Here is a 144179-nt window from a genome sequence, read left to right on the forward strand (position 1 = left end):
TTGGCTCTCAACATGCAGGCTTTCAACACAGCAGCTTGCAGGGGTTCCTAACAGCAGAGTCAGAAACATCAGAGGGCACAGATTCACAGCTGGAGTTTTTTGTCCCAGTACTTTGTTCCTTCGCACACATTGTTTTACCTTCTAATAGCATTTTCTCTCTTACATAACACAGCACAGACAGCAAGAACATAGTATTTTGAAGTTATAAACTACAATTCTCTGAAACAGTCCACGTGCCTCAGTTTGGTCACCTTGGTTTTCAGGTATCAGATATAAATGGAAACTAAGAAATCTGGAGACTCCCATTTCTTACCTACGAGGCACATAGCAAGTATTCTACTTGAAAATTGTCAACATAAAAAGGACAGAAATTTAATCATACATTTAAGACAAGGTTTTAACGTAGAACTGTGAGAAAAGATGTGCAAGAGCAGGAAAATAAGAACTAATTAAAATGTTCATCCTCACACATATGAAAGTTTAAAAGTTTGTCAAGCAGTCAAATTGAAATTTCCTAATTCTTCAGAGCTTTAAAACTAAGACTGCAAAAATTTAAGTGCGTTCCATCAGACTACATACACACAAGGCAAACATACATAGGTCTGAAGAGATCTGGTATTCTGGACTGAGGTCACTAATCAAGCGTGTAACTATATGCACTTTTTGATGTCATTTAACAATTTTTACAAACTCTACAGTATGTTGTTAGAAGGTCAACAGAAGCATATTTAACTACATGCATCAAGTTTGGATAATTATTTGTGCTTACAGAAGTTCACTTATATCCAAGAGCTACAAACAAAAATTATAAATACGAGTATCACAAGGTCTAAAATTAAGAGAGGGCATTTTACTTCTTAGTCATTTTCTTAAATACTTTTACAGGTACAATCTCTGAAAAAGTAATTTTAGCTTGATTCAAGAAAGATTAGTATTAAACCAAGAAAGGTTATTTCCAGTTTAAAGCCTTTAAGGTATGTTCAATTGAAACAATCTTTTTTTTTTTCCCCTATGTAATTACATAAAAAAAGCTCTATTGCAAAGTTAAAAAAAAACAAAAACAAAACAGTCTTCTACGCAATATAAAGAACTTCTTTGCCAAATTTAGTATTCATCATAAGCTTTTTCTACAATTTCAATCTGAAAATAACCCTCCTCACGGGAGTCATGGCAGTCAATTTATGCTGACCAGTCCCTTGCGAGAGGCACCACTCAGCAGTCTCCTGATTACCATTGCAATTACATTAGATACTTTATATGCTTGTGTTTCAATTGCTTAAATTAATAGAGGCTCAGAGATGAAATGGTTATTCAAATACTGTAAATCAACTGCTTCTCCTTAAGCGTCCAGGATCTTTAGGTAACCTTTGCTCTTCCTCCATATTTTCCCTGCAGCGACTGTTGAAAGGAAGAGCTGCTAAGTGGTAAACTCTAACAGAACAGAAATCCTTCAGCAATAGAAACACGTAGGTCCTACTTCTGTAGTTAATCTTTGCACAAAAATCTTGAGGATACTTTTTTTTTTTTTCTCCAGACCTCTGATACTCCCCACACAGGTAAATGGGACCAAAATATAGCAGGCTTGGCTGCAAGTAGGTCAGGATCACTCAAGCATTTATTGCACACGTTTAGACTAGGTAGATCTCATGCAGGGATCTGGGGCAGAAACAGGTTTTCTTACTTTATAATAAATGTGTCAACCCATCTTCTAATACCCCCTTGGTGAACTTTACAAGTTCTTGATTATGATACCTTCAAAACTGCTCCTATTACAGAAAGATCAGCTTCTTACCCAATAATTTTTCTAATATTTCTTTTCAGTACAAGTTTCTTTTCACTAAAAGCTGAAAGCGTCGCTGTAGGAAAAGTCCCAAGATAAATAGGTAAAAGACAAATTTTAAGTCCAACAAGCAAAAGGTGGGGAAGAAGAAAAGCAAGGCTGCCACCCATGAGCAGTTACATAAGATTAAGACAAGAATAGGGAGCAGAATATTCAGCATATTCAGCACTGCAGCGGCACGCCACATGTTTATGGCTTGAAATATTATACAACTACGAAATGGAATTAACATATAGGGCAAAAAATTAGTGTATTTTCTGGAAGCAGCCATAGAAATATTAAATGGCAGCCAAGTTTGTTTTACTTAAAAAAAATATTGTAAAACAAAAACATGCTAGAAGCCAGTATTTACCTATGATTTTTTTTTTTTTTTTTTAAGGGAAAAAGTTGAAAACTTTAAAGTTACTCAAATTATACCATCAGTTTTAATCCAGCTTTCAAAACAAAGAATATAAATTGAACATTTGTCAAATTAATCTCAAATCCTCTGGTGAAAGTGTCCCTGCAATTCTGCCTGAGCAGGGGTTTGGACAAGCTGACCTTGAGAGATCCCTTCCAACCTTAACTATCCTGCGATTCTGACACCACTTGAGCATGTTAACATTGAACTGAATTCTTCGCCAGTAGCTACTTGGAATACAGGACTAGACCTTCCCTTGCTCGTCAGTATTATATATGGATGTTGTTAATACAAGTGATTTAATTGCAGTGAGTGCTAAAGGAAGTAACTGTTTAACATTTCTAATTTATCATCATTGCTTTAGGACTGTGGAATTGCTTGTAAAGTGATATTAAGACACTGTGACCTTAAAACGCAGCACCAAGATAGCTTACTGAAGTTTAATAGCCAAATGTAACTTGAAAAGGGAACAGTTCTTGGGTGATGAATGCTCTATTTCTAAAATTACTAAAATTAACCTTTTTACACTATGAAGGAGTAACTTTCTGTATTACAGCTTATTAATGAAAAATCTACCAGAATGAGTAAGCGCTACTAACTACTATTCAGTTTTTGCTGTTTACAGCCACCATGGTGTCTAGTTGAAACTCCACAGAAAAAGAAAGGCTGGAATATTGGGTACAGAGGAAACCTTGTACTACAAAATGGCACAGAATAATTTTGCAGAGTGAAGGGCATACTTTCCAGTCCTGCTATACAACATATGTAACGGCAGCTATATTTAGGGAAACACGTATACTTCTGTGTATGCTTAATCAGTCTTACTCATGCTTAATCAGTCTTACTCATTGGCCATCTTAAGATTCAAATGAACCACAAATTCTTAACAGTACAAGCGCCTGACTGGAGACGTACAGCAGCTGAGGTGCAAAAGCCACGTAACTCTCAGAGCGCTCAAACCAATACAGACTTCCAAGATATTTTTTTAAAAGTCCTTTTAAATTATCACCTCCTTTTGTTTAAGTCTACAGGATAAGGTTTGCTCTTAATCAACTTTATCCACTCTTCATGTTACTTTTTGCACTTCAAAATATAGTTGCTATTGTTAAAAGCCAGACTTCCAGACTAAATATATATTAGCAGTAGCACAAGAGGGTGTTTTTAAAAAAGCCAAATACATTTGCAAAACACAGCCACACGCAAAACAATGAAACAAATCTCTCATGACCTAACTAATTCCCGGCCTTCCCCTATCCTTCTGAATATACTGTTCCTCCAAATTATATAGCTATATACAAAGTTTTATTACGGAGCAAGATGAAACACATAGGTGGTGCATAGCAAGCATAGTTTCAAGAACCAGTAAGGCTGTGACATACAAAAAATATGTAAACTAAATTTTTTTCAATGACTGTTCAGAATCATTACTGAATATGTTAGGAGTTTGTTTGACAGAATTTCCATTTTGAATATACATAAAGATTATAAAATGAAACACATGACAAATATTCCTAAAAACCAAAGCCATTGCTGGTTATTTATATTTTAGAAGTATGATGTCATGTAAAAATAACAGCTATATCCTGGTATTCTTTTAAGTGGCAGATATCAGCAGGGAAGGACTTTCTTCTGCCCTCATGGTTTGCGTTACAGTACTTTATTTTAATCAAAGTATTTAGGCTAAACACAAGTTCATACTCAGAAATTACTTGTGTGTTTCTTGGTTCTATAAGCATCAGTCATGTTCTTGTCTGTGATAAGACAGAAATCAGAAGGAAATCAAGCCAACTTTTGTAGCACTATGCATCACTACTGCTACTGTCCACATAAAAGTTACATATAATTTCAATCTGCACAGCAAACTTTGACTAATTTCAAATGAAAGCACAGACTTTTAAGACAAAGGTAAAACAGTTTTATTTTGTTAAAAAAAAAAAAAAATTCTCAGCATGGAATTGTACACTCAGGAAGATAATCCCAGCAGCTGCAATGACCTACCTAATGTCATCCAAAGAGCAGCAAGACACACAGATCTTGGTGCTGTCTTAGAGGTTGGAGTACCAGAAACACAATTTAATTTTTGAATGCCCTAAACTGAATGTTTTGTAGGTGCATAGTTGTGTAAGCCCGTAATCAAACCTACAGTTTTATCCAATCTAACTTCACAAACACATCCTCCTCTCCATGAAGAAGGATCTGGAGGACCTTTTACTTATCTTTGAAGTAAGCTACTTAATAATGGCAATGGGATTTTACGTTGTAGTGCTGGACTACACACTATTATGCAGATCCATTGCTACTCAAGGAATAACCATTCTCCTAGAAATAGGACTCTGTGCCTCATAGCTAGCCCTGGTGGCTTCTAGATGAGTCCCTAAAAGGCAAATAAGGCTCAAAGCAGTAGGAAGATTATCTAAGGACTGGAGAATTTTTGTCAGTGGAGTAAAAGTATCAAGACAACTGAACACACAGCTTATTAGAAGGAATGAATAGTGCTGTGTGCGTACCTTCGTAAAGTGCTGTGTGTACACTTGACTCAACTGACTACAGGAACTTTAAACTTGCTTTATAGACCAATGTTATTTCCATATTTGACACTGTGTAATGCTCAAGTATGGTAATATTGTTCCTGAAGAACAAGGCACTTTTTTTTTTTTTTTAACTAAGCAGTTTTAGAAAAGTCCATCCGTCAACTAGCAAATTGAAGGATCAGGTAAGAAAGAGACTTGACAAAATGCCATCCTATTTTCCAGAGATTAACTGTCTTAGTTTTATTTTAAACAAAGGTGAGATACAATTCCAAGTCTGTGCACTTCCCAATTTTAAAAAATAAAAATCTGAACTTTTTTTTTGTTTGCTTACTTTAAAGTAAATCAGACAGGATCTTCTGGGTATTTAAGTAAACTAGTTAGTCTGAAGGAGTAATATTTTCAGAATATGGGCAGAAGCATCGACATTTTCATGTGATCATTTCTTTATCTTTTCTCTTCCTCCACCCAACACCTTCCGAAGACAACTGATACAATTATGTGATGATGATTTAAGTCCTAGACATAAGCTTATTGTTGAATCCAGAATTTCACTTTCAACTGGTAACTCATTTGTGGTACATCTTCTTATAGTATTATTGAAAAAATAAAACAGAATAAAGTAGACTATATTTTTAAACTGTAGCCAGTATAATTGTTTTTAAAAATATCATATTATCAGTCTGATTTGCTAACAAAATTAGTATCTACCTACTTAAACTCTTATTATTACACGGCAGTTACTGAATGCTGTTGAACACTAACTCCTTCTGGTGAAAATGTAGTTGTAATGAAACTTTTGAGTAACCAGATAAAAGCTGCAATAGATTAACATGAAATAAACATTATAGAAAGTTAATATTTAGAAGGCACACAAATGCTTCAAACACATACAGTTTCAAATCTTTATTGTTTTAAAATTCTACATGTCTTTTACAATTACAATAATTTGTTACTTAAATGACTCTTGTATGGGTTAATGTACAATGAGTTTTTTCCTGAAACTCAACCATGAAATACAATTTCATCAATATGATTTTTCTAAATAGATTAATACAAGATTTCTGGTTTGTTGGGAAGAACAAGTACTTAACTTTGAATAAACAGCACGTGAGTCTTCCCTTCAGAATCTGTGTGATCAATCCATTGAAAGTGCTTTTGAAGATTGCAGATCTAACTGTGACTGATTTCCAAAAATCAGTCCATCAAATTACTTTTATTTTTTTTAACATTAAAGAGCATTTTTCATGTAATGAAACAAGTTGCAGTAGTTATTTTTATTTATCTACTGAGGCAAACTCATGTTGAAGAAAAATTATATGATTATCTGCATGCAATGAACACTCTTCTTTAAATAGTTGATGAATTTTACACATATAAAGAATCTGTTAAAGAGTGCAAGTACTTTGATAATGATTTCACAAAAGGACATATGCTGGTAATAATGGTAACTAACATTTAACACCTAAATACAAGCTAATGTATATTTAACAGGCAATTAACATGGCTAACAAACCATGTTGCATGTGGTTGCCCTCTGAGAAAATGAACTCATTTGGTCCACACTCCTAAAGTTATCTGGGTAAAAAAATTGGAACAGGGCCAGAGATTCTGATGAAATTCTTGTTTCTAAAATGCGACCTGTTAAAAAGTAAAAGCAGTACATCAGTGAAGTATCTTGTCACATGACCTCAGTATAAAAACATGGCCTGGTATTCGGAGCGATGAACGAGCACTGAAGAACGAGTCAAAAAAGAATGGAGACAAAATGAACTGAAATTCTGTTGTGTTATACTTTCTTGTTCCACGGTACTGCTTTCACTCTGTAGAATTTTGTACCCAAAGGAACTTTAAATCTGTTTTGTGCCTACAAAAAAAAAAAAAGCATATTAGAAATGTAATCAGAGGATTATTCCTGTTTTTTGTTTTAAATAAAGACTGATTCCCATCCCTCTAAGTTTGCCAGATCTGGCGAGGTTCCTCTGTATCTCTTCATACTAAAGTATTGCCTTATCTGGGTCTCCAAAGATACCTCATCATTTTCCCTGTTTCCTGTAAAATTCTGATGGTTTGAAGGTACCAAAATCTTACTAGGAACTGAGCCAAAGTTTATTTAGGAATTGTAGCCTACAGGTCATTGAAACATTATTACACAGGGTTGATGGAAATAGTCACTAGGATCCAAACACAAACATCAGACAGTTTAATCACACAGGCAGGTTTTCCAGAGGCAAACCTACCCAAGTCACCTGCTCACTTACTCTTTTTCTAGTTCCCCTTCTCTTGCTATTCACCAACTCAAAAAATATAGCAAGAATGGCAGAACCCTGGACAATCTCTATACTGAAGTACTCTTACTCATTATGTGAAGAGTATACTTTTTATAATTGTTACAAACATTTCATCCATTTTTCTTCTCCATTCATGTAATCAGATTATGTTTCTATTCTACTCTTCTTACCTTTTTTGCCTGGCAATATTCCTTTTCCATAACTTTTCCTAGCACCCAAGGTCTCCTAGATGCACCTGAAGCTAAAGAGATGATATGTTTATTAGTTTGGATAGTCAACTTCAGCCAACAGGATATTATATTAACTATAGTTAAATATTATTTGATGACATTTTCCTTGAAAACATTAACTGTTCTAAAATATTTTTTTAAAGTAGTTAAAGCCACAAAAAATAAATTCACATGTCAGAATGTGGCTAATGGTATTTTCAAATAAAAACAATGTTTCAGATTAAACTTTATTTGAAAAAAGTAAAATTAGCAAAGAGAAAATCAAATCAAAACTGAAATGAAATTAACAACTCAAAATTATTCTAGCCAACCTTGTTTGACCTTTTAGTCAGATTTAAGATGAGAATTTCTTGAAGCATTTCAAAAGATTGAAAGTCTTCAATATAAAACTTTCAGCATTTATAAATTCTAGTAGAAGTAAGGACATGTACTTGTCCATTATTCCAAGAAATATCTATTTTATCAATGATCATGGCACAAATAAAGCATCAAAAACAGACTGAAGGAACATGCTCTGCATAAACAGTGCTTTTCTAAATGCAACTACGAAAAGCTAGATCTAGTGACTGGAATAGAAGTTAGAATAGAAGTCACTCAAGAACCAGCATTTCAAGTTTTAATCTTGCTCTTCAAAATTAATTTGGCTATTAATAATAAAGCAGATTCCATTCTGCTCAAAGCTCTTATATGTAAGTAGGAAGTATTCATATCTGGCCTGCATGCTGTACAACAATATATAGTGATTTAAATACAAGATTATTTTTTTTTTTTTGGATTTGCTTGGCTGGTGGACTTCATTAAATTCACAGAAATGAGGAAGATGCCCTTCATTCCTGAAATTTGCAAGTTAAAACTTCCGTATCAAGACGATGTGTGACAACACAGAAACCATGCAGTCTTCAAGCAATGTCAGTATCATCCTAACATTCTAAGTGTCCTTAATGGAGGCAGAGAGAACCTATGACAGCCTAAGTCCCTGACACTTAATATTGTGGAGATCTATACAGAAATACTAACAATTTATACATGTTGGTACAAAAGGTCAGATTTAAGTTGTTTTTGGCAATAATTTGGCAAAACAATAATTTGTAGTAGCTAGGTCCACATCAATTCTGATCTGTCACAAATAATACTAAAGCAACCTTTATTTCATTTTCCCTACTTTCCTAATGAAGAAAGAATCAAGACACTGTTTCTTGAAATACTGAGCTAGAAATAAAAGTGTTCCAAAGGTAAGTCTTCACGGTTGTTTTATGTACAGTTTTCTCAAACTTAACACTACCTCTGGTTAGCAAGTGGGAAGGACAGAACAAACAAAGTCCATTCAAAAACAGAGTTCTGTGAATTGCATACTCGGAATAATATACAAACTGAAATGGCAGTTACCTTATGTACGTAAACCAACAGTAAGAAAAATCAGTCACATTTCACAGTTATGTATGCAATACTAATGCCATTGTTAGACAGTATTTTATACTGTATCATATCTGTAAGATAGGAATTCTGCCCAGACACGTAAGAGAAAACATACAGCACAGATTCTTCAATAGTTTCTGAATTCAGTTAGAACTTTGTGGTCTTATTTTTCATTGTAACTGAAATCTATAACAAGCTCTGCTGCTTGAGTATAAATTAACAGCTTCTGACAAGCAACAGCAGAGACACATTTTCACTGATAAGTCAGAATTAATAGAGTTCCTTTTGATGCATGCTCTTAGATATTTCTGCAACAAAGATCTGGAGCACGGTGGGATGGGGAGGTTTGCAAAATACACATTAGGTGTGATAAAGACATTTACAAGAATCTATTTAATTTAGCATAGTTTATTGTAATGCACTAAACATTATTTTTCCTGATATCTGAAAGATTAATACTTCAATTGAGTTAAGTTTATGTAGCTGCCAAAACTTGCCAACGAGTAACCTGAAGAATAAACAGGGGAAAAAGCAAATGTACCACCAACCTGAACATAAACAAAAGCTACAGAAACTACTCTCTGAAGAATAATGAGTCCTGCTAAACACGATGTAGATACAGTGGAAAAAATTATCAGCAAAAAAATTGCTTACAAATCCCCCTATACTCAAGCTTACATTTTATTATAGACATGTATTTAGGGCCATAAATACATGAACCTAAATTCAAGTCAGTTCACAGAAGATGAGCTAGAGAGAGAACATGTTTTATCCAAAGACAATCTTTAAAGAGCATCAAAGTCACGTATTAAAAATAGGAACTGAGTATGCACAGTTTTGACAGAAATGTTACGAGTTTTGCATTTGCTATCCTCATCAAATAAAGACTGAAAACAAATTCTACATAATAATAGGCCTGAGACCTACACGATAATACACTATTATTGCTGATACTGAATGGCTAAGTGGCCTGATAGAATGTTTTCCCTAAATGATCAAAAGATTGGCGAAGCTGCCCTATGAGGAAAGGCTGTAGGCAGGTCTTTTGACCCTGGAGAACAGAAGGCTTGGGCAGACCTCATCACAGTATTCTGGTACTTAAAAGACAGCTGCAAAGAGGACAGAGGATCTCTTCACAAACAGCTACTTGGAGAACGCAAGGGGCAATGGGTACAATCTACACTGGGAGAAGTTTGTCTTGATATAAGAAAAATGTTTTATAGTGAGAAGAATCGATCGCTGGAGTCCCCAGAGACATGGTAGAATTCCTCATCACTACAGATTTTCAAGATGCAATTGTACAGGGTGCTAGACAATCTCATCCAGGCTCCCTTTTCCTACAAAAGGTTGGATGTGATGTTCTTTAGAGGTCTCCTCCAACCTAGGCTATTCTATGATTCTATGTTAATGTGAAATTTCTCTTTAATATACACTGGCTGTGTATAAAATTGGCATTTATTTATTACAGCTTGAAGATGCAGATATTTTTTTCTATTTTTCAGAGATATTACCTACATAAAATTTTGATTTAAAATGGTCTGTGTTGAAAGACAGTTATCAAAAAACAAAAGCTACAGAGAAAGTTAGTAGCTATTTACATTACACACTTCTTGTATTTAACACATACGTATTTATATCACTTAAGTGTTAGAAATTTAAGCGTTACTTATAGGAAGACAAATATTGAAAGTAATTTGACACTTACCACACTCACCTGGTTTCAGGTCCAATGCAGCAAGAGATTCTGAGTGCAAGAAATACAAGGTTGGACTAACAGTAAATAATACATAGTTGTCATGCCGTTCATCCAAGATTATTAGAACCAAATCGCCAACCTGAAAACTAGAGATATTAAGGAATTTAGTGAAAAAAGCACGACAGTTTAAGAGAACATAAATTGCAAGAAATATTTTTCCCCATACTGCACAGGATGAGATTAAGCTGCAAAGCAACACAATTGTCTACTTGTTATGCCAATTCATATACATTTTGTATTTTCTGGAGTCAACAAAAACTCTACTGTTTAAAAAGTATGTTTTTGAAGTGTTTTTCTATATCCATCAGCTCTTATTTTTTTCAAAGTAATTGACAGCTTTGCTTTAAAATATACACAAGAATACCTAACAAAATACAAGGTCTTTTTAAAAATTGATTTATATTCACCCATACTTATGATGATGATCACTGTACCACAGTATTTACAAACAGCCTTTTGATGTTTTAAATCGTAGCTAATTTGATCACATATAAATACACATTTGATCACATATAAAAAATATAGCAAAGCATTTATGTAGATATCTTAAAATTTTAGGCACACAGGACAAAGAAGGGATGAAATATTCATCTGGCTCTGACCAAAGGAATAAAAACAAAGAAATACTGTGGTGACTACATAAAAAGTTTCAAAAGTCTCGTTCTTCACAGCAGGTTAACACAAGCCACAAAGTTTTTCAGCCAAGTTTCAGTGACAGAAGTCAGAGAATTTCTGTCTCCAATTTGTTTCACGGTGCAAATGTGTTGGAAGTAATTTAATTACCCGTGAATGAAATGAAGTCTGAAATAGCTACAAATTAAGCATTAAATCATGAGAACACTAAGAATAAATATTACTATCATACTGAATGTGGGGGAGTAAGTGGCAAAGAAAGAGGGAAATGCTTCTTGGTAAAAGGGGGGTGGGGGGGCAGAAATATACTCAGGTACAGACAAGTAAATCTGGAGAGAAATCTAGCTCATATGCTTTAATGCACACTTTCAGATTAAGTAACACTTCCAGCTTTTCTCCCTGTACTGATTATGATGACAGAATATGACTCAAAGATATTTCTCTTGGACAGGTGATTTCTTTTTTCATAATATTTTTCTCCCCAGAGAATACTATGAGAACTGCCATAATATTCAGATACTCAAAGGAAAGGTTTATTCTGTACATAGTGCCCTTGTTACAGCAAAAATGCAATTTGGTGCAGTGCAGAAAACATTATAGGAATTTTTTTTCCCCCAAAAAAATCATTTTTTATATTCCTCAATCTCAAACAAATGTTACTTGAAATCAACTGTCTGTAGCTTTTGTATTTTTCAACAATTGACACACGCACACACAAGCAACAACTTTACATGTTAACAGTTCTGTAATACCTAACATTGAGTTAATTTCATTCTCTCAAGGTAAGTCAAAAGATTTTAGGAAAGTAGAATTTCTACTGAAATACAATAGAGTACTGTGCAGATTTGGGGTTAATAGTATTCCTTCTACCTTTTCTTAGCATGATTTCAGAAAGATAACAGCTAAACAAAAAGCAAGTCTAAAAGAAAATACTGGATGCATTCTAGAAATCCCACGAAATATTAGCCTTATGAACAGAGTAAAGAAAGGCAGGGAAATCAATGCCAAAATTCAATAATGAATTCAGAAAGGCTTTTTTTTTTTTTTAAAAAAAAAGGAAAGATGTTTATAAATTTTGATTTATGCTGAACTGGCATGGTTCAATAACTGACGTGCGAGCTATAAAGATGATCTATACACCTTTTCATTAAAAAGAATGGACAGAAGAACTGTGACATCGTTTAACAACATATTACTGAAGGCACATCCAACTATATGGAAAACAAATATGTACTTACTCTCTAATTGCTATTTTTTCAGAATGTCTTGAGGATACTGAAGACATGCTCTGGGACATCTATGAAAAAAACAAAGAAAGCTATAAAGAATTGGCAATCTATGATGGAATGTGAGCAGCAGGCAACAATATGGTTAAAATAAATCATTTGTTTTCAAACCTGCCTGCTCTTGTAGGTCACTGGCATTCTAAGAAGTCTGATGGTAAAATAGTAGAAGTTAAACTCTGAATGTTAAATTTGTCTAACTGCCATAAACTCAGTATGGGGATCTTCGGTTTACAGAGCATTGTCACACAATCCAAAGTTTATTGTATTAGAGCAAGATCCCCTGGAGTAAAATTGTAGTTAGATGTACTAAGACCAAACAAAGGCTTAATTATGAGAATGATGTGCAAAAACTCATCTCCTATAAATGAGGAGTTTGCCTTTAATTTGGTTTAAATTCCTCTAATACTGGCACACAAACCAACTGTAACAAAGTAAATTAGATGCAAAAATGACCATGTGTACACACACTATCAGCAGTAACCACGATATAAGAAATGAAAATAGGTATAGCTACTGCTCTGTATTTACAGATATACCAACCCATATACAAGCAACTAGAAAGAGAAGCTAATCTGATGTAAATTTATACAATTGTCTACACTTTGATAAATGTCCTGTAGGAACTCTGATTAAAGGTTGAGTAGTTTTTCCATTGGTTCCTACTTTCTGGACCATTTATGTATAAATGGCTAGACAAATCAAGGTTACTGAATACAGCACAACACAAAAAGCTCCTGACTTTTGATGACCCTCTCAGCAGTTTTCTTTATGTAGTCCGACTTCAGCTTCTTTTTCGTAGATTCACTTGACTTGCACAGTAATTCTCTTACTTGAAAAGAGTTACATCTAACAAGAAAAGTTGTCACCTGCTTATCATCTACTTAGGTTTTTCTCTAAAATATTTGAGAGTTTTCTTCAGATGTTAAGACTAAAGATTTTCATTTAATTGGACTGTTAAAATTAAATTAAAATGCAAGCTAGCACGTACCTTTTATTTAATTTCTAACTTAAAGAAAAAGCACAGAACAAACGAGAGCATTAAGTATATTTGGCAAAACTTAAGAATATTCTAGAGTTCAAATAGCTTAAATTGTGATTGTTTTACTCAGGTGGTCAGCTGAACTCCACCACAACCACTCTCTCCCCTTCCTGAAAGGGAAACAGGGAGAAAACACAATGACAAGGGCTCAAGGGTTGAGGTAAGGATGGGGAGATCACTCAACAATTATTATTCATGGCAAAACAGACTCAGCATGGCAAAACAGACTCAGGGGGAAATTAGGTCCCCCACGGGTGGCAGCTCCCCCCAGACCCTTGCTCCTGAGTGGGCTCCTCTCCACGGGCTGCAGCTCCAGCCCAGGGCCTGCTCCTGCAGGGGCTCTCCATGGGCCGCAGCCTCCTCCAGGCCACATCCACCTGCTCCTTTCTTAAATCTGCTCTCAGAGGCAGAAACATCACTTATTGGCTCAGCTCTGTCCAGCTGTGGGTTCCTTTGGGGCTGGCTGAAACTGGCCCTTATCTAAAATGGGGCAGCTTCTGGACTCTTCTCAGAGAGACCACCCCTGAAGCTGCCCCACTACCAAAACCTTGCCATGTAAACCAAACACACAAATAAAAGTTTTTTCAAGCTCATATAAAGTAATGAAAAAACTGTTAACAACATTCCTGCCATTAAAAGAAGCTCCTTTTAACCTTGTATTGCTAAAAGAGGTAACCCAAAAGAGGTAAAACTTTACTGCAAAATCCAGTGACCTGAGAAGATTCTTTTATTATACAGTACACCTTCTGGGTTCCTTATCTGAGGTAGCTGGATATAAATAAATATTGGTATGTTAATGTTGATGTATATTTTAGTTTTAGAAGAGTATTGGGAAGGGAGTGAGAAAAAGAAGGAGGAAGAGACGACAAAATATTTTATTTTTGAAACAGCTGACCTACGTGTAAGAAATTGAGAAGGTATGTTCTTATGCCCATTTAGAAGTTAATTTTGAATAGATTTAGACACCAATGATCTGATAATTTCTCCTATATAGCTTGTTATTAATTACACTAACAAAAAGATTTTTGTATTTATCTTGTACAACACCAGACTTCCTTCAACTTAATTTTACTCTTAGATGACAAAAGATCCAGAATTTAATTCAGGATACTACAGAGCAGTTTGGAAGACTGTCCAGTGCATTTGTTACACAGAAATGCACTGTGTGCACTTTATTAGCGCTCTGAATAAACAAGTATAAGGAAATATGCTTTAAAAGGTGTTGCAATCATTTATGATCTGCAACAGAAGTATTTTTAAGGACATGTTTTAATGTGGAATGGAAAGCTTTTGAAAATAACATTTAGTACCTGAATGTGTAACAGAACACAAGGAAATTCTAAACCAAATTTCAATCCTATCCCAGACAGAAAACTGACTGCTGTTATCTAACTAAGAAATTTAAACACTTTTGCTATGACATGTAACTTCATGCAACCACACAGATACCAGTTCTTACAAAATTCCTAGATATGTCGATTTAAATAAATGGAGATCTCCATGGCCAGTCCAACCACTCAACTGCCAGTAGAACTAACAATTTCCCGTATAAACTTTTTTTTTTTTAAATTAAGGTTAGGACCTACTAGCAATACTATGCTGTAGCTAAATAAATCGAGAAGGATTCATAGCTCATGAATTAAAGGAACTCTGTCAGCATATTCTCTATCCTTTAGGCATTGAATAATATTTCAACACATAAGATAAAAACGATGACTTAGTATTTTCAGTAGCTAAGCAAAATTAAAGTTTCATATTTGATAAAATTACAGATGCAGGTAGAAGGGTCTCTGAGTATTCTGAATGCTTTATTAGGATAGTTAGATTTTTGGCTTATAACTTAAAAGCACTTTGTAACAGAAGTGTGACAGAGTCAACAGCACTGATGGATTCTAATGTGCTGCACCCCTATTTTGAAAATTAAGAACAAAAAATCCTCTAAAATGTTAACATCAAAAAACTGTTTTCCAAAAACAATCTCTAGGTTACTGCTAAATATGCTTAACGTGCAGGCATATATATAAACTTGTAAACTAGCTTTCAATCTACTGTTCTTGAAGAACTGAGCCTTGGTGACACTGAAATTTACTCCCCCCAAACCAAGGCTAGAGAGTCTGTGCTCTTTGGGAAGAAGTCTCTCCAATCATATTCATCCATTCTATGGGAAAATGGCTAAACTGAGGTAACTCAAAGGTTATCAGATCACCAATTTGCCACTTGCATTACCTTTTAAAACGCTTTTGTAGTTAATAAACCACATTTTTAAGATTTAAATAAATTTTAACAAATTTAAAATTTGTATTTTTTTAAAGGTACTTAAAAGATATGCATTGCACAAACACTTACCAATCTTTGATTTAATCTCTTATTTTCCTCTTCTTTCAACTGCAAAGTCTGAAAGAAAATTGTATCTGATTAACTAATAAAATTTGTACACTATACACATCTTAAATAGTGTTGACATTACCAGTTCCAGAGAAGTTGCACAATAGAAATCTTTACTTGCTTCAGTTTTAAAACAGTAACAAAACATATTGAACAAAGACTTGTGCAAAGTTCAAAGGCCAGCAATTACTACTGTTAAACTATGCTTATCTCCACACTCATTCTCCTTAACTTGAAAACATGCCATTGATAAAACAGAAAAAAACAGATTACTATTCTGTGGCTGCCAGCTACTAAGCATGACAAATTCTTCACAAGCAGAATACAGAATAAAATGTGCAAATAGTCCTAATCAGAAACATCCAATCACTCGCATTATGTGGTTCAACATTCAAGTTCTCCTGATAATTACAGAATTTGGTATAAGTGATCCTAAAAAACTGAAGGCTAAAGACTGAAACTCAGGTTTCAATTTTGAAGAGGAAAAAAAAAGGCAACTAGCGAGCAGTTAAATATGACTAGACTGTTAAAAATAACCAGAACCTGAAAGATTTCAGTTTAATCACTGAGGATTAATTTAACTGTTTACCAATAAGTAAAAAGCTTATTTCAAACAGGTTCCACAATTTAATGTTTGCTGAAAGCTATACCCTAATATAAGTGTAACAGAAGTAAAAATTAAATTAACATATATTATTTGGGAGAGGCAAGGGAATGAGTCTTAGGTTTAAACTTACAATCTTAATCTGCACGTTAAATAAATACTTAATGTAGGAGCATTACTGTTAAGTCAGAAAATCGTAATATGAACATTCATAACAGGTGTTATCTCACTTTACAGAAGCAATATTGTCAAGATTATAGTGCATCCTAGGTAGAACTAAAATCATCTGAGTAGAGAGAAGAGTAGAAATAACCCGTTTGCAAAGGAAACAAAATCAATCTTGATTCCTGTCCAACTGTTTTGGATGCTTTGATTTGAAAATGCCAACTTTATTTTTTCCATGGTAAAAAAAATCCCTAAATTAATGAACCGTTACTCCAAAGAAGAAATACTACACCTGACTCATTTATCCCAAAATCTATATGAACAGAATGAAGTATAAATGAGCATTAAGCTAGGCCTGGTATAAATACAGTGTATTAATACTTACTTTGAATGACTTCAGTTATACCAATCTGAAATTCGTACAAACAGAAAAGCATTCCGCGTAATATTTATAAGCTTTGCTGATGCTACATTGCACCAGAGTATATAACAGACATTTATAATAATTAGCTGTAGTTCTTAATCTCACAAATAATCTACTCACTCTTTCTAACAACATGATCCTCTGTTTTTCTTCAGACATATGGACATTTTCACTAAAAGAAAAAAAAAGAAAACGGGTACATTAAAAGCAATATTTCTCCCCACACACTCGAAGTGCTTTTCGCCCCCTTCTCATTCACGCACAGATGAATGCCATCATTCTGCTATCATGATAAATAGCTTACTTCAGAGTTTACAGAATACTTTTGTACTAGCATTCCTAGTATATAGGCAGGGTATATATTTAAGAAAGAAAGAATCAGGAAAGAGAAGAATCGGGAAAGTAGCTGAGAAGCTGGGGGAGAAAAAAAATGAACTACAGCACAGAAAGGTAGTTTAAGAATCAGCACTGATATTTCTGGCAGAACCTTTGAAAAAAGGAAAAAGGTTTTTTTCCCCCTTCTATAATCCAGTGAATTTTCAGTTACTGATAAATAATAAGTTTGTGGTCACTTAAGAAGAATGGGGCCATTTCTGCATATTTCACAGGATTCAGCGCAAGATTTAGCCTATTTCTACCAACAACAGGTATCTCCCTTCCCACTCACACATGAACACCGTTATACAATCTACAGCAGTCACATGCTCAACCAACCATGAAGTATTTTGTGTTTGATATGAGTCAGCCACTGTTCATAAAATATGCCAAAAAATGCAAACACCACTAGCTTATCCTAGGTCTCTATTACAATTGCTCTTCTTCCACTTGATTTAAGTTTCATACCTAGATGTAGTTTTTCACCTTATAATTGAAAGGTCTTTAAGGCTGTCTACTTCAAAGCCATCAAAACCATGCATTTCTGATGGCTGTGATGCCACAATTGTATGTGTACGTTTAAAAGAAAATTCTTACTAAGAATATCAAAGGTGGAGGGAGTATTAAACATGCTCATTTGTACATTAGAACACCCAACAGCACACAAAGAATGACAGCATGCTTTGTGCAATTCTACTACAATGCCCCATACTTACTGCACAGCCATCATACTGGTTTCCATTGTGGAATCCATTCTTCCTTCAGCTGCAATGTCAGAAGCCAGTCTATCTGTGTCAGCAGGAGTATCAGCTGCGCATGCTCCACAAGCTTCTGAAGCTGCTGCTAAGTAGGTTGATGGAGAAAGATTACTACTTCTCAGCTTATTAACTTGTTCTTCAAGCTTTTTCTTTTCTTCAAGTAAACGAGCTCGATCTTCAGAAAGCGTTTCAATCAAATCTATGACAAATAAATCAAAATTCCTTTAATAGCAGAACTAAGGAGCAAAACCAACCTGAAGCAAATGAAATTGTCCTATTAGGAAAGAAATACTTTCACAGTATGCTTACCCTTATCTTTTTCTTGCTGTTGTGTTAGCATTTTTAATTTGTCACTAAGATCATTAATTATATTTTCTTTCTTCATTTTTTCTCTTGCCAAAACAGTGTTAAAATTGGTCTGAAAACAGAAAACAGTATTACTGAAATAGGAAATGTAAGAGACGAGTAGACCAAGAGGAGAGAAATGTAAAGCAAAGGCCCAAGCAAGAAATAAGCTGTTTGTTTTGATGCCATACTGAGGAAATTTCAGGCACTGGAATGGGTTGCCAAGGGAGGTGGTGGAGTCACTGTCCCTGGCGGTGTTCAAGGAAAGGTTGGATTTGGTGCTTATGGACATGGTTTGGTGGGTGATAATGGTGGTAGAGAGATAGCTGGACCAGATGGTTTTAGAGGTCTTTTCTAGCCTTAATGATTCTATGATATGAATCCCTCTACTAACCATTACACCCTCATACCTCCCACTTTTAGGGCTGTGGTGATGGGAGACAAAAAATTATCAACCAGATGATATTTTAAATCACAATTTCACTTTAGTGAATTTTAGGAGCCAGTCATGACCTTGACTAGCTTTAGATTCTCTATTTTCATTTTTTCTTTTTTTTCTTTTTTTTTTTATGCCTACTCATCTCTATCTTAAATCACAAGTTGACTGGTTATACAACTTATATAGTGCATTGCAGACTTTACTAAATGTCTGTCTAATAAAACTCACATAACACATCACAAGCATAAGCATAAGTAAAAACTTAAGTAACTTTGCTAAGGTGAAAATGACATCAAGTATGAGATTAAATACACAGAAAATTCAGCAATCATTGGAGGCAGTCTTGCAAGTTTTCAGCATTGGTGGATATGTTTACTTTAATTAGATTCTGTATTTCATAGGAATTTGAAATTAATGCTTCCCCTACCATCCTCTGCTGAATGAAAATTATTATCTAATGAGGAAAATGGCATACTAAGGCAGATTCCAGTACAAAAAGAAATCTTAAAATTATCAAAGTAATCTATAAAATATCCCTATTAGATTAACTATGTATGGCTCATTTCAGTATTAATGTCTGCAGTTCAGAAATTTCAAAAATACTCTTTTCCTTATAACTGTCTGATTTTCAGTTCTCTGTACCAAGCGATTCAAAGTTCATTCACCAAGCTGGTTGATTACTACACTGTCTCTCTGACCTTATTTGATCCTATTATAACTAAAGTAAGTAGAGGTGCTTAAAACAGAAAAACCTTTCTTAGTGGTTAACCGCTAAGCTGTAGATAATAGCTGTTACTTAGAGAGATTTAGTTTCAGAACTAAGCAGCTCTACAAAATCAGAGAATCACGATATTTTAAAAAGAAAAAATGCACCATTAATGATATTCTAATAATTAAATCAGTGTAGTATGAGTTTGTATCAAGGTGAGGAATACATAGAGTTGTTTAATATAGGTTTAGAGAGAAGTAAAAGATCACATTTGCTTTGAACCTCAAACGCCATCTGCCCAGGCTAATAAAGTATAAAAGCCATTAAGTAGCATTCCAAATCAATTAGTATTTCAAAGCTTTAATTATGTATTGCACAGAACAACACTGTTAACTTAAACTGTACTTAAGTGACATCTTTCTGGAGTTCAATATTAACAGATACAATTTACAGCACTAGCATAACAACACAAGCAACAGTGACGGAAAACACAAATTGAATCTGGATTGCACATTCCACAGATAGTTAAGCAATTAATAAATAAACCGTGGAGTACTGAATTTCATTAACACATCATATGACTCCACAAAACAGTACAAATTCTGAATGTGTGTTACGTAGCAAAAAACAAGTCCGTATCTTCAAAACGGCAAAAGAACACATTCTCACGGGAGGAAAAGTAATAAAGAATCAACTTTACCTGCTGCTCTGCAGTTAGAGATGTTCTGATGTTCTGCATTTCTTCATTCTTTTTTCTCTCTTGTTCTTCAAGTTGCTCCAAGAATTTCATTTTTTCTTCCTGAAGCTTTTCTTGAAGTTCAGCAACCAAGCTTGACTCAGCAGATGATTCAGTGGGAGGACTTAAAAGAAAATGTTTAGGCTTTAAATTTATGTCATATACAGAGTCCCAGAATATATGAAAGAAGCAAGCACACAGAAATCAGAAGTCAGTTTTGAGACAGTTTTCTCTGAAATGTTTAACAAATACTGTATTGCAATTAAGTCATTATTAATATTCAATTCTATTTTTAATCAGGTACATCTCAGCATATTCACACTCTCGGGCATTCTGTTTTCTAGTGCACTACAATGACTATATTTTGAAATTTTCTTGAGAGGGACTTTTGTTTTTACTTTTTGAACACAAGGTATGGAAAGTGGTGAAACAAGGAACGACAGATCAATTCCGTTGAGATTTTTAGTATGTCAAAATGTAAAGCCTACAGTACCCTTACAAAAATGAGCAATTCAGCAATAATTCAAAGGAATGCAGATGTAAAAGACAACTCTGGCTTGCAGAATCTGAAGAACAGCAGTAATGATCATAAAGAAAAGAAAGCATTAACTGTCACTCAGGCAGGAAGATTAATAACATTAAACGGCTCTTCAAACAGTTTGGCTATACCACCACTGTGTACAGTACTAGTACAGACAAATCCATTTTGTTCAGCAACTTTTGTGAAAACTTGTATTATTTTGAGTTTCAATTGTTCCTCTACTCCAGAGTTATATTTTCTATAAATTAAATTTCCCCAAACCTATCTACATACATGTGTCAATTTCTTTTTCCAGACTCAGCAGCCTAGAGGGGCAGTCTCCTGACATTAGATAGTCTGTGAAAAACACTGTGTGCTAATATACCAACTCCCACAAGCACAATTCCTAATCTAAAAATGCTTCAAGAATTCTTCAACACATCATCCAGCACAAACTCACCCTGTTTCTGCCATCAATTGTCCCTATCCAATTAAGAGAGCTACGTAAAAGTTTGGCTGGGAAGCGTAAGGAGGTATGCCTGCATCTTACAAGTAATGTTTTTTTTTTCTTTGCATTGTGTTATTCCAGGTTGCCTGAGTGCCAAGCTAATGCACCAGCCTAAACCCAAGACTGTTAGCTGCACCAAACCAAAGGAGGTGTCACTGGCCTTGCAGATGGACTGAATGAACTCTCAGCTCATTGGAAAACGACACTCAAGTACGTCGTTATCTAAGGATGCTCAATGCCTATGGTATTAGTTACAACGCCCACCTAACCTTTATTTTTCTTTCGGATACCAAAAGCACCTTTCTTCATGGACTGGGGTTCCTCTCGCAAGGACTCGACACTTTATAAACAAAATGCATTATTTTTCATGTCTTAATGCATGGGCCACAAACATTTCTTTCTAGCTTCTAAATATTTTTGTTAACTTTCATGAAAGTTCAAAAAATTAAATTTCTGATACCAATGCAACACTCAGATGAAATTCAACAATGCAAGTCCCTATCAGTGACTTCTGGAACGCTAGTGTAACATTGATCTTGAAGAAAAAGAGATCTTTTTCTTGAAGAAATAGAGAAGACAAGGAGAACATTTCACTTATCTAAAAACCATTTAAGCACGCGCCAAATAAAAGTTGTTTTCTACCGTTACAAATTAATGGCTAAACAACAACCAAGTGAGGATAACAAGTCAACTCAAGTTACTGGCATAACTTGGGTTTTAAGTACTTGAGAACCAAACAGCTAGACAGTGACTTTGAAATATTAAGACAGATTCACATAACACATGTGCCCTCTGGAGACGAAACATGCTGTGTCTTTGTTCCTAGAGAAAAAGCCTAACAGCAGATTAAAGCCATAAAGAGCGGCCTTATTTTAACATCACACTTTGAAAATTAAATCACTTGACAGAACTCGTAACAAACTACTAACATGTCTTCAGACTGAAGCATATAACATTTCTTTGAGATATATTGCTCTCCATTTCATCCAGTTTGTATAGTAATGCACACAGCTGTATTCAGTTGTTCAAATTTAAATGTTGGTCTATTTTTTAAATAAGTCTGATGACATAGCTACAGCTTTTTCCTGTTGAGTCATATTTTTAAAACTTCTACATGCATCAATACTAACAAAAGGAAAAGAACATAGCGCTTGATTTATTCGTTTTTCCTCCTCATTTCAGCATATTTCATTAAATTTAGAGAATATTTAAAAACAGAAGTTTTAATATAATTGTATCCCAATCACTGAATCTTAATTCAGGAAGCGCACCCTCATTTTGACCTTTTTTTTTAGTACATGGACACACAAAACAGACAGTGATACAACACTTAATGACAGATATTAGCATATCAAAATCTGGTAATGAGGATGAAGTGGATATTTCAAGTGAAGTGGATGTTTTTATTTCTTTACACCACAGAAGTGAACTGTGTACTGGATTCTCTGCATAAACTCCCCCCATTTTTATTTTTTAAAAACATTACCTTTGTATTTAAAATGTGAATGCCAACTTAAGTTTGTGTTTGCATTCTGTACTGTTCTTTTTATGTATATTCTGCTCATTTTATCACAGTTTTCACATACTCGATATGTCACGATACCTAGAACAAAATGCTTTAACTGGATATTGTACAGACAAGAATTATCTTCGGAGCTCCAAGGCTCTACAGGTAGATTAACGAACTCTAGCATTTCAAACTAGAATATTGTTTCTAAGATATAGTTGCATAGAAAAAGTCTAGTATTTCCATTACACAATATACAAATGTCTACTCTGTTGACAGCCATTATGAATTAGGAGGTCAATTAGAAATAGGAAGTCAGGAGAAGTAACTCTAGGTTTTTATGGCACGGATTTTTTCTTCCCAATTGGAAAAATACTGCAAAAATTAACAATGCAAAACAAGTATGTTAGGATGTCCTTTAAAATGACGTTGCCCAATACTGTTTCATTATAAAGCTCAAATGGAAAGACCCTAGAAAGACCCAAGGCAGCTAAAGTCCAGTTTTCAGTTGACCATGTATTCTCACGCATTTTTTCACGGCAGCATTAGCACTACTATGAGCGTACAATTAACCAGTATAAGAAAGTTACTAGCCTAAAAGGTATCCACCTCAAGCTCATACAGTACTAGTGCCAGAGCAAAGGACAGGACAGGACAGAGGTTGAGACCATCAAACCCTGAATTTCAAGCAACCGTGGAAGTGCTCCTCCCACAAAGCATTATGAGACTGAAATAAAAATCTTAATTGCTGTCTGAAAATCATACTGTATAAAGTATGTTACAATTTTTAGTCTAAATGCAGACACAGGAACATCACTCGCTACCTATAAAACAGAAATAACTTGAAACCTGAATAAAAAACAAGTCAGACAGACACTACTACAAACATATAGAAATTTCACCTACTGCATAATGCATTATGAAAATTCCAGATTAATTACTTTAGAATACTAAGACAACACAGCAACTTAATTCTTACAGTACCTCCGATTTACTTGCATCTCAAGTTGTTGTATTTTTTCCAAAAGCCCTTTTTCAGCAGCTTCTCTCTGTAATTCAAACTCTTTACAAGCAGTTTGCACTGCGTCCTCTTTTTCAGAATTGAGCTTCTGAATGAGCAACTGCCTGTCTTGCTCTTGGTTAGATACTAACAGTTCTTTTTCTTCCTTAAGCTTATGGATAATAGCTTCGTATTTTTCCTGCCGCTCACAGAGTGCCATTTTTTCTGTTTTTTCCTTTTCTAAGGCATTCACTTCCAACTCTAACTTACTTTGTAGTTCTGTTATTTGCTCTGAAAGTCTTTTTTCTGCTTCACAAGTTTTTTGATGAAGAACTGTTACTTTGTTTAGTTCAGTTCTAAGCAAATTTGATTCTTCTTCGTATCTGTCTACTAGTTCAGAAATGCACTGATCTTTCTCAATTGTCATTAGAGTTCTCAGTTCTGACAAGCCCACTTGATATTCATCACTGCTGATTTGTATCTTACTGTTTAATTTATCGATCTCTTTTTTTAAGCTTTCAGTTTCCTTATCAATCTGAGATTTTAAGGTCTCTTTTTGCTGGTTCCTGCTTTCTTCCAAGAGAAGCTTCATTTCATCAGTTTCTGCTTCTTTCAGGGCAAGTTCAACTTCCAATTTGCACCTCAAATCAGACAGATCTGAAACTTTCAGTTTTAACTCTTCTACCTGTTGTTGTTTCTCTTGTACAACTGCTGCATGAGATTCTTGCATTTGTTCAAGTCTATGCTGGTTCTCTTTTTTTAATTTATCTAAACAGTCCTTGTGCTCAGCTAGCACTTTCTCAAATTCCTGTAAATGTCTAGCTTGTAGGTTGTTCTCCAGTTCTTTTAAATGGCTTTGTTCTAAACTCTGCAGTTCTGCCCTCAGGAGCTGTAGTTTTTCATCATTTTCAACATGAAGTTTTTTCAAGTCTTCAAGAACTATCTCACGTGACTGTCTCAGTTCCTTAATTTCACAATTTTGTGTCTCCATTTGGCATTCTAATTCATGTAATTTCTGATCTTTTTCATTCTGAAGGCAAACTACAGCTTCTTTTTCATTTTTCACCATCGCAAATTCATTGTTTTTATTCTGAAGTACTTCCTCAAGGCCTAACAAGTCACCTTTTAACTTTGTAATCTTTTTTTGGCTTTCTTCACCATCCTCCAGTAATTTATTAATTTTAGTTTCATATTCACTTTTCAAAGACTGTAGTTCTTTTTGATGTTTATCTTTTAGTGTTTTTTCAAGTGAAAGTTTTACCTTCTCAATAGTATTTACTATTTCTAATGAAGTGCATTTTAAAGAATTAGAAAAGTCACACTGTTCTCTTTGTACAAGTGTTCTAAAGTGGCAAAGATCTTCTTTTATACCTCTTAAATGTACCTTTGAATCTTGAGCAATAACCCTACACTTCTCCATGCAAACAGTGAGAGATGCATTTTCTACTGGAACGTCCTTTACGCAAGAATGTGTGTCTTGCATGCGTCTACTGTCTATTGCATTGATAACTGAAGAATAAAGAGATTCCACCATCATTTCAGGACTTTGTGGATCACTTATTACATTAGGAGATACTGGATTTTCTTCTATTACAAATTCATTTACAGCTGACATAAAGTCAGATTCTGGACTTTCTGCTAATGAATCCAAGTCTAATGATCCTTGTTTAAGCGCTTGCTCCAGGTTCGGATGGGCAATAGTTTCAAAATCAAACGTATGAGCATCAATGCTGTCTGGTGACAATTCCTCTAATGGAGCTGGGGGACACACAGGAGGACACAGGGGACCCTGAAGACTGAGTGATGGAGGAGTTTTTGAAGAGGTAGCAATTGTGGTTCCTGTTGTACTTTCCATCCTTGGTGTAGTAGCAGATTGTGGCGATGCTTGACTATTGGAGGCCTAGAATTTAAAGAACACAAAAAAGTACTTAAAGAGATTGGCAGAAGCGTTGACAAATATTTTTGATTGATCAATAATTACCAGGAAATACTAAAATGAAGAAGTCAGCCTTATCTGTAACAATCCAAAATAACTAAGACTGCAATTTCACTAAAAATTGCAGAAATTGCAAGTGATACTGTTTTTTAAAAAAAATATTTGAAAAATGCTCAAATACTAAATGTCCACCTATATAAAAGTCCTACATGAATCACATACAATCATGTTTGAAAAGTCTGAAACAACTTTGGATGAAAAAACTGCTCAGAAATAGACACCCTTTGGTTTCCAACAATATGCTGAAATTGTTTTTCCTTAATAATTTAAAGGTATTTCTATTTTATTCTTGCTAATACTGCCATTAAAATTTACTTTAATTCGGATACTATTAATATTAAATTTAAAAGATTTACAAAAACTTTACCAAGGCAAAACGTTGTCTTCTAACGTAAGTATCAAAAACATGCAATGAGAATTGTTCTGCTTCTGAGATCACTAAGTGCAAGTGTAAAAGACTACTAATACAATAAAGTGCTCATTCTTATTAAATTCTTCTCAGAAGTCAGGACACTGCAGCTGGAGCGGTTTTATTTCCCCATGTTGCTTCCAACACCAATTTTTGTCATTTTGCCTAGAGACACCGGATAGCACTAAACCTGATTCTGTAACTCCAAACAACTCAGTCTTCAACTGAAAGGCTAAGGATTAGAATACCTCTCCACAATCACCCCTGAGTAACAGCAGTTTGTAACCCAGCAGAAACATTATGCAAGCTTCTTCACCTTTGTGGAATTATTTCCAGAAATCGCTGATCACATTGCTTTTGATATTTAAAAGGCTAAAAGTTACCTCACAACAATTTTCCAATTAATCATGATAACATGTTTAAATCTCATCACTATTACCTCTTGTTCAGAATTATAAAGCAAGAGTTCAAATTCTGCAAACGCTACTGTGAAGTATAAGTTCATGTACAGTGTTTGAAAACAAATCTTAAGCAATTTCAAAGACAGGTGTTACAGAAAATTTCAGAAGTGTAAATGCTTTTCTATACTGCCATGGAAGATATATTTTAAGTGAATTCAGTTGCAGGACATCTTTCAGAATGACGCTCAATTCCAAAAAGCCAACAACCTCCTCCAGCTAGTGATCCTGTGCATGTCTCTTTTCCAAAATATACCTGCTGTCTCCATGCATTTAGTGTGTCTAGTCATCTCCACTGTATTAATTTTTACTGAATAAACTTTTGTTATCTGTTTAACTCAACTACTTAAATGACATGAATTAGTAGAGCAGGGCAATAAACGGTCAGCAACGGAACCCCAAAAGCAGACAAAAATGGCAGACACCAGACTGCTGTTGCATAAATACCTTTTGTGTTTTTTTTTTGTTTGTTTGTTTTCTCAATCTTTTTACAATAGCTGCTACCCAAAAAGGGACCTTATCCTTCTCTGTATGAGGTACATGTTTTCTTCATGGAGATGTAGCATGACTAATATGAGTAAGAAAAGAATACTAAACTGAGATTTAGGAATAACTTATTTCCAGTTGTGACACTCACCTAAACAGCAGAGTTGCATATATACCTTACCTCCATTAGCCTTTTCATTTCTATTAAAGTAAATGATACAATGATTTTTAAATTTGATGATCAAAACCCACTGCAAAAAGCTTTATATTATTCATTCAAAATACTGTCTTTAGCCATCAAAAATGAATACAGGACACAAGAGACAGAAAACTTAAATGGAACCATTCCTTTTTTAAAAATACTATCAGTCCAGATTTCAACATGTTTACCTTGTGATTAATTTCAGCCTGATGTTTATCTAATAAAACTGAGAAAAAGAAATGATGAAAGATACTCCATATGTTGATAAATGCCTGGACTCAAACCACATGCTTTAACCGACAAGCATTTAATATTGATAAACCAGAGCTTTAACAGTAATAAAAGCTAGCACCACAGATGTTAAGCAAGCACATAAAAAATGACTTAGAAGACTGAATATTAGAAAGTCCTACAGAAAGCCACATGCAAAGGAAAGATGGTATCAACTTTTGGCACTCCTGGAGGATCATACTAGAAGGCATAGCATAAGAATACAGCATGAAAAAGAGGAAAATAAACCACAACTTTTCATTGCGTAGAGAAATACTCGGAAGTGAACTAGATTTTCTTTTAATACAGTTCTGAGGGAAACCGAAACAAGGCCATAACAAATTTGATGTCTTTGCAGTGGCTGCTGTGAACTAGGGTGGGACTCTAGTTGAATTACTAGATTATTTCCTAGTGAAGAGTAAAGCCTCACATTTTGAGGAACTGAAACTAAATGGAAGACTTTGTTTACTGCTGCTTATTTACCTGACAACGTGATGTCTGCTATGTAGTCCATTTACAAAGTATACGTGGTAATGCATGCGTATGTCATATGCTGTAATTTCTGTGGCAACAAAGAAAACAGTCCAGAGCAAACAAGGAAAACGAGAAATCGGAAGTAATTTTAATGCGCTGAGGCACATGCCTTGTTCTAGTTATATCGGCAGATAAAATCATAGGCAAGGAATTGTGCAACTCTTTGAAGGATTACAAACAGGAATGGATTTTGAACTCAACTAGAACAAACGATAGATATATAATCTCATTTGAAAAGCCTTCTCTTACATTAGGACCTTTTAACACCACAGGATTGCACATGTTAATTACCTGCTAACCATGGAGAAGACACCTTAATCCTCTTACTCACTCCTATGGGCACTTTAACTTTCTCCTAGGTATCTTTAACCCAATCACTGATTAGATTAAACTTTTTATTATAGAAATGAAAGGACACACCAATCTGTGTGAGACCATTAAATGAAACAGAAAAAGCAGTAAGCATTGCAAAGAAAAACACATTTCAAAATAGCAACAAATTAAACAAACAGCATTGTTCTTTAAATACTTTGATGTAATACTAAAAAAAAAGAAACCTCAGATAAAGATGCATACTATCCATGTCATCAAAGCTGGATTGATGAGAATTAACAGGACACTTAGAATATATATTACTAGCATCCTCAATTAGTTACTGGATTCCCTCAGACTTGCTCTTTGTTCACTTGGCTGCAGACACAGATTTCCTCTCCTGCCTAAAACAGGTATCAAAAGACGATCCTCCTGCGTCAGCCACAGAAGCCAAACTCCTGCCTGACCCAGAAAGTGCTGAACTGCTGCACTATCAATAAGCCTGGAAAACTATCACAGTCCAACTCTATCACAGTCCAACTTGAAGAACCAGGCTTCTGCTGCCACCCATGTGGAAACAGAGGCTGAGGTCAAGTGGGCCTCTCTGGGCAAATATACTACAAGGGCTACATAAGCAACATTCAGTCTGCACAATCATCAACAACCTGGAAAGATCTCTCACAGTTCACAAACCATGAAAAATAGTAATTTTCAGGATTATTATTAAATATATATTTATCCTGCAAGTTATATCATGTAAATGCACAGAATGACAGAATGGGCAGGATTGGAAGGGACCTCTGACGATCATCTAGTCCAACTTCCCTGCCAAGCAGGATCACCTACAGCACATTGTGCAGGATGGCATCCAGGTGGGTTTTGAATATCTCCAGAGAAGGAGACTCCACAACCTCTCTGGGCAACCTGTCCCAGTGCTCTGTCACCCTCACAGTAAAGAAGTGCCCTCTCATACTCAGCTGAAACTTCCTGTGCTTCAGTCTGTGCCCATTGCCTCTTGTCCTGTCAGTGGGCACAACTGAAAAGAGACCGGTTCCATCCTCTCAACACCCTCCCCTTGGATATTTATATACAGTAAGGAGGTCTCCCCTCAGTCTTCTCTTCCCCAGGCTAAACAGGCCCAGTTCTCTCGGCCTGTCCTCATACAACAGGTGCTCCAGTCCTCTAATCATCTTAGCAGCCCTCCTCTGAACTCATTCCAATAGTTCTATGTCCCTCTTGCACTGGGGAGCCCAGAACTGGACACAATGCTCCAGATGTGGCCTCACCAGGGCTGAGTATAGGGGCAGGATCACCTCCCATGACCTACTGCCAACACTCTTCAAAATGCACCCCAAGATACCACTGGCCTTCTTGGACACAAGGGCACACTGCTGGCTCATGGTTAGAAATTCCTAGCAATAGTGAGGATAAGAGGACACTTTCCTATTATCTCAATTTTAAACAAAAACAAAAGAGCATATGCAAAGAGGGATGCAGATCTGTTAGAGCAGGTCCAGAGGAGGGCCATGAGGATGATCAGAGGGCTGAAGCACCGCTGAAGAAAGGCTGAGAGAGCTGGGGATGTTCAGCCTACAGAAGAGAAGGCTCCGGGGTGACCTCACTGAGACCTCTCACTACTTAAAGGGGGGTTTCAGTACTTAAAGGCGATTTATAAAAAAAGATGGAGAACAACCTTTTGCTCAGGCAAATAATGATTGGACAAAGGGAAATGGTTTTAAACTAAAAGAGGGGAGATTTAGATTAGAGGTTAGGAAGAAATTCTTCATTCAGAGGGTGGTGAGGCACTTAAAACAGGTTGCCAAGAGAATCTGTGGATGCCCCATCTCTGGAGATGTTCAAGACTGGGTTGGATGGGGCCCAGGGCAACCTGATCTAGTGGGTAGTATCCCTGCCCACGGCAGGTGGGTTGGAACTACATTATCTTTAAGGTCCTTGCCAATGCAAGCCTTTCTTTGGTTGTATGTTCTATGATTTGAAACAAAACAAACAAAAAATACTTCTAGATCATTTGCAAAGCAAAGTGACACAGAGAAAGGGCCCAATCTTCTATCAGGTGGTAACAAGAACACTGACCAAGAAAAGTCTCTTCAACTGACCTATTTGCTTCAGTTAAAAAGATGTTCAAGTGAATCATTGAAATGACATAGAGATGGGCATTTTCAAGATGACATCATGAGTTGCCCAACTCTGACTGTGTAATTTAATTTACTTAAAGAGAATTATCCAAATCTGTCTAGGCATTTCATGTTTTTGAGTCAGCCAAGAATCCAAACTGATCAAAAAACAGCAAAAAAAATGTGGATAGAACAGATTCTCCTGATTTGGCAAGCATTTTTGTAAAGCCTGATACAGGTACAAATTTCTCAGATAAACAATTCTGAACCAATATTTAGGTGGACTTTCAGAGCAATAGAAACCATCCCTTCTATGACCAAGTAGCCAACCTGGTGAACGAGGGAAAGCCTGTTGACATAGTCTACCTGGACTTCAGCAAGGCCTTTAACATGGTCTCCCACAGTATTCTCCTGGAGAAGCTGGCAGCCCATGGCATGGACAGGTGCATGCATTGCTCGGTTAGGAACTGGCTGGATGGCCAGGCCCAGAGAGTGGTGATGAATGGAGTGAAATCCAGCTGGCAACCGCTCACCAGTGGTACTCCCCAGGGGTTGGTGTTTGGGCCCATCCTCTTTAATATCTTCATTGATGACTTGGATGAGGGAATTGAGGGCACCCTCAGTAAGTCTGCAGATGACACCAAGTTGGGGGGAAGTCTCGAGCTGCCAGAGGGGGTAGGAAGGCCCTGCAGAGGAACCTGGACAGGTTGGGTCGATGGGCAGAGGCCAATGGGATGAAGTTCAAAACAGCCAAGTGTCGGGTCCTGCACTTTGACCACAACAACCCCATGCAGCGCTACAGCTTGAGGCAGAGTGGCTTGAAAGCTCTGCAGAGGAAAAGGAACTGGGGGTACTGATTGATGCTCGCCTGAACACGAGCACCTTGTCCCCAGTGGACAAGAAGACCAATGGCATCCTGGCTTGTATCAGGAGTAGCATAGCCTGCAGGCCCAGGGAGGTGATCATCCCCTTGTACTCTGCTCTGGCGAGGCCACACCTCGAGTACTGTGTTCAGTTTTGGGCCCCTCAGTACAAGAAGGACATCAAGGCCCTGGAACATGTCCAAAGAAGGGCTATGATGCTGGTGAAGGGCCTGGAACACAAGTCCTATGAAGAGCAGCTGAGGGAATTGGGGTTGTTTAGTCTGGAGAAGAGGAGGCTCAGGGGAGACCTGATTGCTCTCTACAGATACCTGAAAGGAAGTTATGGGGAGCTGGGTGTCGGCCTCTTCTCACAGGTAACTAGTGATAGGACTAGAGAGAATGACCTCAAGTTGTACCAGGGAAGGTTCAGATTGGAAATTAGGAGACATTTCTTCTCAGAAGGAGCAGGAAGGCATTGGAACGGGTTGCCCAGTGAGGTGGTAGAGTCACCATACCCGGGGGTGTTTAAGGAAAGGTTGTACATGGTGCTTAGGGACATGGTTTAGCGGGCAATATTGGTGGTAGGGGGACAGTTGGATCAGATATCTTAGAGGTCTTTTCCAACCTTAACAATTCTATGATTTTATGATCAAGACTGAACAAGGCACCTTTCCTGTTTCTTGTTCTACTATTACGTACATTTTGGATTAAAAGTTATTATTTTGATTGATTTCACACTATCCTGACACTGCAAGCTTCAGTGATATTAAGAATTCCCTAGAACCCCTGTCACTGACATACTGAAATTTATCTCGTAAGAAACCTTGTGGGTGGACTTCTACATACCATAGCATGACATGGTAGAGAGTATACTCAGAAAAATCCCAGACTTCACAGAAGTTACACTACTCCTAGCCATTCCATTGTCTAATACAGCAATCAGGTCCTAACTCTCTTATTATCAGTGGCTGTTCATAAAGACAGCAACCTTCATAAAGAAAAAAGAGCTAAGTTGACAAATAGTACACCATTTTTGTATTTCAGAACAAAGAACAGCCCAGATCTCGTATTTCATACAAATCAAAGACTTCCAGTAAATATCTTGCTCAAGTTTCAAAAGAATAAAGAGATAGAAGACTTCATGCATATAGCTTAAAAGCAGGAATTTTCTAATTCAAAATTGAACATGCACATGAACTTGAGGATAAAATAGTAACAACCTATTTGAAGAGTATACCTCAAATTTCAGTGGGACTTGGACAGGCTCAGTACAAAAGACAGTTCCAAAAATTGCTTCTAGCCAGCATCGAAATGTATGTGAACACTTATACTGTAGATAGCATGGAGCCCTGCAAAAATTCTATACTACAACTACTAGAGAAGCCCAGTCTGAAGCAGTCAACTTCAAGCAAAAGTTCAAACATCGCTTAAAGTTGACAAGTTACAGTCACAAGCTAAGACTCCATTTGGCATACTATGAAAGAGGCAGAATGTGTAGAATCAAAACTGATTGACAGGAATAGAGTTTCTAGGGCAAAGTATCTGCTTAACAGTAGAGTGAAATGAGGAAGAAATTTTTCCCATCTATTTCTTCTATACTCAAAGAACTGCACATATTACTTCCCTTCCCTAAGAAACAGGGCTGCAACAAAAGGAGTAGATGACACACCAATATGCAGATTAATGGGGACAATCAAAGTCCTGAATTCTCCCTTACCTGTTTGTGCCAGGAAGACTTAAAAAAAAAAAAATCAATGCAAGTATCTAGAAGAGGAACAAACTAAAATACAAGCTAAAGCAACATAGGCAAAATATACACATTACACACACAGAAGCTCACAAAGGCAGAAAAATATTCAGAATAATTCTACTGGACTCTAATTTATTTTCCTAATTGTAAAATTCTGTAAAATATAAACATCTGATAAATGTTTAATATCTTTAGACTGCTTTCTAAATAGGCTCATCTTACTCATCAGAAAGGAAACAATTACTATGCAGTTGTGAGACAACGTAATCTTCATGTCTGGAACATGAAAGTTTCTTTCAGTTAAAACAATATTATGAAGATACACAACTCATTTTCAATATTCTATTTTCTTTGTTAAAAAAAGCACATACCTTTTGTTCATTCAGCAGGTCTGTAATGGTTTGTGACATTTCATCCAAACTCTGTGCTGCTTTTACCAGGTTATGTAGAGCACGTACATGCTGGTGAAGAGGTTCAAAGTCACAAAGTATAGGAACCCTTAAAAACAGTACAAGATTAACTTTTTTCCCCTTATTGTTACATCTAATATTCAAATATATTAAAGTGTTATATAGATATTCCAGTAAGACTAAGCTTCCCTCTGCATAACGTTTATATTTTCTTTGTTTCATCTATTTTACATGGAAAATCCACAAAGACACCTGGTATTTGTGCTTTAAAATAAGAACTCAAGAGCTCTTAAGGACTAAATAATAATAATAAACACAGTAATGGGGAAGTAATATATCAGAGTCTTTCCTTCTGAGGAAAAGATTTACCACTAGTACCTAGAATTACAACAACACTATTAGAAGAGAATTGATGGTGATTAGATTTGTTATTGAAGCACTTAGGACTCGGTTATTCTCTTGGATTCTCTCCAATCCAGCTCTTCCTTTGAAGCAACAATTAATTCTCAATTATTCTTTCTCAATGATAGGTAGCCTAAATTAAAAGGCTGAATAATGTGTTGTGATCATATTGCAAGTTTTGCACTGTAAGATTTCAACTGCAAATTTCCTAAACCTCCAGAAAAGTAATATTTATTCCATTTTTCTTGAGAGCCTGTACTTCCAGAATATTTGTCTGGAATTACTCCACTGAATTCATGAAGCTGAAGTTAATTTAGACTAGCATAATAAAAGCAGATTATATTTCACTGTATTTTGCATTCTCTAATCAAAATATTATATACTAGAAGCATCATTTTAATTATGCTGCTCAGGGTGATGATAGGTGAGGATTCCATGCTAGGTTTCAGCTTGCTAGTTTGCTGATTGTTTTCTTTTTAGATGTTAAATGAAAATACCAGACAAAGCACTGCTCTAAAGTTTGTTCTGAAGCTCAGAGTGTACCAAGGTGTGGGGCAACTCAGCTCACTCAAGTTACAAGTCCTCCACTGTCATCAACATTGCCACCAAACGTAAACACAAAACAGAATGAACATGACATAATTCCACCTCTATTGCCATCAAGTGGAAAGCTCTATCATTACATCAGTAACCCGCAACAGTTTAGTTACTGATGATTTCCCGACAACAGAAAAACAAAATTCTTACTGAACTCAGTCTGAATTTCCTACGAAGGTTGTAAAATTCACAGCAAATATCAGCAATACATATTTTGATAGTTTGCATTTTATCTCCACAGTGACTGAGAAGCAAACGTAACAGTGTAACAAGAGGAAATTAGAATGGTTTATCAGTTGCATTGCGATCTATGGCAAATTCACTCTCAAGCAGACTAAGCTCACTATACTTATTGTTAATGTCAGTAGCCATAGCACCAGGAGGATTTCCAGGACTTCTGAATTATAAAGAATGCCAGTACAACATAAAGGTGAAAAATACAGTCAATTCAGCTCCTGCTCTGTGGACCAGTAACAGGTTACAGGTTGGTACTGTTGATGAACCTGACAAATGACAGTGGAGCAACTCCTTTTTACATTATCAATCCTTTGTGGGGTTGTGGCCTTAGAGCTAGAAAATCTTTAAGTACAACGACGTTTGTTAGAACGAAGAATGACAAATACCTGTAGCATCTGACTACAGTGATACAGATAGACCTTTTCTTAGACAGGACCTTACAGAGGACTTGCTCCTGCCTATTTTGTGCTTGCCCAATTTTTACAGGTTTAAGACATATGAATTGAAAGCTCACTAAACACTGGAGTAATGTCCAACATCCTTTACATCTCCATACAGAATAATACATAGGGCATAAATATGTACAGGTCACCTGAGCTTGTGTATAAGCATATAAGTAACATATATGGAAATCAGCAAGTAACGTAAGTCAGTCAGTAAAAGACCATTGCTTAAGAATTATCAGTTTAACAAAAATATCCTTTTCTGTTCCTTATGCAAAATAAATTGGAGATGGAAGCAGGACAGAAAGGGAAGCAACCTCCATATTGCACGAAGTCTAAAAAGGCGATTTACCTGAGTAATGGCTGTACTTCTGAAGGACAAAATGACTGCAAAAACTGCAAGTCACTTAATGAGATATCTGGAAGCTCACTGTCAAATCTGCGAGGTTTTCGTGTCTGTATTAAGAAGAAATTAATTTATATTTTGTTATAAAGGTGATATCAAGATGACTAAGGAACCATTCAAAAAAGGAGCCTAATTCATAATGGAGAAGTTTAACAAACTGATTTCTCAAAAGAATTCATTATCTTTTTAAGGAAACTGTGTCCAGCTACACCCTCACCCATACAACCCTAAAAAGTTAATTTACATTTACAGTCATTATCCATAGTGCCTCTGGCATCAGTACTTCCTCCCTATTACCAAGCTTTGTAAACACTGATTTAAGTAGTTAAGGGGTAAGAAATGGCACTGAAACTTTACTTATTGTGCTGCTAAACAGATATTTAAGTACCAATCCAGTTCAGTATTTTAAATACTAGAAAAGTAACATTTTTATTTCTTCCCAGCATCTTTTCAAAAAAAATGCTGCCAAAGAGAAGTTGAAAAGGGTAAACAAGGCAAAATAAGATGGCAACATTAGAATCACAGAGATAGATCTTACTCGAATTAACCAGTCTGTGTGAAATTAAATTTAATAAACAATGCTCGATTATAGTTACACTTTTTCACTATCATTTTATTAACCAATGAAGAGATGAAAATTCTGCTCCACTCATCTAGTAATTACAGGAAAACACGAAAACCTTTACTTGCTTTTGCAGCATGATTAATTTTATGGCTGTATTATTCAAAATATTGGATTAGATAGGCAAATTATCCCTCCTGGCCTCTGCTTTCCGATCAACAGATTTTTTTTTATTCAATTCCAGAGGCTCCTTGTTAAGAAGGAGTATCAAACTGACATTTCCTCTCCCACCGCAACGCAAGTTAGGAACCAGTGTTAATACAGGTCACTTTAAATAGCAAAAAAATACTAGTTTCTAGCTGTTTCTTTTCTGTCAGCAATGTGACAGGCATACAGCATGAACTAAGCCTAGTTTAATTTACAGAAGTACTGTTTACAAACATGAAGGAAACAAAGATGCTGAGTACATACACAAAATGATGGAGGCCAGGAATCAAGTCCTCTGAACAAGCGATTCCTTAGAAAAGACTTCCCTGGGCAAATAAAAAAAGTGGTTATTTAAAAGGAATAAATACAACATACAAACAATGTCTCAGGAGAAACACTTGAACAACCAAATTTGAAGGTATTACCAACTATGCTATTTCTTAATAAAAAGTGGAACTTTTTGCATGGAATTTCATGGAAAACCCACCACGAAAAATACAACTTCGCACTCCATTTGCGATTGTTCCCTTAGTGCTTACCTCTTAAAATCCTCAAATCATTTTTCAAATTTTCTTCTTTGTAATCTTGGAAATCTCCTTTCCAAAATTTTGCTAACCTTTTACTCAATTTTCTTATTTTAGCAGTTCATTTAGAACATAGAATGCAGATTTCGTAGAAAAATCCAGTTTCTGTTTTTTTTTTATTTTTATTTTTTACTCAAACTTCATACTTTTTTTTTTTTTAAACCTCTGGTCAAGTGTTATACAATTGCAACTTTAGTTTTTGTCTTTCCTGAAGAACTACAGATGAAGCTGTACCAATACTCAAATATTCAGTAATGGTTTCACAAGTGTTATTTAATGGAATAGTAAAGCTTGTAGCAAGTTCAAAAGCATGTTCAAGAAGAAACTCCATTCAAGTGTAGTAATTAGGATTTTTGTCTTTCAGAAGCATTAAACTAACTAGAACTTTCACAGTATTTTGGATAAACTATATGGAATAGTTTGTTAAATCATAACATGACTTAATAGCAAAATTTGTTCATAATAGGACCTCCTGGCACAGCGTATGTTCCCTATTTAAGCAACAAAAAACAACATGCAGGTATTTAAATTGCAACATAATGAAAATATTTTATCTACTTTTAAAGACAAAAGTCATACTAAACCATAGCTCTGATTTCACAGAAGAGGAAGTACTTACTGAACAGTTTACCAAAAGATTCTCTTTTTGCTCTTTCAGCTTCATATAGGTGTTTCCCATCTTTTATTAAAGCACCCGCCCACTACAGAAAAGAAAATGCATAGTTAGTAGTTAATTTATACATTGACAAACTGTCAAGACCAAACCTTTGTATTTACTTACCTCCCTGTAGTGTTTTATGAACATTTTTCTCCTTACAACCTCAACGACAGCTAGACAGTACATTTGAGGAACAGTGCTGAGAGCCTCTACAACTTTGACTCTTTCTAGAAGCTCTGTTACAAGACGAAGCAAAGCTTGCAGTTTCTCTCCATCTTGGTCAGCATGAAGCATTACAAAACAACACCACCTACAAAAGCAGGTTACACTTTAGAAGACAGCAACTTAGTCATCTCTTCTGCATTTTAATTTATCCCAAATTAGCAACATCTCTGGATCAACTGAACAGTATTATTTTACACAGGTCAACAACAGGCTATCTGGAAGTACCAAGTAATTCAGAATTCAGTAGTTGTCCTTTCTATTAACTTCTCAGAGTAAAAAATCCACATAAACATTCAAATTAACACTCACCAACATTTAAGTTAAGGTATTGTTTTTGTTAATACTCTTAGCATACATTACCTTAAAATAATGTAATTTTCTCTAGAAGAATTTACAAACAAGTTGGCACATCCAGAGCAAAGATAACACTAGTCTTTGTTTATAAATCTTAAAAATATGGAAAAGAATTAGCCAGAAATATCAGGGGTGGGGATACTGTCAAAGAGAAGATCTAAAAGACTGCCTAGGAAGTTCACATCCTCTACTCATTCACTACAAATAATGGCCCTGCTACCATACAGATTTTCATTTTATGTAACCACACATCCAATTACCTTATTGAAAATATACACGTGTTCTTTGGTCAATATAGTAATTTAAAACACAGACACCAAAATAATTAAATCACAGCTTAACTATGGAAAAGGTGATGAACTGCTGTTTGAGTGGAAACATTACAGCAACTTTTCCAAACAAGTCATAACATGGGGCAGCTACACCCCCGCAGTAACAAAAAAACATTTTTGTTGACATAAGTGAAGTAAAAGTGACAAATACAATGAAGTCAACATTAAACTACTAGGAACATATACTAACAGAGAAGACAAACATACACTTTTAACTTTCTCACAGAGTAGCAACAAACAAACAGAGCATTCAAGCACAAAAAGTAAGGACTTTTTCCACAAGAGTTGCACTGCTGAACTTAAAGTAAAAGCCAGCAAGAGTTTGAGGATTCAAAAGAATTAACCAGCAGTTAAACCCAGAAAAACTACTACATGTAAATATTCTTAGAGGAAAACATGTATTTTCCTCATTCCTGTTACAGTCATTTGCTACTAGCTGCTGCTGAAGAATCTGACCATCTTTGGTTTGACACAGAAAAGTTGTTGTTTTTTTTTTTTTAAAAAAAAAAAAAGTCTATGCTTTATTCTTCTTAAGATCTATCCTCCTTGCATTCATTCTCTGTGCCTCACTTTCTCCTTCCAAAGGGATGCAATTCTTTCCCTCTAGTAACTTGTGAATTAGGTGCATAGCTATATCTGTACTTCAGCATATAGGAAATCAAAGTGATGTTTATGGTAAGCTAACTTCTACATACTAACCCTTGCTGCTTGTGAAAAATGGTGAAAAAACACAAAAAAACACCTTTTCAAAAGGGTAAGAGTAGGTGCACGGGCACTGAAGAGAGACAAATTCCTGTTCTGATTTCCCTAGCAATAATTCATCTTACAAACAGAATCTGTCATTACTGCACTGCTGATTCTGCTTTACTTTTTCCTTCATCCTTAAACTACATTTTTTCATACAAACTGTAACCTTGTCAAGTAGAAAAAAATCTCATTGACAGATAACCAATCCAGTATGCAAGTTTAACAGCATCAGTGTTCATAGAACCACAAAACATACCAGGTTAGAAGGGACCCACAAGGATCATCAGGTTCCAGCTGATTTTTAGACCATGTGTCTGAGAGCATTGTCCAAACGCTTCTCGGACAAGAACAGGCTCAGTGCTGTGACCACTGCCCCGGGGAGCCATGTCCCAGTGCCCGACCTCTGGGTGCAGAACCTTTCCTTAACACCCAGCCTGACCCTCCCCTGTCCCCTCGGGTCCTGTCGCTGTCCCCAGAGAGCAGAGCTCAGCGCCTGCCCCTCTGCTCCCCTCGTGAGGGAGCTGCAGGCCGCCATGAGGCCTCCCCTAAGCCTGCTCTGCTCTGGGCTGAACAAACCAAGGGACCTCAACCACTCCTCATACATCTTGCCCTCCACACCCTTCACAAATGTTGCCTAATTATTAGCAGCCAGTATAAACATAATCCTTTCTGAAGAAATTATATGTCTGTACATTTTCCCTATGTATCTGACATAACATTAAATAAAGCTTAAGGATTAGGTTTAATAGTAGAAGGAACGCTTTTTCCATTTAGCAATATAGATTATTTACTGCCTTTTATGGCATATGGCAATGATGCTTACATGAAAAAATGACTTTTCCACTGTCAGTAGATGTAATTATTTTTCATTAACTGCAAGTAAATAAACTAATGTCATGGTTTCTTGCTTTGATATGATCACAAGCTACTGGAGAGTGTTTTACTTATATTTACTACACTCTTTTGAAAACATCAATATAACTGCCAGATTTTAAATAAGATATTGATGGCTTTCAAGGTTGATGACAGGAAAGGGGATTGTAGGTTCAAGAATATTGTTTTATTGATATGAAGATCATTAAGAGATTTTTCTTAGAGTTTAAGTAATATTTTGTTTCATACTTACAGATTACTTGTTAAACAAACTTAACTGATCCAACTTTTATTTTCTCTTCCATTATGAAAAGCCTCTGTACATTACTGAAGATTTCCTTATGACACTTTTTCTTTTAAAAATATCAATGCAAGTGGAATTTACAATACCAAGTTGAGAAGTTGTAACTTACTTTAGTCTGACTTGAAGGTTATTTGCAAGCTCCTGTTTGGCAGTGGTGCATTTCTGTTTAATATCTAACAGTTTTCTGTGATTAGTTAACATAATCATCAGCTGATTTGCATGACTCAAACACAAGTCAGGCAGCACAGAAGGATCTTTCAAGTTCTCAGCTCTCTTCTGATTAGCCAAAAATCCCTAGAGGAAAAAAGACACATTTGTTACACAAGCTTTGTAACAATCAAGAAGCACTGAAGTAATCAGCTTCTCTGCAAGCATGCAAGACTTCTAATAAAAATCCTGTAGCTACTGAACTGTATAACAGAATCCTAGCAGAGAAATCAAGTGTCAAGCTCACACTATTTCCATTCTATAATCCATTACCAAATAAATCTCACCTGAGATTTTAATCTCCAAACATTACCAACACAACCTTTTAAGAACTTCACACAACTAACCAGCAACACACAACAAACCAGCACGAGTGAAAGATTTTAAATTTGACGCAGCAGAAAGAAGTAGATACTAACTCTTAGGCAATCAACCATCACTCTAATTCCTGCAAACAGCTTTTTAAATTCTGGCATATCCAAGACTTAACAATATAGCATATCCAGTATTATTACTGTAGGCAAAAGAATCTACCTCTTAAACAATTAAATTCATACATGAAAACAACTTTTTCCCCTTCTCCCTAGAATGAATGTATGTACAAATTTAAACATCATCTTCATTCATTGTCTGCCAAATAGGAAGTACATCATAATTGTCACTAAATTTTCAGCCAGGCAAATCCTACCTAAGACCAATTATTGAACTTCTTTATGCAGTATGGAATGTATAACCTTCAAAACACAGCAAAATAAATACATGCAGTGACAATTAAGGATGCCTGCTACTCCTTATTAGAAGCATCAATTTTCACTTAGTCTTAATCATTCCAAGATATAACTGTCTGTCTTTAGCTCTTCCATAGTCTATTTGTATAAGACCGTTCCTCGCAAATTTCCTCTGAGGAGTCAGATACTGAACCTTTAAAAAAAATAACCCAAGGAACATTACGTGCTTTTGCAAGATGTTAAATTTTTTATAATTGTTATTACTCAGAAGTATTAACTTTCCTATTATGGGACAGGAATTAGATATTTGCCCTGGGTCTCTACGGTGTAAGAAAATGTAATGAAAGAGAGGACAAAAGAGCATTGTGACCAGGATTTTCTATGGAATCTAGACCACAACACAGACTCTGAAACATTTGTCCATTTTACCAGTTGTAGAGCTGAGAATATTGCAAACACTATCAGTAACACACTTTTCTTCTTTTATTCCTGTAAAGGGTGCTGCCTTTGCATAACATCCAAGTTGAAAGTTTTGTTGGCAAATATCTTATCAACACCATACATGAGGGTGGAGGAAGTTTCATGAACTGAAATTCTCCCCACCAACTTCTCTTCAATAATCCAGAAAGATACAAAAATATTTTTAAATGCTGAAGTAGCAAAGTTAAGGGTTACAAAACATCTGTCATAAAGCAATAGGGTCTCTAGCTTATCCATATGCCTCATGGTGGGGAGGGCTGACAAGTCTCTCTAATCGTGAACACTTGCTGAAAACTCTTGTTACTGATGAGCCAGTGGAACAAGAGGAAGCAGGGAGAAAAAGCAGCTTCAGAAAGACGATGAGAATGGAAAAAGTGCAGCCAGACATTTATTTTCAAGTTGGATTTTGGGCAGGGCAATGAATTACTTGTTACATTGTGGATGGTAACATGCAACCCTGTAAAAGGATTGGGGGCAAAACAGGAAAGTTGGACCATCTTAGACATGTCTTAGATTGGTGATTACAGGAGGCAGCATATGTAGACATACGCAGAAGAGGCAGCAAAGGCACGGACAGGGAAGCATCCTGACAGAAGAACTACCGTGCTGGGCCATTGTCTCCTTCGTCACATTCAACAGGTGAGATAAAAAACTGCTGGAGGCAGTGTGGTTCTTTAGGTAAGATTTGGCTCCACTTCTATGTTTAGGTAAGATTTTGTCCACTTCTATGTTGCATCTGACACATTGCTTGAACACAGTGGACACTACATTTATACTTCCATAAACTTGTTTATTAACCCTTAGTTTTCTTAATGAAGAAATAAAAAACAGACATTAGTTCTGTTTCTTTCTGATGTTGAAGTCAATGAGAACAGTAAGTCATACAGAATTACATATACCAGGTGACAAATGAAATTACTGTCATTGCTGGTTTGATATCGAAAGCGAAGAGGTCTTGACATCAAATACTATAAAGCTTATTTGCAAAGCCTACAATAAGTATTTGTATCCTACTGAGAAAAGCACAGAAATTAGAAAGTAAAGTATCATAAAAGTAGGTTAAGTGTAACAAAAAGAAACTGAAAGATGCACACAGAAGATGGAAGAGAATACTGAAGAGCTATGCAGTTACTGAACTCTGTGCAACTTCCACATTGAATGAGGGAGGACCTTTTGGGTAACAAAAGCAGGTTAACAAAAGCCAGCATTTTAACTGCCCGTCTTATTCGGCCCAAGTGAATGGAAACTAGAAAAGGTGGGAAGAATTGTAAGAGATGATCAAGATGAGTCTCACCAATAGAACTTGGATTGTTTAGCTATGGAAGACAGACACTGAACATGCTGTCATAATCATTAGGGAATTGCCAAGTACCAAAATCAAAGACAGGAGTAGGAATGAGAAAATACAGATTTAAACTAGGTAAGAATACATGCAGATCTGAGATAAAAGGATGTTTATACATTTTAGGATGATCATATTGTATAGAACTGTAACATGTACAGAGAAGTCAAGAAAATAATGGCTTTTACATTGCATCTCAGTAAGCTTTTTTAATTGGCCACATTGTATGGACGTTGCAATTTCACAAAACTGGATGCATTGAGCTAGAAAATTCCTTCCAGCTTTACTGTCAGTTCCAAAAGGCTATCTATAAGTTTGAATATCTTTTGAGGTTTCTGTATCTGTGAATCTTAAAGATGGAATTTTAAAGATGATTTTTAATGTGAATTTTAAAATGTGAATTTTAAAGATGGATATCTTTAAAATAAATTTCAAACAAATTCTCAGATCAGAAAAAAGTTTTTTAGCATACTAGAAAATAAGCCAATGTCATGGTTTTGGCTGGGATAGAGTTAGTAGAGGCTTGCGTAATGCTGCGTTTTGGACTTAGGTGTGTTATCAGCTTTATTCTCATCCTATGTTTTATATGTGTTCACACAGAGCCAAGACCTCTCCAGCTCCTGGTGCTGCCCTGCCAGCAAGGAGGCTGGGGGTGCACCAGGAGCTGGGAGGGGACACAGCCAGGGCAGCTGGCCCAGACTGGCCAGAGGGATGCCCCTTACCACAGGGTGTCATTCTTGGCAATAAAAGCTGGGGTAAAGAAGGAGAAAGGGGGATGTTCAGAGTGATGGTGTTTGTCTTCCCAAGAAACTGTTGTGATGAGCCCTGATCTGGAAGGGGCTGAACACCTGCCTGCTGATGGGAAGCAACAAATGAACTCCTGGTTTGGCTCTGCCTGCGCACATGGCTTTTGCTTTACCCAATAAACTATCTTTATTTCAACTCATGATTTCTGACGCTTTTACCTTTCTGGCTCTCTCCCCGATCCCACCTGGGGAGAGCGAGCAAGCAGCTGTATGGCACTGAGCTGCCTGCTGGGGTTAAACTACAACATCTAGTTAAGAAAAACTACAGTAAAATAAAAAAAGCAAGGAAAACAATAAATGTTGGAGAAATCCAAGATGTAAAGTAATCAATTGTACCAACAAGTTCTTGCCTTTAGACTTAAATTCAAATAGTCAACAGGAAAAGGTGGCAGTCAATGGGGTAATTAACAGCTGAGAAGACCTAGAAGCATGATAAATCCCCCCCAAAAAAACAAACAAAATAAGGTTTCCCCTAATGTCAGTAAGTGGAAGGGATATAAAAGTACAGAACACAACACTGACAATATGGATAACTCTCCCCCTTTTAAGTCAAAGTTCTTTTCTCGTCAACTTCAAGAGAAGCAGAACAATCCCAGAAACAAGAAAGCCGTCTGAAAATCTGTGTGTGTTGGCTATGGTTAACAGAACTAACAGAAGACTAACAGTTCTATGAATCTTGTTTGTGGAAGTGAATTTTGATGCAACAGAACGTTTTAAAAAGCTACATTCATAATTGAGGAAAATTTGGACGAAAAACAAATACAAGAAAATGCTGTAAAGGACAAGCTACTGGACAGAATCATACTGAAAGATTAAAGAGGCTCCAAATTTTCTATGAGTACCCTTATTACATAATGCCACCTACTGACCATAGTTATATATGCTTATGCTACAAATCCTAGGTTCCAGAGAAAAATAGTTTTTGAATTTAACAAAGCAGCTTTCCATTGCTCCAGCAGCTGGAGATTCTGGGACTATTCAAGTACATAAATCAAGAAGTAATTTTTCATATAAAAGGCTGTTTAAGGGTGAGTTCAATGACATGTCTGACCAGAGAAAAACTAACTCTTAAGACAGTCCAAGGGAGAAACGAATTATCTAAGCTACGAGGCCTTCTAGCTGCAGATGACTGTTCTGTGAGCTAAGTTTGTTTTGAATTTCAGTAACAGAACCTAAGTTGGAATTGAAAGTCAAGTCCTAGATGGAACATAAGCTTTTTCCAGCATAAGAAAGACAAGTATATAGCTTCCAATGCATATACTGCCACTGGAATTACCATTTAGATGTTCCTTACTCTTGTTCCATAAAATACATCCACTTGCTATTTCTTTAAGAACATAAATAGTTCACTGCTGAAAAATGTGATGTAAAGGAAAAGTTAAGGAGTTTTTCTCTGGTTACACCAAATATCAACAGTTACCAAAAAAATTTAAGCACTCCCTTTAAAAATACCCAAGTCTTTGTCTATATTTTTGAATAAGATGAAGCCCTTGCACATAGCTATCCTTTTTAAGATTTCTATGCAGACTATCATTTGATTAACATGATAGTAGCTCTGATTAATCTCACATTAAGCATCTACAAGCATCTATTTTTTTCAAATGGTATCTAAACAACTACATTAAATGTAGTAGATGAAATCATACAAGCATATGAAATGAAGAATGATGTACGCTGTCTTCCTAGATCTGATTAGAAAATGCTTCCTGAGGCTTTTCCATCATATACACAGCATATACAGAAGTGCTTCCATATAAAACCAAGGAATAAAGCTATCTAGGAGTACACCTAGTACTTAATCACAAGCACTGAATTCACTGAGGAAAAAAAATAATGTTGTCTTATCTAGGGTATAAGACAAGGCATACTTTTCATGATGAGGGTGGTGAGGCACTGAAGTTGGTTACCCATAGAGGTTGTGGAGCTCTAGAAGCACTCAGGCTGGATGTGGCTTTGGACAACCTGATCTAAGGGAAGCTGTCCTTGTCCATGGTAGGGGGATCAGAATAAGATGATATTCAAGGTCCCTTCCAACCCAAACCATTCTATGATTTTATCTCACTATTCTTAAAACAAAACAAGAAAAAAACTTGTGTATTTTATGATACACATACAAAAGAAACAGCCAATTTACAAAAAAAGATAAGGTGAAGATGAAGATTTGAAAGTTTTAAGTCTGATAAATCTTCAGAATGCACATAATCAAAATGTACAGAGGTATTAAAAAAAGGTACCAAATATCTTTCCAATTGACTTTTAGGCATGTCACTCAAGTAGAATTGGTAAACTTGAGGTACATTCCTCATTCAAGTGGAGAGTGAGAACGCAGCTAAGACCACAACAGCACAGGGCAACCAAGTAGAGAGATGCAAGAATAGCTTCTCCATCATGCTAAATTTCCCTTGGATTTAGCACCTGCCCACAACATAAACATGTATGCAAGACATACAAAACAAAACAACATTTAACATTAAAAAAACATTTAACAAAAACTCATGCCTGGACTTACTCATTGAAATTATTGGAGAACAGTCTCCACTTTTAAGTAATGCTGCCAGAAGAACTGGTAGCACCCACCTTTACATACCAGCCAGAGGATGCAGCTGGAAACCTGGGTCCTTCATGAGTGCCAGTCCAATTCTTCCCTAGGCCTTGAAAGGGGTCCCTAACCACCCAGCTGACCAGCAAGATAGGGAAGAACACTGCTCACTTACTCCCACTAATGATACACCACCATGCAAGCAGAAATCAGAAACTCATCTGTTTCCTTATAGTCCCCATTCTGACACAATGGTGAAAATCTACACATCAGGTAATCATCACATACAGGTTTTAACATACTTCTAGTCTCAAAAAGACTATCGGGTATAAAATGAACTGAAGCTCTTCACAGAAGTTGTATTTAAATGAAGAAGCTTTACTACAGAACTATACTATTTAAAATGTACATCTCATGTGTTTGTGTATTTTAATATTTAGAAAAGCTTTAAATCAAATTTCTTACCACTTCAAATGATAAAGGCACACTACATTTTCTCTTTGCTACAAGCTTGGTGATCAGTCATTAAGCACATTACCTCTTCTCAGGTACTTTTATAGAGTGACAATTACCAAGGGCTAAGTATTTGCCTTCAAAAACAAAAATTAATCTGTCTTTCTTATTCTGTATCTCTCAATCAAGCTCTGATTTTCTTTTTTCTTTTTTTTCCCTAGTTCTAGACAATAAGGGTAACAATAAATCCCTCCATAACTGAAACCTGAAGGTGAACAGACTTTCTCTAACTCCTGAAATATACAACAGTGGTAACTCCTCTTTTCATATCAAAAAATAAAAGAACACTTTAAAGTATTCAAAAAAAAAAGGTAATCAGCTGTGCACTGAAAACGTAACATGTAAAAACAATATTTAACTGTCCAATTATGACAAAAATAGCACTTTACTGTAACACATTGAAAACTATCTTGCATTAAGACATGCAACTGTTTCATTATAACCTTTAACAGCATACACACATCAAAATCTACCATCTTCCAACGTCTCACGCACACAAATATACATTTGTATTACCTGAGCAAGTTCTTTTTGTTCATTTACCAGTCTGCTGCAACTTGCTATCATCTGATCCAATGCATAGAGCCTATCCTCAAGGCCTTTAATAGCCTTCATGTTCTGATTATCTAGTTTGGCAATAGTTTGTCGACATTCTGCCAAAAAGGGCTGGATGATCCTTGGATCAAGCTAGAAATAAAATAATGGAAAAAAATTAGCACTTGATGTATTCAAAGGTAACATGAAATAGCTACTTGAACTTTTATAACCTTAATATTTTTCCTTCACAATTCTGTCATTTCTAGTACTATTTTCACTAGGCATTTTCTTTGAATCAAAGGCATGCCTACATCTTTCATTTGTTTCAGAATCCTGAATTAATTAGATTGTGGATTTTGTGATCAACACATCAGCTTCTTTTAAGTTTTCCAACCAGATCATCATACAAATCAGATCCTTGCAACGGGAAGGGCCAATGAGGGGACAGTGAGGATTAAAGCTAATGGACAGAGAATACACTAGAACAGAGTCTATACAGCTATAATCAGAACAAACAACAAATATCACTTAGTGGGAAGTGCAATAGGGAGGGTGGCAGAAAAGAGCTGCAAGACTCACTAGCACTTTCCCACTAAATGAAAGTGTTTAATTGATGGCTTCATATATAAGGCAGATCAGTACTAGTAACTGGAATACAAGCTACAGAAAAATAGTACATTTCTAATACTTTTCACTATTATTTTTGATAACACATTGTTAATAAAATTGTTTCATCATACTCCTCTGTGACCCATCATTCAGGAAAAAAACTGTGAAACATTAAGAAGCTACAACACCCATAGACAGTAAGGGTAACTCTTCAAGTTTCACTGAAGAAGTAGCAAAACAAATTAAAAGCATTATGTGGGAAAAGTATACAAGTGTGAAGTCATACAAGCTGTTATAACACTAACTTCTTCCACTAATATGCAGGTTTTACATCAACCCACACCACAAATCATACCTACACCTTTCTAAAGATACAGTTACGTGTATCAATATTAACATGAGTAAAAAAACTATTTTCCCCTAATCTAGTATTTGACAGTATAAAAGCTTTCCTATGCAATACCTTCATTCTGTTAAAAAACTCATACTGACATGTTATACTTCAAGAAAATCTTACCTGAATTCAGAGTTTCAAATAAGAATTGCAATTATAAGCCATTTGTATGGTTCATATTTCCAAGAAGGAAAGGGCAGGGGAAGAATGGCGAAGAGCAGTAACAAAAAATGACTGGCTTTTGTATTCTCACATTGAAGTGTTCTCTTACTATTTACTTGAGATGACAACTGTGTTCAGAGATACTTATTTGGTTGATTTTCCTTTTCAGCTACACACTAATTCTGTTTTCTAATTCTAAATCAATGGCAAAAAAAGATCGAATCCTTTGTCTGTACTACATTAAAAAGAGTAAATTAATGTTGTTTTTTTTTTCTTCAGCATCACTACATTTATTTTGAAGCAACTCTTTAATTCCTGTCTCTTAAAATATTGATAGATATAGGGATATAATACAGGACAACTTTAACTAGTATGAACAAAGTGAATTTATTCTCTCTCAAATTGAACTACAGGGTTTTGTTACTTGCTTAAAACTATCAGAAAACACCTTGTAGCATTACCGAAGAAACAAAAAAGAGGATTGTCTCAGACTTCAGCAATTACGAAGTTTTTCAGAGACAGCACTGAATATACTTGGTTTTGGTAAAGGACAGTGTCACAACTTGGAAAGTCCAGTCATTCACTCAGCCTTTTCCATACTACTAAAACCGAGACGGCTCAAAACCTTGGGCAGGCCTTAATATTAAGCCCAATTCTCCACTTACTTTTAATGCAGAATTTTAAAAAAAAGTGTAAAACTGATCACACGGTAACACTCCTTATAACAGATTATGCTTTGACTTAATTGAGAGTCTTCCAGTCTTACCTTAATTAGAATAAAGTGTCCAAGACAATATAAATTATTATTTTCTTTGTTCCAGGTACATTGAGTTATATTAAAACAATACATATGCAAACAAGGTTACACAACATAAGAAATATAAGCTACAGAAAAAGGTACAAGCAAGCAAGCAAGAAGGAAATCTCAATGTAAAATGTTACGTTAACTGGCTAAAGCAGCGAGTAACAAAAAACATGAGCATGTACCAGTTAAAGAATGAAGAAATACCATGATTAACTACATAAATTTGATCTGTCTTTCAATAAATATTCAGTATTTTTAAGCACAGACTAACAGTGAATTTGGTCCAGGAAAATATTAATTTCATTATAAGCACAAAACCACAATCAACCAAGAGCAGAAGCTGCTCAGATAAAAGAAATTATTGGCTTTCCAAAAGGAGTAGCTATTTTTGAAAAAAAAAAAAAAAAAAAGTCCAGAAAAAAAGGCAGAATCCCAAAACAACAAAACCTCCAAGATAAACATTCATTGTGAAATTATAAATTTTCTCAGAGGTCAAATTCTTAAAACTCAAGAACTCATTCACAAAATATTTCCCCCACCCCCGCTCTGTTTTGGTCTCCCTTCAGAAAGTTATTTGAGAAACAACAAGCTATAGAAAGTTGAATCACTTCAAAAGAACCATCATCTGGAAAATAAAACTATCCCATAGCAAATTTCCAATATAATTTAAGTGAGAAAAAAAAATTGTTAACTTACCCTGCTCATAGAATCAAAACATTTTCTGACCAGCGATTCAACATCGTTAGGTCTATCTTGAACGTTTATCCAGTCTAATAAAGACACATTGAATGAAGGCTGATCATCATCTTTCAATTCTACTGATGTTTCATTGTCCTGGACAGTAGCATTTTGACCAGACTCCTTATCATCTTTTACATTTTCAGGATTTGTGCCTTCCAAAGCTGAACGTTCAACTGACTTGCAAAATGATGCTAACATTGATTTATTGTTCATTTTAGATACATCAGAATAAAGCACCAGTTCAGGAGATTTCCCATCCTCAGTTTCTTCACTTTCTGCCCCTCCATGCTCAGCTGAAGAATCCAGTCTTCCTAAACACTCCCTGTAACTATGTCTTGTTAGGCACTCCAGCAGTGGTATCTTGGCCATGATAGAAACAGCAGAACCCAAGCTTTTTTAAAAAGGGTGAAAACAAAAAGCCATCAGTATCCAGAAGCCAATTGCATAACAAGTTTGACACAAGCCACTCATAATTCAAGTGCCATTTGTATATTTTAGAACTGAAACAGACTTCAAAATGAATTTAGTTATTACCCTTTCAAAGCACTGTGTTCAGTAACACCACCACGAGAGCACAGGTAAAGTAATTTTTGCTCTCTTCTACTGCTGAACATGAACTCTTCTAAACTTCAGGGTAGGCTTGTATGTCATATAAGCTTATATGTCTTATTATATGCATTATTATATGTCATAATGCAATGACAAAGACATGAAAAAACGTGGCAGTTTGATAACTGAGACACGTCCTTATTTTAAGCACACAACTGGGACTTTTATGTTTGCATTCTGCTTAGGTACACACCAATGCTTATTAGCAAAGATTGAGTGCCCTCTGGCTGACTACTTTTGCAGAGCTTGAATGCTCTCTATGTATTTGGTAAAAGCTATGAAGTTCAACTTATTTTTTGTTTTATTAAAAAAAGGTAAGCCATATTTCTGCTTCATTTCTCTAAGTACCTGAAATTCTATTAGGCACTTCACTCACCATAATACTATAATGTCTCCAGAAAGACGTCAAAAATTATTTTCCTTCAAGCAACATCCAGAGTTTGCAATGCTGTAAGTATACATTTATATACACACACCCAAAGATGTATATATACACCAAGATTCTGTGTTATAAGTAGCTTCAAATTTGCAACATAGATCATCATTCTTAATATGCAAGCGTATTCAGAAGTGCAAATACATATTTAAAATACTATTTAATGTCTAAATTGATTATCTAGATGTTTCTAGTGTACATTTGGAAGGACTCCAGCTCTTGAACAGCTCACATTAGTGATCTGGAATGATATTCCAGATCATTCAATACAGGTTTCTGTGTGCTGATGAATGCAATTAGAAAAAGTCAATTAAAAATGACTAGCATAGAAGAGAAAGAATGTTTTCAGTGACATAAAAATCAAACAAATACATGCTTGATTAATTAAAGTTAACAAGAGATATACAACAAAAAATGTAAATAAACTCCGGAGATTGAGACTGAAGTTAAATGGCAAACCTACTGTGTGAGTTTCAACTTGATATCATCTATGGACTGCAAATAGCTTGAATATACATTTTCAAACTTGAAAAGTAGCTTTTGGTAAGAGTATGTACAATCTTCCAAGTTGGCCATTATGGCAGCCCAGCCTTGATGCTGTAGATGTTCATCATGTACAAGACCTTCACAGAATGAGCAAAGCTTCTTGGCAACTTCATACATTTCCTGGAAAAAAAAAAAAAATCCAACAAAAAAAAATGAAAACTCACTTATCCAGACTTGTGATGAATTATATAGCTACCATAGAAAAGTGAGACACTTGGAAAATATTAAGATAAAAAGTGTTAAACTGTGACAGCTAAAGCTGCACATCTCTTAAAACTTAAAACTCCAAAAATAACTTCCTTTACTCTTAAGAAAATCAGTTAGAGGATGAAAAAAATAGAGCATTTACTGAATTATTTTTCTTCCAAATAGGCAGATGAAAAATGAAACATTGCAGTTCAAAAGAAAAACTCATAGACTTAAATTCTGCTAATATAAAATATTCAGTGCACATGTGAATAATAATGCTTGTACTAATCTAGCAGAAGGAGCTGGCAAAGTCGATTAAAGAGAAAACTGCTGAAGAGCCAAGTAGAAACTCAGAATAAGACAAAGAATTGCAGTATCCATCGATAGAAACACAAGTACATCACATGCAGGGAGAGATGCACAGCGTAAATGGTAGAGCAGATACTTAACTGAAGTCTTCTAGCAATTAACAAACTGGAGAAGCAGTGCAGAGAGCATACAAAACTCTAGAACACCTTGAAACTTGGTGCACGCAAATCAACACAGCTTTTCTGTTAAATAACTGTATGACACAAACATTTAACCACCACAAGAAGGTGAGAATTTAATTACCACCCAACATGGCATAGTTAAAACAGAGACCTAGATATGGCAAGTACCATTTCCTATTAGAAGTGCACTAATAGCAATGCCTTGTTCCATTCAATTCTAAACTTTTAACTATTAGTAGAACATCTATTTAAAGTATACTAACAAACCGCATCCCCCCTACTACCCCCAAGGTGCCTACTTCCCAAACACCCAAATGAGAAAATAAAATAGGAGCCACACTTAATCCTTCAGCTCAATACTTTATAACATACTACATTGGAAATAGTCTCCTCAGAATACCCGGATGTTTGGTTTTAGTGCCTGCCTACCCACCAAGGAAAGAAATCCTACAACTTTTTGCATGTTGTTCATAGCATTGAACTGAACACAAAGCATATCTTTCCTTTGTTATAGTGCACGTGAGAAAAGCATACATGGAGAAACAAGTTTACATTATTTAAGTACAGTGAAAAAGCAGTAAAAGCCTCAACATATTATAAAATATGTCCACTTCTGACCACATGGTTTACTGCACATATGCATACACAAAATTTTCAAATAACACTTATCTTCGCAAAATAAATCACAAAACTGCAGAGCATTTTATCTAAACATCTCCGAATTAATCTTGACAAAGCCTAAGTTATGAACTCCCTTTAAAAACAAACAACAACAACAACAGAAGTCCAAGTATTGTCTCCAGCAGCTTCACAAAATTTCATCGTCTTTCAAATTACTGGTATCTAACTTACCAGCATGCGAACAATGAATATATAACTACTTATACGTGAAACCCAAGGAAATCAAAAGCTGTAACAAACTTCTACCATTCCACAGTACAGGCACTGGTTTGCCTTTAGTATGTCTTTGCAACTTTGCCTTGTTTTCTGAACTCTGTTCACCTTCTGTGCACACAACAGGAAGAATTTCTACTTTGAAAAGAACGGTTACTTTATTTGCAGCATGAGCTCTCGCTTCCCAAGTCAAAACTAGCAACGCAATTTGGACAGCATCCAGGTTGTGCTGACATATTCAAGTTATTATCTTAATACTAGATCCAGTCCCTCTGTACAACTTAAAATACACATGTAAGCTAACGCAATACTGACAACTTGAAGAATTTTTATTATTCATTCTTGAATATAAATTGCTCAGACAAATTCTGCAGCAGATGAAGAAAAGAACTGCTGCTTTCTCAATTATACTGAAAACCAGAACAGACTTTTTAACCCTAAAGTATACTAAAAGATATACCAAAAATATAAAGCTGAAAGGCAACTAAATGTCTCCATTGTGTTCTAATGTATGTCCTGTGAAAGTAAATGAGCATTCTACTTTCAACCCACAAACACTACTCCCTTCCCAAAGTCAACCTTCCCCCACCCTATTGGCAAGAATCCTATAAATGACAGCATATGGAAACCACACATTAGTTTGAAGACTAAAACAATTTAAGGCATCTACAAAATATAAACTGATCTCAAAGTCTTCTTATGCACCAGTATCTTCAAGTGAGTACCATCACAGTGTACTGAGGAAAATAAAGACTGAATTTGTCCCACCAGCTAACTAAAATGTTTCTTTGAAAGCCCTGGGCAGCATAGAGGCCCTTTAGTTCTATTTTCCTTTGGACAAACTGACTTGGTATTGCACAGATCAACTACTAGGCTTGATAAGACCAGGTGCTTTGCCCTGAGACATACTCTCAACTCAGGCCACTTTTCTTTTTTAAAGCCAGATCTATTTACTGAGTTCAAAATAGGAGTCAGAAGCTGCAGTTAGTTTTCTTCTATTAAGTTTTGTGTGTCGTCTTTGATACTCCCTGGAGAACTTAAGTGTTGTCAACTTAAGACATTAATTCTGTCAAGGTTGTCACAACACTTTCAAACTCAAAATAAAAATTGCAAGTTATCAAATTTTAATAGGATAAAAACATCACAATTGAGATCGCTTGTTATGCTACAGATGACCAGCACTGACACTTTTTATCTAGGAGTCTGACCTGCCATGATTTACCCAAACCTATCCAAGACAGAAACTTGTGTCCCAGAAAAGTGAAAGGGTAAAGAACAGTATTTCCCATAGAGGCAAATTAATACTTTTTAGAAACCACATAACAGAAGGGCATTCTAGTAACTGTCAAGATTTGTCATGTAATAGGGGCAGACCCAAAGAAACTGCTATATAAAAAGACCCCAGTGCCACGTAACTGTTCAACCAGTTTCATCTTCAGTGTGAAATGAGCTACAGCTCTTTGCTGTACATACACACAGAAGGCATGAACACTGAAACAAAAAAATCTCATCATGAAAGCAGCCATAAATAAGATACTGAGACAAAAAAGATATTTTCTATGTAGCTCAGAAGCGGTTCAATTAAAATCTGCACAGGTGCGTCTTTCTTATCATTCCATCACTACTGAATGCAGCTTCAAGTGATTGGGCTTGTTCTTCCTGCCTTTTCTATAAACAATATTAGAGGGGAGGTATCCTCAAGATACTTCAGAAGATCAACACCAATCTATTTTACACAATCAGTATTGCTGCATGAATAAAAGAATTAAGCGGTTCCCTTCCAAACAAATAACATCTAAAACTGCAGACATATAAATAAAGGCCTGCAGTTCAACGTATGTTTTAACACTTCTCAGTAAAGCTGCCAGCTCCAGCACAGAAATGAAGCCTGCCTAACAACAGGTATGCTTTTGTCATTGATTGTTCCACCGATCAGTTTCAAAGTAATTTGCAGACAACCAAGGGTTCACAGAACATAAAAATTAAAAACTGGATGCCTTGCACAGCTACATTCATTTTACTCAAATATACCAATATTCCTAGAACACTGAGTTTCAGTATACCACTGGAATGTGGACCTCAAGAAGCACCACTACAAGACTAGACAAACCCAACTTGCCCATTTACGTTGAAGAGGAAATAAAGGCATTTTCACCTTTTAATTTGTCCAAAAATCCACAGGCTCACCAGAAAGATTCTTTATCTCCATCTAGATGTTTTAACAGAATGTTTACTTGAATTATTTTATTCTATCAGCATGACTTAACCATAGGTTATTCATCCGATTATAGTTATTTCAATTTAGTAAGTTGCAACCAAAATCAGTAGAAGCAACAAAGTACATTTTATCTGAAACAAGAATTAACTGATAAAGTGCTTCCCATTAAATTCAAGACTTCACCCTTGCATCCTAACATCCTAATTTAGCTCATCTAAATGGGGAAAAAATCATGGGAAGGTCCATTTCTCTTAAGTGCTTTTTTGGACTTACCTCTAAAGAACAAAAGTTCTCATGAAATGCAGGGTTCTTTCCATTCTCTACAACCCTGTGGTAAAAGGAAACAAGGCATCCAAGTCCTCTATTGCCATGTGTCTGAAATTCTGTTAAAGGACTCCTTAAAGGTTTGAGTCACCCTAAACAAAAAAAATAATCAACCTCAGGCCACCATAAAGGATCCCTGAAAGTGAAGTTATACACACCACACACTACACTAGAGGATAAACACTTCCACAAAAGGTAACCAGTATCTTGGTTACCAATATCAGAAACTAAGACCAATATCCCATTTTATACACCTCAACTGAAAACAACAGTAATGTTACTATATTAACCACCTCTCAGGATTTCAGCTTTTAAAACCTGAAGTTGGAAGTTAACTTGAGAGTGAGGGAAACTTGAGATTTCATGATAATTTCTCTTCTTTCATTATACAGGTGATTATTCCATTCGCCTTTAATATTAATCAATTTTGGTGACTGTCCTTTGGACATTTGTCCACACAGTTCATGACTTTTTACATATTCATTAAGTATTTATTTCATCAGCGTGATACAGAGCCAAGCTATTCATAGCTTAGTGACTTTTTCTTCAGTCCTGTTTTCACTAGCTCTTGGCTGAGATCCTAAAAGCAAGCTAAGAGAAGTCAAGTGACAGAATTTACCACCAAAAAGAACACTGAGAAGCTGATATAAAACACCCAGCCAATGAATCTAAGAAGGGTATGAGGTAAGTGATAATTTTCACTAGCTTTTCCAAGCCATCCAAGTATATTTTTTTTTTTTAAAAAACAATCCCGGTGAATTTTCCAAAACCTTAACCTAACAATTTTGGTCACAAAGGCCAACCTGATAATATCAGACCAATCTGATAATAAAAACTATTCTATTTTAACCCTGCCCAGCTCAAAGACATTTAAAAAATCAGACTGATCATTAATGCAAGTTAAAGAAGTCTGGACTTCTGTGGAAGAGCTAGAAGTATTTCTTGCTATTACAATATTTAGTAAAAACGGATGAATAATAGCAATTTAATCACACAATTACTACAATCATTACAAATGCTTTAAGAACGCAACATTTTAAGTAATTGTTTTCCACTGGGTCTCAAAGTAGCTTTCTATCCAAAGTGTATGTATTTAAACAGTAGTTACATAGCTTTCAGAAAGCATGATTATACATCTTCACTAGGGTTGGAAGCATTTAGAACTGAATCAAGAATGATGTAGGTACTACAACGACAGACAGGGTTTTAGGTAGCATTATGAAACAACCACGCAGTTTCTCATTGTCATCCCTATCTCTAAAAGAAAAAGTGACTGAAATTGACAGTTTGATGATGTCAGCAACAGTATTACATGAAATACGAAATATATCCACTAACCAAAAGTCCAAGTCTCCAATAACCTTCTACTGCGACTTCAGTTAAAATGAGGGAATTTCAGTTAAATCACTTAAAAATAACTAAATAAATCCTGTTCTAAAAGATAAGCTATCAGAACTTTTTTTAGCTGTAGTGTTAAAAGACCAAAAGATTAGACAAGATTCATAGAATGCAGTGTATTGCGCAACGCATTGTGTAGGGAACAGCTTGTTTTCTCCTAAGCTGATGTGTACGCAACTTTTTGCAAACACTCTGTGCACCTCATTGTCCACATTCTGCAGCTCAAGGCCAAAACTGCTGAACTGGAAGAGAAGTAGGAAAGTAGGGTAGCTGTAGAACAGCATGCTGTAACACTTAAGACACTTAAATCTCAACAGTAAATTCTTAGCCAGAGGGCAACCAGGATACTTGGACATAAAATGAAAATAGGCTTCGAAAGTTGCTCTAGCTGCTATTTAAAAGCCAGACAATAGATGAAACAAACACCGAACAAGGAAAAGATGATTAAAAAAAGTTTAAAACACTAAAACATCACCACATTTGACAAAAGCTATGGAAAGTATTTCAGTTTAATCAGTGAAAGAGCAAATTGTGGTAACAGATATAGTTTCTTTAAAGCTACCAAGTCTTTATACTGTGAATTTTATGTAATGAGATCTTCAACTTAAAAAAAACAAAAACAGAACAAAACATACACACGTTAAGGAAATCTGTTTAAGTGTTAAATTCAGGAAACGAAAAAGAAAATAATGGATATCCATTGATACAGATAGTTATAGTACAATGGGAAACCAAACAGGTGGTAATAAGCTTGACGCAGGAAGGACTTTTGGTTAGGAGGTATTAAAACCTAAAAAAATACTAAATGTAAGTTAATGAAATTAGCTCCAATCAGAAAATAAGAAAATTAACATCGGCTACTTTTACACATCTCTATACCATGTGGATAAAAAGTTACAAGAACACAAACATTAAAGTTCCTTGTTCAAGAAAAAAAACTATATTTGGAAGTGGAATTAATTTGGCTCATTCAAGTCATAGTAGCAGTTGAGCTATTCATGTGACAATGGCTCACAAACATAGGTGAGAGCAACATTTGAAAGAGAAAAATGCAGGCCATGAAAACCAAAGTCTTCCATGGATATTACTGAAAAATGTTACAGTTCTTCATATTTTCTCCCTCCCCATGATTCTAAATTACTGACCTGGAAGAAAAAAAAAAAATGAGCCATGAAGTAGCAAAGCTTACGCAGATTTCTTAAGAGACTCTTTCGTTAACAATAATTCCAACTATTATTATGCTGCTATAACTATGTTCCTGAAGAAATGCACAAAATATGACTGTTTACCCAACTCAGAATATTTGAGCTATCTGTAAGGCAGGGAAATAAAAAAGCAGGGCCTCCACTGTGAACTAAAATATAACTTTTGTTTTACCTGAACAGTAACCAAGGATATCAGAAAATTATGACAAAAAACAGAACTCTAAATCAGTGGTGGTCACCTATGGCTGCCCATCTAACAGAGGGAAGATACAAAACAAGATTTTAGGCAGGCAAAAAAAAAAAAAAATGGGGAAGAAAATACTCAGACCAAGAAAAATACTTGTTAAAGGAAAACGTAGAACTACTTGTTACTGCGAACAAGTTTTTAAAACACCATATCCAGAAAGCGAATCAGATACCTGTCAGCTTTCTCTACAGTACAAATAAAGTTCAAAATAAGGTAAGATAAAAAAATCTTTTCATACTGTTCTACAGCATAATATAACCCATAGAAAAACTGATCAAATTCACAAGTTTTCAGGAAGACTTAAAATAAGGGAAAACTAAGATGACAACAAAATCCATTACCCCCTGAAACATACATAACACTCCATACAAGAAAATAAGTTTGCCTATTACTAAATTAGAAGCAGGCCATGAGCTACAAGAGATAACCAAGAATACTTACTGTACTCCTGCACAGTAAATTTGAAGTCATCTGCTAGGCAGTTTTTACTATTTCATATACTGTCTTACTATTTCTTATAAAATCTGATTTTAAAGGTATACTATCATTGTTGCCCTTTTACCAGCAGGAAAGGGCTGAAAGAAGTGTGGCACATGGGACAATCTTTTACAAGATCAATGTGCAAGCTAAAACAACAACTCCACTTAAGTGGATGTTTAAAGACCTTTAAAATCCTAAATCCGCCCTCCTTCAACAATAATAATAGAATCCATCAAGCACAGAAAGATTTATTTACTTGGCAATCAGTTCAGGATCAATCTCAATGTAAACTCCACAGTCTTAAGCTAAATGTTATAGCTCCTGTTGTCCAATAAATGCTGTACTTCACACGGACTTTGAGAGTATTTAAGAAATATTTCTGACAGAAGACTTACCACCAGAACAAGTCAGTTAAGATATAAATAATTTAAAAGCAGAAACACTTGAATAAATTTCCTTGCCCTGTGTATTAATACAGCCTTCAGAATTGAGGGGGAAGAGAAGGTAGCACTAACAATCCTTCTCAAGTATAAGTATACATTAAAAAAGCACTCCTGGAATATAAAAACTTACTGCACAGGAATCAAATCTGTTTATCTATCAATGTATAGTAACTTCACTGGGTCAAAACAAAAATTGGGAATCCCTGTTGTGTTATTTTTTCCCTTTCAGGGATGGGGAAAACAAAGGAGAGAAAATATCAACAATTAGAAACAAGAAACTCATTAACACCACCTTTTCAAGTAAAGTTCATACATAAAAATCAGAACTCCCATTCACATAAAATCAATTAATATGTTAAGCATTTAACAGACACTAGTCTGACTTTTATAAAATCCTTTTAACACCTCAGAAAAATCAGTATTTCAGTCTCAGCTGCTGAAAAAACACTCTTCACACTCCTCAAGTAAGGAGCACAAATGAAAACCTCCTACTCCTACATGAATTCACATCTGTATCTACTCTTTTCAGTCTGACAGTCATATGATTCACAGATCCCTAATTACTCAAGGTCTTATTTACTAAGTCAGCGATAACTGTCAACAGGTGCTAGAGGGAAGAAGAGTGCTTATTGGACTTGATCCTTGCCTTAAATTAGACAGTATGTCAATGTTAGATTATTCCAGTTAACCTCCTCACTCCTGACAGGCTAAGAGGGAAAAAAAAGCAAAACAAACTGTGCTATATGCATGACTTGGCACTTTTCTCTGAATTCTGCTGTACAGTATTTAAAAAGTACATCACTTAAAATACTAAATACTCTTTTGGACTGCTTTAATGTTGTTACTGAAACTTGCAAATGATTACCAAGACAACATGCTAAAAGCATGAATTACTATTCAGTCTGTGCTAAATGCTACACAACCACTAATCCCCTCCTAACTGTTGGAAATTTAAATAATTATTAGAGACTTTTTAAAAATAATTATTAGAGACTGTATTATTTAACACATTTAGAATGTAAAATTTGAAAAGGAAAACGAGGACAGCATTTTGTAACATGAAGAAACACAGTTAGTTCAGCTACTGTGCACGTTGTCACATTCTAGAACATGCAGCCATTCATACTGCTTGCATGCTTGGTATTTTACCACCCTTGTTGCAGGGTAGCCCCCTCCTCAAAGGAATATGAAATAATCAAATTGGAATTCTAACAAGCTAAACTCTAACATTTTGGGAAAACGAAGCTTAGTTTTACATGTCTAAGCAACTGGTGAGAAATTCGTAAGAGGAAACGGGAGGCTGGAAAGGTACTTTGCAAAAAGTTACACTGCAAATTTTCTATCTGAGTTAATTCTGTTTCTGAACTAACAAACTTTTCTGTCTTCAAGTTGAGACAGACTAATGTGACTGAAAATTAGGGCAGGGAATTGAGGCACGATTGAAAAAGGCAGGGAATTGAGGCACGATTCCAAAGAAACCAAATTTCTTTCATTTTGCCAGTGCTGTAAACATATGCATTCATAAAGCCATACTACAATTTGCTTTTGAAAGCAGCTTTGAAAATGCTACAGAAGCACATTTTAGCACCTACCTTGAAAATTAGAGACAAAGGCTTCAAAAAAAAGATCATTAATAGTGTATCATTTTCACTGTCTTCTGACGAATCTACTTCAAAGTTTGCATCAAGTTACCGCTCTGACATAAAAAGGTTATTGTCCTTTTCTGCACAAGTACACTACAAATTTACTTACCACAGCAAGTTGTGTCCGTGATGCTACCGTATGAAAAACTGCAGGCATCATTAGAGACTCTTCTACTTTCAATTCCATCTCATTCTCCGCTGAAAACGTAGTTTTGGGGATAGCTGGGGGACGCTCACACAAGATCATTTCTTTGTTGAATAAGAAAATTGGGTTGGTGTCCTACACTCAAGAAGAAAGTGAAACCATACATTTAGTAAAAGTACCAACCATTCAATCACCAATTATTCCATCATATGGGTAATGTCTTAAGATCCTATTAAAATCCACGTGTATAAACTGAATAGATTTTAAAAAAAAGTTTCTCAAATGAAAGAAATTCAGCAAACATGATATAATACAGGAAGATATTTAAAAATCCTTTACTAAAATCGTTTTTTCTTCCCCCACCACAGCTTAGATGACAAATGCAGTATGCACTTACTGTTCCAGCACTGTAACTACACACTCTTCTGTCTGGTGCCATACACTCTCCTCCATTGACAACCAGTACCTGGTGCTGAATGGCAATCTTATACTTTGTTTGTATTGCATGTTTCAGATCAGCCACGCTGAAAAAAAAAATGGGGGAGAAGATGACAGTAACAACATTTGTGTGTCCAATTTCACATATTCCTGTAATATAGACAGGCAACTTGTCTGTTTCAAGGCAGGACTTGTTACGTTTGCATTCTGCACAATGAAATATCTGTAAGTTCGTAAAGGCTGTAATATGTCATATTCTGGATATCCATCTAGCAAGCTATCAGCTAAAGGAGTAGAGCCTGTCGAACACTGGCATATCATCAGCAATCTTCTTCCAGTAAGATCTGATAATGTGCTGGAATTCTAGATCAAATAAAGCATTTAGAATAACAACTGTAAAAGTCATATTATGTTCTTTGAATGTTTACTTTATGAGCATACAAATGACTTTCTGAAATTCTATAATATGACAACAAGAGTGCTCAACACTTCATTAAGCCTAATTTAAGCACATTTCCGCTTAATCAACTCTGATTGATTTACAGTACATGAAGCGCAGTATAATGCTCAACTGACAGGAAATTCAATCAATGAATATGCAACAAATGAATATACACATTGCAGACATGTTTAATGCAAAAACAGTAGACCAATAAGCCATCCCTGCTTTCATTCAGCATCCTAGCAGCTTTAACTCCAGGTGATGACATCTTCAATGACACTGCTTACTTTAACAATTCTAGACTTCATCTCAAAGACACAAACAAATTAAGAATTTGTGAATATGATACAGTAACTGACTAAAACTATAATACATAGTGGTGACAACTGTGCAAAGGCACTGAAAAGCTTCAGATTATGAACTGTATCATGCATCACTGTAAGCAGTGTAAGCATCACTGTTTTTAATATAATTAGCAGGAATCAAAACAAAGGTACTGGCTATAAGGTACTTGAAAAAATAAAGATCTGTTATCTAAAATAGCTGTGATGACAAAAGTAATTCACTACAAACACCTCAAACACAGGCTAGTACTCTAACTAGGCATGTTACAAAAAGAATTCACCTATCATCCCCATGTTCATTGAGAAAAGGGACTGTCACACATTCAAGGAGATAGGCAAAGAACCCAAGAAAAAGGTCTTGCTAAAAAGAGCAAAGTATCTACAGACATACAGAACACAGTTAAACTACTCATGGTCTAAACTGTGCAGTGCAAGGGATTGGACTTGATGATCCTTATGGGTCCCTTCCAACTCAGAATATTCTATGACTCTATGATTCCACTCAGCTGAATAGTCTTGTATTTTGTCTCATCCACCAGTTTTTCCTCAAAAAATATCAGACAGAGCAAAAAGTTGCCCCACACCAGGCTATTAGATACCCTGTCTGGCAGTTCAAATGCTGCACCTTGCCATGAGTTAGGTGATTTTGAGATCTCAATGTACTAGATGACACACAAAGGTACTGACACATCTGCAAATCACAGAATCATAGAATAACTTAGGTTGGAAAATATGCTTAAGATCATCAAGTCCAACCATCAACCTAAAACTTTCAAGTACACCACTAAACCGTGCCCCTAAGCACCACATCCACACATCTTTCAAACTCCTCCAGGGATGGTGACACTTCCCTGGCTAGCCTGTTCCAATATCTAACCACCCTCTCCTGATTTCCAATCTAAAGCTTCCCCAGCATAACCTGAGGCTATTTAACTGTGTCCTGACAGTTGTCACCTTAGAAGAGTCACATCCTGGACTGGCTGGAGAGATGGGCAGGAAGAAACCAAATGTGGTTTAATAACAGCAAGTGTAGAGTCCTGCACCTGGGAAGGAACAACCAGATGTATCAGTACAGGCTGGGGGACGACCTGCTGGAGAGGAGCTCTGAGGAAAAGGACCTTGTGGACGACAGGTTGACCATGAGCCAGCAGTGTGCCCTCGTGGCCAAGAGGGCCAGTGGGATCCTGGTGCGCATTAAAAGGAGTGTGGCCAGCAGGTCAAGGGAGGTGATCCTCCACCTCTACTCTGCCCTGGTCAGGCCTCACCTGCAGTACTGTGTCCAGTTCTGGGCTCCCCAGTACAAAAAAGACAGGGACCTCCTGGAAAGAGTCTAGTGGAGGGCCACAAAGATGATACGAGGCCTGGAGCATCTTCCCTATGAAGAAAGGCTGAGAGACCTCGGTCTGTTCAGCCTGGAGAAGAGAAGACTGAGAGGGGATCTTAACGTGTACAAATATCTGAGGGGTGGGGGACAAAAGAATGTAGCTAACCTCTTCTCAGTGGTTTGTGGGGATAGGACAAGGGGCAATGGCCACAAAATAGAACACAGGAAGTTCTGCACCGACATGCAAAAGAACTTCTCGGTGAGAGTGATGGAGCACTGGAACAGGTTGCCTAGAGAGGTTGTGGAGTCTCCTTCTCTGGAGAAACTCAAGGCCCGTCTGGACGCCTACCTGGGCAGCTTGCTCTGAGGAACCTGCTTTGGCAGGCGGGTTGGACCTGATGATCTTTCGAGGTCCCTTCCAACCCCTACAGTTCTGTGATCCTCCGTGCTGCAATCTCGTTTCAGGTAGTTGGAGAAAACAATGAGGTCTCTCCTCAGCCTCTTCTTCTCCAGACTGAACAACCTCAGTTCCCTGTCACTCCTCGTATCTTATTTTCTAGTCCCTTCACCAGCTTCATGACTCAGTAGATCCAAAATGGCTGTGGTATTTTATTTCATCCCCAGTAATATCCTCAGTTAGCTTTGCAAAACAGCATGCAAAATCATTCAATGCACACAGCGTTAGGGCTCTTCCAGCTCAGAAGTTTCAAAATCATGACTCAACAAGTGAATTTGGAAAGTTACAAACAGAAACTCAGGAGTATGAAGACAGTGGACTTCATTACAAAATCCATGTAAGTCTTTCAATCAGTATTATCTAGCACATGTAACAGCATGTACATGAACTATTTGCAACTCATTCACCACTGACAGAATATGAAGACAGCAGGTCAAGTTGGCTCTTGCTAGCTCCGAGGCACACGGGCTATGATGTTATACAAGATTTGTTGTATTAGATCAGAGTTCTAAGCAACAACATGGGTAAACACTATAATACATTTAGTATATCTAGGTCTCTCTAAAGCACCAATAAGGTTGCAAGATGCATTTAATATGCAGTGGAAAAAAAAAGTTGTAAAGTCATAGGGTTTTAACTGGTAATCTAAAACACTGCCCACATTTCAAGCAGTTCACAGTTTGGAAATTTATGTTTTATGTAGAGAATTCTGTGAGATATGTTATAGCCTTATAACGTATGACAGAACCAAGTTTTTCCCATCCTGGAACATAAAACAAAAACCTATATGCCAGTTCTTCAGCGTCGAGTCTAAAACATCACAGAACACATTTTCTTCAGGATGTGTAAATACCCCAAGTAGGAAAAAACAACCTACAGAACTTATTTTATGATACTGATAAGCAAAAATCAAAAATGCTCTTCAATAACAGATCACGGAAGATTAGAAGTAAATCTGACAGTTTTTCCAAAATGCAATCCCAAGTATAACACCAGACTGCACTAAGATCAAGTAAGTAACACCTACATCCTATGTCACTACTGCAGAAGGTAACCTCCCCACTCTTTCATGGGACCTCAAAGAAGCAAAACCACCTGCAAGCCATTGGAAATGCTAATTAAAAAAATCCTCAATTCAGTGAAATACATGAAAACCTAGTGTGTGTGTGTGTGTGGGGGGGGGGGGGGGAAACTATGCAGACATACTCAAAAAGCAATTGAATATCAACTCTGAAGAACTCATAATACAAAAAAAAAAAACATATACCACTTCTTTTATTTATTAAAAAAAATCAAACAATAAAAGATTAATTTACTTTCTTACTTTTGTACAGCAAGTTCTGTGTCAAAGGTTAGGGTAGTTCCAGTGTTGACCAGAAATACATATAGCTTCATGATGATTTCTTTAGGTCTCTGAAGTTTGTAACTTCCACTGTTAAAATCATCTAGAAACTGAAAAAAAAAAAAAGATCAAACTGTTAGTTTCACATATAAGTTATGAAAAATCAAGTAAACACTTCTGAAATAAATACTTTTAGCTATATAGTGGGTTAATACATCAGCTTTCATATTCCACAGTTCTTTTGCTGCTAGTAAACATATATGCTTCTCTTACGAGAAACATGGGCACAGGAGGCCTTCTCATATGCAGATGGGGTAGAACACATGAAAGTATGCACTGGGGAAGGACAGGAAGGAGAGGGGAAAACAACTTTCAGTTGCAGAGGCCATCATCTCAGATGATTACCTCAGTTATGAAATACATTTTAAAATCTCCATGTAGTCATTTCCAGTTATCTTTTCTACACTTTACAAATAGCAGCACGGTCTATGCTGTAAGCATTAATTCCCCAACCGACATCAAAGTTTACCGATCCCTAGGCATAATTTTTTCCTCTCATATATATAGAAACAGTATCAAACAAACAAAATTGCTGAAATTAGTTTTTAAAAACTATTAGGTAATTACAGACAGATAAAAAAAACTACAGATTTTCCTTTGTTTTCAGCACTGCTAGATCTGTAGCTAACTTCTTAGTCACTACTAGCCGCTATGGAATGATCAAAGAAACATTGGACATTTTCAGTCATGTACCCTACAAGTTTCTGGATTAATGACTATAAGCAAGCACATGTTTTTCCAGAGTACATAACAGAAGAAAAACATTTAATTGATTTGCAAGACTTTCTGAGATATAATTTGATATTCTACCCCTGAAATATTCCATACTTACAGGCCTTTTTCTCCACACTAACAGAGTAGCTGCAAAAGTACACTGTCACTGCAGTCACTAATGCGCTACTTTTTTTTTTTTTTTTTTGATGTGAAAAGAGCAATGAAAAGTTAAGCTGGGGAAGTTTTAGACTCCCCAGCTAAGTCTTATAATTATAAGTCTTATAATGACTTTTTGGATGAAATTACTTCACAGGCAGAATAAGCAGTCCTCCTTTCCCTGAAATAAGAGGAAAACGCACAAGACCTACAGCTATTTGAATTCTTTTTAAATGAGTTTGAAATTGCATTTATCTTTCTCTACACAGATAAAAAAAAATTGACAGACCACAAAGAAAAATAACAAAACCACCATTAAAGCGTGTGAGGGGTGGGAAGGTAGTTCTACCAGAACAATTCCAGAAAGTCATTAACAGCTTTGTTTCAAGAATGACTTTCTGCACACTTTTCAAGAGTGAACATGAACTAGTCAAGACATGCATTTTAACAACAAGGCTTAGAAAGAGAACTGTGTCAAATAAAAAAAGCCTTAGTAAACAATATACTCTATTAAAAAAAAAAAACAAACACTTACTAGACATACAAGAACTCCTGAATCTCAAGAACATGCTAGCAGTAATTCATGATTAAATTCTCTGGCCTAAACTATAGAATTGACCAGTCTTCACAAGCACAGAGAGACTTCATTTGGCAAAAGGTATTATTTTTGACTATGGTCCACATAAAATTAGAAATAGACATGTTAAATACAATGTTTAAAACAAGTACCACAGAGCACATAAAAGCTGCTGTTCTCCTCTTTCCCACCTAAGCAGAGTAAAATACTTGTAATATTATCTAGTTTTCACAGAAACATTACTTTGCAAGCCTGAGTGGTATTTAATAGATAATCTGTCTTGAAACCTCATTTATTCATGTACAGAAAGTGAAATTTTAATTGATACACCCCATTCTTAACACTATGGGTAACCATTTAAAGCTTCTAAAGAAAAAATAGCATCAAGATCAAAAATATTTATGACAGCATCTGTCACGCATGCATCAGTCTCAAACTTTTCAACTTCAAGCAAAGAAAGAATTACCTTCAGGCACTATACAAAGCTATCACCTTCTTCAAATACACAGGGAGAATAAATGCCTGCTTGCTTTACTTGATTTTGGCAACAGAGTAGCATGACTGTTCAAAACCAGAGAAGATCTGTAAAGAAAAGATATATAATGTAATTACTAGTACCATTAAAACATCAGGATTTTATGGTTATCGCTGTATTTAACACTGAAGCCGATGTATATGCCAATACTAGAAAGAATTATGTAGGTTGTGTTTTTTTTTTTTTTAAATTAACAGTGACATCCAGTTGTAAGTCTACACAAAGCTATTACACACCTTAGTGTAATACCGTAGTACTTTTCCCCGCAAGTTCAATTTAAAATCACTGTAACATTTTTATTTACATGGAGCTAAAGTTAGTTCACTAAAAACTTGTATTTCCATGAACTAAGTGTTTTTCAGAACTGGTGCAAAATGCTGATATGATGCTAAGCGTCAAAACACAATGCAATTGATCTAAGAAAAAAACAGAGTAAAGAGGCATTTTCCTAAACTGAAGATGTTACCAGACCCAGTTGCTCATCACTGGCATCTTTGCCAGGGGCTTCCTCTCCCAGAAATGCTGTTAAAAACACAACACTCAAAGTGAGCCAGATCAGCAAGACTGGTGTTTTAAAGCTTTCTTAGTTCATTTTTAACTGCTATCAGTTAGGTAGCACTCTGAAGGAGAAGGAGCCCTTGGCAAGGAGGCAGTGACAAGCAACAGGGCTCAGTAACCTGTTCAGTTCAACTGGTACAGCAGCAGTCAGGAAAGTGCACAATCAAACTGAAACAAACGTTATTTCTACCATGTTAATACCCTAGCAAGCTCTCTGAGAAGATGATCAGGCACATAAAGGGTGATAATCCACTACTAAAAATAGGATTGCTGAAGCCCCAAAACCATTAGAACATGTAACTTGTTTTACGCAACTCATGCCTCTACCAGTAAATTGGAAGCAAACTCTCTTCATCCTGAATTTGTAAACATTATGACCGAGGGTAAGATTACACAACTGCATTTTACATGCATGGAACAGATGGCAGTTTGTCAGGCAGTTTGTTTTTTGAGCTTTATAGTTATCTTCCTCCATTCCTGTGCACTCCCTCTTTCCTCCCATTCAAAAGGCGTATACGTCACCTGGTCAGAAGTAAAAGTGTAAAGTGTAAAAAAAGAAGTAAAAGCAATGTGCTTAAGTATCGCCACTGGGAAAAGTACTAACTGAAGCATCCTCCTTTGGCTATCAGCAGTTGCACTCAAGCAAAATAAATTTATGAATACTTGTTTTAGATTGAAGTAATGGGTGTTACCATAAATCACAAGAAAATGCTTCTACCACAAAGGACCACAGTTCTATAACCTCTATCCTTCTAATTCCTCTGAGACCATTCAGAAGTCAGAAACCAAATATTGTTTCTTCCATGCAACACTTCACCAAACAAGCTAACAATCTGAGGGTACAGAAGTATGCTCAGACAAGGAGGACAAATTTGTATGTTCACACTGTTAGGTTACTATCTGAAGAAGAAAGTAGAGTTTACCCACTCCCAAGGTTGCCACAAAATTCAGTGATTACTTCCACAAACAGAGGAGTCACAACAAGCAAGACTTTAGAAAATACATGCTTGAATGCTGAGTTTCCCTGCACGTTCCTTAAAGAATAAGGAAAGCATGCTGCAGCCCTCCCTCCAGCAGGGGCCATCACCTGAACACAGGACCAAGGCTATCCCAGGCTGCCTCTTTTCACAACACTTGAAGAAACTTAACATTGAGAGCACTCACTATTCTTGCATCTCTGGATAACACCTGCATGAGTTTGCCCAACAACGTCCAAGATTAATTAAAGGGAGATACACGTGAAATTCAGTCACAGCTGAATTTCTTCAAAAAGGTTAAATTAGGCTAACGCAAGTAAGGTCAGCTCCATACCACAAATCAGCTTTTAGGTTTGTTCCTAGAATTCAAGACTATGATTCATCAGTAATACACGTTTTTAACAAACGTGGGGTGAAAATCAGGAACCATAAAGTTTCAACAGAATATATCCATAAAAAATATATTTTATTGCTCTTCTGCTTGCATTACTGCAATAGGACATTAAGATAATTAATTTCACTATCTTTAGTGTTACACTGTTATATAGTGTTACAAGTGTTAGTTCGGCATTTTAGTATTACACTGATGAATTATTTCCAGCAACTTTAAAAGAGGTTGAAAAATTACAAAATTTGACAACTACTGAAGACAAAGCTGCTAACTATGCAATTAGAAGCTGTAACAAAATATCTTGTCCACCCAGATTTGTCATCTGAACTACATGACCCGCCTGCACCATTAGGTCAATGCTATCATAGAAATACGATCTTTCAAGTCATGGGGTGGAAGCTTGTATGATCAACAGCCAGGAATTATTAACAACATCATTTAAAAGTGCAAAAAATTTGAAAAGAGGAATTGCTGTAGTAACTGCCAGAGCAGACAGAACATAGTACAAATGAATATAAGAAGTGATTAAGATGACAAAAAGTGAAGGTAACAATAGCACAAAGCAGAAAAACCTTCAAGAAGTAACTCAGATGTGTATTTTGTTACATTAGCTAACACCAAAACCAGCCAGGAATATGTTATGCTGACAATACATTTATTTCATTGCTCTATGTTGTGTTTACATTGCAATACAATTACATCTGCTTCACTTCACAAGAATATTGCAAGCTTGTCCTATCCAGTATAAACTCTGAAACACAATTGACAACTTTTGAAGTCTGCGTTGATCAATACTTTCAATGTACGTTGCTTAGAATTTTTAAGATGTAGCTTATTTAGTTCTGATTATGCTCATTGTTTCTACATCTGTAAAAGGAAATGAATGTCTGTTTACAGACATTTCCTTTTTGTAACTACAGCACAGACATCACGGGTTTCATAGCACTCCACAAATAATCCTATGGCTACATTAACCATCCACTTCTCCCATTAAGTGCAGAATCGCTGCTCCACCATCCCACCCGGACTGTTCCACTGCTTCACAGTACAATTCTTTCCAACTTCACTAACCCAAACACTAAAATACAGCATGCAGGATAGGACAAAGTCAGCAATCAATCAATGTTTATTTTTGCTGTTTGTGTTTAAAGGGTCATCTTCAGCTTCACTTTAAATTTATCAGGTTTCCTCTACAATATTCTACTATTTCAGTTTGGGCACATTTGTGTTTTTTTTTGTTTGTTTGTTTTTTCTCCTTTGTGCATGTGTGCACTTTTTTTTTTTCATCTCATTTTCCATGCCTCCTTTATAAACTGGGTTGTTCAAGTTTTGTCTGTAATTCAAGTCATTAATACATTTGTATTTAAGCACCCAGAACTTAAACTAAATTATGCCAAAGTCATGGCTTCCCTTAAAGCCCACGGGTTCAAGAGGGAACAGCAACACACGAGCAGTATAGGGTACCTTTCTTTTAGTGGGGAAGCATTACTTCGTGTCTGCACAGTAAGTGCTGTACTCATCAGTGCTTCACCTCCAAGGTCAGAGAGGACCAAGGAGACTGAACTCCTTGCCCCCACGCTCATCTCCAGGTTGGAAGGAGTATGGGTCTAAAAACACACAGAACTAGCTTTTAAGTACCTAAGCAGGGCAGTACCCTCGTTATTCACTCAAAAGCCTGCAATTTTCCACACTGCTAATTATTAGACACTGCAATAGCTTTTTATGAACAGCATCCGTATAAGCTAGTAAAGGATAGTTCTCTTCTCTTACTGAGGCTGTGTTACAGGTAATAGATATTGCCTCCAATATGAGTCACAAATATTACCTGTGATTACAAGGGCCTGGTTTCTCATAGGAGATCAGTGTTGAATTCCTACCTGCCAAAAGGGCAATCCATCCGAGGCAAAGTCTGACAAGTCTGTCACATGCTAAAAAGACTCATGTTGTATCCCTCATTCACTGAACATCTTATTTGGAGTACATCTCTCCACACGGAGAATGAGGATGGAGATCTTCTGGGGATGAAGAACCAACTCTGGAGCACGTTATTTTATTAAGCTGTCCTTCACGTCCATGCAGCAAAAATTTAAGTTTTGCCTTTGAGCTGCTGCAATTCCTGTGATTTCACCCTGCTCTCCTCTGAGCAGGATTTCCTGTTTCACTTCAACTTAGGCAACTCTATGATAGACAACGTAGTAGACTAGCACAGAATGTTCCTTCCAATTCAATTTGCTTTCTTCTACAAATCTGTGTTCTACCTCTATTTTCTTTCCTTTTTTCTGGTGCCCTTCTCAAGAAAAAAAAAATCTCTTGATCTAGGTTTCACACCTCACTTCAGAAGTAAAGGATTTAACATCACATTTCCTAATATCAAAGAAGAGGGAACATAGAGACTAAAGCTGTATTTCAGGAAAAAAACATCATTCTTCATGCTGTAAGATCATCTCTAAAAGCAGACGTCAAGGAGCTTTCCTCATTATTGCCACCAATGCTTCTAACCAAAAAAATCTCTTAATTTTGAAAAAGACCACTGCGACCACCCAGAAAAACAGGCAGGATGACCTCACTACATTCTTCACTAGTATTTTTAGCAACACAAACAGCTTCATTTCTAAAACACAATGCAAATGCATACCCTTATCTGGGCAAGTGAAAGGAAACATGCTTTAAGAGGCACTTCAAAAAACAAATTCCAAACTTCTTCAATAAATCACAGAGTGGTTTGGGTTGGAAGGGACCTTAAAGATCACCTAGTGCCAGCCCCCCTGCCATGGGCAAGGGCAATTTCCACTAGACCAGGTTGCTCAGAGTCCCATCCAACTTGGCCTTGAACACTTCCAGGGATGGGGCACCCACAGCTTCTCTGGGCAGCCTGTGCCAGTGCCTCACCACCCTCTGAGTGAAGGACTTCTTCCCTACATCTAATCTAAATCTACCCTTGTATAGTTTAAATCCATTACCCCTTGTCCTATCAGTACACTCCCTGACAAAGAGTCCCTCCACAGTTTTCCTGTAGGCCCCCTTTAGGTATTGAAAGGCCTCTGTAAGGTCTCCCCACCACCATCTCTTCTACAGGCTGAACATCCCCAGCTCTCAGCCTTTCTCCATAGGAGAGGTGCTCCAGCCCTCTGATCATCTTCATGGCCATCCTCTGGTCTTGTTCTAATAGGTCCATGTCCTCCTTGTGCTGGGGGCCCTAGACCTGGACGCAGCACTCCAAGTGGGGCCTCACAAGGACAGAGCAGAGGGGGACAATCACCTCCCTCACCCTGCTGGCCACGCTGCTTTTGATACGACCCAGGATATGGCTGGCTGTGCTGCCTGACGAATATACAACAGGGCCTCTCCTGACCCAGAGGAAGAGAAATCCCATTGCCCACCCCTTCAAAAAGTTTTAAACCAGGCCACACCCAGTGACCAAGATGCACTTTACTCCAGGTGGAAATCCTATCTCCCACGGCCACCTTACAAGTCCTAAAAATCTCATGTTGAAGCCACAGCGTAGTAGTCTTCAAGAAAGGCTGTCAATCCCTGACATCTGCAAGGTGCCATCTGGAGCTCTATTTATACTGTGCTGAGATGTGTGTCAGGCATAGAAGCGGTTACTTAATTAAAGCGTCTCCGACAGTCCCTGCCTTGTTAGCAGCCCTCACAGCCACAGGCTGGTCAGCAAAGCAAGTCCCTTCCACTCTGAATGCAGGAAAGAAGCTGCAATTCTGCACAGGAACCAGAAAACATGCCGAGTCCCTACTTCCCAATTCACTAAAGAGGAATTTCAAAACTCAGTAATTCATAATGTAAGAGGCATTTTTACTTTTATTTTCATTGGGCATTTTGCACAATGCCAACTCTGTGCTCAGCTTTTCACAAAACAGGTGTTACACATGACCATCGTATGTACGAATAAAGGAGCAACTCAGAATTATGTGGGAGCTAATGCTGCTCTCCCTGCCAGCAGGGCAGGTGGAGCGAGACCCTCACAGCTCCCCACCACCACCAAGGTTGGAAGCGCACGAAACCAGAAGCGACTGCAGCCAGGCAGGTAAGAAAACATCGTGCCTCAAAGAGCAGCTTTGAAACTGAGGTGGCCCAAACAATGCAGCTTCTTTCAAGTTCAGACAGAACTTATACCAGGAACAGTAAGAAAAGAATAGTTCCAAGCACATTTATGAGTCAAAGAGCACATTATTAGATACTGTGTCATGATTCCATATATATGTAATTATAAAACTTCAGTTCTGAGGGTTAGCATCTATTTACACTAGTCTTTTCACTGTATTTGTGCCAAAACACAATCCACATAAAGAATCAGGCAAAAGTTCTTCTCTTCCAACAGTAAAAAAAAAAAAAAAAAAGTTTACTGGCTTTTGCAAAACCCCACATCTCTTATCTGTCAGAAAGAGAAATTTCTGTGCCTTGGTTAACAAGTAGAAGTTGGAAAACAAACCAAGGTTTTCTGACATTCTTATTGCTAGGAAACAGCCCACAGCTTGTAAAAGTGCTTTTTCTTTCTTTTTTTTTTTTTAATTGATGGAAACAGTCTTTGCACAGCTGCCTGCAACTTTTGTCTTTTATAAAGTTAACTGAAGGTTTAGTCAGCTTTAAGTGTAATTTTGCCAGACGACACATCTCCCTCCAATTATGGAGATTAATACTTTGCAAAGAATGGTGCTTTTGGGTATGTAGAGCTTCAGGTGGTTTTATTCAAGTTACTGACTGGTGGGGAGGTTTCCCTGTAATAAGCTCTTTTAAAAATAATTAGCATGTAAAATTATGCAGTGTTTGCAAACAATTCTGCAAGAAACAGACAACAAAAAATCCTTTACTTCTTACATCAAAATCAGACAAGTCAGCAGCAATGCCTTTCCTTCATCACCACTCTCCCTCTGGCTAACCAAGACCACGATCACAAACACTGATCAGCATCCCCCCTCAGCCAGTTGTCCTTCTGCTCCTCTCCCTGCACCAACTTTCAGTTGTGCAACTTTCCACAGTTAGATGCAGAAAACTGGATTACTTTGCCGTAACAAGTTAGAAACAACACTACCATAATCTTGGTAAACTCTTCAAATGATCAGCAACTTCCAAAATGTTTTCAAACTTTCTCTTCTTCATATGGATACTTAAGAACATGCAGAGTTCATATCCTCCCGATGAACACATTTCAAAAAAATCACATCTAGATTTTTGGCAAATCAGCTTACTGCTCTATTTCAACATTACATAATTACAAATCTACTTCAGGTCTCTATTAGAATCAATCTGAAATATAACAGCAATGTATCAAGAAATGAGAAGAAGTGCAGGACGGGTATGAAGAATATTATTAAACAGCTTCTTGAAGTTCAACTTTATTTTCAGCTAGCCTCTTTACCTTTCTTGGCTAAATCTTTGGCAGTTTAAAACAACTAACAAAGTGCATCAATAAATCCTTCCATGGGATATCACCAACTTATGAAACAGACAACCGCAGACAAAAAAAACAGACAACAAAACCAACCCACAACTCTTTATGTATGAAAACTGCACCCCCACCTTATTAAACTCTGATTGTGTTGTTGACAGAACAATGTGAAATTGCTTTGTTGTATCATATACCTATGAATTGAAGAAAAAGCATATTTTTTCTTTGAGTCTTCCACATAAGTAAAGGCAAAAAAATTTACACACTCCACCCCCTCTTTTTGTTCAGACTGAGATCTGAGAAGTTTCGATATTTTAATTTTGTGTTTAAAGTGTTCATTCAGTTTAATCCAAGTCTCTTCGAATTAGTAGGTAACACAAGTATCTGTACAGAGTATTTCTAATTACAATAGACAAATCATCTCGAGTTTACTAGTAAAATACTTGCAATGTAACAATAACATAAGCATAATATACTATAGAAGGGCTCCTAGTCCAGTTACACAATATAGTATTACATAACAACCTTCGTTTCATCTGAATTTAATAGAAATACACACATTGAAGGATGGAAGGAAAACTGTATCAATATAAGCACCATTTTATCAGTGTAAACTGCCTAACCTAAGCACAACTACACTAAATAAGAATCAAATATCCATGCTTTTGACACACCATCACAGCTAGTAGGCAGCAATGAACCCAAAATAAAATTTGAGATAAAACACTGACATTCACAATCCCTGAAATATCAGGAAAACACCGCCATTCAAAGGAAAAAGAATGAAAATTGCTGCAGCCATTTCTGCAACATATGCAATAGACAAAAGAGCAGATTTTACAGAACGGAGCACAAACATTCAACCACATAAAAACTGGAAATAAGTTACAAGATAAGATCAGTTACGAAACAGAATGTGAACGCAAAATTTGGGAATTTAGAAGCAGCTATCTCAAATGTTCATCGAAATCAGGTCTCAAAAGTGCCATCCTGAACAGATTTTATATTGCAGCTTTGCTAAGAGAGGCCTGATCTGTGAATTCGTGATGGAAGTCAAACTTGCCCTTTAATTACTTCTCCAGTGCTACTTTCTACCTCAAAAATACACATTGCTTTCAATCTGTTCAAACTGAAAACACCATGGTGGCCTTTCAAACATCTTCAAGAGTAGTAATGAAGACTGCTGTACCGTGTTTCTATCATATAGACACTAGTTTCAACTTATCCGTCCAAAAAAAAAAAAGAAAGGGCAATGCAAATAAAGAACACACTACTCCCACACACACTACCAAAACTTTCCCAATCACTAGAAAAAAAGAGCAGAAATAGTGTTTCAAAAATAATCCTTAGCAAGTAAGAAAAGCTATTCATAGCAATAAAAGAAAAGTTCTGAAGTCAGAGTGGCGTAACACAGCAAGACATCTGGAACCCACCTAGCCAACAAAGCAGGTTTACATTTCATTTACAATCAACAGGTAATCAATACATATTGGAGAGAAATTCATATAACACTTCAAGTCACAGAAAGCAGGCTACCACATTCTACAACAGCTGATTTTCTAGGTACACCAGCTACTAGAGATTTATATATAGCATTCTGTAATCATTTTACCTTGATGTGATAAAGGCAGCAGGCCCAGCTGCAAAATCTCTTCCCAGAAGAAAACTGACAGCATCTTGGATGCACAAAAAAGCTCCACTAGCAACTGCCGTTGCTTGAGCTCAGAACCCTGCTGGAGCAATGCAAACCCCAACTGCAAACCCCAACAACAGAAGTAAAATACACACCTGGAGCCAGACAGAAGACAAGCAAGAATTCTCCTGATACCCCAGGGTCTTCTCCTAGTCAGCCAAGAGCAACCAGCCCCACCTGAATCTCTGAACAAAAGTTTTTATATCAATAAATTTGTTTTGATATTTCTGTCAGCAACTGCCAACAATTTAGTTATTATCAATCCAGATATGTTGAAATCCCATTATCTTTAGAAAATATCAAAATATATCCCCTTCCAACCCTGCTTACAAAGGGAAACAGCTGACACATGGCTAGTGTCTTCCAACTGAACTCAAAACTGAACTAAAAGCAGATCTGCAATACGAGTTAGCCCATGGAGGAGTGACTTTCGCAATAACCACAGAATCCCAAACTAGTTCCCCGAACAAGTTACTGTTAGTGATTTCTCTATCACCATCAATCACACCGCAAGCTTTTATGACAAAAGAAATCATAAAAACCTGTACACGGAAATCATTACTCTGAAAAATCAGCTACAAAACGCACACATGAACTCTAGCAACTAGGTTAGTAATTTACATGTTATATTTTATTGTTTTTTGCTTGCTTGGTATCACTGCATTCAACCAGGCCTTGCAGCATAATACAACATTATGTAAGCCTGCATCTTGTAATCAAGCTTTGCTTCTTCACAGATTACTACTAAGGACCCCACTAACAGCTAATGCTCTGGTGCAAAGTTGGCAGGAATATTTTTTCCCTCCTTTTCAGAAACTCCTCATGCAGTATCATGGAGCTGCAGACCAACATCAGGAGCATAACTGTTCTTGAGCAGTTCACACATGCAGAAGGAGAGGCACAGCAGCCTGGGCACTGTCCAAATGACTCTGGAGCAGCTCATGAGACAGCCGGGTACACACGCTATATACTTTTCAGAGTACCCACCTTATGCAACAGTTTCCATTTTGACCCACTTCATTTTACTGTAGTATGTGAGCAAACCCAAACTTTGCAATACAAGCCTCAAGATCCTCACAGAGCAGAGCCAGTCATCCACTAAAGTTATTACTTTAAAAACAAAGGCTTAAGCATGCACTGATAACAACCAACCCCACAGGTTAACATCAGGAAAACTTTCCAACGATCCTACTCCAACTGTCACTCTCGTATCAAAAGCAGCAGGAGGACACACACCATTCCTATCCTCCCACATAAACCTACCTCCAGTTTAACCAGAATAACCGAAATTCTAAGAAATTTACAAATAGCTATGAATTTACAAATTTACAAATAGCTATGTATAGATCTACGTATTTCACTTCAAGTTTTGCAAAACTATGTATAACCTTAGGGATGTTTGGAGGTCACGGAGGGACAAACCATGTTTTAAACAGACAACACAAAAGACCTCAAAATAACCGCTGCCCTCTCCTCCAGTAGGCGCAAATCTGCTTCGTACACTTCTAATTATAAATACGGTAACATGACATGGGGAGAGAGCCAGCCCCTTGAGGAAGATCTCTCAGACACTACTAACCCAGATCTGCGCCGACCAGAAGGCCAGATCAGCAGATTACAGCACGATATATAGTGGGTTGTTTGGCTTTGTGTTGTGTTTGTTTTTTTTTTTAACCTACAAAACATGCAGCTATTTATACAAAGTGTACAATAACATACCTCCAAAGTCCAGTTACGTCTATCTTACACTAATCCATTATCCCAAAGGTTCTTGCTTCTATTTCTGGCTCCATAACTGGCACTGCTCAAGTCCCTTTCTCCATGTTCTCAGGTAAATTCTCTTCACTATTCCCAACAAAATAAAACCATTTGTAGCTCTAGATGGCATTTAGAGTAAGTACAACTCTATCCTTTGCACACTTCTATTTAAACTAAACTTAATGATTTATACATCCAATTTCTTGCTAGTATTTGCTCTTTGCTGCTAAAGGGAAAACAGCAGAGTCCCTTCTTCATGTGCTTCATCTTCTAAAAACATCCCAAAGTACTGGATATTAATTTATTTTAGGTTCACAACTTAAACACGTAAGAGCGCACGAGCTTGCTTTATTGTTACGATGTGCTTCTGGTACCTGGTACTGCTCATACAACTGCCCCAGCTGGATGAACTTCAACTCTAAGATGCATCTTTTTCCCCCTTCATTATTTTTCCCACACAGTTGAGATAACTTATACTGTGCAATCAACCAATTGATTTCAGAAGCATAGTTCTTCCAGAAAGCCTGCTACACCAGCCACTTCTCCAGTTTAAGTAGTGGTAGAAAAGAGAGCCGACCTCCTCATTCTCTCCCATAGTGAAGTACAGGGGAAACTTTAAACGTGAACGCATCGCATGGCTCACCGACAGAACGCACCACTTAATTACTTCAGGCATGAAACAGATGGTAGAGTAAAAACAACTACAGCTAAAAGAGAGCTGAACTAGCATGTCAAGGTTACTGCTCAGTACCCTGGTTTCAGGCACGAGTTGTTTTTCTTTAATCTCTAGATAAAGTACGAAAGACGGCGATGCCAGGCTCTGCTCCTGCGATTCCCCCAGCACCCAGCTTAGCAGCCCTACCTCCGCCCCGCAGCCAGACAAAACTTTGGGGTCACCGCAGAAGCAAAGCCAGCCCCGGCCAGCCCCGCAGCAAGGGTAAACCAGGGGAAGGCTGGGCGCGGGGCACGGCTCCCTGGGGAGCAGAAAGAAGCCGAGAGGGCGGCGGGTCAGCCCCGGCCAGCACGGCGTTGCCCTGCCTGCCTGCCGACGAGGGCGAGGAGGGAGGCGCAGGCCGGCTGAGTCATCCCTCGGAGCAACTTCGCTGCCAGGGCTCCGCCGCCAAGCCGCGGGCAGGGAGCGCCCCAACCCGCCCACCCGGGGGTCCCTACAACCACCACCGCCACCAGCACCACCCCGTACCCCGACTTCTCGCCTCCCAGCCCTCGCCGAGCCCCCTTGCGGCAAGGCAGGGGAACCGGGCAGCTCCCCGCCGGCCTCCCCGCGGCTCCCTTCGAGGGAGCGGGACGGCCGAGGGGCCCGCGCCCGCCTCCCCCTCAGCGCCACTCACCCCGGGGGCCGGCGGCGGCGGCCCCGCGCATCATGCGGCGGGCGGGCGGGCGGCAGCGGCGCCCCCCGGGCCCGGCAGCTGGGCGGGGGCCGCCTGCGCTCAAGGCAGGCGAGGAGCGGGCGGTGCGGGGCCGCGGGAGCCGGGGCGCAGCCGCCGCCGCTGTTTGTTATTGTCGTCAGCCGCTTCCGGAGCCGGGGAACGCCGGGAGGGGGCGGCCCCGGGGAGGAACCGGGCGGCGGAAGCGGCGGGGCTGGGCCTCGCCTCCCTTCCACTACCCGTAGCTTTGCCGTGGCCGCCGGAGTGATCTCAGCCTTCGCCCCCCCCCCCCCCCCCCCAAGGACGGCCCCGTTCAGCTCTCTCTAGGCCAAGGGGGATTCCCCTCGGCGCCTCCCCGAGTTGGCTCACGAGTTTGTTTTTTTTTTTTTTGGCATGAAGCAGCCCCTGAGCCTCCTCGGGGGCTGGCCTCTTGCTGCTGCGCTTAGAAAGCGAAAATAAACTTTGTACGCCTCGCTTTCGGGTTTCTCTTTTATTTTTGGTTTCTCTAGTGGTCTACTCACGTACAAAAGAGCAGGATAGGGGTGGCGTGAGGGGGTTTGCCTCAGCTGTAGTTGGGGGTCACGGTGAGGCTCCCTTGTGTCATATCTTCTCCATATCATATTCTTTGTGTTATATCTTATGTGTATTGCTGGGTCTTACCTTCTGTGCTGCAGTACTGTGACCTCTCCTGTAACGTACAGGCAGCAGGTCAGGGAGTCGAAATTCAAAGCACGATGCTGCGGCCAGAATAGGAAGCAAGCACATGAGGAATGCAAAGCGAGAGCACCAGCTTCTCATTTTCAGCCTGCAGGACAGATACATTTAGTAAAATAACTAGGTTCGTTATATAGAGCATTTTCTTCCTCCTCACCTGAGGTTTTCTCTTAGGCCTGTTTAAATCTCACGTGCACAGCCCTTCACCCAATTTAATTTTTCCTTAGTTCATCACCCAAAAAACGCTTTCTCACGAGCTAGACCAGGCTCTGAGTAAACTCTGAAGTAGTTATTTCTGGCAGGTTGAAGAGCTTCCCGCCTGTCATGTTAAAGACAACAATGAACAGTCACAGCCTGTGCAGACAGGTATTTGTTCTTGGAAAACACCACTGTGGCATTTGCAAGTAAATAAGGCCTCGCTACCTCCAGTTGCCACCTTGTGGCACCTGATACGGAGCGCTTTCTGACTCCTGCAGCTTGTAGGGAAACGTGGCCTAGTTACCCACATTCTGGAAGACGACTTTGGCACTTAGCCGTGACTGGAGCGGAGAAGGCATTGGTACCAAAATGAGCAAAATTTAATGGGAAATATGATCAGGGCAATTGAGCAATTAAGGGCAGCTTTGTGTAATTTAACTTCGATTACATCAATCAAGTATTTTAGTTCAAAAGATGTTAACTTTTTCTCTCTGCATCTCCTAAAATGGCCTTTTCCTTCATAAATTCATTAAATGTGACAAAGGATTTATCTTCTGTACGGTGGAGGGAATGACATCCAGCTGGAACTTCACAAATCAAGTGCTGTAAACACTCTAAACAGGGAGGTAAGCCAAAGTTAAATAAATAAATAAATTAGGTTTAGTAAGCCTGAAGCACCAGAGAGCCTCATTAAACTTGTCTGGCCAAGTATCTTGAGGAGATACTACTGGGAGTTATCTATTGCAGTTTGAAGGTCAACAAGAGAAGTAACAGCAGGTACTCAGACACTGAAGTGGCGGTGCCAACAGGCTTGGTAGTTTTCTGACAAAGCACTTCTGCCATTCAGGCTTTCAGCAATTGCATAAAGGCTCTAGGCACTGAAGCGCTGTTCAGTCTTTGACAGCAGGTGTGGGACACCTTGATTTCAGAGGCAGCTCAGGAAGGACTGAAGCAGGAACAGGAGTAAGCAAAAGCACTGCTAGCAGAGCAGGTTGGTCTGGCTTGATCCTGTAACATTTCATTATGTTGCTTCCTCTCAAAGTGATCCAGCGCCACTTCATGCCAAGCAACTAATTACAGTGGTTTTTTTTTGTTTTGTTTTGTTTTGTTTTCCACACTTAATCACATTTTCAAAGTGCTGTACCAAATTTAAGTTATTATTCTTTCAACATATTGTTCAGGATTCACCAGTACATTGTTTTCACATTCTGTAAAACACAAAAGGAGGTGGAAGGAGTTTTTCACTGTGTGGTTTTAATTTTGGGAGCTAAATTAGGTATACCAAGGAATGTGTCTCTTAAGTTACATGTTCATGCAGCTGTAGTTGGGGAACAAAAAGAAAGAGGTGCACTGCAAGGGCAGGCAAGCTGGCAGCCGAGGCTGATGGCGACACTGGCAGGGGCACTGTCATCATGAACAGAGAGTGTAGTCCCATTGTACCAGAAAGAGGTCTGGTGACAAAAACCTGGTTCAGCCACCAGATCAGTGGCTGGGAGGCAAATCCATGGTGACAAGGCAGGCCTGGGGTCAAGCCAGCACAGTGCATCGGGGGGGGTCACAGCTGCAGTGTAGTTCAAGAAAAGGCTGAGGCCAAGGGCTGAAATGTAAATGCAGGTCCTGAGCAGAGGGGAAGCAGCCCCCCTGGGCCTCCTACGCAGTCCTTTCACAGCAGCCTGACCAGGTCCCCAGGGCCACACCATGTCACAGCTGGCCTCAAGCAGGACAGCCAGGCCCCTTGGAAGGGCTTGCAGAGCCTGTCTGGGCCATGAGAGCTGCAATAAGTGTGTATAGGCACTGCAAATGTGATTTATATTTTTATATAGATATAAAAAAAAATTAAAGCAAGGTCGGTTAGCTACTTACTACAGTCTATGGGTGTTGTAATTTCATGAAGTCAAGAATGCTTTTTGAGTGAAAATGCTTTAGAGAAATATATATAAATTGATTTAATTCAATTCCAAAATAAAACTAGGAGACAGGAATTAGTCTGAGTACTCCCAAAACAAATGGGACAAGACTGAAAATTCCTGTTTGATTTACAGTGTTATAAGAAAGACATCCAGCGTCAATCTAAACTTTCAAGGATTATAGTGGTTAATTAGCATCATATTGTTACCTTAACAGGGCAGTTTCACTGTCAACCATTTAATTGCTTACATGCTTCTCTTCTGGAGATGTTTGTTCACATGTGATTCCATAGCACCTCTGAATTTTCTCCATGACACCAAATAAGCCAACTCCTCGAGTTCTGCTCCTAAGTGTTTATTCCCATAGTGCGTCCCCAACACTTCTGTCAGGTATACCCTTTAAACTGATAGCACCAGGTCAGCGGAATGATTTCAGTATCAAACAGGGAAGTAGCATATCAATCTTTCTGTAGCTTTTTCATCTGCAGCTGTAACCTGCCTTGCCAGTAATGGACCAATACTGTTGGTATTTATTCAGTTCCAAATGTACTTCATAAACCACATCTTCCTGTTTTCTTTAGCTCTACTTGCCCATAACTGTCCCTGTGAACTTCTGCTTTCCTTACACTTGATAACTTTATCAACTTCCCTTCAATTTTGTCTTTTCTGAGGGGTGAGTGGTCAGGGAGTTAGGATAATGGAGACAGCTGCTTTTCCTTCCCTGCTGAGCCAGGCTGTTTTAAACCTATGTTCCTTGTCAATCCATTCACACTCACTGAGTCTTTGTAGCATCTTTTAAAGAAAAACAAGTTAATCACTTTTTTAAATAGTGGGGGGTTTTAAAGCACAAAGTAAATTACTGCTCTGAACTGGAGTGTACAAAGTAAATACCAGCCTCCAACAACACAGGTTCTCCTCCATATTAGGCAGAGAGGCATAAAGAACTTTGATTATGCCTTAATGGAGCCTAGCACTCCACAGCAAACACCAAGTACTGTCCCATCTCTTGCTTCTTTCTAGAGCACAGACTGGTCCATAAGCTCCCAGTAATTTGTTTTTGAATGGTCAGTGACTCAGGAGCAGCTGATGCCATTTTTGACAGCACACCACTCCCTCTGACCCTTTTATGGATCATTCCTAACCAGTGATTTTAACATCACGTGATTCTTCCCAATACATTTCTGTAATTCTGACTACATAGGTTTTGAATTCATAAGTAAGTGACTTGATTTTTTTTGTGTGTGTTCATTGCCTGAGCTCTGTGCAGGAAGCTAATTATTTAGCTTCAATTTAACATCTAGGTCATGCGATCAGGTTTTGGTCCTGGGCAGAGACATGCAAATGACATTTAAACCTCAGATAAAATAGTCAGAATTGACATACCTTCAGAAGTGGTTAAGAGCAGGAGCTTTGAAAGGAACACAGGCCACCTGAATAATCATATAAAAATCCTCTTTGCTCATTTTGATTTAGAGACCTCATTTGTGTCTAATGTAACAACCAAACCTTCCCACACAACCTCCTCTCCACAACATATGGAGGATACTGAACACAAGGAAAAACAAGTAATGCACTAAACACTACGCAGAACAATAGTAATAATAATTACAATTATATAAAGGCATTGCTGTATTAGTATTACAGAGTATTTCATGTTACTGGGAATAGAATTGACTTTTTAATATGTAGAAGCTTTTTTTTTTTTTTTGTATTAAAGCACTTAAGTCACATTCACATATACAACCATAGTTGTATAGACAAGAAAATTAATTATATAAGCAGATATTCATGTTGAAGAAGTTATCCCAGGAATTCAGTTGGCCTAAGTTGCTAGAAAGCTGTGGAGGCACCTCTTCATTTTAGAGTTATGGCATGGGATATGCTGTCCCCATTTGCAAAACATCATTCTAAATACCTGATGGTCTTTCTGTTCACAGATCACATATTCCCATCCTCTCATAACTTGCATCAGTCACTGTCCCGGATCAGTAACCGTAAAGAAATAATTCACAAATGAAGGGGTGCAGGCTTGCCTGTGAGGCTGCAGCTCCTCTCAGCCTCAGCAGTGAACTTTACATCTCACTGTAACTCCACCACAGTACACAAAGCCGCGTTCAGATGGCATTATTCAGGGAAAAGGGATTTGGGATGTACCCAGCTGAAAACCCAGGCCACAGCCAACGAATGTCCCAGCAGCCAGCCTGGAGATGCCCCTCATCAGGCACTGCCCTGAGACAGCCTCATACGCTTCTAGACCATGTCCACTCCTATGTTTAGATTTTAATGGGCAGTCTATTTTTTAAAGGCAAGAAAAAGTAAGATTACATATAATCTAAGTCAGTAACTTATGCATTTGTTTCTTTGGGTGTTTTTGTTCGTTTGTTTTTGCTTTTCTTTTGTTGTTGTTAAAAAGGACTGCTTGGATTTTGTATTAGTGTATACCCCCCCCCCCCCCAAGCTTTCTATTAACACAAACTGGAAATTCAAGATGCAGAAACTCTTCATTTAATATAATTTAATAATTATATATAAATAAATTATTAAAAGCCTCAAACCAAATTTATAAAACCCACTTTGTGCTTAAATGAAAATGAATCGTGAAAAGAAAATATCACCTATTAACAATATTTTTGAAAATGAATTAATTCAATTCAATTAATTGAATTGAAAATTGAAATATTTTTTTTTTCTCCTTTGGTCTGGTAGCTTATAGCATTCAGTGCTTTTTGTTTCATTTTTATTCATTTTTATTCCTGAATGGAATGGAAACAAAACCATCATTTTCTTTTAGCTCCCAGATTCTTAATGCAAAGAATTAGTCATTGACCTCAATTAACTGAATAAACTGAAGCGATGATTCTTTGTATCACCAGAACAGGCTATACCTAAGTACCACTCCTAAGTACCTAGTTCAAAGTTTTTAAAAGATTATGTAGGAGTAGACTAATTTAAGCTAAATTTTAAATCATTTTCAAAAAATTAAAAAATAAAAATCTGACTTCTGAGTGTACTTGCATTCATTACTCATTCTTAGAAGCTTTTTTATATTCATTGATGAGATCAGCCGTGGGTGCTGGCAGAATCCTCTTTCAGGGCTTTGCAGCTTTGGAATTTGCTCTGCATTTGAGCTTTGCAATACAGCAACTCTGAAGTCTGAATGCTGGTTTCATTACATCATTTATGTTCCCTATGCATTTTAAAAGCATGTATAGATTGGTGAAGCCAGTGCAGAGGGGGAATTGTTTAAAGAGATAGAGATTGTGGAAGGCTTTTTTGTAGTTAAAAATACTCAAAGATCATAAAATGAATATTTTTTTCTAGAATGTATTTCTAAAATGACTGTGTTTGGTATATTTATGCACCAACATATGAAGGACACTGAAATGGAGACTAACGTGTAAAAATCTCTAAGAACAAATTACTGTTTTCTGCTGAAATAAGCAAATTAGCAATAATGCAGATCAGTATCTGCATAATCATTTGGGCACAGGAAAGTAAGAAAAAATATGTTAGAAATGTAATCTCACCACCATCAAATTCTTAATAGGATTCTTTTCTTGAAGACTGGTTTGGGTTTTTGCTTTTCTTCATTTTTTCCAGCATATATACAAAGTCAGGTTTGTGCATAGAGGTTTTCTGTGTTCATGATTTAACTGTGAAGAAATTAGCTTCGGTGAGTAGTATGTCTACTGTTTCCTCTAATATATAACCTGAGTCAATGAAGCTTTACTGTTTTGGATCCATTTTCATGGAACCATTCTAAGCAGTATTATCGTTATTCTTAATCCTTTTAGCTGTATTAACTGAATTAAGCTGTTGGCATCATGATGAAAAAGGTATAGGTGTCACATCAAACTATAGATTTTAACTAGTTTTATCCATTTGCAACTTTCAAAACTTGCCTTAACCGTAGAACTCTGCATTTTAGTCTTCCGAAGTTTCCCTGCTTTTCGCATTTTTATTATATTAACTTTATTGGACTGCAGTGTAGAACTCCAAATTACCTGGATTTACTGACTCAAATTATTAATCCCTAGCAAGGTTCTAGTAACTTCCTTGATTAGCACCAGACAATTTTTCTGTCATTAACATTTTCAGCAGCTTGTTATGGACTCAGTGTTAGTTATAGGACTCAATGAACAAGAGTGATTGATCCCTGCTTTGACTTCAGCTTGCCAGTTTTTCATATTTCCTAACTTCCAGGTCACTTTGCTCCTATCTATTTCCCTTTTCTTATGGTCTGTCACATAATACTTATTAACTTTGTTGTTTAATTTCTATCTATTTCTTTTATATCACTGGTGAATCTGCATAGGCTCTTAGTTTTAGCTCTCTAGACGGTGGAGTTGGGAGTTTCATTTGCTTTTGAAGTCCATTGAAAGAACACTCAATTTCAACCACATTTATCTTTGTATTTTTCTTTCCAGAGCAGTTTTGCTCATTACCTTTACCTTTGGCAAAGGAATTGCCAAGTTTACCTATGTCCCCTTACCTGACCAAAGTACACCCATTCTGAACGTGAGACAAACTGTTGGTGGTCGCTAACAGCCACACACTCCACTTAATGAATAATGTAGGTTTATCTGCAGGAGGAATTGGGTTTTGTTTGTTTATTTGTTTCTTTCCCAGCTTGTTTATAAAAGGTTATTTTTGAAAGGTAGAGCGGGGGAAGCTGTCATAATTTTGTTCATTTAATAGTTCTCTAAGTAGTAACTCCACTTTGCAGTTTACTTAGTTCACAGAAGCAGAGAAGCCTGATCTGTCCCAAATGCTTCTTAAAGTCCAAGCCTGCTTACGACTGATTTTGCATCATGCTCTCCAGAGGCATATAGAAATTCAAGCATTTCTTGTGGTTATCTTCAATTCAGAAATACTCCAGATGACCATCTCAAGAAGTCATTGCTTTTCACACCTTCCTTAGTTCCTTGTCCTTCTTAGTATTTTGGGAGGTACATTCTAGCACGTGCCAGGGTGTTTTGTGATTTTGCTGCAGACAGCTCATCCCACAACTCGCGCGCAGTGTTGGTGCTCTGTACTGCATCTCAGGTCACGGATGTGGAGCAGAACTTGCGGTAAGTGCTGTGCATCTCTCATTGGGGATAGCACAGCTGAAGCACCACCTGCTGAGCCGCAGCTGCAAAACTGCTTTGTGAGCTTGGGAAATTCACAACTGGCTATCCCAGCCTGAGTTCTGTGTCACTGCAGCTATGCCACCAGTAGTGCTGTGACCCATTGAGGGCTAGCAGAGTCGAACCTTTGACTGTAGGCTTTATGGTCACTTTTTCTCTAATGACAGGATTACATTTATGAAATTGTGCAATAGAAGTCATCTCAGGTTGCAGATATAGATTGACTAGTGTATTGCATAGATGTACCCTGAAAAAAAATATATCTATGTTTACACAGCAAATAGCAATGAATTGGAGGCAATTAAAGAACATTATAGAAACTCTTGCAGATACAAGCGGTAACTCAGCAGTGTGCTTAATATTGTCATTACAAAGGAAGGAAGAAATGTTAAGAAGAAGAAAAGTGAGGAGCAAGTGAGAGCAAGCCAGATCCCAAAGTGGAATTAGACATAGAAACACTGCACTCTTCAGTGCCTGCTGACCAGAGCAAACCCTGGAAGAACCCAGGAAGATTATTTTGTGTCAGTTCAGCTGTGTTTATGAAGGCCTCTGGAGTCCTCCTGTAAGATGTGCTAGGGTTCCACAGAGGATTTTGTTTAATCTTTTCAACCATCCTGCTGTGGCAACTTGTCCCTAAAGACATTTTTTTGTATTTCTCTGAAGCAGTTGGTATTTTCAACAGAACTGAATGGATCTCACTTCTCCAACTGATGCACCAGAGATCTGAACGCAAGGTCTGAGCTGCAGGATCGAGGCCAAAGATTCTTGGCATATCTGTGATGTTACCAAAGAGAAGTATTGTGTTCCTTCTCAAGCCCAAATGAGCAATTAATTTACATCCTAGTACTGTCTTTTTCTAACCACGTCTATGTATCTAGGCTCTTTCTGTTCAGGCTCATGGCTATTGAAGCCAATATGCAGCAGGGGTATTTATCTATGTAGGGGACAGTAACAGCCTTATCCTTGCATGAAGGTTGTCTTAGAAAGCACTGCTGCTCTATCCTTTCCCCTCAAAAGACCTGTAGGGTGCACAGCATAGCCAGCACCAGTATGAAATGTAATAGCCTCTCACTTGCTTTTGTTGTTGGGGTTTAATTCATTTTCTCCTGCTCCTCCTGTCTTGCCTGTCCTGGGCATATGAGCCAGATGGATTGGCCTCTCAGCTGAGCCATTGTCCTGCTTCCCCATCCAGATGCAAAGAAGAGCACAGAAAGTTTTGTTGTTGTTGTCTGCATTACACCACATAGTTTAATACAGTCTAGCATCACCTATTTCATGGTTTATTGCTGGCAACACTATATTGCAATTCTGAAAAAGCAACACTAGAGGACATTGCTAGTCTTTACATGTTGATTCTGCTTGAAAGCAAGCGGAGCTCTGAGTTTTTTTGTTTGTTTTTGTTTTATTTATTTATTTATTAATCAAATAAGAGCAGAACATCAATCCCAGAACAGACAAGGGAATATATACATTAAAACCAACACAGTGGGCTAACAACCTGCATGTCACTCCTACACAATTTATTTCTCTCTAATATTTCTTAATTAGTTTTAAAATATCTCATTTATGAAGGATGAATGTTTTAATATTTTCCATTAAAGACGTATATTAGGAATTACTATTGAGCTGTGTGATATAGCCTCCGGCATGTAGAGTGCTTGCTAAGGTTGGGCAGTGTTTCAGAAAGGAAGTGTTATCTTTGCTCTGTTTCTTTTACAGTGTGGTGAGTACAAAGTTGAATGTCATTTACCATATGCAAAAAGGCATGTCCTTGAATATTTTTAATATTCTAGCAAAGAGCAGGTAGACACTTAGAGGTCCAATATAGCACAATATTAAAAGTTTAAGTACCAATACTTAGATACTTTATTAGACACACAGAGACTTCATTTCACAAAGGACAGAAGTTGTATTATACTGCTTAGTGGGTTTCAAGGTTGTGTTTCAATTGAAGCTTACCATGTTTAAAAAAAATAAAAATTAAAAAAAATAAACACCCCTAAAAATAAACACCTCTGGGAACATTTTTTCTTCTGTTTTCTTAAAGCAACATTTAACCTGCAACAGCCACCCCAGTATAGCATTTTCTAGTGAGTTCTAAAGCTACTGTTATATTTCTGCACACGTTAATGGAAGGAACTTACAATTCAGATTTATAGAATAAGTTTTCTCTATAGAAAATGTATTCAAACTCTTTTAGAACTCCAAGCTACTGAAATTTTGTTAGTTACTCGGTGAGGCAATAGACAGGATAATAAATAACGCACATACTTATTTCGTCGGGTTCCAAATGTCTTTTGCATTTGCCATATGGACCTCTCTAAAGGACATACTGAGACTTAAATATAAGCTTTTTAACAGGTTATAAAATAACCTAATAACATTATTTTAACATTAGACAAAAATCACCTACTGAAAGAGAGTGACAGTAAGTTCATTCTTTATGACTAAAAACTGGTAAACATGGTTGGTTATTTACATTCTTAGTAAATACAGGAAGAGAACTTAAAGGTTAAGAAAAATCTCATTAAGCAGATTAGAACTTTATTGCACTTGCCTAATGAAATTCAGTATCTAATTTAACCAATAATAGCAAGTTTTTTACTTTTTTTTTTTTTTTTTTTTTTTAAGCAGCGTTTTTTTAATATGCTATATAATAATAAATTTCCCTCATGGGAAATTTATTTCCCATGGAAATTTCACTTGGGTTATTTAACTTCACTATACTTCCATGTTTCCCCTTGGAATAATATTTATGAATTAAATAGGTAATACACATTTGGCAGCAACCTCAGAAAAAGATATTAATGCCCTGGGTTAAGTTGGTCATATTAGGGTGTGGTGCCATGTTTCCTGGAAGCTAATTCTAGCAGGGCTAAATAACATAAATGACATCTCATGTTATCAAAGCTTATTTTAAGTCCTATTTTCTTATGGATATGTGAGCACAGTACCCGCTTTTCTGAGAATGACTTGCGTGCTACATGGATGTTTTGAAATGAAAACTGAATTGGTCAGGTGACTGTGGCAAATACATGTAAGCAGAAACAAGAGTTTCATCTTGTTTCATCTTGAAACAAGAGTATCATCTTTCACTTTGAAAATTAACTGATATTTCTGTGAAATGGTTGTCAAATATTCTCAGTGCAATACTTTTACAAGTTCTATTGAAATACTAATCAGAATGATAACCGGGGGGGAGGGGAGTGGGGAATATGAAGAGGAAACTATTGAATATGGCTCAGTTTTGCACCATACCAGCAGCGTGCTCACTAAAATACCATAGAAATGTGTTGGGGAACGTCTCAAATATGCCATGGCTGCTTTCTTGTTACTTTATGTGGGAAAAAGGGAGATTTCATGGGAAAGCATGGAATATATTGAATGCATGTTCCTGTTTTGCCAGGGTTTTATTTGTTATTTCGTTGTGGTTTTGTTTTGGTTTTCAATAATATCTTAATATCTTTCTTCACTAGATATGTTTATTTACTTCTTATTTTTAATTATGCTGAGACATTTTGTCAGTGTCATTTCCTAGCCCACATTCTTCTAGTTCCCTTCAAGTTCAGACACAAGGAGGACCTGCAGTCCCTGTTCCTTCAACTATCATTTGTAATGCTGTTGTTTTTCAAAGCTCTGTATTGCTTCTCCATTTCACATTTCTTTGCTGGACCTGCATATTCAGCTACAGGGAGTTTTTCAAGGCCAAGTAACTGAAGAGACAGAAGAAAATATCCAAGGTTTAGGAATTAATTTCTGTTTCTTTGGTTATTTTGTTAGTGGGTTTGGTTTGGTTTGCTTGATTGTGGGTTGTTTGCTTTGTTTTGTTTTGTTTTTCCTTGCAGTTTAAGTTGGGAAAAAAGCAGCTTCTCATTCTTCCGTTTAATCATGAAGCACTTGCAGAAGGTTTATTTGGACACTAGATGACAGTGGAAGATAGTAATTGCAAACAAGATTTTGAAGGAGAACATCATTGGAAACATATTTGCTAAGGTTATGTGTTAAGAGTGTTGATAAACCACTAATGTTATTTCTAGAGTTAGATATTTTGCAGTATAGAAGTTTGCATTATAGAACTTCAGCTGTAACATACAATGTAATGTTACCTTGATTCTACCAGAATTTTATGCTGAGACTAGACAATTTTTTGCTTATACTGCACACCATATTTTTTTAGCCTAAGCTAGAAAAACAGATTGGTAAAGCCTGTTCTAGTAGATACAATCAATGCATTCACAACCAAATATGTTATTAAATATTCAGGAAATAAGATTGGCCATTTTAAATGAACATACTACATTAAAAAAAAAAAAAGAGAGAGAGAGAAGAAACAACAAAGAGGGAACATGGAGATGCACTGTTTAGAGATGACTGAATCTTTTAAGTGATACAAAAATATTTGAATAGCTCTTGAGAACTTGCTGGTAACATGCAAATTATTTATCTTCAGGCTGGCCATTCTCTTAGTCAAAACACTACCTTAGTGAAACAACACATGACATTTTTCATTACCAGTTAGTCTTTTCAAATAAATATAGTTTCCTGTAAATCTTTTGTATCAAGAAAAAATTATTCACAAAAATTTAAGAACTACGCCAAAGGCAAATTTAAACTTATTATCACAAAAAAAAAATAAAAATAAAAATAAAAATAAAAGGATGTTAGTATTCGAACTAAATATTATTTCCCAAATCCCATAATCATCAGTACCTGGCAATGCAAATCACTGAGGATTCTGGCTCCTGTATCATTTTTGAAAAAGAAACCTATGGAGCTATGAAAGTTACCACTAAGATTGATCAAATTTATTCAGAAAGGGAGATTGAGGGTTTCAAGGAGCACCAGTCAGTCAGAATAGGGCTCAGCTTTGTGTAAAACCCATTCTCACAGACCCCACTTTGATTACTTGTAAGTGCTCATCACAGACAAGTACAAGACTCTTGGTCTAATGGAGATGTGCAACAGAAATCTGCACAGCAAAAAAAGCCATCTGCTCTGCCTTCCAGGATAGTCTTTCTGAAGTGTTACTTCCTCACTTTCTATATATTACACCTTAATAATGGCAAGGGTAATTCCCTGAGACTCTAAAGAAGCACTGTCTCGTCAGATAAATGTCTCTCCTGAAATTATTAAAATTCTTCACTGGATTGAAAATTCAAAGATGCCTGCCTGCAAATTTCAGGGATTTCTAATAATCCTTCACTGCAAAAGGTGAAGGGAAAAAAGAGAGAGAGAGAGGTCTTATGATTGTCATTTTCTGTTACTTGTTCTTAAATCCCTTTCGTTTCTGTTAAAGTTTTTGTTTGTTTTTCTTTTCTGATAGGCAGCCCAGACACTATCCAGCAAAGTGAGTGCTGTCAGCATCTTTGTGGTGCTCACTGCCTCTTCCAGGTAATGCTCAAATGCCTTTCTTATACAGGTTTTGTGCTCCTTGGATTGCTTGCTAAACTACTTTTTTTTTTTTTTTTTTTTTAAGAAATGAGTGGAGGATTTTCAAAGGAACAATTCACACATTTAAAATCAGAAGCAGTTTGATGCTGTGAATTTGGTCTCAGGGGTTCAGATAAATGTTTAGATCAAGAATATGATAGGATTTCTGTCTGGCATTTCTTCTTGGTTGGTTGGTTTAACACCCTTCAGCTCAGTATCTTTCATTCTAGGGACTTTCTTTTTTGGTTATTAGTCTCTTATTATTATTAGGCAGTACACTGTGTGGAGAATTTAGACCTCCTTTTCAGTTAGGCAAATTCTTCTGTAAGAGCCAGCCTCCACAACTGAAACAATTCCTGTCACTACACTGATGTTTTTTTGTGGGCATAAGTTCTAGCTGTCATTCCCATTATCTTGCTTTTATAATTCTGCAAGTGGAAGAGGAAAAAGGAGATTTTTTAACTGTATGTTTGACTCGATGAACATTTGTTCTGCTGATAGCAGCGGAACAAAGACAATTTTATTTTTACCATTGCCTTTGTAAGGCTGGCAATTTAGAGGACATATGCTCAGCTTGCAAGTCATGATATTCAGTATGAATTCATGCAGCAGCAAGAGACAGAAGGTGTCAAAAGCATCCTTAATATGCTTGTTTTTCAGCAGTGGTAAACTACTTTGTTCATCATCAAACTGTAATGCTTTGTGGTCTTCATATGAGCACAGAAGCATAAGTATTTTGCCAGGATTTCTGGCATGCTCACATTTTACTGTAAACAAAATACCAACAACTCTGAATACTGCACAAGATTAATTCAAGTTAGTTTCGAATACTTACAGTTACTTTCATTTGATCCCATCTACCATGACTGGTCTTGTAATTTTCTCTATGGTATGTTATGAACAAGTCTTTGGAAGGTCAATAAAAAGAGTGTCAGCAGAGACCTGATTTCTGTCCTCATCCCAGGATATTAGTTACTGCCCCAATTAGAAGGAGTTCTTTATGCTATTCTGATGTAAAAATAGGAAATTTAAGAAGAAATATTTACTAAAAATGCAACTGTGGTTAGCTGTCTACTCACTGCTCAGAGATTGCCTCAATACCAGGCAAACAGTTTATTCTATATCATGCTTAAGGATACTACTTATTCTATATGAAACATGGTCTACAGCCAATGAAAATTAGCAGATTTACCTTAGATTTCTTCAGTGAGTTTAAATCAAGAACATATGAATAAATGCATGCCTTTTTTAACATCACATTATTTCATTGGTTTCGTGGTTATATAGTAGTATATTGAGTGCAAAAGAGCAGCAGCATGAATTGTCTTGGTAGTACTTCATGTCTGACGTGTTTCTACTGTGGTACAACAAATACTTCCAAATTTATAGGTGAATTGCTTCATCAATGTCATATGATGGTTAATAGTATACTGTTAAAAATGCCAATTTATAAATGTAGGTAGAGGAAAAACTGAAGACAGGGCTGGTTCTTTTCAGTCAAATAAACTTTGAGGCAGAATGAAATCTGTCAAACCAAGCCAGTGTTCCCACATGTTTCTCTCTGAAAAGCAAGTGAAACTCAAAGAACACACAGATGTCTTTCCAAACCACCTGCTATTCCACAAGTCTCTGAGTCCCTAGAGAAGGCCTCTCAGGTCTAGCTTTATTCAGAGGCAAGCTGTGCACCAAGCCACAGAAGGCAATGCAGTTTACACAGAGGGTATGCACCTATTTAAATAAAATAAGTTTTCTCCCTGTGACACTCTCAGCTGGACCTTTGCACCCACAAGCAGCATGTAATTGAGCAAAAAGCAGATCCAAAATACAGGCAGTAATAAGATAGAATTAAAATAATAATATAGAAATAGAACTGCTTCCTACCGCAAAACCATAGTAAACAAAGAATGTCTTTAAGCTCTTTGTCAATTCTCATTCCCCTATTGCCCTCCTAGTAACCTAGAAAAAATATATGTATATATATGAATAAAAAAAAAAAAAAAAAAAGAAAAGAAAAAAGAAAAGAAATCTCTGTTCAGTCTAGAACTCAATTTTAGGGTAAAGGGCTCATCCTGGGGAAGGAACACGTCACCAGTGCTTGTAAGAGAGAGCACCTAAGCCTGCCTCTGGCAGCAAAGGTAGCTGAGGTGAAAGAACAGCTGTGTAAAGCCTCCAACAATCACAAGCTAGACAGCAAATGATTTTCCTGAGTGATTTTTGCTTGGGATTAATTACCTTTTGCTCAAAACATTGCTTGTCAGCATCAGTTCAGTACCACAGAAATACAGAATGGTTGGGGTTGGAAGGGACCCCTGGAAGTCATTTGGACCAACCCCGCTGCTCGAGCAGGGACCCAGGATTATACCCCGGTGGCTTTTGAAGATCAACAAGTATCATAGACTTATGGAGGAAAGCCTGTCCAACAGAAACAGGAAAAAAAATCACTTTCTGTGGGAAATGAAAATACAGCCAGACAAGTTTGTGTCAGCATTTGGTAAGGACTCCAGTGAAGATGTTCCTAGCATAATGTTGTTGTAGGTATAGGAGCAAGTTAGATATGGAACAAGAAATGCTTTAAATAATGTATAACATAAAGCTAAGCTCAAAACTGTTCTTTATGTCTAGTTTTTAAACCATTAATAATCTTCTTATGACAAAGCAGCAAACTTGCTACTGCATAGAATGCATCCTTTCATTTCCAGTTTTGTGGTTAAATACTAAGAGCTATTTGACTTCTGACATGATATAGTAACACTGTCTCCAGAGGCATTGTTTTCTCAAAGAAAACAAATTCTCATGCGTTTTCAGAGATATTTTCATGATCTGATTAATAAAACTGCTTCAGCCATTACAATCAAACAAATGACTGGGGAAAGAATCATTTGTTCATTCATTTTGGATGTTGGAAATCATTGTCAATGTTTCTCTCCAGACTCTTCTCCCTCCACCATTTCCATGAAAAGTGAATTGAAAGCTCCTATCCCATATGGAATATAAAAACAACTATTTTTGTGCAAATTCAAAATATTTTGGTTTTCCTTTCATCCACTCCTATTATTGTACTATTTTGCTATAAGATGCATATATTTTTCTACTGAAAATTTCTAATGTGATACAATTGTTACATCTGAGAGAAAAATCTCTCTACCAAGAACTATTTTGAAGAATTTGGTCTAAAAAGTTTTTTTTTTTTTTTAGTTGCTAATATATGCTTAAATGATTTTGTTAATTTAAACTTGCTAATTTAAAATTTGAACTTTGCTTGCCCAGCAATAATAACACTGTAAATATTTAGATTAAGCAGAACCAGCTTTCTCTTTTATTCTTCTTGTTTCACCTGTAGCTGCCATTGCTGCTGTCAAAGGCAGGTGTGCTTGAATGTCAGAATTAATAAAGGACCTGGACCAAGCAGTACTGCTGCAAGCTGATGAAAAAGAATTAATTTCACATAAATTTCAAGCCTCAAACAACCACATTAGATTTCAGTTCTGAGGTGACAAATCTGCCAAGGACTTGCTTGAACTGCTATTATACAAAGAGAGCACAAGAGCTTACCTTAAAATTAGAGTTTTGCTTTCAAAAAGGAAGGATTTTGCCTTATGATCATGTTGACGTCAGAGTGTTTTGTTGAAGCTGATTCTGATTGTGATGAAAGGAAAGAAACAGACTGAGGTTAACACATTGATGAAAAAGTTGAATTGGAAAAAGAATGTTGGATATTTTGCTGTAATGACACAGGGATACAGTGGTGGTTGCAGAATCAGTTTTCTCTGCATTGACGCAAGTAGTTCAAACAATGAGTTGTGTGGTAAGTATCTTTAAATTAAATCACTTGGTATAAAGTGTAACAGTAAGCTAATCTCTGGAAACACTCCAGACTTTTTCATGAATCACAGTTAAGAATGAGGGAATTATTAGTTCTAATCAACTTTACATTCAGTCAAAACAAACACATTAAATGTCAAAAAAAAATATCTAAAACAACCATCTTGATCTTGAGATAAATACAGTTAGTATGGTTATTTTCTATGTGAGAATTAATAACCACAACAATATTTATTATTTGTGGTATAAAGAATTCATCACTGTTTTTTTCAGACCATAGATCTTAGCATTACTGGTCCACACTCAGCACCTCAACACCCACTACAGCCCAGAAACTGGCCGAGTTGTACACCCTGGGCCTACTTCGGTAGCCTGCTCTGGTTATCGAAAGCAAATTTATATTTGAAGAAATACTTAATGAGTGAATACGTAAAAAATGCTGAAAACAAAACAGATTTGGAGAGTTCTTGAACACTAATAATCTCAAAATAGAGAATACATCCCCAATATAATCCTCCACCAGTGGTTTTGCCGTGGTCTGAAGAAGACCTGTGCATTTATAAACACACTGGGGCTACATGGGGTCCCATTACCTGCTCCAGTTCTCAGTACTGATAAAAGAAAGGCTTTGATGAGATCCTAAATATTCACAGTATTTGCCTTTCCACACAGAGGATGTCATGGCAGTTAAATGGATATGTTTAGCATATCTATGTAAAGGAAACAGTAATGGATTAAAAATACTAAGAATACTGAACTATCATCAGTACTGAACTGAATATATTTGAAAAGTAGGGAAATCTAAAATTATTTAATTAATATCTTTTTTTCTTATGATATATTTTGCACTGAATTTCTGACCATAAGCTTGAATACTACTGTTCTCTGGTACTTGTTTTTTGGGGGGGGAGGGGTTTAATGTTGTCTCCTTAAATTGAGAGTCCAACTTATACCATCCAGGGAAAAGATAAAATACTGCTCAACAGTTGGACCCAGCTTTCAGTTCACCATTTGTGCCTGACCTCAGAAATCACAAAGTGTTATCAGTGCTAGCAGTAGGGTATGAGCAGCATGTTTTGTCTTTCTAATGTGTGGATCTATCTGCTTTTCACTAGGGAATTGCCTTAGCCTTATTAATAGTTCTGTGGAGCCAGCTGCTTGAGTTGTAGCTTGTAAAATCTCTACTTGTACCAAGCCAGCTGCTCAGCAATAAGGCTACACCATCAGCGGGGTTGGTATAGCAACATCAAGTGGTTGTTAACCCAAATAACCTTCCATTGGAACAGCACAGGCTACAAATGCTGCAGTCCTGCAGGAGATGAGACCACAGTCATGAAAAAATAAAATATGTCGTCTGTATGTATGAAGGAAATGTGACAGTGTGCTCCCACCCAAATTTTGGTCTGGCCGTTCCCTTGCTCAAAAAGTGTCCCGGCTGCACCAGAGGCCTTGCTCAGGCAGAGAGCAACCATGGTATTGGCTCAAGCTGGGCGCTGGAGAAGCTGACAGACAGACAGACATCTTGCTCAGCAGCTGAGGGTCAGTGGAGCACGTGCAAAAGAATACGACAACAAGTAAATTAAAAGAAATATTTAATTTACTAAAACACTCTTGCCTATTTGTTCAGCCTAAAGAGAAGGCTCTGGGGTGACCTTATTGCAGCTTTTCAATACCTAAGGGGGGGTTGCTTATAAAAAGATGGAGAGCAACTTTTTGCTCAGTCAGATAGTGACAGGACAAGGTGGAATGGTTTTAAACTAAAAGAGGGAGACTTAGATTAGCGGTTAGGAGGAAATTCTTCCCTCAAAGGGTGGTGAGGCACTGGCACAGGTTGCCCAGAGAAGCTGTGGATGCCCCATCCCTGGAGGTGTTCAAGGCCAGGTTGGATGAGGCCATGGGGTCTGATTAAGGTCTTTTGCCATCATTTCAATTCCAGTTCCAAACTGCTGCTTTGAAAGTGAATGTATGAAAAGCCAAATCGCAAAACAGAAATGTGCCAAATGGGACAGCCACACTTCTAAATAATAGAAAAGACTGATGGTGCATATATAATCTTTCAGACATAAACCTCTGACCAAGCATGGGACTGGGATTGTATTTAGCTGCACCTAGGCTCGTTACCTCCTCAGTTCAAGGAGTTTAGAGAGCAAGGGGGTGCACTATGAACTTTGGGACTCAATGGGAGGCCTCCCTGATTATCTTGTCTGTCCTCATCCTCTACGCGCTAAATTAAAAAAATGCCATCATCAGATCTTTAAGTCATGTAAGCTTTGTTAAATCACTGCTTCACATCAACAAACCATATTACTGCTTCTCTCTTCTGAGTGAAATATGTTTCTCATCTGCAACAGGAAAGGCACGTTCACTTGATTACACCCAAAGTCTTGACTTATCAAGCTAATAAGAGATGTTTAAAAATTGAAATAATTGTTTGAGTTACTGTAATACCTAAATTATGGGGAAGGAACAGCATTAGTTTTGGTGCTAGAGCAACTACTTCATGAAATCCCTCCTGTAAAAGTGGTATTGAGCAAGTGGGCCGACCAAAGCCCATAACTTACTCTTCTCCAAATTGCTGCCTGCATGGAAGTACCTGCAAGTTCAAAAGCAGCCACATCATGAGAAACGAAAAAGTTGAATTGTAATCATGACAAGCATCTGTCTTCATTTTTCACACACACACCCTAAAATCCACTGAGAAATATGTTTTATTTTCTCTCTAGATGTTGACTCTGCCACTGCTAAATGTGAATAAGTCTCAGCTCAGAAAAGAATAACTTCTTTGTGTTGAAAACCATTTATAGTTACCTAAAAAGGTTTTTATTGGATACAGACAAAGAAAAAAAGTGGAAAATTATTTTCAAAACATGTTTCTTTCTCTGTTCTTTTTCATCTCAGAGATAAAATATTTTTGATAGCTTCTTGTTCAAAACTCATGAATGGATCTATTGAAAGACACAGATATTAAACAAAACTGAAAGCTATAATTGTACTTCTTTATCCTGCTTGCAGCTGGGACAGAGTTAATGTTCCTCCTAGTACCTGGTATGGTGCTGTGTTTTGGATTTAGGAAGAGAATGATGCTGATAACACACTGATGTTTTAGCTGTGGCAGATCAGGGCCTACACAGAGCCAAGGACTTTTCAGCTCCCCATGCTGCCCTGCCAGCGAGGAGGCTGGGGGTGCACCAGAAGCTGGGAGGGGACACAGCCAGGGCAGGTGGGGATGTCCCATAACATAGGGTGTCATGCTGAATGATAAAATGGGGGGAGTTGGCTGGGGCTGCTGCTGTTGCTCAGGGACTGGCTGTGCATTGGTCAGCAGCTGGTGAGCAGGTGGTGAGCTTTGTGCATCACTTGTTTATATATTTGTTTGTTTATTTATTATTATTTGGTTTTATTTATTTTACCCAATTTATTAAACTGTTCTTATCTCAACCCGTTCCAATGCCTGACTACTCTTTCTGAGAAGAAATTTCTCCTAATGAAATTTACAGAAAAGCTGAGGAAACTAACCAAAAGAAACGTATCATATTAAGCAACAGAAAACTAAGGTATTAAGAACTACTCATAAGGTTAGTACGTATTTCAGTAATGTCAGGATGGGACAATATCTAACCATAATCTTTGCATGTAAGTATGCTTAGGAGAGAAGCTGCCGTGAATGAATATTAATATGCTTAGGAGAGAAATTAATGTCAATCAATATTGATATCCATAGACCTGTGAATGTTTTGGTAATTATGTTGAACATTAAATGTGAATTTGATTTCCAAATGCTTGAAGTGGAAATGCACGATTGTGAAGGAATCCAGTTAGATGGATGCTTCTGCTAGGATAAGACATGATAAAGCAATTTGCACTTTGAATTTTCACTCTAGCATCTTTAGATTTCAAACTTGGTGTCTCATTTAAACAAAGTAAGAGCTCACAACTCCCACAAAGATTATTTCAGAAAGGTTAAGCAGACTTTCAAACACTTGTACCCAGCTCATCATGACAAAGGGAATAAAAATCATGTGTTTAGATTTACATTTCTTTAACAACCATGTTGACTACTGCTCCAGTATCATTGCTTGAGATGCCACTACAATTGACTGTGGAGCTGTGTGATGAAAAAGAAACAGATAGGTTAAAAATAGGTTCAAAAATCAATTTTGCCTTACAGTATAAATAAGAAAGTAGGACAGGAGCAAGGATCAGGTCTGGAAGCAGCTTTCTCTGGCCTTGTAATTGAAATACACAAGCAAATAGCTGTACTTGGAGTTTAGAGCACAACTTGGCATCTGAAATGTGCAAGGCATGGGAATTCTTGGATTCAAGAACAGATACAATTCTTGTACCTGGGAATCTAGTTGCAGTGTTTGCAATCTGCTAATTTTCACCTCTTGTATTTTTTACCACTTGAGATCCAGCTATGCAACTTGATAAATAAACCCTCTCGGAATGTGGGAGCGTAAATAAGCCCTCTCAAAATGTGACCAGGGAGAAATGTGGAGGAGGCAGTGACTGGGCTTGTAGGTGACTGACAAATGGAAACTCCATTCCCCAGAAAATTCCAAATTTTTTTTAATTATCTTTATTTTCAATCCACGTTACATCCTCCTGTAGCTCAACCAAAGGGAAATATTGATAAAATACAAGTCTGAAGCACAGTCTGAGTCAATATATTGCAACATTTATGTCATTTCTTCAGAGAAATTCCATTTAAATACTTCTTTTCTCATGTGTTGTGGTTTAACCCAGCCGGCAGCTAAACACCACACAGCCATTTGCTCACCCTCCCCCCTCCATCTCTGGGATGGGGGAGAGAAACGAGAAAAACTGAAGCCTGTGAGTTGAGATAGAGACAGTTTATTAGGACAGAAAAATAAAATAATAGTAATAATAATATGTACAAACAAGTGATGCACAATGCAATTGCTCATCACCCGCTGACCGATGCCCAGCCCAACCCCGAGCAGCCGGCCCCCCACCCCGGCTAGCCACCCCTATATATTGTTCAGCATGACATCAGATGGTATGGAATACCCCTTTGGCCAGTTTGGGTCAGCTGTCCTGGGTCTGTCCCCTCCCAGCTCCTGCTGCACCCCCAGCCTGCCCGCTGGCAGGACAGAGCGAGGAGCTGAAAAGTCCTTGGCTTGGTGTAAGCACTGCTCTGCAGCAATTAAAACATCAGCATGTTATCAGCACTCTTCTCATCCTAATCCAAAACATAGCACCCTACCAGCTAATGAGAGGAAAAATAACTCTATCCTAACTAAAACCAGGACACCATGAAATTGTTTGCAATGAAACTCCATTCCTTTATATTAAGAGCAGAGATCTTATGGCAGAGAAAAGAAACGGTCTTTCTTCTTGTTAGAAGATCAATGTAGAGCAATACATTTGATTTTTTTAAATGTCTTTCAAAATGTATAAACAAAATCTTCACACATAGTCTCCTCCATCTGCTTTAGTTATCTAAAGCATCACTAAAGTGTTTTTGTTTTTAAACTAAGTATTTTAAGCTAATACAAATTCTAGATGAAAGAAACATTTTGCATTAGATCCAAAAGTTGTTCAACATTTTCAGCATTTTCCCTCTTAGAATCTGGCAAAGAGCAAAGCAAGGACCCAGATATTACTGGGGACAAAACAGACTCGCTGGCATCCAACAGTGTTGTCAAAGCCAAATGTGCTCCCACACAGGCTAAAGGCTGTTATTATTTGCTAGAGGTGCCAAAACTGGTGTTTGGAGAATGATGTTAGAAAATGAAAAATTAATCAATATTCATTAATTTTCTTCATAGCTCTGTTACTAGAATCTGTGTGGTATTATACTGCAGACACCTGCACTAAATGTTTTGTTTTGCATAGGTCCTCTCAAGTAACATTTCTGTAAGCACCGAGTTAAGGTTCATTTCTTCTCACAGAAGATCAGTGATAAAGGAAAGTACTAAAGGTATTAAACACATTTCCTCTCATTCCCAACCCCCCACCCCCCATTAGCCAGTAGAATATCCAATATCTAATATTCCTACAGACCTGAGTGCAAGTCCTATAATAGTACCCAAAATGACAAAGGCAGAGTAAAGTGTAAATTGTGTAAATCTCACAGGGAACACCTCACAATACTTAAGGCAGGTGCTTCGAAATCACACTGGCTAGAATCTATCATTTATTGTTTGTCGGATCATCCTATCTTCTGGCATTGCCTCTATCAGGCATAAAGTGTTTTTTTTTCTTTGTTTGTTTTTTGATTTCTTCATTTGGAAGACAAAATATTAAGTTCTCTTTTGTATTTAAGAGAAAGAAAGAAAGAAAACACTTGTGGTAGTATTCATTATAATAGAGAAAGCAAAATCAAAGAAATCTGCCTTGTAAATGAAAAGTGAGTGGTTAGATTTGTGGTAGTAACTAGCCCTAAGTTATTTTCTTTCCGAATATTTCTTAAAAATTAATCCAATTATAACTTAACCCTGCCATGGTTAGAAGCAGCTGTGCTCTTGCTCCCCCTCTTCCAGCAGTGGGACAGGGGAGAGAATGGGAAGAACAAAGGTAAGAAAACTCCTGAGTCAGGACAAAGGTTTAATAAGTGCAAAACAACAACAACAAAACAAACAAAAACAAAACAACAACAACAAATTGACCAAATAGCTTGTGACCAAGTGACCAAAGGCTTCAAGTCACCAGCTCCCTCAGGCAGATCAATGCCCAGCCAGTCTCTGTGTAAGTCAACTTAAATGTCCCAAATTACCACCCCCTTTTTCTTCTGCCCATTTTTATTGCAGAGCATCGCACTATATGGTATGGGAATTGACCCTTTGCTCAAGGAATGAGCAAGGTACTATTGATAGTCTTGCGTGGAACAATCTTGCTGCCTATTTTCTCACAACACCTAATTTTGCCCCACAGAAATACTTTCTTACAAAGGAGATATTACTGAAAGTACACCAACAAATCCTTTTGATGCTGAACAAAGAAAGTAGTCACTATGAAATGTGATGAACAAGAGTTCAAAATAAAGTCATTTTATGCTTTCAGTTTCATCTGACATAAATCACTTTAATGAAAGTGTGCAGTACAGAATATAGGATTTCATTTTACCTGAGAAATTTTAGCATGTTGTAATGACTGAAAATATCTGTTGTTAAAAGTACTTTAAAGCAGAAGAAACATAACATTTAAATGGAAAAAAAAAAAAAAAAAAAAGTAAGTTTTTAAGGACAAGTAATTCAAATATTCTTCAACATTAAAAAATAAAATAAAATAAATAAATAAATAAAACCAGCTCTTGATTAGGAAAGATTTACAATAGGGAACATTCTCAAAAGAGTTCTTGAGGACAATCTGAGACAATCCAAAGGACTTCACCAATTTTTATGTATCCTGATTTTATGTCTATAAACATATTTAAGGCCGTCAGTGTAGGTTCTCATGGCACTCGGTGGAGCTGAACAAGATATGCATTACCAGACCCACATAAGGACTGACAATGTTATCATGTGGAAAAGAGTTTTCCTTACATCCTGTTGGCACCTCTCCTGTTTCAAGTCATGCCTATGACCTCTCTTACTCCCACTGTTCTCCTCTGTGAGGAGCCTGGCTCTGTCTTCTTCAAACCATATCCAAGGTAGCACGCTTGAATATCAAAAACTGTTTTCTGTCTGGGGATAGTGTAAAATATGCCCATTTCATATGGTAAATGCAACTGCATTTCCAATTGGCTGCACTGATTTTGAAGATGACAAAAATAGATAGCAAAAAGTAATTTTGACATTTCCAGAGGATGAAAACAGGTACTACAGGTACTACAGTAGGGCACTACAGATACTACTGTAAGGCAGGAAGCTGCCATGATTTCATGCTTTGTTTTACCTGTGCTCTCTCCATAATACTCCAAAGGTCAATCATCCACATGGCTTTCCAAATACTTAGGTTCTAATTTCATTTTGCAAATTACACAAAAGCAAGAAAGTAAATGCTGAGATACTAGTTAAAGCTTGTCAGAGCTATGATCAAGTAATACGGTTCAACTAGTCTGTCTCTGGCCATGTGATGAGCCGACCAGACATCCGTGCATAGATGTCTTCAAGCAAACACACCCTCTGCATGCACCAAACCATAGTACCCCAGAGACTGGCAAGGGACTATCCAATGCAAGTTTTGATTACAATGTTCCTGCTAATTTAGCATAGCTGGAAAAGCTTTGTAAAATAAAATAAAAACTGTTAACTTTAATGGTGGGTGTTTGTGTTGGAACAAGGAAATTAGATGAACCTCAAAGCATGCTATTTAATTGAGTGTGGGTAGAGAGATAAATTATATGTACTTAACCACATTTGGACTTGCAGGCTTTGCTTCAGTGTAATTTTTTTTCTGTCACTAAAAACTGTGGGGATGAAAATGACTGCAATCAACTCTGATTTTTGTTTTCTGAACAGGCAGCATATTGGCAATTTTATTAACATTTATAGACAGGTGGGCTGAACCTTTAATTCTCCCTCTTAAATATATTTTGCATTTCCAACAAATTATTTCTGTTGCATTTTCCTGCATATGTTTATGACAAAGACAATAATCATTTGTTGTTTAGTAATTACTCCAGTTCCCATATGTTGACATATTGCTGCTGCATCTAGAGACTGAAAACTGGCTTCTAATACAATCGGTAGAAAGTAAAGAATATAGCTTACTTTAAGTTTAGAAAGATGAGACAGAATTCAAAGTGAATAAAATAAAATAGAAAAGCCTTTACCATGAAAGAGAAGATTAAAATGCTGGAGAGGAGGAAAATCATAGAATCATAGAATGGTTTGGGTTGGAAGTGATTTTTAGAGATCATCTAGTCCAAAAAAATACAAATACATAAATGTGAATGATAAAGGATAATTATTTGAAAATATTTTAACATGCAAGAGAAAGAATGCTCTGTTAATTTAAGCTCTGTACTTGCTGAGTGTAAGTGAATACTGTAAGGAAAACAAACACTCCATCCTACCAATATATAGTAAATGGAAAATGTACACAATAAATTGACAGCAATTAAAAGCAAGTGAAGATGACAGTTATAAAGAAGAATATATGAAAATAAAGCCCATAAAGGTTAAGAATAAGGCATTTCTATATAAGTATTTTATATAAGTATTAGGAGAACTACAGTCCAGCTGTAGCACAATAGTGCCAAGCATTGGAACTGCATTTCAGGAAGGAGCTTTACCAAGTGGAGAGGATTCAGAGAGACGTTGCAAGGTCAGAAAAATACCTCTTAAAGTTGTTTCCTAAAAGGCTGAATTATTTATTTATTCCTGAAGCAGGTTAAAAAGATGATTTCACAATAGCCTAACAGCACCCACATTGGAGACCAACTTTTGATACACAAATACGGAATCTGTATTTAAAATAAATAAATAAATAAATAAAAGAACAAAACCAACAACAACAATAACAAAATCCAATGGTAAATCATAAAATCTACAATGCTTCTACATAAACACACACACACACACAAAAGTATCTCAGTGAGGTCACAAGGCTGAAGCCTTTCAACATAGCTGAGAAGATGCATTCTAGTTTTCAATAAAATGAAAACATCTTGATGCAGAGTGTATGGAGCAAGTCTCTTCAGCTTTGTGCTCCTCAAGACACTTCATTACATGCACTAGACAATCAGCTGGTCCCTGCCCATGACTGTGACCAAGGAATCTGTTTATGTGATTATTATAAAAGGGACTGATTTCCAATGGGCTCACAGATTCGGATAGGATAAACAGACTTGGAAAGCTGTGCATAAGAAATATCTAAGATACTTTGGTACGCAGAAGTTGTAGGCAAGCAGAGATTGCCTTCATGATGTTGTCAATGTATTTCAAATGTTATCATCTCCCGTGGGCTCTACATGCTACAGGGGTTTCTTGTGTAACATTGGCCACTGAGAAGCAGATTCCTGCTGTTGACGTAGGGCTGTTTAAGTAGCCCTCAAATGTACTTGAGAAAGCTGTTGAAGGCACAACCATACATTATGGGTACTCTTGAGAATTCATGTAGTGTCCTTACTGCAAGAGCTTTCCCTGTAGCATGGCTTTAGGGATCTTAATACTGGCAGGGGCAGAATGGCCTGATGCATTAGAGAAGTCAGGTTCAATTTTATCCTTGTAGATCTTTTTAAAAGATAAAGCTGAGCGCTTCTGAAAACATGGGCTTCCAACAGTGCAATAAAATTGAAAAAAAAAAAAAAATCCAGACTAATAAAATTCCACTCAACTGGAAGGATTTTGCTTGGCATCTCTATCACCCCATTCATTTGTACAGAAGGCTCTTCACCTTCTGCAGCTAAATCCAGTGCTGTCATCCTGTAAAGTTTCTTGTTGTTAAAGGCTAAAGCTGCTTTGAGAATTCAGTTTCTTCTATGCCTTAAAATGGAATTCCTGTATTTACTCCATCTCCACTTTTCCTTATCCTTATGTCCAAGTTAAAGTACATGCTTCTATGAAAGAGTCCTTCGTACAGTTCATGCTGCTTTCTGACATTTAAAACTTGGAAAAAAAATAATAATAATAATATTTTTGCTTTCAATTTCTATTACTTATAAAATCTTTTTGGTACACATGTGGATGGTGCAATACGTTTTAAAGATATGTGTTGTGAGCCTTGGACAGCTTTTACATGGGACGTGTTTTACAAGGCTCAGTGAAAGCTGAATTGATGATAATGTTAATCTGTCATTCACCACCCACCTCACACTTGCAAAGCTCAGAAGATGCAGTCATAGACTGCCTGTTGCCTGTGCCAAAAAAAAAAAAAAAAAATCACACTTTTAAAATGGACCACTGACATCTGGTCATCACATTTCCAAAGAGCCTTCATTTATAACAGAGACTCATTCACAGTGTCACCCTTTCAAATCGTAAAATCATAGAATGGTTTGGGTTGGAAGGGACCTTAAAGATCACCTATTGCCAACTCCCCGGCCATGGACAGGGACCCCTCCCACCAGACCAGGTTGCCCAAAGCCCCATCCAGACTGGTCTTGAACACTTCCAGGGATGGGGCATCCACAGCTTCTCTGGGCAACCTATGCCAATGCCTCACCAACCTCATAGTAAAGAATTTCCTCCTTAAATCTGACCTAAATCTACCCCTCTTTAGACTAAAGCCATTACTCTTTGTCCTATCATTACACTCCCTGACAGAGTCCCTCCCTTGCCTTCCTGTAGGCCCCCTTTAGGTACTGGAAGGCCGCTTTAAGGTCTTCCCAGAGCTTTCTCTCCTCCAGGCTGAACAACCCCAACTCCCTCAGCCTGTACTATAGGAGGTGCTGCAGCCCTCCGATCATCTTCACGTTCCTCCTCTGGACCTGCTCTAACAGCCCCACATCCTTCTTGTGCTGGGGGCCCCAGAGCTGAATGCAGCACTCCAGGTGGGGTCTCACGAGAGCAAAGCAGAGGGGGACAATCATCTCCCTCGCCCTGTTGGCCACACTGCTTCTGATGCAGGCTAGGATACAGTTGGCTTTCTGGGCTGTAAACACACATTGCCGGCTCATGTAGAGCTTCTCATCAGCCAACACCTCTGTCCTGGTTTCAGTTAGGACAGAGTTAATTTTCCTCTCATTAGCTGGTAGGGTGCTGTGTTTTGGATTAGGATGAGAAGAGTGCTGATAACATGCTGATGTTTTAATTGCTGCAGAGCAATGCTTACACCAAGCCAAGGACTTTTCAGCTCCTCGCTCTGTCCTGCCAGCGGGCAGGCTGGGGGTGCAGCAAGAGCTGGGAGGGGACAGACCCAGGACAGCTGACCCAAACTGGCCAAAGGGGTATTCCATACCATCTGGCATCATGCTGAACAATATATAGGGGTGGCTAGCCGGGGTGGGGGGCCGGCTGCTCGGGGATGCGCTGGGCATCGGTCAGCGGGTGGTGAGCAATTGCATTGTGCATCACTTGTTTGTACATATTATTATTACTATTATTTTATTTTTCTGTCCTAATAAACTGTCTCTATCTCAACCCACAGGAATCAGTTTTTCCCGTTTCTCTCCCCCATCCCAGAGATGGAGGGGGGAAGGTGAGCGAACAGCTGTGTGGTGTTTAGCTGCCAGCCAGGTTAAACCACAACAACCTCCAAGTCCTTCTCATCAGGGCTATTCCCAACCCATTCTTAAGTTTTTCTGGCTACACTTTTTTGTTTTGTGTTGCTTTGTTTTTCTGGCTACACTTTCTACATTTTCTTTTGCAGTACTTTTCTGCTTGTTGCAAACATGTTGCTCCAAATAACCCACATTTGCATTTGTCTTCAGCATCTAGTAAAACAGTCTTTAGCTCACATAGCTGTTTTCTTAAGCAGACCTGACAGTAGTGCATCCAGGCTCAGTTATCTTATTCCCAAAGAAGCTGTTTTGTTGTTGTTGTTGTTTTGTTTTTCCCCCCAGAACCTGTACAAGAGGCTGTTTATGCCAACATGGCAATGCCTGCCTTTCCGTGGCTTTATCCCAGGCTTCCCTGTACAAAACTCCTTAACTTGCTGGGACAGAAAATCAGCCAAATCTGAGTCTCTTTGGAAGATGAAGCTTTCAGAATAACAAGCAGCTGAGATATTTGAAACTCTACTTTATGTGAATAGCTTTTCACTAGTGCATGAAATGTCTTCGACAAAGAAGTTATTGATTTTATTTGTCTTCTTTATGAAGCATAATGAACACTTTGGAAGCTTTTCAGAGACACAAGCCTGAATTTATGGGCAAGAAAAGTATGAGCTTTTATGCAGTTTGTGCAACCAACTATTTAGAAAGTATTGTTAAGTGGAATAAATATTAATTTCAATTTCTGAAATGTATCAGTAATACTCTAAGCTATAAGTTTAAATAAAGTGTTTCTGAGAAAAAAATAAAAAAATAATGCTTTGCATTTCAATTGTTCTCTACCATTCAGTGAAGTAAAATTCATCCTCTGCCAATTTTGGATTTTCTAGTTCAAATTATGTTTCAAAGACTCAGAATTTTTCAGACACAAATTACGGAATCACTGAATCACAGAATTGTCTAAGTTGGAAGAGACTTCCAAGATCACTGAGTCCAACCTCTGATCTAACACTAACAAGTCCTCCATTAAACCATATCCCTAAGCTCTACATCTAAACGTCTTTTAAAGACCTCCAGGGATGGTGACTCAACCACTTCCCTGGGCAGCCCATTCCAGTGTCTAACAACCCTTTCAGTAAAGAAGTTCTTCCTAATATCCAACCGAAACCCTCCCTGGTGCAACTTTAGCCCATTCCCCCTCGTCCTGTCACCAGGCACGTGGGAGAATAGACCAACCGCCACCTCGCTACAGCCTCCTTTCAGGTACCTGTAGAGTGTGATAAGGTCGCCCCTGAGCCTCCTCTTCTCCAGGCTGAACAAGCCCAGCTCCCTCAGCCGCTCCTCGTAAGACTTGTTCTCCAGACCCTTCACCAGCTTCGTAGCCCTTCTCTGGACTCGCTCGAGCACCTCCATGTCCTTCTTGTAGCGAGGGGCCCAAAACTGAACGCAGTACTCGAGGTGCGGCCTCACCAGAGCCGAGTACAGGGGGACAATCACTTCTCTGGACCTGCTGGCCACGCTGTTTCTTATACAAGCCAGGATGCTGTTGGCCTTCTTGGCCACCTGAGCACACTGCTGGCTCATATTCAGCCAACTATCAACCAAAATTCCCAGGTCCTTCTCTGCCAGGCAGCTTTCCAACCACTCATCTCCCAGCCTGTAGATAATTATGGCTAGAGTTACTTTATGAAAGATAAAGTTGTTTTTTTTTCCTCGAAATACAGGCAGGAACTACAGGACTACAAGCAGTTCACTAGATGCAAAAAAATTACCCTTACTCCAAGGGAAAAAAAAAAAAAAAAAGGAAGAAGAGAGAAAGCTAGCCTGTCTGCTTTAATCTTTCTGATAGATAAAATACTATTAAACATGTGAAAAAGTTTAATACCAGCACCATGAGTATGAGGACAGAGATAACATTAAGAAATAGGGAATGGCAAGACATCTTTTCAGATCTACAAAAGACAGAAGAAAGGAAGCTGAATGGAACTCCATTTGAATTTACATGAACTGAAATGAAAATAAAACGTAATTTCAAAGTGAAAAATGCACATTTCTGTGTAACTGAAATTTTTATAGAATCACCTTTATGTAGCCGTAGAAGTGCAACAAAAATCATTGTGATAATTAGCTTCCTATGACTATAGTTAAACTATTGGCTTGTTTAATGATCCTTGCCCACTAGTATTGTCCAAGCTAATGCATGCTCAATTATTTGTTTTGGGCATAAATCCAGTGCACTTTATCACATGCCATTTCAGGACTGAATTTTGTTTCTTTCTTGCAAAGACTATATAAAACCAAACCCTTCTAGACAAAACAGACTAAGGCTGTGCATTGAGTTGTTTGTTAAAGGCAGTATAAGTAAACAACTCAAACAATGGTATCTTAGTCTGTACTTGGGGAATTATAGCAGCATTTTCACAGAGTGTTTGAACACACAGAAAGAAAACTAGGTGAGCCTAAAAACCCAAGGTGAGAGTTGCTAGCCAGTGCATGAAAGCAAAAGCAGCAGGTTTACAGTGCACAGCAGAAATAGTAATTCTCAAAGTGTAAGTAAATGCCTTGCATATTGGACTTCACTGTCACAAATAGCAGTGAAGCAGAAAGCTTAACAGAATTCAAAATAGGATAGGAGATGCTTAAATAAATATTTAGAGTTGCAATAGAAGGGGATGATGAGAAAGATACCAAAGATGTCTGTGTAATACATGCTTCTGTGCACTGTCATCACTGTCTTGCTGTCTGCCACAAGGATCTGAAGAAATTATTTCTTGCAATTAGCTGTAGACATGGTAATGGCATCAATGGGTCACTGGTCTGAAGTAGTGTTATAGCATTCTGGTTGTCCTATGAATGTGCTGCAAGTGCTCCAACAGTCTCCTTACCTCATTATCTGTAATAACAGAAAACTCAGTTTTAATTCTGAAGCTTATAAAGACTAACAGGGGTATTTATTACTCATCTGCTTCACTCAGATGCCAACTTTAGCCAAGAAGACTTAATTGTACAGAAAGTATGCTGGCACAAGACTCTGTCCCTCACCAATGGGAGAGTAAATGCCATTATTTAAATATATGTTTATAGACTCAAGACATGCTATGGCATTAATTTTAATTTAAAAATAAGAGTCATTATACAAGGATGAACTAAGCCTTCTATAGAGTCTACTAACACAAAAGAAAAAGTCAAAAATTCTGACTTATCTTCAGGTAAGCCTGACATTTTGGACGGTTGTTTAAACCAATCATTTTAAGATAGAAACATCCCTGCCTAACACATATTTAGAGCTTTAATACCTTATGATGCACAGTACTAGAAACAATAGCAAATGCATATATGCACCTTTTTGAGCCTGATATAAGCCTGCACATCTGAAGACATCTCTTAAATTGCACTTAACAGTGACCTAAACACACACAAAAAAATCCCTTGACCCTAAGGAATTCAATATAAAGAAAAGAGAGGGAAGCAAATACTGCATAAAGGGCATTACTTAACTTGAACAAAAGTGTTTGTTTGTTTAAAAAATATATAAGATTTGTTCTTATATCTTTGTTCACACTTTGTTAGCTATGGTATCACTGAAAGCCATGTGACTCAGAATTCCACCTTCACATTTCTGTATTAGTCAGTGATATCTCAGCCTCAAAAACAGTTGAATGCACAAAGCACTCCCACGATCAGAGATCTAATTATCTTCAAAAACTTTAAACATTATTTTATGCAACACCTCTTTTAGTGATTGCCAAATCCAGAAAATAAAGATTTTCATCTTGCTTCTGAAAGTTTTGTTTTGCTCATGCCATCTTAGCCACCTGAGAAAAAAAGAATCAAGCAGTTCAGCTGAACCAGCTGTGGTGGTTTCACACTGATAGACCTCTAAAAGCAAGGCGGAATGGAAGCAAAAAGAGAAAACAATGTTAGCAATGTTCAGCCATGTCTTGCGAAACAAAGCTTCAAGGCTCATAATGGTTGCTTGGGAAGACCACACTTTCATAACAAGAGACCCTTCTCAGGTACTGGACACCTCCTTCCATGGTGGTCTACTTGTTTTGGAAATTTACAGTATCTTCTTTGAAAGGATTCCTTTCCTTTGGACAAGACAGGAGTCACATCCAGAGGCTGAGGACTTGTGCCCATTTTCCAATCACTTTGCCAATGCCCCTTTCCCTACAAAGGGATGCCAACTGTTTGGCTTCCTTGCCCTCCAGTTCCTGACTACTGGCTCCAGTATCCCAACATCAGATCAGCCAGCTGACCATGTGCTCACCTGGGTGATAGCTGAAATCCTCTCACATACCTAGTGGCTCACTCAGGGACAGAGATTGGGTGGTTTCTGACTCACTTATGATTTCTATCTCTTTCCCCTCCTGTTCTCACAGTGGCCCTGCAGCATAGCACCTTGCCTCTTCCAATTCTTCCTCCTGCTCCCTCCTATAAGTTTCCTCTAAATGAGTTGACTTCCTCTTTCATTGTTTCTTCTTGATCATAGAAGTAACTGAGATCTAAAGCTTCTTAACACCATTTTATCAGTAACTGGCTCCTTTTAAGTGATTGGCTGTTATATAAAAGTCTTTTTTTTTTTTTTTTTTTTTTTCATCCTCAGTCCCCATATAAAGCCTAAGCCCACGTCCTAGGTATATGTAACTGTCCTAGCTTTAAGTAAGTTACACAGGACATCCTGGTAGCACCTCTTACTCCAAGCCCACTCCATAACTGCAAGTAAAGGGTTTTGTTTTACAGATTCTTGCTCTCCATCTGCATCAGTGACACTTTTTAAGAGTTTTTATCTTTCTCTGCTCTAACTCGTCTCCTGTTGCTCCACTTGACACCTTCGCATCCCATTAAAATGTGTCATTTTGCTGCTCTTTAAATATCGCAGCAACGTCCTTGCTTCCCAAGCTGATCCAAACTGCTGTTTCAAGGCCATTTATGATCTTAACCCCATCTCCCAGTTATCTTTGATTTTCACTCTACTAAAACCTGCCTTCTAATTTAACTTCATAGCTCAATTTCCACAACACCCATTCTCACTTTTATAACTTTTTCTCTGCTATCACAAGTGTCTCATTTAGCTCCTTGAATCAGCTGTAGGCTGAAATCAGCATCTCAGCAGATCACTTTAGGGGGTCTTTTTTTTTATTTTTATTTTTATTTTTGTTTTTTTGGAGGTCACGAACACTTCCTACAGATAATGACGTTGACTTAACCAGAGGGGTGAAGATCATAATATTTACTTACTTTAATGTATTTAATGAAAAACACTCTGTAAAGTCAAAAGTTTTGAAACAAGCAACCTTGTGTTAAAGGGGAAAGAATTGTATTTGGATATTAAAGCATCAATATACTAAATCGGATATGTAAATCTCAGGAGTCATACTTCACAATTTATAATAGAGTATCTCAATTTTCATTAATATCTGTGCTACGCAGCCATTAAGCATGTGTGAGTAATTCAGTGTGAGGATTTATACTAGAAAATATGCTGCCACCTTAGACTGAAATAATAATTTCCAAGTTCAAAGAACAATTAGGAAGAGGTATTGGACTTTTTTTTTCATTATAACAATGACAAATACTTTGTCCTGTGTCATATAACACTCATATCATTAGTCTTAGGTAAAGCCCCCTTTTTTTCAAACAGCTTCAATTAATGTGCTAAAGATTTGTATTACTTCAAACTCCGGCATCTGGGATCAGCTAGAGGCCCTTGAGAGAGGCCAGCATTCATTCTATGTTATCAAAATTGATTTAATCTTCATTTTCTTGGGAAAATTTGTGATGGACAGCCTAAAAATATGCTGGAAACAGTGAGTAGTTTTAGCCAGACAAGTGGTTTTGCAATTTAACACATCAAAGAATATACCATACATAGTTAGTAATTAGGAAGTTTTCTTGAATAAATTTTTAATGTCTGCAAGCTGTTACTAACAAATTTTGTTCTTGGCACAATTACTGTATACACATTTTTTTCCCTCATATTGTTAAAAAAATCTTAGAAAACGAATAGTTTTTGCAGTGTTTTCATTTTTGTAGTCTTCATTTGAATTAATAACTCATTGTATATGCACTAAGTATTTAATTTATTATTCAATTTATTAATTTATTATTCAATTTTTTGTTAATTAAATTTTGTTTATTATTATGTATAATGATAAAAAATAATTTTCCCCATGGGTCAGTATTGGGGCCTATCTTGTTTAATATCTTTATTGATGACCTTGATGAGGTGATTGAATGCACCTTCAGTAAGATTTCAGATGACACTAAGTTGGGAGGTGTTGTCGATGACTCTGAGGGTAGGGTGACACTTCAAATGGATCTGGATAGGCTGGACTGCTGGGCTGAGGCGAATGGGATGAGGTTCAACAAGGCCAAGTGCCGGGTCCTGCACTTTGGCCACAATAACCCCATGCAATGCTTCAGGCTTGGGGCAGAGTGGCTAGAAGACTGTGAAGAGGAAAAGGACCTGGGAGTGTTGATCAATGCTGACCTGAACATGAGCCAGCAGTGTGCCCAGGTGGCCAAGAAGGCCAACAGCATCCCAGCTGTTACTAGGAATAGTGTAGCCAGCAAGACCAGGGAGGTGATTGATCCCCTGTACTCAGCCTTGATGAGGCTGCACCTCGAGTACTGTGTTCAGTTTTGGGCCCCTCACTACAAGAAGGACATCGAGGCCCTGGAACATGTCCAGAGAAGGGCAACAAAACTGGTGAGGGGTCTCATGAGGAGCAGCTGAGGGAACTGGGAATGTTAGCCTGGAGAAGTGGAGGCTTAGGGGAGACCCCATTTCACTCTGCAACTTCATGCAGGGAGGCTGTGATGAGGAGGGACTCGGGCTCTTCTCCCAGATAAATAAAGATAGGACTCGAGGAAATGGCCACAAGTTGTGCCTGGGGAGAGTTAGATTAGATATCAGGAAAAACTTTTTCTCTCAAAGAGAGGCACTGGAACGACCTGCCCAGGTAGGTGGTAGAATCACTGTCCCTCGTGGTGTTCAAGAAGTGCCTGGATGAGGTGCTACGAGCTTTAGTAGCTTAGGGGGTAGTATTGGTGATAGGAGGATGGTTGGACTACATGATCTCGTAGGTCCTCTGGAACCTTGTGTTTCCATGATTCTATGATTCTGTGAGCAAGGGGCTGCACTACATGATCTTCAGAGGCACCTTCCAACCTCAGCTTCTACGTGACTCTGTGAGCCTGTGATCAGGAGACACGTTTGTACTGTGAAGGTGACTGAGGACGGGGGCAGGTAGCCCAGGGAGGTGGTACAATCTCCATGCTTGGAGATATTCAAATGCCATCCAGACATGGTCCTGGGCAGCCTGCTGTAGGTGAGCCTGCTGGAGTGTGGACATTTTCCAAGATGACCTCCAGAGGTCCCTTCCACCCTCAACCATTCCGTCCTCTCAAGGGATTTCCCTCTGCCTTTCCCAGCACTGAGTCCTTCTTCCATGACAGCCCTCGCAAAGGGTGAATTTGGGGCATCTGATGGGATTGAGGAGGTCACCAGGGCTCCCTTGCCTGCAGTGCTCCCCTGCCCGTTGCTGGGCCTTTGTGCTCAGGGGGCACCAATCTCTCATCACAGGACCCTATAGGCCTGAAGATGAGCAAGTTGCCGCGAGGATGGCAATGTCCCACCAGGCAGGCTTTCCCCCCTTGGGGCGTTTGGCATCCTTGCTGGGCAGCTTCGCAGGGCAGCCGCAGAGCCCCCTGTGATGTTACCAGCAGTGCGTGTGACTGCGTGTGAGCTCTGCATTTGGCAGAGGCTGCAGGCTCTGTCCCTGCACACTTCGTCCAGGGCTCGTGCAGGCACACACACAAGTTGTGCGGGCTCGAGCAGGACCGTGGGCATGCTTGCCAAGCGTTAGCCTTGTGGAGAGCAGCAGCTCTACACGCTGAGCCAAGGCAGCCCCTGCCAGTGCTGCGGTCCCTGCTGCCTGGCTGTGGGCTGCTGAGGGTCCCACAGAGCGTCTGTCCCGTGCCTGTGGGTACGACGAGGGAGCTGGGGCTGTGAGCAGTCCTGAAGGCTTCCAGTCAATTGCTGGGCCTTTGCTGACCACCTCCTTCAGGTACCCTGGGCTAACTCCAGCTATGATTGGGATGGAGCACTGGGACTCTGGGGCCTTGGGCATGTCAGCTCTTCCCCCAGCGCTTCCTGACAGGAGGCCAGAGCCCACCTTGGGCTTGAGCCCTGGGACAGTGTGGAGGACATCAGAGCTTCCCTTCCTGCTCTCTTCCTCCCCTTCTTCCTCGCACATCCAACAGAAACGGATGCACATCCCATCCTGCCCCACTTGTCTCTGCCCTGCCCCAGCTCCTGCCAAGCTCCAGGTGGGGACACTCCACCATGAGCCGTACGTGCTCCCCCTGCCCAGGGAGGGCCCTTTGACCAAGGCTGCACCACAGGCTGCCATCGCTGCTTCTCAGCCCACCAAGAACCTTTGCCACCTCTCTACCACAGCTTTCTTGGGCTCTCCCTGCTTTCCCACTCGTAGCGCAAGGAACACTCAACCACTTGGCACGTCTCTCTTGGAGAGACATGGCGTCGCGCGCTGAGGAACGCCTGGAGGAGAGCAGCTCTGCTGGAATGGGCAGCAGCAGCCAGCTGCAGCAGGCAGGGCCAGCTGAGACAGAGACAGACTGCCTGTGCCCCATCTGCCTGGACAACATCATGGACGCAGCCCACGCGGACCAGTGCTCCCACCACTTTTGCTACACCTGCATCCAGTGCTGGGGCAGAGAGAGCAACACCTGCCCACTCTGCAGGCAGACGACTGAGCGGGTGGTGCGCAGGGTGCCAGAAGACAACGAGCACGAGGAGTACGGAGTTGGCTCGTCTGCCCGCCACAGGAGGAACCATGCCAGAGAAAGAGTGCGCAGCAGATCCCCGCAGCAGCGCTACAACTTGCGCAGACAGTCCACCAGCCGCGGCCCCTCAGCTGGGAGGAGAGGACCTGTGCGGCCCAACCGAGCATCCAGGGGCGGCGCAGCTGCAGGGCCTGCAAATGCCACCTCCCAGCAGGCTCGTGCACGCAGGGTTCCTCGGGGACCAACCCTACGGCATGCACGGGAGCGCCTGGACCGGCCTGTGGCGCTAATCTTCATGTAGCCCAGTCTGAAAGCACCAGGAACTGTGATCATCGAAATCTTTTACATCCAATAAATGCCCAGATACTTTTATGTGTGGGTGTTTTTCTAAACCAAAGAACTGTCTCCATTAAGGAAGGCTTTCCAACACTGTCTCACAGTGGAGGAAAGCCAGAGGGGAGCATTTTGTGGAGCACACGATGATTGCATTTAATGCAAATGCCAAAGCGGAAGGCACATCCCTCACCCTCTTCCAGGCTCCCACTTCCCAGGATGAGCCCATAGCTGTCCCAGCCCTTTGGCCAGCACCCAGCCTGCAGGTCCTGAGGAACTGCATCTCGTGCAGCTGCCAGGAATGGAATGCAGGCCGTGCAGACAGCCCCATCCCTGCTGTGCACCGCAGCCCAAGGGACCAAGTACTTGAATATGTTGCCCAAAGAGGTGGCAGAGTCTCCATCCTTGGAAGACTTCAGAATATCACCCCGATAGGGTCCCTGGCAAGAAGCGCCTGGATGAGGTGCTACGAGATATAATTTAGTAACTTAGGGGGTAGTACTGGTGATAGGAGGACGGTTGGACTAGATGATCTTGTAGGTCCTTTCCAACCCTGTGATTCTATGATTCTATAATACCAATGTAATAAAAATAATGGATATAATATTACATATTATGTATAAGGTTTCACAAAAATTGAGAAATGTTAAATGAAGCTTCTGTCTTGGGTTAACGTGGCAAGGTTTTGGTAGCAGGTGTCTGCAGGGGTGGCCTCTGTGAGCAAAGCCCGGCAGCTGCCCCATGGCAGATCAGAGACAGCTCCAGCAGGCTCCAACAGGGACCCACTGCCAGCCAGAGCTGAGCCAGGGAGTGACGCTGGTTGGGCCTCTGCAACAGCAGATGTAAGGAAGGTAAAATCTGCTGTGCAACAGCAGCTGGGAGGGCAAAGAGTGAGAACCAGAAGGAGGGCAGGAGGTGCTCCAGGGACACAGCAGCAGGTCCTCTGTGGCCTGTGGAGAGGCCCCTGGTGGAGCAGGCTGTCCCCCTGCAGCCCATGGGTCCCACACGGAGCAGATCTCCACGCTGCAGCCCGTGGAGGAGCCCCCAGTGGAGCAGGTGGATGTGGCCTGGAGGAGGCTGCGGCCCATGGAGAGCCCCCGCAGGAGCAGGCCCCGGGCCAGAGCTGCAGCCTGTGGAGAGGAGCCCACGCAGGAGCAGGGGGTCTGGGGGGAGCTGCCACCCGTGGAGAACCCATTTTGGAGCAGTTTGCTCCTTACAGACAGACCCCGTGGTACGGAGCCATGTGGGATCAGTTCTTGAAGAGCTGCTGCCTGTGGGCAGCCCCCGCGGGCTCAGTTGTTGAAGGACGGCATCCCGTGGGAGGGACCCCATGGGGAGCAGGGGCAGGGAGGGACCGTGAAGGAGCGGCAGAGACCCAGCGTCAGGGACTGACTGCAGCCCCCATTCCCGTTCCCCTGTGCCACTTGAAGGGAGGAGGTAAAAGAGGGTGGTTGGGGGAATGGTGGTTTTAGTTTTTCTTTGTTTCTCACTCCTCTAGCTTGTTAGTAATAGGTAATAAATTTATCTAATCTCCGTATGCTGAGCCTGTTTTGCTCATGACAGTAATTTTTGAGCAGTCTCTCTGTCCTTATCTCAAACCTTGAGCTGTGCCATCGTATTTTGTGCTCCTTTCCCTTTGAGGAGGGGGAGTGAGAGAACGGTTGGAGCTCAGCTGCCCAGCAGGGTAAAACCACAACAGCTTAAGAAAGACTTCTATTCTCAAAAATCATCCAATGTGACATGCTTCTTTCTAATAGGAGACATTTGTAAATATTCAGAAGATGTTTATGGCCTATGTAGCTTCAAGACTCCAGATTAGAACAGGCAGAAAGACCTTGTGATACATTAAAAAGCCATTTATCAGCTGCATTTGGCACTGCTTAAATGTAACTTAAAAAATCTATATGCCTTTAAACTGGAAAGCTGAGATACTTTTCAGAAGCTAAAGATAGTTTTGCTGAATTAGCAAGTTTGGATAACCTCTTATTATATTATGCACATTCTAGATACCAAAGCAATTAGGATACTAAAAATTAATGGATCAGTTTGATATATGTGCACTTGGTACAAAATTATACAAAAATAAACTTTAAAAAATTCTTTTGGATGGAGGGGTACAATTCTTTCTGCTAGAATTTTGCAATCTAGTCTTGCTGGATTTTTCTATCACTTAAGGAAAAAAAAAAAAAAAGCATTTCCCAAGCAGAATGAAGCAAATGACAAACAATTTTGAATATTGTGTTTAAATATTATCTGTAGTCCTATCCAGTTGAACAGAGTATGAGGAATGTTTCTCTGAAGGAATAATTTACCCTGAATGTATCAATAAATTAAAAAGGATAATGAAATTAATTGATGTACAATGAATAAGATGAGCACCAAAGTGTGGGTTATGCTCCACATAGTAACAGGTATGAAGATTTAACTGTGGAAAAGACACAGCCATCAAAGGGACTATCACAGATTCATTGGAGACAATGCTCTCAGTTGCCCTGCAGCATGGGGCTGGGCATCCACATATGTTCTGTGCTGTGGTCACTCTGCTGAATGTCAAAAGGAGGCAGATGAACCAACAGAACAACTTTCAGTAACCAAATATTTAAGAAAAAATGTACTTGAAGTCTTCTAGCTTCAGAAATTTCTGTGAAATCCAATGGAGAACAGCTAGGGTCAAATAACAAATTCTCCCTCTGCATAATACCTAACTACAGGAATCCTCCAGCAATAGATGGGCACAGGCAGGCACTTCAGTAGACATCATCTCCATAGGCAAAAAAAGTGTGTTGTGCGATTTCTTGCAACAGTGCAGACAGTATTTAAGAGGCTCTGGTTATAACCTCCCCAGTAAGCAAGCAATTATGGTTAATTTCTTTCTAGTTTTAAGAAGTTTAATGCTCCTTGGTGGGGTTTTCGATGCTTTGTTTACATGATTTTGTCCCTTCTCAGGAAAGCCTGCTGTTTTATTCCAGTATTTCTGTAAGAACCGATAGCACACTATGTATAATCCAATTAATTTCATTTCTGCTAATGATAGCCTTCAATATTAGCCAGTACCCAGCCCTTTTATTTTGTGCAGTCCTGCTGTGCTTTGAAATACGGTATATACATGTGAAAGAAAAAGCCCAATAAAACAGACAGTGGACTTTACATAAATGTCTGGCATAATAAGGATTTCAAATAAAACATATACTATTTTTTAATGGCTATATATATATATAAGATGACATTTCTAAAAAGTTTTATTGTCGAAGTCTTTCAATAAAAGAATAACAGCAATGAAAACAGAAGTTTTCTCAGGTTTCAAATAAAAGTATCTGAGAGCAAGAGGGGCACCCAAATAACAGTCTTTTGCCTATATTTAAATAATGCTTATTCTTGCTTTTACTTCTTTCATTACGAAAATTCATTTTCATTTTAATTCAGTTGTGGAAGAAAACCAAGAGCTGGAACATCACCTGTCTTATTTATTTATTTATTTATTTATTTTTATTCAGCTATTATTCGTGTTTTCTGAAGTGCCTACTCGAAAATGTTTTGTGAAATTCTTTTCCAAATTGGAAAATCTTTTTCTACATTTAGTTTACATTATCAAGTTAGAAAGGGAGTAAGTTTAGTCAAATATACCTCAACCAAAACAAACAAAAAAGGCTTGTTTTTTGTAAAATAAAGTATAACCAAAATTAACGCTTTTCTTTTTCATCCTTTCTGTTCCAATCTCATTCAAACTTATCTTCTGTTCAGCCTCAACCAAAATATTTCTCTACCTTCCACAAAATATTTCTCTACCTTCCACAAAATATTTCTCTACCTTCCATTTGATTGCTTTTCATTAATTTCCATTCCTTTCATCCTATAACAGTGGCAAAGTGGAAATGAGGCCCTGAGCAACCTGATCTAGTGGGTGGCATCCCTGCCTATGGCAGGGGGGTTGGAACTAGGTGATCTGTGTGGTCCCTTCCAACCCAAGCCATTCTCTGATTCTATGATTATATGATTCTATATATTCAATTTCAATTACATACTCTTCTACTTTGAGTAAAGAGGAATATGTGATAAGAGAAATTTCTTATGCGTTTCCTTCCATCAGGTTTAAAATTTCCAGACAAACACATCAGTCAGCTCTTTATCTCACCTCACAGTCCATTGTCTAATTGAATAAAGCATGGAACAAGGCACCACTCATTCTCACTGAACTATCACACCAGGTGTTTTATACTTTAATCACAGTGCCCTGAGATGGAATGTTTTGCCAGGAGAAAAAAATTAGTGTAAAAAGCAAAGTAGGCCCAGCTAGTCCCAAGGAATACTTTGGGAAGTAGAACATAACTGTTGCCCTAAACAGAACAGGATACCCCTACTCTTCAGTTGGCTGATAAGAGTTAGTATTGAAGAGGAAGAACACATTATCAGGAAATAAAATGTTCTCCAGAGAAACTGAGGGATACTTGAGGCTTGTGGAGAAATTGAAGGGACACTACATCAGACATAGGAGTGGAATATGATATAATAAATACAGTATCCTGAGACTTTCAGATTTTCCACTTAAATTGCCAACTAAAGTGGCAACTAGCATGGCCACTTAGATCTTTCAGGACTCTTGAATGCTGAAAAACCGAGTCATCTTTGCCCAAATCTGACCCTGACCCTTTAATTCCTTCCCCTTCTGTGACCTCCCCAGATGGTCCCACTTTACTGTCTACTAGACAAACTTCTGACAGCCGACAGGAGGAGCTGAAAAAAAAGGGGAAAAAAGGGAAACAAGAAAGAAAGAAAGACTAATACTTCTGAATCTTTTTACTGTACTGTTTTAGACATGATACAGTAACAGGTACGAGCCTAAACTCTCTATCCCTCCACTAAAGGACCACCACCTTTGTAGACAGACAAGGAAGAGAAGCATGCATTTTCACCATGCTTCCCCAGCTGACAGTTCAGCAGCTTCATTTCACCCACTTCCACCAGCAGTGAATCCAACTGAGCAGGCATTTAAATGGTGTGGTGAGACATGGGCTCACAAGGCACTCAGGCAGCCTGCAGTTTGCACAGTGCAGCAGGGAGGTTGGCTCAATGCTCAGCTGCTGCCACTGGTTATGTCAGACATCTCCAGGGGCCCTTAGAAAATGTCAGAAGATAATCGCTGAATACCCCGTCAGCACATCAGCTGGAGTGGCAACCCTCCCTGAGGCAATTAAGGAGCCATTGTAATTACTTATGAACTAAATTGGCTTGCTATTTTCAGTTTAACTTGAAAGGGCAGAAAGGAACAATTTTACAGCTGATTATGTTGCCAGCTATATAACTTTATTCGGAAAACCAGCTTAAATAAAGAATACACTTAAAGTAAGATCGAATAACCTCACTTTCTCCCTAAACACCAGATAACCTCAGAAACCTCCATCCAGCTGCTGTCTCCCCCTGAGGATCTCAGATTCCATAGAAATATGCCTGGAGGGTTTTCTGACTCAAAGTTCACCAGATAGTTCTCTGGTACGTGTGTAGATTTATCCAGCTTTAACATCGCTGAACAAATATCTGGCATATTTAAACAAGTTGGAGAGCCACAGAGTGAGCTTTGCCCTCCTGGAAGGGATCGGCCTGGTAGACTCTCTCAGACTTTGGGTAAACACATTGCCTGAATTGGAGTCTGAGCCTGATATTTCAAACAAAAGCATTCATAACATCTGTTTTATTTTTTTTTTTTTTTATAAAATACAGTGGGAGGAAGATCTACGGTTTAGCCTGCCTGCCTGAAGCAACAGCATATTTGTTGGAGCACTAATCCAGAATGTGTTTCTTTACCTCTTCTGTTTGATTCTTGGTTACAGCTCCCATATTCCCAGCACACACCTAAACACTGTGGTTATATGATCATAGAGAATCATATTATCATAGAATGGTTTGGGCTGGAAGGGACCTTTAAAGGTCATCTAGTTCCAGGCAAGTGGACCACTATGGAGAAGGGAATCCAGTACCTGAGGGAATTAGCTGTACGGGAGGTGATTTATGAAGACCCAGACAAAGGACAAATGCCCACAGATCCAGATGAAGTCAAGTGTACACGACCCATGTGGTGGAAGTTTGTACGGAGTGCACCATCATCATATGCCAGCTTATTGGCAATAATGGCCTGGAAAGAGGATGAGGAACCCGCAGTGGGTGAAGTGGCTAAACAACATTTGCTCTTCCAATATGGAGACCGACTGCTTTAATTTCCAACAGCAAGCAGATGCTAAATTAAACCTGCATGTGATACACTAGGCTGTATATCCATCAGTCTCCTTCCAACAAAGCTGGGTCTCAGTGTGAATAGATTAGCTCCTGCTCCTGCATAGCCTTGTAAAAACACAGTAAGTATTAGCTTCTGGTCATATAAGCATTAGTCCTCATTCAGGAGTAATCCAGCTGATTTAGGTTTTTCCCCTCCTGTATTTTGTCTGGTAGGACTTTTTTTTTTTTTTTTTTTTTTTTTTTTTTTTGCACAAGCACGTTATTCACAGTGTACTGATCACCTTAACCCATTTGTAGGGACAACATGCCAGATCACCCATTTGTTCAAAGAAACCAAACAGAACTGCACAAGGTCAATTTGTGGAGGAAGAAGGTGAGAGACAGAGACAGTTTGCTAACCCTTATTCTGAAGATGAAAAGGAAAAAAAGGCTTTAAGTCTGTTATAACCTTAAAAGATGCTATTATGTCACAGCAGCTAATGTTATGCAATAACTAAAATACTCTAGTCAGTTATTTCTTTATTATATCCAATACCCAAGGCATCCTATCTTTTTGTTCCACATGCTTTTCTTCTTTATTTCTATTTAATTCTGTTTCCTCCTTGTTACTGTATTTCCAAGTGATATATTTTCTGTTTCTGCATACATGTGTGCACATAGTTGGGAAAGGAAAAAACTTTCCAAGGTGTTTAGAAATTTTACGTTTTCCTTGATAGATAGCATAGGTAGCATGGATATCTTAGAGGTCAGTAATTCAGTTTCTCCCAGTCATTCCATCTTGTCTTCGAGGAAGACCTTTGGGAAATCTTTCTGTTTTGTTGGTTGATTCTTTCATACAACAAAAGTCTCTTCAGAGCTAGTGACCTGTTTCCCCTGCCTTTTGGTGAACTGTCTCTCTTGCCCGGGAAAGCTCCTGTGGTCCAACAGGGAAAGAATTACCGTCGTATTTTATTTATTAGCATAATCTAAGAAAGGACTCTCCATCAGTCTGCTAAATCTTTGTTTCTATAACCAGTCCCTTAAAGTTCTCCATATTTATATTTACAGAACAAATACAAACAAAAATACAAAAGCCAGCCTTGTGAGGGCTCTTGGGATGTGGCACAGGAACTTCTACTTTTTCCTTGTTTTTCTTTTTTCCTTGTTTTTCCTTTTTCCTTTTCTTTTTCCTTTTTTCTCCTTTTTTTTTTTTTTTTCATAACATGGGAATGAGCAATGGTGCTGAACAAAATTTGATTTTAATACATGGCAATAGAAAGGCAATACAATACTTGCCTTTCTTACAGATCCTTCTCTTCATGAAGAAAACATGATAGAAATGCAAAAGAATAAAAAGCTACCACAGCAACATTTGGTCCTTTCAGTGAGTAAATACGTGCAAAATAAATGCTGCAAGTTTATCCATAGTCAAAAAAATCTTGATCATCTGCTACTTTTCCTATGTTCAAAGACCTTTCGGTGCTAATGAATGTTGCTTTCCAGTATCACAGGAAGTGTATATTACCTCATATGAGCATGTTCACAGTCTTTTCCAAGTACTCCTACACCTGCTTTTTAATGAGATATAACACCTCCTGTTATTCAGACTCTCAGCATTTATTCGTTGTATTCTTTGTTATTGACTTATTTATACTCATGCTGGTGCAGTTTCTTTTCTCTAAGATGTATCACCCTGATACATTTATTGATTTCTCCTTTGATTAATATTAATAAATCACTTCTTTCTTCATTTCAACCTTTCTTAATTTTCTTGTTTTTCCCTGATAAGTCTTTAATTATGGCTAATCCTTCAATTTCCATACTATATGTTTCATTATCTTCTTTTTTTTTTTCCTCTTTCTTGTTCTTATTTTCCCCCTAAATTTAAAATGTTGATAACCTCTAAGGTATGATATTGCTTTTATGCTTTTATTCATCAAACTTTCCACCTCTACCTTCCAGGCAAAGTTTCATCCTATTGGATACTTATTGTGCTTTTTTTTTTTTTATCTTATGATCCTGATAACTTCTTTCACTGTGGTGGCTATTAAGCTATTGTTAAGTAAACTTTGCTTAAAGGGAATTAAATTATTATTCCCCTAATTCCTGAGCATGCACTCCCTGTTCAGAATGCAAACCTTTTCCTGAAACATAACAATTAATGTCAGGATTTGCTAAGGTAAAGAAGGACTGATTTTCAATTTCAGTAGCTCTCCTAGATCTCTCCAGCTCTGAAAGCACAGCAAACCTGCAACAAACTTGTAAACCCTTGAATTTCAGGCAGCTTCTCCCACCCCCAGGGAGGCACTGTAGAGTCTCATCACAAGACGATATACTCACTATAGAGAAGTAGCATCACCAGATCTGTTTCAACTCCTCTAGGCAAGGGCACCTGTGTCTTTCCCACAAGTACCTTAAAGGTTATGCTGAGCAGAGTTATCTACATGCTTTATTGTCTGCCAAGAACTCAAGATAAGTAAATATTCAGAGTTCATTTTCATACTCTGCATGTAGGCAATACAGTTAAAAGTTTTTTTATGGATAGGTTCCCAGAAATAAACAAACCTGGAAGCTTTCATCAGTATCAATGTAAGATCTCACTGATCTCACTGTGTCACCTAACTGCAAATTCAACTGTGTGTCTGGTCTTACATAAACCTTCCATCTGATACACATGAAAAGGACTGCAATCTCAGGACGTGGGCAAATCATGAACCTAAATCTCTCCCTCGGTTTCTTTAAGATGTATCCCTTCTCCCAGCATCTGCTTCAATATTTCTGAGAATAGGAATCATTCAGGACTTTGACCATAGCTTTTTCCTGAGGGAAACTTCCTCACATACCCATAAATTTAGCAAACAGTATTGGCTAAGTGAAGCAATCTTTACCCAATGTAAACAGCTTATCAATTTCTGAGAGAAAAGTGTTCTTTTTCTCCTGGCAGACAGAGATGGAGATCTCAGGGCACAAGCTTGAGATTATGCACAAGTCAATCTATAAATTATAAATCTATGCTATGTACAAATATAGATATGAAATTGTGTGCTGTTTTTAGTTGAAGCTAGGAAAAACGATAACAAAACATTTTTGGATACATGACTTCCTGTCCTTGGTTTGAAGTCTACTATGCCGGACACCTCACATGTTCCTGTGAACAGTTATCTGTTCTGCTTCATTCCATTGCCTGTTGTCAGAGCAGCAGGACTTCCATTATCTTCTTGTCAGATAATCAGCTGCTGCAGAAGGAGGTTTTCTCAAGCTGTCTTCCTTACTAGCTCAGTGTAGGCATGTTTATTCATTCCTGCCTGCTTCTGTCCATTTTCAGGGCCCCAAAACCTCTAATGTGTATTCAGAAACCTGTCTTTTTTCTGGTGCCAAGTGCAAATCATTCATAAGCAGTTAGAGAGGAAAATATTTCTTAGCATTTGCTTAGAGAATTAGACACTAAATATTGGTCATGCCAAGAAAACTTGCCAACCAGAGACGAGTGAAGCAAATTATATGTAAAATATCCGGTAGCAACAACTCATGACAACAGGAGAATTTTCTGATACTCCAGCTGTCATGCCAAATGGGAACTTCATTTATTACCCTCCTATCCTCCTTATTTTGTAATTTTTCTACTACAGTAATAGTCTATATAACACGATAACCAAAGGCAGTAACAAGCAGTTAACACTTACTTCACTTCGTTCTGAAAGTTTGCTCATACTTGCCAGTTTAATCTGCGTATAAACTGATGCCCTGGCAAAATTGGCCTTTCGAAAAAAACATATGGTAGAGTTAATCACTGTGAAATCCTTAAGGCTTTGCAGATCATTGGAAAGGCATCCAAGCAAGCTGTTCAGCAACATTAAATCTTTGCAACTATATGTTAGCTACAAGAGATCAAAGGCAGGCTGAAATATTTTATATCAACATAAGCTAAAAATTATCTGCCACTGATATGGAAAAAAATTACTTTGTTAAATCTTCATTTGACTTATTTGCAAGTGTTATTATTTGTTATGAATGATAAATTACCAACATATAAAATTGTTGATGCATATTTGTTCATAAATATTTATAAATAAGTACGGATCTATGCAATATATATAAAACTACTACTGTTACGTTATTGCTTATTGAACTCCTCAAGATATTTCTCTGGCACTTTATTTTTCTGTTGATATTATGGTAAAGACAACAGATACATAAGGCCTCTCACCGTACATGAACATAAGCATGACTATGGAAAGACTGGAATAAATTGCTACTTCTCAATTTTCTGCAAAAGCACTCATAAAAATTCAATGCAAGCTCCTGTCAGGTTTGTATTAATAATGGTCATGTGAAAGTTTCTTCTAGGAGCCTGCTATTTTGTTAAGAAACTTGGTCCAGCCCCTTTTTAATCACAAAATAAGAATGCAATGGAAAATGCTCTCAATTTAAAAATCAGAAAGTACAGACATTGTCAGTCTCCTTTTTTTGTTTGTTTGTTTTAGGTGGGATACATTGTATTTTACAACTTAAAGAGACAGAGTTTTAAATGATAAAATGGCTCAAATTCCAGTCCTAGAAATTCATTTTTTTCAGTTATCCTTCTCAGGATTCATTTCATCACCTCACAAAGCTGAGATATGAAATCTGTGGGCCATCTACATTTTCTCATGTTCTCACAAATCAAGTGATCAGATTTTGAAAGGACAGCTACGAAGTGAATATCCTCTTCCTCAGGAGTTCCCTCCTGGCAACTGAAATTGGGCTTAAATAAATTTAAACAAACAAACAAACAAAACAACAACAAAAAACAACTGTGCAGGTTTTGGCCATTTTATTAAACTGTATCCAAAAACCAAAAGTTTACATGGCAACAAGATAATCTAAAGTTTTTCAATGTTTTATATTATCTCCAGTGAAGGGAAATAAATATACTGAATCTGACTGACTACCTGACACATGGACAGCAAGACATAACCTTTTTTCATATAAAATAGTTAAAATATTTCAGTTTCCAGCCCTCCAGCCATCCCAATCTATTTTTTTTCCTTGACTAAAGAAAATGAGGTTGGTGCCCTGAGCAGCAAAGGATTTTTATGACTTTCCAAAGTACAGGCAAGACATAAGAAAACATTTCCTGAAACATTCCAGCCAGCTTGAATAAAGTTACTTACTAATTACTGCATAATATTTTCATAGTTGTTTTTTTCAAAGCCTGTTTCTAACCTCCCCATGCCAAGTCCAGATCAGCATGTCCAAAGAGACAGGCAGATTATCAAAGTGCTCCTGCTGTGGGTTGCATGGCAACAGCACACCACTGCATCCGTCTCAACAAGTGCCTCCACGTGACTCTTCTCCATCACTCAAGCATTATTTAGTGATTCATATCAAAGCAAAAGAACATATTCTGAATTAAAAAGCCTTGAGAAAGTGAAACGAGTCCACCCCATTCAGCTCTCTGCCAACGGAAACACACACCTGCCTTTTCCATGTTTTTTGTTTTGTTTTGTTTTGTTTTTCCTACCCCACAAAGAACTTTGCTTTTACCAAAGAATAGATTCAAAGAAGGGATTTAGTCCTTTTGTAGCACCTCAGTTGCACCAGAGTGGGCCTCAGTCACATAGTGTATATTTTAATAAGCTCTTATTTTTCTAACAAGGAAAGATTAATCTTGTATCCAAAACATCCCTTTTACTTACCATGTAGAATAGATCATGAATCAATATTATTTAAGCCACAGGGATTAAGTCAAGACATGTTTCACAGAATATACTATTGGCCATTTATTTTCCCCAATACACACAATATATATCAGTAGCAATTCATGATTGTTTACACAGACATCTGTTTTACATTTATTTTCTCCAACATATCAACCTTTTTGCTGATATTGTCACTCTTGAAAGTCATTATTACACAGATTTTGAGCTCTTCAGAGTATAACCTGTAATAAACAGCTTGTTATACTATGGTAACACAATCAGAATTACATTCAGATCCACATTTCAAACATCTACAAATCTATGAAGACTTGCACAACTTTTGCAAAACAACTGGTTCCCACTCCACGTTCATCCATGAGTCGTTCTTCACTGACCTGCAATGTGATGTTATGGCTCCTCTGCCAGGGCTGACCTTGTCCATTTCTGATCAGGTTGCGTCTGACCTGAGTGGTTTCCCAGTGCTGCAGCTGGGGCCGTTCCACCTCAGGAGGCTCTCGTGGCAGCTGTGGCTGCCCTGCATTGAAAAATTTGATGTGGTCAATAATGTAACCTGCCACGGAGCTGCTACTCACTAGATGTACAGGATTTGATAAGACACATGCCTAAGAAATTTTACTGAGAGGACTCATTAACATTAAATGCATTCAAGATAGTACACAGCTAAGTAATACGTGTTTCCTGGGCCTCAGCCAAAGAGCAGCAGAGTGCAGAAATTGCATCCTATTTCCTTTGCCTTCTTTTGTTCTTGTTTTCAGAGCAACAGAGGTCTTATAGGAGCCATTAGGGAATCAAATACAATTTAGTCTAGCCTGTTCCTATTCTCCCACTTCCCACTTCAACATTTTCCTTGTAGTGTATGAGCCTGCATCTTTCCCAGCTTGACAAGAAGTTTCAGTTTAGATTAATTCTGAAACTTCTGAACTCCACTGTTTCTTTTCCCTTTCTAATGAGAACTGGAAAGTTGGTAGCTTTCCCATACCCAGGATAATATTTTCCAAGTTGCATGTTTCCCTTCACCTCAACTCAGAATATGAAATCTTCAGGCAAGAAGGAAATTACTGACCAAAGCCACAGCCTGGTTAACAAGATTATTAAAAGAAAACAAATTTATTCACACATTCTGAACACCTTTATCTCCTATACAGCTCGCTATTTCCCAATAAGCTCCTAAAGCATATTTCAATGCTTTGTCCAGTCCAGTGGAACAAATAGAAGTTGCTTCCAATACCCAGGGAGCCGTTACGGAGTTTGATAGATCTTACCATAATGCATTTTAAAATCTGCTGTGTGGGGCTGAGAGCCCAGGAGGGCAGGTGGTCCGAGCCCTGCCATGTTCAGACTGCTTGTACCTCTTGGGAGCTTCTTGGAATCACAGCAGGAGCCTCCAGAAGCACTGTTGTCATGGTCCACTGGGCACATCCCAGACTGCTGGCTACAGCAAAGCCGCTGTGCCATCTCTGTATCTCCCAGATGTCCAACTGGCTGATGAGGCTCACTGGTGGACCATACACCCCAGGGGCTGCTCTCTAAGTGCAGCATGTTTGTTGCAGGCTACTCCCAAGCAACAGCCTCCACCAGTGCCATCTGGCAATGAAGTGACTTTGCCTCTCAGCCTGTGAGTTCAGCTGGAGCTTCTTTTGGCACAGCAAATTGCTCAGTCGTTAATTTGTCTTTCTCTGTTTTCTGCCCCGTGGTTTGTTTCCTGTAAGGAACAGGAGCACAGAAGTTCCACTGGCTGCAGCAAGGTCAGCTGTCCTGCCTGCGGCAGTGGTGAACACAGCAGCGAGAGGAGGTAAGCCTGTCATCTCCTATACTATAACAGTTATTGGTGATGGAGCCATCCTAGAAGTCCTTAAGAAAGGCTTCAAAATAAAATGCCAGGCACTAGTTCTTAAAAAGTTCATATTTCACCTGAGATCATTTCCAGGAGAGAAAAAAAAAAAAAAAAAAAAAAGACAAAAACACATAGGCCATATGCAGAAGGGATCTCAGTACCTTCACATGTTTTTGTTTTGTTTTGTTTTTGTTTTGTTTTTGTTTGCTTTGTTTGTTTGTTTTTCCTGCACTGCCCACTAGAGAGCAAAGCAGTCTAGGACAGCTCACTGCAGGCAAAACCAAACAGTTGAGCTTGGCATTTTGTAGAAATTGTGGCTTAAATTCTGGCAGCAGTGCACTCTTGCTGCTCTGTGGCTCTTCCCAAGGGAATGTTTTAGCCTCTACACCTCGGTTGCTAGCAAGGGACAGAGAGGGTTTATGTTGCTCAAGATTTGGAAATAACTACATCATAGCTACCCAGGGGCTGCAAAAGGGCTCGTAGATCCCTTTACACTTGCATTTCTCTAAGGTTGTTACAGATGTTTATAAGGCACCAAAGCACTACCATATTCTTAGCTCTCTCTTCTGTGCTATAAACAATTCATTTTAAATTGTTTCACTGTGGAGGAAAAAGATAACGAGTTCTGCAGAAACCTCTTACCTGGACTTGATCATCAAGGTTCATTCTCTTTCTCCCTGTCCCATAATAAGAGACAGCCTTTCCATTTTGACCACTGCTTTGGCAAGAGAAAACATGCACTTCTAATCCTCCTTGCAGTAGCAAAGGAAGGCATGAAGAAGGGCTGGGACTGAAACTGACTGTGTGTAACATACATAGGGACATGAAGAATCCAGGGAAGCCACACACACATGTAACCAAAATAGAGTGGCCTGGGGACTTCCCTGATAAGCATACGGCAAGACAATGTTCCTGCTGATTTTAAAGCCAGGTGGCAGCTTCCCCACTCAATTGCCGGCAGAAAAGTGAAGACCATTCACAGCTGAACACTGGAAGACAGGACTATACACAAGACAGGGCACCTCAGAGGGTTGCAATGCTCAGTTCCCCATTGCCACAACACCCCATCATACAATCACATTTATGAACATATTTTGCTCCATCTTAAAATATTATTGGCCTTTGCTATTCTCTGCCAGACCTTGAGGCTGATCCAGATTCTGCCAATCATCCTGGAGAATTATGGTCCTAGCAAGACCAGTCTTCAGAATTGCAAGGCCTAGGAGATGATGGGGTGAAAGTCTGTAGCAAAGATGGACCCTCAGTGACAGAGGAATATGTTGGATTAGGTAGAACAGAATTGGGTTAGAGAATATTTAAGCAAAGTTGACATACATAATTCCATGGGCCTGATGGAGCTGGCAGATGTCATTGCAAGGCCACTCTATAATCTTTGAATAATCCTGGTGACTGGTAGAGGTGTCTGAGGACCAGAAGAAAGCAAATGTGACTTCTATCTTCTAGAAGAGCAGGACGGAGGACCCAGGGAACTGCCAATAACTCAGCTTCATCTCTATGCCTGGGAATGTGAAGGGAAAACTAATCCTGGAAACCTGGAAACATGAAGGACAAGAAGATAACTAGAAGTAGTTAGCATGAGTTCACCAAGGGGAAGTGATGCATGCCCAACCTGATAATCTTCTATGATGAAATGAGCTGGCTGTGTAATGGACTGAAAAGCAGCTGAATGGCAAAGCCAAGAAGATAGTGATTAGTGCCGCAAAGTCTAGTCAGAATCCAGTAACTGGCAGTGTACCCTAGAGGTCAGTACTTGGTTCAGTCCTTTTTGACATCTTCATTAATGATCTGGAGGATGGGGCAGAGCGTACCCTCAGTGAGTATTCAGATGACACAAAATTAGGAGGAGTGGAGGATACATCAGAGGACCATGCTGCCATCCAGAGGGACCTGAATATGTTGGAGAGGTGGGTTTTCAAGAAACTCATGCAGTTCAACAGGGGGAATTGCAATGTCCTGCACCTGGGGAGGAACAAGCCCAGACATTAGTACATGCTGGAGGCCATCTAGCTGGAGAGCAGCTTGGCAGAAATGGACCTGGTGGTTCTGGTGGACACCAAGTTGAACACAAGCCAGCAACGTGCCCTTGCCACAAAGAAGGCTAATGATATCCTGGGCTGCATTAGGCAAAGCAGTGCTAGCTGTTCAAGGGAGGTGATCCTTCCCCTCCACTTAGCGCTAGTGAGGCCACACCTGGAGTACTGGCTTCAGCTCTGAGCTCCCCAGTAGAAGATATAGACGTACTGGAGATAGCCCAGAAAAGGCCCACAAAGATGATTAAGATACTGGAGCATCTCTTCTATGAGGAAAGGCTGAGGGAAGAGCTGTGACTCCTTAGCCTGGAGAAGAGAAGACTTGGGGAGATCTCACAGAATCATAGATCAGCCCGGGCTGGAAGGGACCTCAAAAGATTATCAGGACCAACCTTTCATGCAAAAAGGGAGCCTAGATGAGATTATCTAGCACCCTGTTCAATCACATCTTGAAAACCCCCATTGGTGGGACTTCATCCCTGGAGAGGTCATTACAATCGTTGATATTTATAGGACCACGAGATGATCGATTCTTTAGTCAGTACTTTTCCATCCTGGCTATGTTTCATAAATATAGATAAACATAGATAAAGCAGTTTGGGTTATTTTCCAACAACTTTGCTATTCTGGTACCTTCCAAAATGTATAGTTTGATTACTTCACAGATTAGGCTACAATCCAGGCTACAGGGTCCAAGACACAATCAGGGAGCAGCTGTTTGTTCTCACCCACTATGCCAGTTGCCTGTTGACAAAAGGGGGATGATGTAACATTAGTTGATCTGGAACCATAGCTGAGCTAGGGAAAGAGCTACTACACCACAACAATTTTCTTCAGTTCCCTGACAAATATTTTTTATTTATTTTATTTTATTTTTATTTTAATTTTATTTTATTTATTTTTATTTTTTAACTTTCCAAGCTAACTAGAGATCATCAAACTGACTTAAATGGATCCTTCCAGAAAATTATCTTCTCCTAATCATATAATACTGACAAGAAGTGGGCTGAGAGTACCAACAGCAGCATCCTTACTGCTGTAATATATCAATAAACTGGAGGTCTGCACAGTACATCATCCATGACTCCATTGACACACTGGAAATCTGCCATGTGGCAGGAAAGGAGCACATGGAAGAAGTCGAACATAACTAAATTTCTCTCCACAGAGAGGAAGGTTTTGGATCAAAGCAGTATTCATAGATCATCTGGTCCAATGAGTCAGTGCAATTTACTCGTCTGCTAGTCATTTTCTTATGACACATTGCAGTCAGGCAGGCCTAAGTTTTGCAAATGCTTTTGCTTTTCCTAGATACTGGCTATTCTGTGAGCAAACAACTTTTTTGCCTGTGAGTTTCAAATTGTTAATTTATTTTATTTACTGCAAATTGCAACATAGGAAAATAAAACCCACCTAGAAAACAGAGCAACCATTTCACTGTTTGGTTTCATAAGTCCATGCAAATCATCTTCAGACCCTCAGCCACTATCAAAGAAATGAAGAGTAGCTGCACGACTGACTCACTGACAAGGCCCATACCTCAGCTGCCAGAAGTGTTGGTGGCTAAACTTGAAAATGTAAATCGTAGTAATTGTAACAAACAAACAAACAAACAGGAAACAAAGCATAACAGTTACCAGCAACACATATGTAAATAAATACTAATAATGAACTTGCAGGTATGCAAGCAATCACTGTTGTATTCATGATGAGTACATCTAGTGACAATGGGCAAATCTCACAAAATGCAGCAGGCAGCAACAGAAGACTATTAGGTCATTGAAAATTAATACTTTAACTTAATTTGAAGTCAAAGCTTTAAAAGTCACATTAAGTTAGTTTACAACAAAATATAGCTATTTTCACAGCCAAAAAATGAAACATATTTGTAATTCACATAGATTTGGTAAGATCTTGCTTAGTCTGAGCTTTGCATGTTGTCAAGGTAATTGAGATTGAGTTTACTGCAGAGTGACTTATTTTCTGAGAAAAAAATTAACAATGTAGGTTAAAAATTTCCATACATAATTAAGAAAAATAAAATTGAATATATATATTATTGAAAGAGAAGCACATCTCACTGACCATTGATTTTGTAGTCCCCTCTGAAAACTAGATTATAGAAAGCCTATATGTCTCATAGAGTATTATCATCTTGTTGTTTTGCGAAGAAGTCCTGTAATGGATCGTGAGAAACAGAGGTCAGCTAAAAAGCTTGAGCCCCAAAGGAGAAGAACTACTCTGGGTGATTAATGTGCTCAAAGAGCTGTGACAGTGCATCTGACATACTGTACCTGCACATCTGAATTATCTTGGTTTATGATAAAAATATTTTAATATTTGTCTAAAAACCTAAATACCTTCATAGAGTTGGGTTATTAAGGCAAAAGTATCTGGGAAAACAAACCTCTTTTCCTGAGATTTCTGAGTAGTTTCTCTGTTGTATAACCTTCAGTGATCTTCCTTCTAAATACTTCTGTAGTTTTATTTTGAATCCATTTTTTAACATCCATCTCTTCTGCTAGTGAGATATTTCAGAGATCTACTTTTTTTGTGTGTGTGAAGAATCATTTTGTTTTGTTTCTTTTGATTCACACAAAGTTTCTTTTGATGGTCAGATTTCTGTCTTGAAAAATAAAATGAAACTTCATAATTTTTTCTCTCACAATAATAAGCACCTTAAGTTGTCTCTTTTACAGGACAAAGACTCATAGATTTATCAGTCTTTCTTTGTGTGGAAGTTTGACTTTCATTCTGTTCATTGTATTTTTTCCAAGTTTAATTACATCTCTTTTGAAATGAGGGGTCCAATGGACAGTATTAATACCATGCACTTCAAATGAAATCCTTAAACTGAGTTTGTGTTGTTGTGCCTAAGTGTAATTAAAAACTATTAAGTGAAATGTTATAAAAGAAAACAATGACCACTTTATGTGTCAAAGTATTCACTTTAAGAACAGTAAAGCAAAGATATCAAAGATATCAAATATCACAGGATGTTTGATCACTTGCAAAGAAAAATAGAAAACAAAGAAATCAAACTAAAATGCCACTCCTTATATTATGTAGATAAAATTATGAGAAACAATGCTAGAACTCACCATGCACAAAGCTGGAATTTAATGATGCATCTAGAAGGTATCAGTGAAGGGCACCAAGACATGTTATTTTTGTCCCTGTTTCCTGAGAAAAGCTTCACATAGTGATAAATCTCCTCTATCAGGGATGATGGTATTTGAATCAGGAAAGCAGTAAGCCTGTAGGCTGAAGTTACATATAAGATGATATCAAGTGTGGTGCTTTCCGCAGCACAGAAATGACACTTCCATCTAATAAGACAGGTATTGAGAAATTCTCAAAACCAAAACTTCATCATTATTAACCTTACTGATTGTTGGTTTTTTGTTCTGAGCTGTAGGCCAAAGTCAAATTGAATTTCCAGAGAAATCATTTCTACTTTGTCAGTATCTAAGGAACAATCATGCTCCCAAGGCAGCAGAACACAACAGAGGTAATTAGTCTTCACAATCAGGTTCCGAATAACTCTACTTCTATTACTCAAGGACGCAAACAATTATATATGTATGATGGGATATGACTATGCTCATGTCACAACTTTCCACTTGAAGTGAAAGACATCCCTCTGATGAATAAATCCCATCTATCTTGCAGAGTATTTCTCCAAGTAATAAAATACAGGCTTGAGGGGTGCCCTGGCCCTACCTATTTTTTACCTATTTATAAAGGCCGTTTATAAGATTGAAAATTTACATGAGGGAAAATGTCCCTTCTTCCTCCTCCACAAAATTCTCAGACCGTTACCTGGACTTTATTCAAAAGTCTGTAACAACACAGCTCCTCAGCAGAGGTATTTATCTGCACTACACTCTGCAAGGAAGGTATATTTTGATAAACTCTCAAGACACATTTGCAGATGCCATACCAATAACTTTGCGTCAGCCCTGACAACTTCCACCATCGACATAAAAAAGTGAAGCTAAAAGTGTAAAGTTTAAGGAAGGAAGCTAAAGAAACATTTACTTGTCTTTAAAAATCAGAGAACCTGGAGATGTTTGGACTTGTTAAGAGAATTCTGTTCAATGTCTTACAGAAATACTGCAAATATATATATAAAAAAAATATTTATCTGCTCACTTCAAAATGCATTGCTGAAATTAAGCAATTGAAAGCTGTTGTAATAGATGTCCCCTCACCACCCTGTTCAGACAAAAATCCACATGACCAGTATTTGGGATCAAATATGTTCAGAAGTTTCATTTAGGAGAAAAGGTGGCTGTTCAGAGTGAGGAGCTAACATATGTAAAAATAACATTCCCACAACTCAAGAATATCAAGTTTTCAAATTTTGAGTGTGTGTACAAATTGACCAAAAAGGTAATCAGCTCCAATCATTTTGTATCATACCCCTACCTGCAATCCCCCAAAGACTGTGAAAAAAATGGTTTTTGAGGAGAAAATGCCAGTCCCAGGTCAGGTCATCACTGAGCAGGATAAAGCCACGGGCAAGTCAAAGTTGGATTTTTCTTCTTTTTGTTTCTTTGCTTTGTTTTGTTTTGGAAGAAGAAGGGGATTCAAAGTTTATATCAGGCAGCTAAGAAACAATCTCCGAAGATGAGTTATTATACAGAACATTACAAGTTGGGATATTATTGTTGCCTACAGTATTGGGAAATTAGATTCCCTGGGATATATTAACTTATTGTGAGTTACACAAGAAAAGAAAACTAAGTGCATGTTTTTTGGACAATGGTATTATATAGAACTTTGTTGCCTTTGGGAAAGTTTAAGTTAGTGTCAAAAATTCTTCTAATATCCAATGACATTAGGAGAGGTTACAGAACCTTTGAGGCAGGAACAAATCTGAGCTACTGCTCAGAGCTACATTGTGAAACCAAGAAACTAGATTTCACTGAGCCATTGTAATAAAATGCTTCTCAGATATCATCTATTTTGACAATCACTGTGTAAAAGATTCTCCCCTTGATCTTCATTTCTTTTTGATTTATTGACCTGTAAAAACAACAATAGTTTCAAGGAATCCTATATTTATTATCTACATATTTCACCTATTCCTGCTGACAACATGCCAGGTTTATACAGGCAATGGCTGTTGTCTTCTTGGAATTGGATTTTGATTAAACAAACACTAGCTATAGACTCTTATTTGGCCTCAGAGCATGTGTACTTCTTGACTAGCCATGTGAAGGGAAGCTGAAGCCAAAACTAGCTATAGTTTTACAGAAGAACAACTTCAGGATTTCCAAGCTGAGCTTCACATCTAGAATATACAGTGAGTGCTTATTCCCATATAACGTCACATGGAGGAGCAAACAGAAATTATGGTAAACATCAAACTAAATGTAGCAAGTTTGCCTGAAACAAACCTCGTGTATTGTCACCAATTTAAAATAAGCAAAGGAAACCCATTAAGGGAAAATTAATTTGATTCTAAAAATTAACTTGCTTGTTATAGAAGGATACCAGGTGGAAAAAATTTTGCAACAGACTTGAACTTGGCAGTTTGGCCACTTCTGATGTAAACACAGTCTGGACATCTAAAGTCAGTTATACCAGAATAGTTAGGATGTGCCTGGGGTGTCAAAGAAACAATCCTTTCTCCAGTGCTAACACACCAACCTAGTTTATATTCCAAGGCTGATATTCTTCACTACTCTCTGTAATGTCTCACCGTAACCTGCATAGCATTCAAGTGTAATTTTGTCACCTTGTGTTCACTCAGAAAGAACAGAGGATCTGCAATTACAGTTATGGGAGTTATGGTAGATGACTTTACTGTAGAGGTTGGGGAAGAAAAGGGATTTTTCCTGGCAGAGGGACTGGCATCAGACTGTGGAATCATGTCTCAAAGTCTATTGAGCAAACTGTCAAAGAATCTGGAAAACCTTACTTATTCATGTTCCACAGCAGCAAAGTGTTAGAGAGTTATTTACACTCACAGCTGTAATCTAGCTTAGATCCCTAATATGTCATCCTCATACTCTGTTCATCCTACTGGCCATTTAAATCATTAACCTTGTTCCAACACCAGATGCTTTACAGAAAATCTAACATACTGTAACAGGAATAGTGTATAATCTGATTGCACTTAAGGTGAATTATTATTCTTTTAACATTTGTTTGAAGAACATCTAGGAGTAAAGAAAACAATTAAGCCTCTTGCAGATTTGTTTGCTTCAGCTTCCTGCAATAATAAAGTCAAAAGAAATCAATTGATTTTAACAATTGGAAATTAAGTACATTTCTAATGTCACTTGTGTCCCTTTTACATCTGTGCTATTGCTTTCCAAAAACAAACAAAATCATTGGTTTGTAGTTTTCAACTTTAAATTGACTCATTGTTATTATGCCTTTCCCACCATCAACAGGATGCTTTGACTAAGCACATCAGAACAAAAACTGGAGAAAACAGCAGCAGAGACTTGGAGTTCTAAAAATTTGTAACAGATTCACTTCACAGAATCACAGAATCATCTGGGCTGGAAGAGACCTCCAAGATCACTGAGTCCAACCTCTGACCTAACACTAACAGGTCCTCCACTAAACCGTATCACTAAGCTCTACATCTAAACGTCTTTTAAAGACCTCCAGGGATGGTGACTCAACCACTTCCCTGGGCAGCCCATTCCAGTGACTAACAACCCTTTCAGTAAAGAAGTTCTTCCTAATATCCAACCTAAACCCTCCCTGGTGCAACTTTAGCCCATTGCCCCTCGTCCTGTCACCAGGCACGTGGGAGAATAGACCAACTGCCACCTCGCTACAGCCTCCTTTCAGGTACCTGTAGAGTGTGATAAGGTCGCCCCTGAGCCTCCTCTTCTCCAGGCTGAACAGACCCAGCTCCCTCAGTCACTCCTTGTAAGACTTGTTCTCCAGACCCTTCACCAGCTTCGTAGCCCTTCTCTGGACTCGCTCAAGACTTAAATGATCTGAAGAGATATTATAGGAAAAAGTGCTGGAGTGAGAAATGGTTATCTCTCAAAAGTGGTGACTTTTATGTTTACACCATCTCAGTGATCTATGCTGGGAGGGTTAAGGAGGTATACTGAAAAGAAAAAGACTTTCAGGAAAACTCAACAAGAAGGTTAGTATGTGAATAATACTAAAATAATGTTATTAGTGATTATGACTGCTAGCATCAAGAAGTTAGAATGCATCAAGAATGCATGAGGACAATCACATCTCATTAGTTCTGTACAGTAGAAGGAGAAATAGCCTTGTTTTATGATAATAACATGTAGCAAAGGAATTCAAAATGGCAGTAAATAGCTTATTTGTCCGAGATCTACTCAAAACTAATTGTTATTTTTTGTTGTTTCCTTTCTGTAGCTAGGAATCTCTGCCCAAGACAATGAACTGGCCTTTCAGATATCAGGTAATGAGGGGCTGAAGCCTGAGGTAGAAGAATGCATAATTATTTAATTATGTCCTAGGCACATATATGGAGTGGAAAATAAGCAGCAAAAAGAAGCAGTGCAAGGTGATACTACAGGCAAACCTGGAATTTTTATATGCTGTGATGTGGTTCATCTTCTACTGAATGCATTGCACTTCTAGCCAGTGTTTACTGCTTCCTGAAATCACTGCATTTTCTTATTTTTCAATTTGTGTCAAAGATAGTAACTTTAACCTACACTGTTCAATTAAATCATATGCTAATAACAGCTGTAAACAAGAAAGACTAAGCAGCTAATGCAAGCAGATATTAAACAAGTTTTCATGATATTCTTTAAACTTTAGTTGCACATTAAAGACATAATGTAAGAGCATTATCAGAGCAAAGGATTTTTCAAGCAATTTACTGACCCCATAAGAGAGAATATCTACGTTACACCTATAAAATAATTCTGCATGATTTTAACACTGTATTTGAAACTATGATCCCTAGATTGGCAATGAACAAATTCCTAAGAGAAGAGAAATTAACATCTATTAATAAAGTATTAAACTATTAGCTTCTGATGTAGTACCTTATGAAAAACATATCGTACTTTGGGTTCTTCTTCTGGCCTCTCTTCCCTTTCCTCTCAGAAATGAAGAAAAGCTGACTTGGCTAAGCTGCTTATGCCTCAGGAAGGTATCTTACTTGTTGAACATTTCCCTGCCAGGCACCTTTTATCTGTGATTGCATCCTGTTTCAATGGTAACCCTGTGAGCTTTAAGGGTTGGCAACTCTGTTTTTATTTTATATTTGTACATCTGGAAAAAACAGTCCCCTATGCTATGCTTACTGATCACTACAACAGGAAGGGGCCTTATTGTCATCTGGCTTCCTCCATTGGATAAATGAGTCTTGAGAAAAAGAGATCATCTGGGTAATTGTAGATTTAGCAGAAGAGTGAAGATACAGGCCTGTGAAATATTTCAGAGGCACCCATAAAGACTATGGATTTCTTTTTTTCAGTCATTTCTTAATTATTTTGTTTACTTCTTTAAACTTGCTATTATGGCTCAAACTACAATGTCTTTCTATTATGTTTTAGTGTGGTTCTTTTTAACATTTCTGTCCATAAACCCACAAGTAACACTTAAAAAATATTTTACAACATAAATGGTAAACTGTATTCAGCTTCTGAAAGCCATTTCTTAATAATTTAAGCCATTTTTCACATACAGAGTCCTAATTTTTATTCCTGGCTGCCACGATACTTTTACTGTAGTTAGAGAACTTTGATCAGGAACTGGGAAGAAGATGTCTCTCACAACAAAGGTCCAAAGAGGTAGAAAAATATAATCACAGCTTACCTTGCAACAGGGAAATAGGTCCATATTTATGCTATCAGGCTTGCAATGAGTTTCAGCAACATTGAATTTGGCACAAAGTTAATAACTCAGTTCATTAACTTCATATTTCTGGTGCTGCTTTGTTTGTTTTTGTTTTTGTTTTTATTTAGCACCTAATGTAGAAGCAAAATGTCCTGTGAAGTCTACTGTGCGCTGTAGCATTTTGTTGCCCCAGCTTGCAGCACTCACCCAATTCACTCTTTGAATGCATAAAAATTCTTCACACAGCAGTGATGGCTAGACGTAGAAGTATCTATTCCATTTAAATTCCTAAGAAAAGCAACCTCTAAAAATCTCTGCCAAGACAATGCATTATCGGATGGGGGCTATATCACTAAGAGAAATCCATGTCCCAGCATATTAACATAGTAGAATTTACCTAATGGGAATAAATAAATAAATAAAAGCTGCATAGTTATTTTACTTAAGTATTCTTTCCAGCAATAACTCTTCAGAAGAAATGCAGAGGAAATGCAGAAGAAATCCACAACTGAGGATATAAGTAACTTACAAATAATTTTCAGATTCATATATATATATGAGCTAAGCATCAAGCTTCTCTTTCAGTGATTCACTTATATGTCTTCTATCATTTTTCTAAAAGACATAAGAACAGAATACATTTGAAGCACTTGTAAAACTTTACTGAAAATTGCCAGTAAAACTGAAGTATAGTAAAAGCTTAGGAAAAGGAAGCTGTGTTCTGATACCCAAGGTCTGAATGCTCCCACAGAAGAGAGATTTGCATTTTTTCCAGTGAAGATGCAGCACCTTTGGGAACAGAAGGAGTCATTGGACATCCTGGGTTTTTACAGGTAACA

At 38.0% G+C, this 144179-nt stretch overlaps 1 protein-coding gene across 2 annotated transcripts; it reads right to left on the bottom strand.

The window, feature by feature from the left end:
* Positions 1-5659: 5659 nt before the first annotated feature.
* On the bottom strand, positions 5660-80513 carry RB1CC1 (RB1 inducible coiled-coil 1). 2 transcript variants are annotated; one of them, XM_035317100.1, is made up of 24 exons: positions 80301-80513; positions 68102-68217; positions 66111-66238; positions 62179-62305; positions 61746-61916; positions 52022-52224; positions 50469-50904; positions 47782-47952; positions 40760-40944; positions 37939-38125; positions 37777-37858; positions 36838-36899; positions 35751-35854; positions 33681-33807; positions 23879-25794; positions 20324-20483; positions 18440-18548; positions 18089-18329; positions 17118-17169; positions 15766-15813; positions 12333-12391; positions 10420-10547; positions 7230-7300; positions 5660-6635 (listed from the first exon to the last, which is right to left on the bottom strand). In XM_035317100.1, exons 3-24 carry the CDS (start codon positions 66179-66181, stop codon positions 6558-6560), a joined length of 4788 nt encoding a protein of 1595 aa, XP_035172991.1. In that variant the 5' UTR covers positions 66182-66238; positions 68102-68217; positions 80301-80513; the 3' UTR covers positions 5660-6557. The 2 variants fall into 2 exon arrangements, with proteins under 2 accessions (XP_035172991.1, XP_035172990.1); XM_035317099.1 differs by having other exon boundaries at positions 10411-10547.
* Positions 80514-144179: the final 63666 nt, after the last annotated feature.

The sequence above is a fragment of the Oxyura jamaicensis genome, chromosome 2, assembly GCF_011077185.1.
Source record: "Oxyura jamaicensis isolate SHBP4307 breed ruddy duck chromosome 2, BPBGC_Ojam_1.0, whole genome shotgun sequence".
Taxonomy (NCBI): Eukaryota; Metazoa; Chordata; class Aves; order Anseriformes; family Anatidae; genus Oxyura; species Oxyura jamaicensis.

Bases quoted from the DNA above. Each gene is read 5' to 3' on its own strand.
- RB1CC1 (XM_035317099.1), bottom strand. From the start codon at position 66,181: ATGAAGCTATATGTATTTCTGGTCAACACTGGAACTACCCTAACCTTT. The intron at 52,225-61,745 runs GTAAGTAAATTT...TTTTTTTTCCAG, and splicing joins CACGGACACAACTTGCTGTG to GAAATGTATGAAGTTGCCAA. The intron at 40,945-47,781 runs GTAATACAAATG...TTTTTCCTCTAG, and splicing joins AACAAAAAGAACTTGCTCAG to GGATTTTTGGCTAATCAGAA.